At 35.0% G+C, this 144179-nt stretch overlaps 12 protein-coding genes, 1 non-coding gene and 1 pseudogene across 18 annotated transcripts; 9 read left to right on the forward strand and 5 right to left on the reverse strand.

The window, feature by feature from the left end:
* Window positions 1-3346: 3346 nt before the first annotated feature.
* Window positions 3347-6147, forward strand: LOC110701827 (annotated as a pseudogene).
* A 17841-nt stretch (window positions 6148-23988) lies between these two features.
* TRNAT-UGU lies at window positions 23989-24060 on the reverse strand. Its single transcript has one exon. It is a non-coding gene; the product is annotated as a tRNA-Thr (tRNA).
* Window positions 24061-24144: 84 nt separating this feature from the next.
* Window positions 24145-27744, forward strand: LOC110702109 (probable prefoldin subunit 5). The gene is made up of 4 exons (XM_021879766.1): window positions 24145-24400; window positions 24499-24602; window positions 25201-25278; window positions 27512-27744. Exons 1-4 carry the CDS (start codon window positions 24193-24195, stop codon window positions 27593-27595), a joined length of 474 nt encoding a protein of 157 aa, XP_021735458.1. The 5' UTR covers window positions 24145-24192; the 3' UTR covers window positions 27596-27744.
* A 2914-nt stretch (window positions 27745-30658) lies between these two features.
* Window positions 30659-35094, forward strand: LOC110702110 (serine/threonine-protein phosphatase 2A activator-like). The gene is made up of 2 exons (XM_021879767.1): window positions 30659-32109; window positions 34465-35094. The coding sequence occupies exons 1-2, from the start codon at window positions 30932-30934 to the stop codon at window positions 34469-34471; spliced, it is 1185 nt and encodes a 394-aa protein (XP_021735459.1). The 5' UTR covers window positions 30659-30931; the 3' UTR covers window positions 34472-35094.
* Window positions 35095-39276: 4182 nt separating this feature from the next.
* Window positions 39277-54240, forward strand: LOC110702111 (myosin-1-like). 2 transcript variants are annotated; one of them, XM_021879768.1, is made up of 24 exons: window positions 39277-39874; window positions 40086-40636; window positions 42036-42137; window positions 42221-42364; window positions 42449-42599; window positions 42714-42741; window positions 43577-43742; window positions 43838-43901; window positions 44050-44063; window positions 44144-44228; window positions 45124-45224; window positions 45363-45501; window positions 45944-46062; window positions 47969-48121; window positions 48287-48376; window positions 48729-48806; window positions 48980-49138; window positions 49432-49638; window positions 50013-50218; window positions 50316-50451; window positions 51635-51764; window positions 51966-52112; window positions 52671-52738; window positions 53211-54240. In XM_021879768.1, the coding sequence occupies exons 2-24, from the start codon at window positions 40277-40279 to the stop codon at window positions 53874-53876; spliced, it is 3513 nt and encodes a 1170-aa protein (XP_021735460.1). In that variant the 5' UTR covers window positions 39277-39874; window positions 40086-40276; the 3' UTR covers window positions 53877-54240. The 2 variants fall into 2 exon arrangements, with proteins under 2 accessions (XP_021735460.1, XP_021735461.1); XM_021879769.1 differs by having other exon boundaries at window positions 40125-40636.
* Window positions 54241-55576: 1336 nt separating this feature from the next.
* LOC110702112 lies at window positions 55577-59614 on the forward strand. Of its 2 annotated transcripts, none has more exons than XM_021879770.1 (2): window positions 55577-56157; window positions 56735-59614. In XM_021879770.1, exon 2 carries the CDS (start codon window positions 56772-56774, stop codon window positions 59439-59441), a length of 2670 nt encoding a protein of 889 aa, XP_021735462.1. In that variant the 5' UTR covers window positions 55577-56157; window positions 56735-56771; the 3' UTR covers window positions 59442-59614. The 2 variants fall into 2 exon arrangements, with proteins under 2 accessions (XP_021735462.1, XP_021735463.1); XM_021879771.1 differs by having other exon boundaries at window positions 56738-59614.
* Window positions 59615-67790: 8176 nt separating this feature from the next.
* On the reverse strand, window positions 67791-68096 carry LOC110701828 (uncharacterized mitochondrial protein AtMg00310-like). The gene has a single exon (XM_021879449.1). The coding sequence runs from the start codon at window positions 68094-68096 to the stop codon at window positions 67791-67793; it is 306 nt and encodes a 101-aa protein (XP_021735141.1).
* Window positions 68097-70504: 2408 nt separating this feature from the next.
* LOC110702113 (FAD synthetase 1, chloroplastic-like) lies at window positions 70505-75292 on the forward strand. Of its 2 annotated transcripts, XM_021879772.1 has the most exons (5): window positions 70505-70956; window positions 72208-72260; window positions 73169-73304; window positions 73997-74172; window positions 74259-75292. In XM_021879772.1, exons 1-5 carry the CDS (start codon window positions 70643-70645, stop codon window positions 74759-74761), a joined length of 1182 nt encoding a protein of 393 aa, XP_021735464.1. In that variant the 5' UTR covers window positions 70505-70642; the 3' UTR covers window positions 74762-75292. The 2 variants fall into 2 exon arrangements, with proteins under 2 accessions (XP_021735464.1, XP_021735465.1); XM_021879773.1 differs by lacking the exon at window positions 72208-72260 and having other exon boundaries at window positions 70810-70956.
* Window positions 75293-76150: 858 nt separating this feature from the next.
* On the forward strand, window positions 76151-80877 carry LOC110702115 (transmembrane protein 53-A-like). 3 transcript variants are annotated; one of them, XM_021879775.1, is made up of 6 exons: window positions 76151-76498; window positions 77458-77576; window positions 77671-78663; window positions 78758-78863; window positions 79148-79353; window positions 79715-80877. In XM_021879775.1, the coding sequence occupies exons 3-6, from the start codon at window positions 77909-77911 to the stop codon at window positions 79983-79985; spliced, it is 1338 nt and encodes a 445-aa protein (XP_021735467.1). In that variant the 5' UTR covers window positions 76151-76498; window positions 77458-77576; window positions 77671-77908; the 3' UTR covers window positions 79986-80877. The 3 variants fall into 3 exon arrangements, with proteins under 3 accessions (XP_021735467.1, XP_021735466.1, XP_021735468.1); XM_021879774.1 differs by having other exon boundaries at window positions 77792-78663; window positions 79715-80876; XM_021879776.1 differs by lacking the exons at window positions 76151-76498; window positions 77458-77576 and having other exon boundaries at window positions 77592-78663.
* A 3013-nt stretch (window positions 80878-83890) lies between these two features.
* Window positions 83891-86561, forward strand: LOC110702116 (F-box/LRR-repeat protein 4-like). Its single transcript, XM_021879777.1, has 2 exons — window positions 83891-84456; window positions 85299-86561. Exons 1-2 carry the CDS (start codon window positions 84075-84077, stop codon window positions 86195-86197), a joined length of 1281 nt encoding a protein of 426 aa, XP_021735469.1. The 5' UTR covers window positions 83891-84074; the 3' UTR covers window positions 86198-86561.
* A 484-nt stretch (window positions 86562-87045) lies between these two features.
* Window positions 87046-87546, reverse strand: LOC110701829 (extensin-like). The gene has a single exon (XM_021879450.1). The coding sequence runs from the start codon at window positions 87544-87546 to the stop codon at window positions 87046-87048; it is 501 nt and encodes a 166-aa protein (XP_021735142.1).
* Window positions 87547-110136: 22590 nt separating this feature from the next.
* LOC110701830 lies at window positions 110137-110997 on the reverse strand. The gene is made up of 2 exons (XM_021879451.1): window positions 110761-110997; window positions 110137-110583 (listed from the first exon to the last, which is right to left on the reverse strand). The coding sequence occupies exons 1-2, from the start codon at window positions 110995-110997 to the stop codon at window positions 110137-110139; spliced, it is 684 nt and encodes a 227-aa protein (XP_021735143.1).
* A 2668-nt stretch (window positions 110998-113665) lies between these two features.
* Window positions 113666-115348, reverse strand: LOC110702118 (GEM-like protein 4). The gene is made up of 3 exons (XM_021879779.1): window positions 114784-115348; window positions 114416-114648; window positions 113666-114265 (listed from the first exon to the last, which is right to left on the reverse strand). Exons 1-3 carry the CDS (start codon window positions 114974-114976, stop codon window positions 114086-114088), a joined length of 606 nt encoding a protein of 201 aa, XP_021735471.1. The 5' UTR covers window positions 114977-115348; the 3' UTR covers window positions 113666-114085.
* A 14126-nt stretch (window positions 115349-129474) lies between these two features.
* Window positions 129475-130626, forward strand: LOC110701831. Its single transcript, XM_021879452.1, has 4 exons — window positions 129475-129480; window positions 129576-129708; window positions 129852-129911; window positions 129992-130626. The coding sequence occupies exons 1-4, from the start codon at window positions 129475-129477 to the stop codon at window positions 130624-130626; spliced, it is 834 nt and encodes a 277-aa protein (XP_021735144.1).
* The last annotated feature ends 13553 nt before the right edge of the window (window positions 130627-144179 follow it).

The raw sequence follows: 144179 nt of genomic DNA on the forward strand, positions 1-144179 counted from the left end.
CCTCTCTCTCTACAACCGGTTAGAAGTTCTCCATAGAAGAGGAGATTAATCTCTCCCGTCCAACTAGCATTGGTAGAGGTTCGATCTACACTTGTGGACCAATATTAGAGGAGCAACAATTGGGGCTCTAATCTCCGCATGAAGGTAGAAGAAAGCTTGGGAATTCACGCATCAAAGGTTAATTCTAAACTATTATGTGATCCTTTATTTGTATATGCATGAGATCCTGTTTAGGTGCGTATGAATGATTTTCATGAAATTCCGCTCAGAGTACCTAAAACAATTTCAAAGGATGTTTGAATCATAAACTACTTTGATTAACATAGTTGAACTTTGTATTTATTTGCAAATATTATGTCTTTATTGATTAATTTTCGTGTTATATATTTCTCCTCGGTTGAAAGAAATATTGAGAAACGTTCTCAAAATTAAAAGAGTATCCGTAAATCATTATCCATGCTTTGCTAAGAAGGTTTTTAAGGCTAAAAGGAGTGTTAAAAACCTATTTAATAATGTCACATGTCTTATGATAGCTTCCAAGAGCTCAAAAAGTTTGAATAATTGAATGGCTCCACCATTGACTCATTTTGAAAACGTTTCAAGTGATTGGACTCGATGGAGAGGTACAAGACCTCTAAAGACAACATGAGTGCGACTCACATGAAGAACCCAATATTTTTCTTTATCTTTGAACAATATGATTGACATGGTGAATTACATGGATTTCCATACTGTCAAATGTTGACTAATTTAAGTGACATCATTCTTCACTTATTGCATGCGGTGTTAAATACAAGATTAAACTCCAACATGAATTGTGTTGAATGGTTTTGGCAAAATTATGTAAGATGCTTAAAGTAGTTTAGCATAGTATCATTTTGAGCTTAAAAGAAATGTTCTAGATGGTTCAAATGGGAAAGGGTTAAGAAGGATGGGGACTACAATAAAAGCCAAAGGATAAAGAAAAGACAAATAATTTGTCAATTCTTAATCACAAGGCTGCTAAAATGTCAAGTGCTATTATGAATAGCAAATGTTTAAATTAAGGACTAGCTCCAAGAAATTGAAAACTACCCCATAAAGTACAGTTGGAAGGTAAAGAATGGAAATGTTCCACATCAAGTAGTTATAGAAATTGATTTAGCAAAAATCTACTTATTTGACATGTGATGTCAAGATTAACTCTCTTATTGAAGAATGAGATTGAGCTAAAGAGTTGAAACTTGGATAAGGAAAAAGTAAATCTACAATGTGAGAAACAAATGTTGTTTTACATGTATGTCTTTACATTTCACTTAACTATATATAGTTTAGCATTGACATAAATAATCGTTCTTGCTATAATCAAAACATCATTCCATTGCAGTTATCACTGAATGTCAAAGATTCAAAGCATCGAACAAATGTTATTTTGTGCTTAGTTGAATCAAGGGATGTTTTGAAACGCTAAATAGGTTAAAGAGTTCTATATGTTAGATATAGATGAACCATTTCTATGTATGAATCACTTCTAGAAATGTCAATTTGATCAAAATAAAATAGAATTGCATACGGAAGCTCCAAAGGGATGGACTTCTAACATCATAAGATTATGAATCAATTGATGTATGCAAATCTTATTGTTGTTTGATGATTGAAAAGTTTATCTTTTGGAGAAAAGGTGACGTGAACCCATGGTTGAATACATAACGATGTAATTAAGAAATCTAAGGTTCAAAGGCTAGAGATGAACATGGACACTTCATTTAAATATGATCACACATGCTTACATGAAGCATGAATCTGAAAATTTTGAAGGAGTTCAATAAGGTTCAAAATGAAGAATAAAAGAGACTTGACAAGGAAATAAAACATTGTGATATGATCGTAACAGTTTACTTTTGAGTCAAATTGTTAACTTGGCAAGAATTCAAAAGCATTTACGATGTGATCGTAGTGATGAGCATTTGAGCCAAGAACTTGATGATCATCCGAAGTATTGTAAAATCAGTTTACAACCTACTCCACTAAGAGAAAATGTTTTTCAAATGGAGAAATTAAACTATATAAGATATAGCATAATTCATGATGAACTGTACCTATGTTCCAAACAATAGTTCTAAGGATACACTTTTAAAATGAGCTTTTTACACTAATTAGGACTGCGTCAAATCACAATGTAGATAAAACATCAGATAAAATATGGATAAGAGAAGTTCTTATCTTGTTTTTCTACAAATTTAAGAATAAGAAACTTGTATTAAACTGTTTAGTGCAATGTTGAATTCTAAAGCTTAATACAAGGGTATTACAACCACAAAATGTTTGTGAGGACAAATTGTTTGTTGCTCTAATTGGTGCCTTTTGAAAAAGATGTTATTTCTTAAAGGCAAGTGGGAGTAATTCTCGAAAAGGTCGAGAAGAGCAACAAACTGGCTTACCCTATGCTAAGAGAGCCTTTTTTCATAAGGCAAGTGGGAGTATAAGTCTCGAAGGTGTTCGAGAGAACCAACAAATGAGCATGATTCACACCATGTCAAAAACAACAACACGTGGTCTCATTAATGTAATGGGATATGTAACCATGTGTCAAGGGCCACATTCCATGTATACTCTTCTTATGTTGTTCTTTATTGAAAATAAGTTTTCACTTGTTGCGCATAAACCCACAAAGTCTAGTAAATCTAAGCCAGAGAAATAAGTTCGATGGTTAAGAAAAACTAAAAAATTGATTTTTGAATGTAAGATTTGATGAGTCACAACTCCAAAATAGCTTAGTACAATGAAAATATGAAATGGTTTCCATGACTGAAAAAATTGAGTGTGAGACACTTGGTTGATTTGCATGAATTGGGAGAGAACCGGAAGGAAAAATGTTTTCTAAGCATTGATTAGTCATTAAAGGATTCAACGAATTCATAGTATTGACTATGGTGAAATCTTTCGTTGCTAATATTGCATATATCTATTCAGACTCTTCTAGTGATTTCAACTCTATGTGATGTGGTTGATGGAGTTCAAAACACTTTCTTGAAATTGTTCATGAAAGAGAATGTGTATGTGATATACACATTAACGTTTTGAAGGACCAGGAAGTCCTAGAAATTCATGTAAGTTTCATAAGTCCATTAGTGGATTGAAGTAAGCATCATGGAGTAAAATCTTTGATTTACTAAGTTAATCAAATTGGTTGATAGTCTTAAAAATGAAGAAGCTTTTACATACAAGATGTTTAGTGGGAGCTATGTAGTCTTCTTGGTTTTGTATGTAGATGACATCCTTCTTACAAGATACGATGTTTCCATACTTGAATAGGTCAAGTAATGGCTAATGAATTGTTATTGTATGAAAGACCTTGAAGGGTTAAATGAGTACATCTTGGGAATCAAGATTTATTGAGATTGGTCTTGAAAGAGGATTGAACTTAATTGAGAAACTTATAAAGATGAGGTTCTCTCTAGATTCAAGCATGAAAACTCCAAAAGAGGTTTCATTCCCATGTGGCATAGCACATTGCTTATCAAGACTCAGTGCAAAGCAAAGACTGATGAGATTTAGCGAATGAGTGACATTCCTTGTGCATTTGCAAAGGATTCGCCATAAAGGCTACGCATTATACTCATTAGATGCATGTGTGCAATTTTCAATCGAATTCTGATATATGATATAGGAAATCATAGAATTAAGAGTTTCCTGAAGTACTTAGAGAAGAAAAAAAGGCAACGTCTAAGTATATGGAGATAAAATATCATAAAAGAAAAGGTCACAAAGTTCATATGGAAGAGAATGTCTCAAAATTTGTTAATTAAACTATTTCAGAAGCCTAAATATGAAAGTCATATTAGGTTCAATAGAAATTGAACATATTAGATGGCTTTGATTGTGTATTGGACACAGTTGCAAAACTATCAATTGTGTTCTCCCTATGTTTATCAATGTGAAACAAAGTTTCATACTTATTTAATCATGGTTTAGTATTAAATTAAATGTCCAAGATATTTTATGAATTTTAATGGGTTTGTCAAATGCGTGATTTGATGAATGAAACTCCATAAGTAAACTGAATTCATAGAATATTTAAGTTCCTAATCTAAGTCGTTAAACTGGACATAAACGACTTATTAAAAAGGATTAGCATATAAGATTGATTGATAGCGCAGTTTCATGGGCTATGGGAACATAGAGATGTTCAGTCAATTGTATGGATTTGTATGGTTGATACAGATCGAACTGACCTACTTAGAAGTTTTGAAAACTTCGCAATTATGTTAGTATATTCCTAAGACATGAGTGGAGCACTACTTAGCTCAATGATTAGTGTAACTTTGATGCTATCAAACGCCATGCCGTAAAAGGGGACTATAAAGGCAACATTCGGGTTATACTAAAAGTTGAGTGGGAGTTTTGGTTGCCACAAGATTGAAAAGGTCCTCCTATGTTAGATAGGATGGGTGTCTTGGCCTCTTGAAGAGTAAGGATTGGAAATGCATGGTCGTGCTCAAATGGATTACTAGATAATCATTTGTTTAGCCATTCGAACTCGGATTTCAAGAAACGATTTGTGTACTAGTATGGATGACATAGAGATGTAATCATACTACCAAATTGGACACTAAGAGACTTAAGGAATTTGAAGATTGCACGCTTGTCTCAGACAAGTGGGAGATTGAAGGAAATGTGTCCAGGACTCTTGTGCAATTACTAATATAGTATGGATCGTATTATGGAGATAATAAGTTTGTTTAGTTGGGTCGTCTTTACGTCTTGCTAGAGACCAATATTGATCATTGGGTTAAACCAATACCAACTAAATGGATCCTATGAGGTCACACATTACAGTGTTAGGTCGAACAAGAATACCGAGTCCAAAAGTTGGGCTTAGTGAATGACTGGCCATAAGGAGTAAGATAGGAATAGGTCTTCCCCTAATTAGATAATATGATTGTATATAATAAAGGGCTTGGGGAAAAATATATCGACATTCATCTCTCATAAAGAAACAACGTAATATTTTCCCTTCCTCTCTCTCTACAACCAGTTAGAAGTTCTCCATAGAAGAGGAGATTAATCTCTCCTGTCCAACTAGCATTGGTAGAGGTTCGATCTACACTTGTGGACCAATATTAGAGGAGCAACAATTGGGGCTCTAATCTCCGCAAGAAGGTAGAAGAAATCTTGGGAATTCACGCATCAAAGGTTAATTATAAACTATTATGTGATCCTTTATTTGTACATGCATGAGATCCTGTTTAGGTGCGTATGAATGAAATTCATGAAATTCCGCTCAGAGTACCTAAAACCCTTCATATGAGGCGTTTAAGTCAAGGAGTATGAAGAGTATGCTAGGAGATCACCTCCTTCGAAATGGGTTGTCAAATTTAAGTTATGATCAAACAAGAAAACATCTACCATTAAATTGTTGCCTGGACCTTTTATAGGCCAAGTAGATAAATCGTCGCTTATCACTTCTAAACATCGTAAAGTGGATTCAGTTTTTACCACGATGAACAAGCTTGGTACGTATATTTTGTAAACGATCACCTACCCTTACATTTATGTAAAATCATTTGATATTTTTTTTTAATCTGAATTAGGATTATAATTAACTTATTGTTATTTATTTTATTCAAACTATGCAGTGAAAGGGAAATTGAACTTGGTAGGAGGCTGACAAGTTATTCAAAAGAGTGTTTAGCCTTCGAGAAGGAGAGCGGTTGTTGAGGGCTTCTTGTTGCAGTTTGTACACCACAGCAGGCGCAATAACAGGTCGCCTATTCATCTCCTCAGAGAAACTCGCCTTCTGCAGTGACAGGCCAATCGCGAAAGTTTCCTCCCCCACCGGAGAACCTCTTAGGTTCCACTACAGGGTACTACATTATGAAACTAAACGGAACTCTAAATCATATATTATATATATACGTACATGCTAATTTGGTGATGTATATATATGTTGAATAATTGAATTAATGTGTGATAATATTCATGTATATGCAGATAGTGATACCATTAAGGAAGATAAAAAGATGGAATGAAAGCGAGAACATGAAAAAGCCGTCACAAAAGTATCTACAAGTAGTGACCGCGGATGAGTTTGAGTTCTGGTTCATGGGATTCGTTAACTACAACAAAACATTGACATGCTTACTGTTTGGGGTAATTTTACCCTGACACGTGGTCCAATCAGAAGGTGACACGTTTCACCTCAGGGTTAGTCCAAACTGGACCAACCCCTGTTTGACACGTGTCACCCCAAAGGAATGGGAAAAAAGCGGTCTTCATGGCCCAAATCCCGAGAAAACCTCAATGCGGCGCAACCCACCAATGATTAGGGCTTAATGATCTAATCAGGGGCACAATTCCCGAGTACCCTAGAAATAGGGAGATTTCCTCCATTTGGAGGCACGTTTTTCCATTTATTACACATTTACTCTTTGATAGAGGCATCCTGAGCTTGGAATCCGGGCAGATCCCCACCTAAATTTTCGCACCTTTTTACTCCTATTCAAGTTACTAACTTGATCTATTCAACATATCTTTTAAATTCATAATGTGTGTGTAAATTTAATACTTGTATTATGACAGATAATTTATTAAAAATGACTATTTGATTAACATATATGACAATATATTAGAAGAAAAATTGTAAAATACAGAATTAAGGTGCCATTTGAGTTTAATACAAATGTAATTAAATAAATTATTTATGTCAATATTTATATGTATTTTTTTTTACAAGAATATTTATATGTATTTGATCAAATGATTACCCATATTATCATATTGTGTAAAAGTTTGCTACTAATGATTATTCTCCATTAATCCATTATATTTGTCAACTTTTGCTAATAATGATTATTATTCAGTATATGTCATATGTTGTTAGTAAAGGGCTATATATGTGAAATAAGTAATACGTTGAAAATAAACCATAATACGGAGTAGTTTATTGAGTTAAAAATGAAGTTTATGAATAAATTTCCAATCTTTGTGGTTATAAATATAGTTTCCCATTTTTTCCTATATAGTAAATCTTTGCCAATTATATGAAGATGTATTTTTTTATTTTTTTTGAAATCTATATAAAGATGTTTGTGTTTAGCATTTACCGATATCTATTTAAAAATACTACCTTGATAAGATCAAAAAGAAAATTTAAGTTTAAAAAAGAAGTAGAAAAATATTGTTATAAGTATTGGTTTGTTATATCCCCATTTGGGTATGTTGTCTTTACCTGGTTATATTATTATTAAGTTGGTTATTTTGTTATGACAATATAAATTGGTTAATGTAATTACTAATTCATCTATAATACAATTTATAAAGTATTGAATGTAGCCGGCCATTTACGAAAGGAAGTAAATTTAATTTATTGTCATTAACACAAATATTCATGAGTTATTGTTGTTACAATGAGACAAGATACAATTGTCTGAAATTTTAATTTTTAGTCATGAACACAAATATTATTGTCATTTACTCATATGTTGTTGTTACTTTACATAATTAGATAGTCATGAGTTAGTGTTGCACTTCTCGGTTATTTATAATCTAACATTAAGAGATCTACCATAGTAAGATTGTCATTTTTATGCACCTTTCCAGTTTCCACTAATGAATTCTAGTATAGATAGCCTTATTTGGTTTAAATGACAATACATATTTTAATATGACAATACCGTAATATAAAATTGTAGTCTTCCAAAAATAATTGTTGTTAACCCACCAAAATCATAATTTCATATATACTTAATTTTCAATGCGACAAAAAACATTTAAAATGCAACTTTAATTTATTAATTTTGTGTTCTACTCCATCTCAAAAACAAATTTAAAATGCAATTACATTTATTAATTTTTTTTCAACAATAAATAGAAACACAAACCTTAATTGTGCGTTTACTCTCTATAGGAAATGTTACATTTTGCAGATCTTCGTCGACGTATTCCATTATCAAGCATAAGTATACTCCTTCAACCAACATAGTTTTCAACCTAAAATACAAATTAATATATCTCAACCAAATATAGAAAATTCAAAAAAAAAATTAGAAATATCATATACAGTACCTAACACTGTTTTCATGGTCAGTGTCATAAAGTAGTGATATTTCTCTTATCACTGTTTTTGACAACTCCCTATTCTTGATTGGAATCAATTTCAAAGCGAATCTCTCCTTATCTTCTCCCTCTACTAAATACACATGTCCAAAACCTCCAGATCCTAAGCTTTGTAAGACGGTATAATCATGAAATTTGTACAGTAAACATTAAACAACAAAAAATAACAAGTGTTACTTATGTTTCAAAAAAAAAATTAGTCAAAATAATTTATTTAAAAAAAAGACGAGGAGTTTACCCCCAACTTCAGGAAAGAAGATCATTGGAATTGTAACAAATGGAGGTATAAAATCTGCCATTGTAATTGGAGAAAGAGAGTTTGTTCTTAGGAGATTGAAGAAAGAGAAGATGTTTATAAGAAGTTGGTGATTTCTATTTTCTTAAGTGATAAAGTGGATTGTTCTAAATAAAATACTTTTGTATTTACCCAGCGTTATCCAAGAAATAAACCCTAGTTTAAGAAGCTTTATAAAGTGACTTCATTAGAAGTGACTATCCGTTAGAATATAACGATTATTTTTGTGTGTTTAGGAAATAGAATAAAACTAAATATTTAATCGTTACAGTAGTAGTACACTGGTACTGTACAAGCCTGCAGCTATTTTTGTTTTACATTGCTTTTTAAAAACAAATAAATATTAAAAATAATAAGTTCTTTAGTGAAAATTACTTATTATTTTTCTTGTTTTACATAATGATACTCCAAAATAATTTTTTTTATCATACTAACAATTCTATCTCAATCAGTTATTCTACGATTTCAATAAAAATCATGTACAAATCATGTACAACTAACATAATCCAACTGAATTATAATGATCGAAAAGCTCACTATCAAATTATATGTATCGTACACCTATTTTAATTCAATAATGAAAATTTGATTATTAATTTTAAGCCAAAACCCCTTGAATGTCTTATTGTCTGAATGAGATCAGATATACACATCTTAAAAGAAAGGGAAAAAAAAGTGTAAGGAAAAGAAATTAAAGAACAAACTTGATTGGTTCAATCCTAATGAAATTGAGAAATGTTGCAGATTTAAACAATGAGAAAGGCACGACAATATTTTAACCTAGAATATTATTGTATATATATCAATATATGAACGTTTAATCAATGAGAAAGGCACGACAATAGTTTTATATTCTCACTAGTCATACAACTTCGTGAAATATTGTAAAATTTTTATATTATATATGTAGATTTTTTTTAAAAAGTCATACTCGTATTACTTAGGGTCTTGTACTCTTATGAATTTCGTAATAATGTGAATTTTATTAAGACAAAAGCTAACAAGAGCCCCGTAGTGCTTGTTAGCAACATCCTTTTATTACAAGTATGTAATTTCATAAATATTCTCATTGCATAACTAATTAAAAATAACAAGTCTTCCGAAAAAAAAATAACAACAAAAAAGGTACATATAAAATGATATAATTAATTAATATATATGTTAGAATTTATATGTTCTTATGCCTAAATTTGAAATAGTAAAATTAAGGTGAGCTATAAATTAATTTTGAGACTAAGGGTCTGTTATGATTTACTGAATTGAGTTGAATTGAACTGAACTGATTAGAGCTGAATTAAACCGAATTGAATAGAGTTGAATTGAAATGAATTGTTTATGAGAGAAAAAAATTAGAAACTGAACTCATTAGAGTTGAACTGAACTAAACTGAGATTAAGCTGAAGAGAATAGGTCCTAACAAAATTGATACAATGAAATCAATAGATCATTTTAATGGAAGAAAATCCATTTATTTTTAATTTACATTTTCACATGCAACACGGTTTTCAAGACATCACGCAATTTTTTATTTTTTTTATTTATTTAATTTTTTTTTTTGAAGAGAACATCACGCAAATTTGATTTCAAAAATTTTGTTGTATGTAAAACATCACCATCCCATGAGTAGGATAAGTAATGAATTAGGTATGTAATATATTTGACTATCCAGCTGTTGGCCAAGGAAATGCTCGGAAGAGTATGAATAATGAATTTGGTACAATATGTAAAACTTTCATGGAATGCTCATTGACCAAGGAGTACTACGAAAGTACGGAGTAGTAGGTATGTATATATGAGTAATATGACTGTCCCAGCTATTTTTTGGGGTAGGAAAAATACTAAAGATTCGGACATTGCAATTTTCTCTGATTTTGTAGGGTCAAGGCCACAATTTAAGGTGGTAATAACTATAAAGGCATGTTCCTTTTTGTCTTCTTGTGTCGAGAAATTAACCATATATTTATACATTGGTACATTACTAAAAGAGAATTGTAGGTTTCCCTTCAAAAAGGTGTACAGTAGTTTAATTTGTTAATTAAGCTTTCTCAAATAGAGGAATTAAGCTATGAAATTTAAATGTGGTAACTTCTCACTTTCTTCTTATTAGTGGTAAAATTTTGTAAGTTAATTTATCCGTTTATCTTATAATCTAATATTTCCTCCGTCCACTTTTGATAGTCACTTATGTCATTTTTGGTGACCCAAAATGTTAGTTACATTTGCTTATTTCAAGTACCATTAATATTACGGAGTATTTTTTTACCAAAATTCTCTTCCATTTGCAAAAATATTTGTGCAAATTTAACTTTTCCATTTAAATTTACTTTCCCATGTACTTTAATTAATGTCTAAAAATATCAAGATTTACCAACCAACCTCATTCCTCCTCTTATAATAATACATATATATAATACGTCATGACATAAATGGTTTCCTCCACTACTTAATAGATAACATTTCTTCAAGATGTCGAAAGAGTTTCAGTGATGAATCTGATGATTATTTTATGTACAACTATGAAGAGTTTGCTTCAAGATGTTGTACTGTTTTTCGAAATCAAACATTAAAACCAACAATAATGTACCGCGAATACGATCAAGAAAAGAAAATGCAACCTAACTAGGTTCTTATTATAATAAGTGAACCAAACAATACATGTTTAAGTAGTAACACCAATATGAAGAGGGAACAAGGAAAAAGAGGGAATCCTCTTTATGTCATTGTATGTAGTTATTTATACCCGAAATCCTGAATGTTAAACAAACTTTTGGGTGTTATGATTTATGAAGCTAAATTAAGAAAACTTTGTTGCATATGAGTATCTTTAAATTTAAAAAAAGTTTTTATCTTAACTATTTCAATCTTCCTGATATGAAAAAAGCACTTTTTCAACTTCCAAAAGTATGTTTTATGACTCAAAAGTTAATACGCATTGCAACGATATGATGTTGATTCAAGCATGAAATGGTGGCCATATATGTTATACTAATTCAATTCTTTGGTGGCAAAACTTTCCATGCATTAGTCACACTCACACCTCAATCTTGCAAGTTCACACATCAGCAAGAAAGTGAAATTTAACTGAAATTAAACGTGTCTAACTAATTCATGTTTGGATATACGTGGTTCTTCTTCAGGTAAACAGTTTTAAAAAATGTTTAAAGATATGCAATTCGATATCAAAGAAAATGTCATAATAAATTTAATACTATATATTGTCGTCACATTAACGAGTGCACCTAGCTTCTGCTAGATTATTATGGCGTCTAGTAATTAATTAGATCAATTAAAGTAGTACGAAGTATGTAAACAATCGAGGAACCTCTTTCAAAATAATGGACAATAATAATGTTGATCAATAATACTATGTAGTAATTTAAATTAAAACAATATACAGTATTATTAGTTATCTCGACGTACCTCTAACCCTTCTCTAACAGAATTTAATTAATTGCTAATACAAAATTCTTTGGTTTTAATAAGATAGGTTTCGATAGATTTGTACTGATAGTTTGGCCTTTCAGATTCTTCAAAAGCTTCTTTGCTTACACGAGCATACTTGGATGGTTTGTGCATCATCATCACCTTACTCATATATATTACTAATTATGGTTATACTAGATTTATTATGTAGCCAAAAGAAAGATTATAGGTAAAACTTAAATAAACGAATTAAGGTCAATTTTTCATAAGTTGAGTTTGGGTCTATTTGTTTCCTCTTTACAAAAAGAACATGGTATCAACTACCAACTTCTTGAATAAGAAAAATAAATCATAAAATTTTGGATGCTTGTCTAAAAGTTTCAAGATTATTCTATATACATATTCTCGTCTTCATTCACCATCATACGCATCCTAAGTCCTCATTAGATTTCAAACTCGAAAAGAGCTTACTGATAGCAAAAAAAATTATTTAACAAGGTCTAAATTTTTACAAGAAATGGAAGGAGCAGATGCATTCAGATCCTTAAAGTGTATGCTAGGGGATCATGTCCTTAGAATTGAGTCGTCAATAAATGATAAAAACAAACGTGTGAAGTTGTTACCAGCACCATCTGGCCGTATTGCAGATGGGTGTAACTTAAAAAATATGATGCAAAGTAAAAAAGAATCAGTTATCAGCACAATGAACAGGCTCGGTACATTAAAAACAAAATAATATGTGCAATATTAATAACAAAACTCTTTATGATTTCTAGGACAAGGGAGTTTTCCTCTAGCAAGGCCCGAGCTAGCATCAACCTTTAATTTGCAGCAAACATTTCAAAATGGAAATGAACCAACACGTACGGGTGACTTAACTAATAGCTCTAAAAAATATGTTGCCTTGACCTTCTATAGGCCAAATGGCTAATTGACATTTACTCCAGTTTTAACAAAAAACAAAGTATGACATTAAACCCTCATATTCCTACTCCACTAAGTAGGGATGATTCAAAGCTTAGCTTCTTTGGCTGAAATCCTATAATTAGGATTTAGGGTCAGCATTTTCTGGAAAAAAAAAATTATAGAATACTTTAAAACAAAAGTGTAAACCTACCCTGAGTAAGTCTTTGGCTTCCTCATCAACGCTTGTCAGAACATTCAACTCCTGAAATAATTAAGATCCAAATTAATATAAATACAATATAATGATTCTTTTTGTTTAATAAAAAATTTTACAAAAATAAATAAAACTTACCGCCATTTTGTAGACTTCTCCTCCTCTCGGATAGTTGGGCAAGTCAGAAACACCTGCCCAACTGGATTCGTCGGGTGTGCCCAAAGTACTTCATAAATAATACAACAGTTAGTTTTGAATTTAAAAAAAAACAAATATTAACAAATAACATAAGCAAATTTAAATAATTAATTTACTTTACCTAAATATGTTATTCAGAACATACTTATATATATATATATATATATATATATATATATATATATATATATATATATATATATATATATATATATATATATATATATATAAAGAAGAAGAAGAATACTAAGGGAGTAATTTGTTCTCCGGGAAACAAATAGCCTCGAGAAAGCCCAAAATCGGCCAATTTTAAGCTTCCACTCTTGGTTTTCAATATGTTATTTGGATTGAGATCGCAGTGAATAATATTTTCTCATGGAGGTAAGAAACAGCACGCAGTATGTCGGACATCCAAGCCTACATTTAAAAAATTATAATTACATTAGCCTAATGGCCTGGATTCTGTCTATAACATACAACTGCTATTGTTACAACTAACAATCGGATGTTCCAAACCTAGATTTTATTAACTAAAATTGACAGTATTTTAAATCATGATTATAAAGATCTATTTTACTTTTACAACAATAATTTATTATACAATGACAATATATGTTATTCAAATGATAAGATTATTAAGAAAGAATGAATATACTTTGGAGTATCATATATTCACAAATTATTATCATTTCATCATCGCATACTATCAGTATGAAGTATTGTCAGTTTGTCACCCCCTTCATAATTGGCCAGCCATGATAATTTCTTCAATGTACTTTAATACTTAAATAATTTTTAATTCAACATATCTTTTAAATTCATAATGTGTGTGTCAATTTAATACTTGTATTATGACAAATAATTTATTGAAAATGACTATTTGATTAACATATATGACAATAAATTAGAAGAAATATTGAAAAATACAGAATTAAGGTGCCATTTGAGTTTAATACAAATGTAATTAAATAAATTATTTATGTCAATATTTATATGTATTTTATTTTTACAAGAATATTTATATGTATTTGATCAAATGATTACCCATATTATCATATTGTGTAAAAGTTTGCTACTAATGATTATTCTCCATTAATCCATTATATATGTCAACTTTTGCTAGTAATGATTATTATTCAGTATGTGTCATTTGTTGTTAGTAAAGGGCTATATATGTGAAATAAGTAATACATTGAAAATAAACCATAATACGGAGTAGTTTATTGAGTTAAAAATGAAGTTTATAAATAAATTTCCAACCTTTGTGGTTATAAATATAGTTTCCCATTTTTTCCTATATAGTAAATCTTTGCCAATTATATGAAGATGTAATTTTTTTTTTCGAAATTTATATAAAGATGTTTGTGTTTAGCATTTACCGCTATCTATTTAAAAATACTACCTTTATAAGATCAAAAAGAAAAATTAAGTTTAAAAAAGAAGTAGAAAAAAGTTGTTATAAGTATTGGTTTGTTATATCCCCATTTGGTTATGTTGTCTTTACCAGGTTATATTATTATTAAGTTAGTTATTTTGTTATGACAATATATTTGGTTAATGTAATTACTAATTCATCTATAATACAACTTATAAAGTATTGAATATGGTCGTCCATTTACTAGAGGACGTAAATTTAATTTATTCATTAACACAAATATTCATGAGTTATTGTTGTTACAATGAGACAAGATACAATTGTCTGAAAATTCAATTTTAGTCATGAACACAAATATTATTGTCATTTACTCATATATTGTTGTTACTTTACATAATTAGATAGTCATGAGTTAGTGTTGCACGTCTCGGTTGTTTATAATCTAACATGAAGAGATCTACCATAGTAAGATTGTCATTTTTGTGCACCTTTCCAGTTTCCACTAATGAATTCTAGTATAGATAGCCTTATTTGGTTTAAATGACAATATATATTTTAAAATGACAATACCGTAGTATAAAATTATAGTCTAAAATAATTGTTGTTAATCCACCAAAATCATAAGTTCATATATACTTAATTTTCAATGCGACAAAAAACATTTAAAATGCAACTTTAATTTATTAATTTTGTGTTCTACTCCATCTTAAAAACAAATTTAAAATGAAATTACATTTATTAACCTTTTTCAACAATAAATAGAAACACAAACCTAAATTGTGCGTTTACTCTCTATAGGAAATGTTACATTTTGCAGATCTTCGTCCACGTATTCCATTATCAGGCATAAGTATACTCCTTCAACCAACACAGTTTTCAACCTAAAATACATATTAATATATCTCAATCAAATATAGAAAATTCAAAAAAAAATTAGAAAAATCATATACAGTACCTAACAATGTTTTCATTGTCAGTGTCATAAAGTAGTGATATTTCTCTTATCACTGTTTTAGACAACTCCCCATTCATGATTGTAATCAATATCAAAGCGAATTGCTCCTTATCTTCTCCCTCTACTAAATACACATGTCCAAAACCTCCAGATCCTAAGCTTTGCAAGACGGTATAATCACGAAATTTGGACTGTAAACATTAAACAACAAAAAATAACCAGTGTTACTTATGTTTCAAAAAAAAAAACTAGTCAAAATAATTTATTTAAAAAAAAAAGACGAGGAGTTTACCCCAACATCAGGAAAGAAGATCGTTGGAATTGTGACAGATGGAGGTATAAAATCTGCCATTGTAATTGGAGAAAGAGAGTTTGTTCTTAGGAGATTGGAAAAAGAGAAGATGTTTATAAGAAGTTGGATGATTTCTATTTTCTTAACTGATAAAGTGGATTGTTCTAAATAAAATACTTCTGCCTTTACCCAGCGTTATCCAAGAAATAAACCCTAATATAAGGAGCTTTATAAAGTGACCTCATTAGAAGCAACTATCCGTTAGAATATAATGATTATTTTTGTGTGTTTAGGAAATAAAATAAAATTAAATATTTAATCATTACAGTAGTAGTACACTAGTATTGTACCAGCCTGCAGCTATTTTGTTTTACATTGCTTTTTAAAAACAATATAAATATTAAAAATAATAAGTTTTTTAGTGAAAATTACTTATTATTTTTCTTGTTTTACATAATGATACTCCAAAATAATTTTTTTTATCATACTAACAATTCTATCCCAATTAGTTATTCTACGATTTCAATAAAAATCATGTACAAGTCACGTACAACGAACATAATCCAACTGAATTATAATGATCGAAAAGCTCACTATCAAATTATACGTATCGTACACCTATTTTAATTCAACAATGAAAAATTGATTATTAATTTTAAGCCAAAACCCCTTGAATGTCTGATTGTCTGAATGAGATCAGATATACGCATCTTAAAAGAAAGGGAAAGAAAAAAGTGTAAGGAAAAGAAATTAAAGAACAAACTTGATTGGTTCAATCCTAATGAAATTGAGAAATGTTGCAGATATAATCAATAAGAAAGGCACGACAATAATTTAACGAACCTAGAATATTATTGTATATATATCAATATATGAACGTTTAATCAATGAGAAAGGCACGACAATATTTTTATATTCTCACTAGTCATACAACTTCGTGAAATATTGTAAAATTTTTATACTATATATGTAGATTTTTTTTTTTGAAAAAAAAAGTCATACTCGTATTAGTTAGGGTCTTGTACTCTTATTAATTTTGTAATAATGTGCATTTTATTAAGACAAAAATTAACAAGAGCCCCATGGTGCTTGTTAGCAACATCCTTTTATTACAAGTATGTAATTTCATAAATATTCTCTCATTGCATAACTAATTAAAAATAACAGGTCTTCCAAAAAAAATAACAACAAAAAAGGTACATATAAAATGATATAATTAATTAATATATATGTTAGAATTTATATGTTCTTATGCCTAAATTTGAAATAGTAAAATTAAGGTGAGTGTAGACACCTAAAAATGTCTCCCCAAAACCAAACCTGTTGATGAACACCTTTCACTGCCATTATTGGTCGAGTTGAGTATTTAATATTTGGAGTGCTTAAATTCATGTTCTATCCAATATATTTCATGAACCAATCCATTTTCTAGCTCATTTCCCTAAACCATAACCTATTTTCCACTTTTCGTGTCCGCATCGCAAAACTGAGAGAAACTGATTTTATGGCTATAAAATTTTGATCCAATTATTATTTTTTTGGATAGGCCTTTAAATAAGCTTTCCAACCATATATCATAAGCCCAATTTCGAGCTATAACGAAAAAGATATGAGCAAAACACTAAACTCGGCCTAAAACTGACACCTTTCTACTAAAACGGCCATATCCTAAAATCTACATATTATTTTGACTTGATTCTAATTGGGTTAGAAAGTAGACTTGATAAGCTTTCCAATGATATATTATATGTCTTATTCCGAGTTACGGATCAAGAGTTATGATTATTTTAAAAACGGGTAAAAAACTAAAATTACCGCGCAGCAGCAAAAATGCCGCGACGCGGCAAAAGCTGACGTGTCACGGGGCTTATTCCCGTGACACGGTGCCCATCTTTGTAATTCTGCACAATTTTTCCCCGTGTCATGGGATTTTGCACCGTGTCACGGTGCAATTTCCCGTGTCACGGTGCCCATTCCGTGACACGAGAATATTCCGTGTAATTTCCGCGTACTTTTTACACCGTGACACGACATACTGCACTGTGCCACGGTGGACAATGCCGTGTCACGATATTTCTTCCCGTGTCACTGTGCACATCCCGTGCCACGGGATTGCTCCGTGTTTTCTCCGCGTAATCCCTAAACGCGTTTTCACTTCCCGTAACCTAAATATTTCCCGTGTCACGCAAATTTGTACCGTGTCACGGGAAAGTTTCCCGTCTGACGGTGGTATTTCCCGTGTCACGGTACACTTTTCCGTGTCGCGGGATACTTTTTTAGGGTTTTTATCATTTTAGGGTTCCGTGTGCTCCTTCAGCACATTTTCTCTGTAAATACCCCCTCATTTCTGATGTACGGGGGCACCAATAATCATTCTATCTCACCTTACACCAAAGATCATTCTCTTCTCCCTCTTTAACCTAATTTCTAGCCTCCTTATTCTTCCATAACAATTCCCCTAAGCACTCCAAGGAGTTTATACTTAACCCGAGGTTCCGTCCTTAAACCAAGGCGTGAAAGGTACAAATAACTGAGGGTTTGGACCAAATCAACTCTACTTTTTATTTAATTTAATTTTCATTTACTTTATATTTTCATTGAAGTTACTAACAGTTTATTCATGATGTAGCAATTTAAAGGAACGCGTAGAATGTGAGTAATTAATTAATTTAATTATTCCTATTTTATTTTAATATTGCTAGTATCATGATTAGGGTTATTTTATATTTGATTTGACTAACGCTATTATTGTTGAATTGCTTCCAATATTAATGTTTATTCTATTGTTATTATGATCACCATATTTCATATTAAAGGGAATATGAAATTGAAAATCACACCTAATAAGATAATTTGGACAACCGGTTTAGGTTCCTTTTAATCTTGTTAATTGAAGTGATCACGAATATTTTAGAATTATGTGTTGCATTAATATTAAACCAATTTAGCTTAATAATAGTTTGGAGCGAATAAAATATTTTGTTTGTATGCCTTTGAGATCACAGGAATGCTTTTCAATATAAGAATCGAGTAGAGGCCAATACGGGCGAATGTGACTCCATGACTCACTTCGTACCATCATCCTCGATCCTCCTTTCGTGGTTCCGAACCATATGGAGTTAGTAATCTCATGGATTATGAATTGGGTGTAACCTTCACGGGTCAATCGTTGTTGCCTATCGTTGTCCCTTATCGTGGTTGCCTTAAATGATCCGTGAACGGTTTACAAGTTCCTTAAAAACTTGTTGGCGGCTCCCTACTTTGCTTTGTCCCTAATCGTTGTCCCTAATCGTAATGTCAATTCTCACTTCCTATGAGTGCCAAGCATATTCACCATATGCTTTTAACGTAGGCGCACTTCGAGCGACGCCTACACTGAGCCATAAATTAATTTTGAGGCTAAGGGTCTGTTATGATTTACTGAATTGAGTTGAACTGAACTGAACTGATTAGAGCTGAATTAAACTGAATTGAATAGAGTTGAATTGAAATGAATTGTTTATGAGAGAAAAAAATTAGGAACTGAACTCATCAGAGTTGAACTGAACTAAACTGAGATTAAGTTGAAGAGAATAGGTCCTAACAAAATTGAAATTAGTCTTTAATAAAGCTAAATTATATGATTACATATATATAGCTCACCCTCTCGTGGCCAAATTAAGCCTCTAAATATGATTTTCGGACAGTTTTTGATTATTTAACTAGTTACTTTGTGTTTAAATATTTTTCAATCTCTAGTTTTGATTATTAAAAGTAATTTTCAGATTATAAAAGTATGAATATTTGGGTTAAAACTATTCTAAACCATACTTTTAGAATTCTATTTATACTCCCGAGCTATTCCATTAAACTATGTTCATGGGTTGCTAATAAAGTATCAAATTTAAAGTTTTTAATTAAATTTCAGACTTTGTAATATGAATTGTATTGTTTTAGTATCAAAATAAGAAGTTTTAATGTTTCCACATATTTTATTAAGCTACTACTTTGATATTTCAAGCGTATATTGTTGATTTTCCGAAAGATAATAACAAACTAAAATTTCAGATTTTCGTAGTAACTTAAGTGTGCTGAAATTTTTATGTATAAAGGTGTATTTTAAGGTTTTTATGAAGGAAATATAAAGAGTTATGTATAAGCTTTTGATTTTAATTAAAGGGAAGGTATTAAAGTGTTGTTTAATTAGATTTTGAAGGTTTTTAAGCGAGTTAGTATTGCTGTAAATTTGGTTGTTTGGGTATTGATTGAGGTTTTGTTGTTTGGTTTAGGAGAGGACCTCATAGAAGGTGTTTTTAGTTGGAAAAGCTTTTTACCAACTTGTTTATTCAAGGTACGTACAAGTTACGAAACCTTGCTTGTAGATGCATGTTTAAGGACGGATCGAGAACTTAGTATCATGTATAGGATTGACTGGGTTAAATTGTTTGGTTATACATTGTGAATTTCAAATGATGTGCACTAGTTTATAATGCAAGTATTATTTGTGCTCTAATTACACTACAAAATTAAGTCAATATAGCATCAACTAAAATTTGTTGCTATTCATCAAAAAATCGTTGCCAACTCTATTTAGCAACGGGTTGGAAACAAAAATTTGTTGTTGCTAAAAGGCTTGTTGCCATGGAATTTTGGCTACCAGTTGCAAAGAAATTTTGTTGCAATATTGCATCCATTTAAATACTGTTTCCATGATGGTTGCTATTTTTGGTGCATTCGTTGCCAACTTTGGCAACAGATTACCATTGGTCGTTGCTAAAATTAGCAACAAATATTAATATTAGTTCCTAAAATAGCAACAAATTATTAATGTTGGTTCCTAAAATTAGCAACAAATTATTAAAGTTGGTTCATAAAAATAGCAACAAATTATTAAAGTTGGTTCATAAAAATAGCAACAAATCATAAATATTGGTTGCTATCAACACTACGAGACAAAAACCTAATCCCTATTAGCAATTCGGTTCAACCCGATCCCGGCCTTTACCAATCTGAAATCTCACTCAGGTCAGGTCAACTTGGCTCGACTTTGCATGTAAGGCTCTATGAATCCCATGTCTCAAGAATTGCAATAGGTAGGAGTCGAACTTGTGACCTCAAAGTCACATGGTGAATCTCTTACCAACTATACAAAGTACTATTTGTTTACTTCTATACATATAATTTATAATAAGTGAACGAAATATTAGAGACGAAATTGAAAATTTTGTCTCTAAATTAGGAACAAAATAAAAAAATTCGTCTCTAAATTAGAGACGAAATTGAAATTCGTCTCTATTTGATGTCATTATAGCAACAAATAATAAGAAGAGTGTCTTCAAATAATTTTATACATAATAGCAAAAACTGACCTACAGATAAATTAACAACAAAATGTAGCACAACTTGTTTCCAATGGCAACAAATAAAAAAATACGTTATCATCTAGCAACAAAAGTTTAGAGGACTTGTTTCTAATGGCAACAATTTAAAAATTCATTGTCTTTGTTTGTTTCTAAATCAATACAAATAAAATATTTGTTGTCATAGTTTGTTACTACATGGAAACAAGAGATAAATATGATGCCATCTAGTAACAACTAGTAAGACAATTTGTTTTTAATAGCAACAAATCAAAAACATGTAGCCATTAACTATTAAATAACTAAAGCATAAAATGTCGCTTTTAATTAGGCAATGAAAAAAATTATACTCGTTGCTATTTAGCAACGTTTAAAAAAACTGTTGCCAAACTTAGTTGCTAAAAAGCTTTTATTTTTGTAGTGTTATGCAAGGTGCGCTTAAAGGCAAAGGTATGTGATTGGTGTAAAGATTAAATTATTACTCATTCATATTTATGCAAACAGGATGAGTAAAGGAGGAATTCAAGTCTTATAAGACGAGGTTAAGGTTTTGGGGTGCCTTATGCACTCAAGGTGTTTATACACCGAGTAGTAGTAAAGGAATAATCAATAAATGTTGTTTGTCACTAATAAATCAAGAATTTAAATTGGGAATTTGCTATGTTTGGTAGAATTGTGTTTGGAATGTTTGTATTGTAATGTATATGAGTCATCACCAAGTCTAAACCTGTAAATCACGTAAAGTGCAAGATGGATGAGCAATAAAACTCTGGATTGGTGAACATCTGGAGTAATGACAATCAGGGGTTGGGGTAAATGGGGTATTAGCCATGTACTTTTATCGAGGTTGTCTGATCTATGAGTCTCCTATTTCAAATATTATTTTTTTTAAAACTAGGAGTTTGGTGAGATCTCATACTAACTACGGTCACGGAGTTGCGCCCGTGGTCGTTGGATGTTTATTGATGTTTCTGAAAGGAGGCATGGGGTTTTTCTTTTATTGATGTTCCAAATGGGACATGGGTTGGACAACCTTGTCTATTGCTAAATCCAATGAAATAAATAAATGAGTTAGTTAATATTAACTAGTGAAGTCTTAATAAATTTGATAATTGAGTCATGAGTTGAGTCTGTAATAAATGATGCTTATGCTTCATTATTAGTAGCATGTTAGGTATTTTCTTAATTTATTTCGCAGCCTGTATGTACTCAGCTTTGTTGACTGCGTGCTTTTGTGTGTGTCTTTCTTTGGTCATGGCCTTCGCCTTTCAATTACCCTATGACGATCCAATTTTTATACTTGTAATATTGGGGAGCAGATTAACCACAGGTTCTTACATACGCAGCATTCGCATTAGGGTTGTGGGATTTTGAGTGGAGAGTTGGTTATTATTCACAGTTTATTTCTTTTCATAAGTTTGAATTTTATTTAAACTCTGGTTTTATTTATTTACTACTTTTGTGGGGTTTTGAATAAGGGCCTTAATGGTTCCAAGTTGTAAGATTTAATTTGGTTTTGGTTATTGGTTTTAAAACTTAATTATAACTGAGTTAGTTTTTCCGCTGCTATTTTCTGATAAAGCCTTAACGTTTGAACACGTGGCGATAGCATGCCAGTAATTCTCTTGGAATTGTTCAGGTTATTCACAGGTTTAAAGAGAGAATTATTGGGGTGTTACAATCACTCTTGCCTAGACCTGTACACTGGTCTTCAATTTTGTAATTTTATTAAAATTTACATTGATATGATGCAAACAAGATTAAATAATGCAAAAGTCGAAGTGTGTCCCTATAAAAAAAAGTATGTTGTTGAAGATGGTGTTTTAATTTGTTACAAACTTATTACTCTGTTAATATTTTAAAATTTTGGATGGATTTCAGATGAGGTATCTCTTTAAAATCAAACGGAGCCCTGTAAGACAATATTCAGACCGCCTACATTTCCAGTTGAAAAAGTTACATTCGAAAGCTATAGTGAAGTGTGTAAAGAAATGGATTTTGTGATATATTTGCTAAGAAATTCCATTGCACTTGAGCAACTAGTCATCGTGCCCGAAAAAAGAACTAAGTTGATGATAAAGGAGTTAAATTTCAACTTGCTCCAAGGGGTACATCCAACCGCCGAAATCATAATATCCCATCAAAAGTAATCCTTATCTTTTCTGGAGTTGCAAATGTGTTGTATTGTATCGTATCGTGTCGGAAAAAATTCCAAGTGGTTTAGGGAATTAATTTCAATTTGCTCCAGGAAGTTGGTTCGACTGCAGCTTGCAGCCTTGCAGGTAGCGGCAGATTCACATTGGGTTTAAGTAGGTTTATTTATCTACTAATTTTTTAATAATAAATATATAAAAATAAAAACTGAGGAAGAAGGATGTAAACAATTTATTTGCATAAATAAAAGAGGAAAACAAGCGTAGCTTGATGGTAGTTTGCTTTAAGTTTGTGTGCCTTGCGCCCTTTAGGTTATGGGTTTGATTCTAGGTACATTTATTTTATAACTGGATGAACTATATTTTATTTTTAACTATTTTTGAATTCCTAAATATGCCATAAATTGCAACAATAACTCATAATAATCCATCGAAAGTAATTCCTCTTTTTTCTTGAGTTGCAAGCACGTCGTTTTGTATGGTGTCTTGTCGTGAGGTGGTTTGGCGAACTTCAACAACCCCGACTCATTTAATATGTGTGTTGTGTTGCCAATTTACTTCAAAGTGTCGAAAACCTTTGACATTAAACATTTTATTTCAGTGTCTGATTCGTGTCATATCGTCATGTTGAATGAAAAGTTTATAAAGTAATTAATCTATACTTGTCAAAAAAAATAAAGCAATTAATATGAAACGGAGACAGTAGATAGAAAACTGAAATGACTTAATTTAAAAAATTATTGCCCCCATGCAGGATCGAACTACAGACCTTCAGTTTACAAGACTGACGCTCTACCACTGAGCTATAGGGGCATTTTGATTCTGATTCTTGAACAAATAATAAATAAACCATAAATTAGAGTAATTTTTTTTTAAATTTTTTTTGGGAGAAATTCTGCACAAAAGAAAGGGAGGGAGCGTGAAGAATCAGGAGAGAGAAAAACAATGGCGAACAAGGGCGGAGGAGGAGGAGGATCGGTGGTTCGTGCGGCGGAGATGGAGAAGATGAGCATTGAACAGCTTAAAATGGTGAAAGAACAATCAGATCTTGAACTCAATCTTCTTCAAGACAGTTTAACTAACATTCGTACTGCTACTTCTCGTCTTGAACTCGCTTCTACTGCACTTCACGACCTCTCTTCCCGCCCTCAAGGTTACCCATCTCTTCTACTTCTCTGATTTTTATTCTAACATAAAAAAGATTCGATTTTTTTTTTATGAGAATTGATTTTGATTATTGTTGTTGAGCAGGGAAGAAGATGTTGGTGCCTTTAACGGCGTCGCTTTATGTTCCTGGTACTCTTGATGATGCTGATAAGGTTCTGGTTGATGTTGGCACTGGTTACTTTGTTGAGGTTTGTTTCATTTTTTTTATTTTGATTGATTGTTGTTATTGGGGTTTAATGGCTTGAATTAGGGTTTTTGATTGAAATTCGATGGTTATGCAATATTGGGTTTTAATTTATACGAGCATTTTTAGTTGATGAACTTAAATTATTTGCTATGATTTGATGTGCTGGTTTAGTGAGCATTGGCTGTAATGTAATGTGTAGTTTAGTTAGTGATGATGTTTTTACTTACTCTTCTGGTAAGAATGTATATTTGTACTTGCTCCTAGTTTCCGTCGTTCCAAAGAATGGTAAGAAGCATGTCGTTTGTCTACTCGTTAGTTCTACATTTGTTGTTCCCAGCAATTGTTAATCCCATGCCTTTCCATTTTGGGTAATTTGGAGTTTTCAATGTTTTGATGTAATTACATTTTTGAGGGGACGGGGTGGGGAGTGTGGGAATTTGGGGTATGCTGTTTCTTTCTATTTAGTGTACTTAATTGTCGTGGAAAAGACGGTGTGATTCTGTCCATTTGTATATTATTGTTGAGCATTCGATGTGCGTTGCATATCCAGTTCAAGATACAACATTGTTTGACTTTCTTATGTTTTGCTTATGAATCAGAAAACAATGGTTGAAGGCAAGGACTATTGTCAGCGCAAAATCAGTCTGCTTAAATCTAATCACGAGCAACTTGTTGAGGTATTCCTAACCATCCCTGTTTGAGTTTGTTTTTGGTTGATATGCGAAATCGCTTGTTTTGGCAGATGGAATCATGACAATAATGCTATAATTTGATGTTATATCTTCTTATTATCTTCTTTCACATTATGTATTAATATACACGTTGTGGGTAATTGAGTTAGAACACTTAGAAGTCCAGAAATAACTCATGGTATGTCTGACTGGTGTTTATAAATGATTTGTTGACTATCTATTTGGTTTTTGTACTTTTACGTTTTTTTTTTTTATTGACATTCCTGATAACATTCCTTAAGAGGTTTTACTTACATTGAAATACAGACACATTCAAGCTGCTTGAATAAAGACATTACATTTTTTTTTCTGGCTAACCTGAGTATGAAATGTTTTGGCTTTGTAATATGTGTTACTTTATCCTTTCTGTTGATGTTTTAGAAAACAAGGGTATTATGTGAGGGGTCCAAGATTAACCTTTGTTTATCTATCTAGAAATATGCTGCTTTTACTAGAAGTTTTGTTGAAGGGATTAGCTAGTCAATAGCAAAACTCCAATTGATCTTTTTGAGGTTTCCAATGTATATATGAATTATGAAGTACTTCGTATATTTCAGCAGTTTTCTCTAGCAAATTAAGGTTCTAAAATGCAGACACTTTTTAGGTTATTCTTTTACTTCGTTTACTGACCACAAAACAGAAGAATCTTTCTGGGTTATGGCATGCCTATTATGCTGAAGAGAGGTTATTAGATGTTTAAGAGCTTGTGCTTTTGGTTGCAATTTGATGCTTTTCTTGGATGGAAGGAATATTGATGAATATTATGAAACAGAAGGTAGATGGCTAATAAGTGCACCCAAAATGGTATTGTAGAAAGAATTCTGAACTTTCTTAGACATCTTTTTACCTATGCTCTTTCGCCTTTTTTTGGTACAAACATACCATGAGCTTAAGTCCCTGGGGATAACAATGTAAAGGCTCTTGCTTAGATTTTAGTATACGATGACAAAAATTTCTGAAGGTTGACACGTTGGAATTTTCATCAGACTAGGCCACTAGGGCATTGTCAAACCTCAAATGCTTGTGGAAATTTGGTCAATCTCAGTGTTTTGCTAATCTTCTTTTATATTTAAGTCAAACAAAATAGTGTATCGTTTGATTACTGTAGGAACTCTGAGGCCTCAGCTAAGGTTAATGATCTGTGAGGTCAATTACCACCATAGGTTTTTCTAACTAATTAAATCAAGATGTTAGTATCAATTGATACGGTGTTTTCACCTTCTTTATTGTGTCCAAAATCCTTTGCTGGCTCATTCTACAGTCCCTTGGCCACGGTGCTTTGCCACAGATATTACCTCTCCATAGTGAGGAACTTCAAGCAACAATAGATAATGCTTAAACTGTGCAGTGGGAAAATTTTCTCAGATCAGGAGGGTAGTTGTTTGAGCTATTTTAAAGCACTTGTTGTCGACCTATATATCTTAAATATTGGGTTTGAAATTTTTCTTAAAGATTAGGATTTATTTTTGGCCATTTGGGTAGATGATGTGTATTCCCTTGATCCCTCCTCAATTTGCTGATTAAAGAGTTAATTGGGCTGTCCTTCAACTTAATGTGGTCAAATTGAAATATTATATACCTATCAACGAGATAATAGCAAATGGAGGAAGAGGATCTTTGTGGATGACCACTGACACTATTTTTGTGGTTGTTGTACCCTTTATTAAGGGTTTTGTAAAATAAACTGCTTTTAGGCCTTTTTGATGAAATGAACTTCATTGTAGCGGTAGTATGGTGGAAAATGATTCTTTGTACAATCATACTTCCCCCATTTCACTAAAATTATAGTGAAGCAGTGCAATTAAGGAAAAAACATATTAACAGCTGCAGATGCTAGTCAAGCATTACAGCTTGAATTGGTGCTGGTGTTCTCCTGTAAGAGTAATGTTACATTAGCAGGATCTTGACAATTATGTTGCCTCCCTTCTTTTGGTCTCTGTTTTGGCTGCTCGTGACTTCCTATATGTCTTGATTATCCTCAATGTAACAAATTGACTTGATTTGTGTCATTCTATGTCAAAGATTGCTGTCTTCATCTTCGTTGTACTGCCTGCTGGCTAAACCCTCATAAGTTTAACCGTGTCATGCTTTTAAAATTTAAGGAAACTTGGGGAGTGGGGTGGGGTGGGTGAGCAAGCCAGTGTAGCTAATCAAATTTATGTTGTATGGGAAAATTCAGGTTGCATCAAAGAAGAAAATTATAGCTGATGAAGCCGGAGCTGTACTACAGGCCAAGTTAAAGCAGATGGCACCAAGTTCATGAGAATCTACGTGTAACTCAGTTTTGTAATTCAGCATTATGGATTCTTAGAAATTGTAACGGTATTTGAATTGTCTTTACCAATTACCATCATATTTATAGGCTTGATAAAAAGTACTTATTTTTGGAAGATAATGTGCCTCTATTTAAAACATCTTTAAAAAATATAAAATTGATAATGATAAATTTGAATTGACTAAGAGCCTATTCTGATTTACCGAGGTGAATTTAACTTAACTTATTGGCGTTGAGCTGAATTGAATGTTTTATGAGAAAAGGAAAATAAGAACTGAACTTATTGGAATTGAACTGAATAGGCCCTAAGTTAGGAAATATGATCCTAAGTTTAAATTCCTAATTGAATCCAATAAAATCATTTAATAGTATCTTTGAAGGTTATTTACTTTTGGGAAATTCTTTTTGATACTCTTGTGTGTGTGTTTTTTTTTATTTTTGGTGAAATGCAAAAAAAAAAAAAAAAAAAAAAAAAAAAAAAAAAAAAAAAAATTATTATCTTTGGTTATTATGAATTATTAATACATAGTATATATTAGCCCTTAACATTAGTGATAAGTTAAAATTTATAACTAGGGTTATTATTTTAAACCTCCCTCCCCTCACTAGCCCAACCACCTTGCCCCTCACGCGCCAACTCGACCCCTTTGCCTCCCTTGACATTGCCCGTATCTCTTGTGGTGCTTCTCCCTTTTCCCTGTGAACCACCAACTCTTACTGGGAGTTTTTGAATTGGGTTGTTTCGATTGAGAGGGCTTGGAAGGAGCTAACTGGAAGGTGGTGAATTCTAAGGAAGATATAGAGAAAATTTGAGGAATTTGGTTAATTAGGAGATGGAATTTTAGGGTTTTGAGAGTTGAACATCCATCGATTTGGAAATGAATTTGTTGGATAGATCGTACCCTTAATGTTGTGATTTATGTCTCTTGAGTTTTGAGTGTGATTAGGTCTAGCTTATGGTTGAAGTGTTGAACCACTCTTATTATGACATGTCTAGATCTCAAAAGAGTGCCCCAGTCCCATTCCTAGTTCACGATCATCGTTTCATGCTGTATTGTGGAAGTGCTTAGATTCTAATTTACACAATTTCAGCATGCGCTATAACTGTACAAGTCTTTCACACTCAAACACCATAGTGTTCATAACATGCCAATGTGAGGCGAAGATATTATTGCAAATCAAGCTGCATCAAGGTAAGGGAAACGTTCATACAAACGCGTGCAGTACAATTGCTAGTGTCCTACCTATCAATTACATGAGCCATGATATAACAGATTCTCTATTAGACGAACCATTAATTTATGACATGCTTTCCTTTAATTCGTTTAGCATTTTTTTTAATAAAACCTAGACAGAAGTAGCCTAGTTTTTAGAGACTCCTCTTAGTTTGAAACATTCCTCTTAGTTAATTTAGCTTAATTTTCATCAAATTAATCATTGTAATAGTTGGTTTCAAGATTTATTCTCAAGATTGGCACTTTGTATTCAACAATTTCAAGCTTCAATTAGTAATTTCCTTCTACTTTTCTCCATTCAATTTTTGATTTTATTTGCTCTTGCATGTTATTTAAATCTTCTTAGTTCTTGATAATTTGTCATTGGATGATAGTTATTTCAATTGTTAATCACTTTTTCCTAATAATTGAAGAAATTAGAGCCCTAATAGTTGTTTGCATATTGATGATCATGAGTTGTGAGTAGTCTTCTTGCTAGGGGTTGGGTGAAGCTCAACCTTTTGGGTTAATTATGCAAATGTGGGAGGAGTATTGATGTTTGTATTGCAATTAAATTGATTTTATGAGATTACTTGTTAGTTCTTCATGATAGGATTAGCTACCCTTGAGTTAGCAGCTTGATAGCATGATATGCCTAGTTTGACATGGAAATGTAAATTGAGTATGTCATTACTTATTGCAATTTGAATATGTATCATCTATTGCTAAACTAATGAGGAATCTAAGTTTAGTAGTGTGAGTTGTTTTCTAATTGCATGAGGTTAATTTTACATATAGTCATTGCTATACCTTGTCTATTTTACTCCCCGTTTGTCTAATTGCCTTGGTTGAGTGGATCTCATTCCCTAGTGTCCTTAGTCCATTGATTTAGAACCATAGTTTGTTTGTCTACTTGACGAACCCCAATTCACCATAGACTTCGAATTAGCTTAAGTGTTAAGATCTTTAGCAACCATGTCCCATTCCTTGTGGACTGAACTCTTACTTATCATTATGCTTGGTTTGTAAGGTGTTTGTTAATAAATGTGTTTGATTGAGTGTGGAATGTGCGACCGTTCTAACGCCCATCATGTCCATATCTCAAAAGGGTACCCCTACTTCACGTGTTATCATTAACTGTCGTGTTGTGCAAATGCCTAGATACTAATTTGCACAATTTCAGTATGTGTTATCATGCCTCCCCTAGCAAATGCAGTATATGTATAGCCGTACAAGTCTCTCACACTCACACATCCATAGTGTTAAGACTTATGAGTTTATGACAAGCCTTCCTCTTGTTAATGTTTTTTTTTTTTGGGTAATGCCGTGTTTGCGATATTGTTTTAAAAGAGAAAATAAAATAAATTAACAACAAAAACTTGAAACCGACTGGTTGTATGTGGTAGCCCACATACAATACCATTGTATGTATGCCACGTCAAAAGGGAGGAATAAAATAAGAGGGAAAAAATAGGAGGAAACAAGATGGGAAAAGTGGGCCCACAATACAAACCAATTGCTGCTAACAAAGTAACAATGATTGTATGTGAGGGGCCCACATACAACCATTGGAGGAACTAGAAATGGAGAAAAGTTAGGCATTTACAAATGCATAAAATTGATTAAAATATTTTAAAAACACATGGTAGAGAGAGAAAAGATGAGAGAGATAGGAAGAGAGAGGCCTGTAGGTGGACCCCACCTATTTTTTCGTCGGATTGTATCACTTGAAGGGGGACCATATGCTGATTGTTCCACTAAAAGTTTATATAGTACCATTGAATCCTCAGTGCTACTATTTATGCATAAATTTAGTTCAACTGAATGCATATATAATACCATTATGTACATATATAGTATCATTGTATATTCAGTGGTACCATTTGACCAATGATACTAGAATATTTATTCATTTATACATATACATAATTACATAAATACTCCTTTTATGCATTTGTAAATGCGTAACATTTCTCCCTTTAAAATCCCTCCAACCATGGTAGGGCCTTTTCAGTACTCCCTCCTTTTTTTTCTCTTCATTCTTCCCCAAAAATTGATGCAAAATCCCAAACAAACCTCCTCTTCTTAATATCTCTCTCCTCCAACCACCATGGAACCACCTCCACCACCTCCTCACCACTGCACCACCACCACCACCGCACAACTTACCGCAACCTCCCTCCCAACCCCACAATGCTTCAAATGCGGCGCACCCACCAACCTCCCATCACCACCCCCACCACCCGACTCATCCTCTCCACCTGCCTACATCCCAATCCGCCTCCCCGCCGTCAACCTCCCTCCCAACACCGCCGCCAAAACCCAACAATCCATCGTCCTCACTCCCGTCCCTCAACCCCACCCTGTCCCCCCTCTCTCTCCTCCTTTCCACTTCACCACCCCCATCAAACGCATCACTTCTCCTTCCGACGCTTCCCACTTCATCGACTCCTTTTCCGGCAAATCCTTCCTCTCTTTCGTCGCTTTTCTCTCTCACTCCATTCGTGGTCACAAGATCTCCGATCCTTGCCCTGTTTCAGATACCCTTTTCAAAATTATCTCCGTTTTCGACGCTTTGAGCTTCTGGGTTGATGAGATTCCTCCTGCTCTGCAATCTGCCAGATATGGGAATCCTGCTTTTAGGGTTTGGCATCAACGAATGACTGAGAATTCCCAGAAATTTATGCTTGATATTTTGCAACAATCTGATCAACCTGAGATTAGGGATTCTGTTATTGAGCTTGTTCCTTATTGGCTTGATAGCTTTGGTAATGCATCGAGGATTGATTATGGAACTGGGCATGAAACGAATTTTGCTGCTTGGTTGTTTTGCTTGGCTAGATTAGGGTTGATTCATGAGGAGGATTATCAGGCGGTTGTTTCTAGGGTTTTTGTTAAGTATTTGGATTTGATGAGGAAATTGCAGCTTGTTTATTGTCTTGAACCTGCTGGTTCTCATGGTGTTTGGGGTCTTGATGATTATCATTTCTTGCCATTTGTGTTTGGGTCTGCTCAGTTGATTGATCATAAGTACATGAAGCCGAAATCGATACATAATGATGATATTCTTGAGAATTTCTCCAAGGAGTATTTGTACCTTTCTTGTATTGCTTTTATTAAGAAGGTAAAGAAGGGGCCTTTTGCTGAACACTCTCCTATGTTGGATGATATTAGTGGGGTGCCTAATTGGAATAAGGTTAATAGTGGTATGCTTAAGATGTATCGTGCTGAGGTTCTCGAGAAGGTGCCTATTGTTCAGCATTTCCTCTTCGGTTCCATCATTCCGTGGTATGATCACCTTTCCTTTCTCCCCTAGTCCTTTCTTTGAGAATGTTGCATTTCTGAAATTTGATCACATATATAGATTTAGCTACTGAAGCTCTATTGTAACTGTTGATGTGTATGTGCCAATGACACTATGTATTTACAATTTTTGATTTTGTGGTATTACTTATTAATCATGTGTTTAGCTTTAGTGATTGAGAGAATTTATCTAAGCTTGTGCCTTGTTTAATTGTATGGTTTCTGTAATCTTTGTGGATATAATAAATAAGTCCCTACCAATGGTTGGTAGGATTATTTTATGCGACACGTTTTGGTGGGCTTCTGAGTCATATCAATAGGCAATTGTGTCCTATGGAGTTTGGGCTTTGAGTATGGCACATTAAATGCAGGTTGGGCTTTCAAGTTGGATATATAGACAATTAGGGTCATATCAATTGTGGGTATGAGATGACTTGCATCAACTTGCTATCATTATAAATTGGAATTTGGCCATTTACTTGAGTGATGCTTTAGAAACTGAAGATTTGGTCGGGTTGACTCATTGATGCAATTTTGGGATTTCCAAAAGCTTCCAAAAGCCACTCTGTTATTCTTTACTCTTCAAAGTCAAATTTATGATGATCTGTTGAAAATTTGAAGCTATGTTGACATTGGTTAGAATGGAAGGAAGTGCTGTGTAAATTTTACTTTCCCTTGATCTGCTGGGGTGGAAATTAGGTTGGTGGTTAATAGGCAAATTTTCATCTAGAGCAAGGATGATGATGACGACTTAATAAATGGAAAATGATTCTTTGGATGGAAATTACATTTATTTATATTTGAAATCAATCATCTTCAGAAAGTGTTGGTAAATATTTAGATCTTGGAAATGTGCTTTGGAGAGCCATGGTCATACTCAGAGTCTCAGACACAGGACAAATGTCAAAGTGATCAATAATATGTTGAGTAGCTCATGTCAAACAAATGGATAGTGTCTTTGCTTGTCTTTTGTTTTCGGAAGGATGGGCAGAAATAGTTTGGGTGTCAAGTGGGAGCCTTGGTAAAGGTATAGGACTTTAGAGTATGTGTTATGTAATAAAGTCTGTTAATCCGGGCTAGATAATTGTGAGAAATGATGAATTCTAGCCCTTAACAGTAGATCTCAATACTTGAGAAATTTTTTGGGAGAATTTGTTAATGCTGTCAAATTGTATAGTTGGTTGGAATTATGACATTTGTTATAGGATCATCACTATTGACAAAATAACGCGAAACCTAATTTTGATGTTATTGTTTTCTTTTGCCTTCAGATATCTTTAAAGTTTGATATAGATTGATTGATGTGTGATGGGAATATTGACTATTTCCTAATGTCACATTGCCTGTAACTTATTATGTGCTTTTTAGCTGGAGCCTATAATTGGTTATGGTGTCATATAGAACTGCACTCTGCAGTCCATTTCAAGCTGTTCCGACTTGCTCAAGCAAAGTTCACCTTTCTCGTGTGCTTGACAGTTATCATGAATGTTTGGCCCAGATTTTTCTGGTGAAGACAAGAGTTCCTTTTAGCTGAGTTCTAACTTCATCTTTCATATATTACAGCCTGGAGTGTAGGGTAGACTTGTGACTCTTATCATTATCAAAAGTATTCTTAGGAGGAACTCGGGTCAGGGGAGTCTATCCACAATGAAATCCTTGCCCTGAAAGAAATTCTAGAGATGTTCATAATGTACATATAATTTTCTGTATCATGTGTGGGCTTTGGTGTTTCACTTTCAGGGAACCGTTTAAATTTCATAGTGAGCTACTTAGCTATGACAGGAGCATCTTACTATCTTCATATAAATCTTTTTACTAGCTTCCAATTTCACATATCCATTTTACTTTTGAGCCTTCTTTGTAGAAATGTTATACTAGTACGAGTAACATTTTTTATTAAAACTGCTGATAAGGTCTGATATTTTTAACATTCTCTCTGCTGATAAGGTTCTTATATAATGCATTCTTTGTAAGGTAATACTTCTGCTTGGAACAAATAGGGTACTTGAGGAATATTGTGAACATTATTCAAGTTGATTAGCTTATGTTCTACTAAAGTCTTCTGGTCAACTTATGTGATGAACATACCGGAGACATGTTGATTGACACTTCATTGGTGTTGCTCTTACCACATTGCTATCTCGATACTGCCACATGCTATTTTGTGATTTGGCTTAGTTTTAAAAAGATGTTAAAGCTCATTTTTCGCTGGTCTATTAGTCTATATAATCATTTCTCTAAGTTAACTAGCATGGGAATTTTTTTAACTTTAACTCTGTATAGTAGATGGTCATATTACAATATCCAAGCTCTGAAATTTTGTTTTTCTTGTTTGTTCAGGGAATAAGATGTTGCATCTTTTTTATATAGACCTTCACCAAGAAGACAGATGGCCTTCCACACATGTGTGAATGTTAACTCGTAAATGACTAGCTGATTGGAATGGAGAACAATGCTTTGAAAGTATATACTCTTCGTTGTTTGAGACGGAGTATATCCAAATTGGCTGTTATTCTAACATTTTGTAGTTTGTACATGCATGATGATGCCTGTGTGAGCTAGGTCAGAAAGTAAAATAACGACTACATGTTGGGTAATAGTGATAGTGTTTGTCATTGGATCTTTGGAGTATTGGCATTTGGCACTTCTTAATTTAGTTCCCTGAGCTATATGGATAATGTTTTCACTCGTATTTTTAAAGAAGTCTCGTCTTGCACCTCTAGCACGTGCATTAGATGGCTCTGGGGCCTGCTCTTGCCCATGGTGGCTGTACTCAAGGTTCGCTACAATTGATTGTCTGCTCATGTTTGTAGGTGACCTCCTTTGTTTCAATCTATAATACGGAGTACAGAGTATGTTTGCTGTACTACCTTCGTCTAGTCTAGTTCTGACATTACTTATTTACGTAGTAATTACATCATCAACATGACTATCAATAATATACAGTGGAGTTCTCTTACTTGATGCTTAGCTTGTGTTGGTTTTCAAGATTTATGAAGTCAGAAACTTGTTTTCCTGAAAAAGAACCAGCAGTAATTAATTATCTTCAAGATATATGATTATATGAGGCCTGAAACTTGATTGTTACAAATATTGAGTAGAAATATAGACATTGTTTGGAGACAATAACTAATAAATACTGTGCATGTTTAAATTTTCATTTTGTTAATGTATTTAAGTACATACACAACACAAGGCACGTCACAGCCTTAAGGCATATATGTTGCGGCCTCAAAGCATGTTTGCTAGAATTGATGGCTATGCCAAAGGCTGAACACAAACGCCTCACGACATCTCTAATAAGTGTCAATGTTATCATTTAGGCTATGATCAAACCAAAGATCTATTGATGAACCATGCATTCAACTCATGAACTAACCTTAACATGAAATACCCAAAGAAAGCATTATCGTGGTACAAAGCACAGTCATTCATTATAATATACATTGCTTAACATAGAGAGAACAGATCTAAAGCATTAAGCATGAACTAAACCCAACAATACTATTGCATTTGCATATGGATTGAGCAATAAGTTTTTGTCTACTGATATCTAGTCAGATTACGCACAATTTAGTGTACATGGTTAAACAACTACTAGTATATTAAACCATTACATCTATGTCTTATTTTCCTAGCTTATTTTGACGATAGTATAAATAATACTTGGTATATTTTCTTTTCCAACAATTCAACAATGATTGAATTATAAAAGTTGTAAAAGCTTGCTAAATATATACCACTAAAGATGTCGGAAAGTATGATAATATAAGATCGATGAAAAAAGAAAGGTTAGATAGAAAGTTTGCAGTTTCAGTAAGCATGAAGATATGGTTAGGGCAAAATAATTAGACCCCACATCACATGTCCTTAAACTCTAAAAAGGGTTCTACAATCAACATTTTTGATCGGGTCACCTTAGTGGATTTTGCCATAATCCCTACTTTTTAAAGATACAACTCATAATATTATAATCACAAGAAATTTTTATAGATATTTTTTTTGCCAAATATTAATCAATTTTGTTTAGATCGTAACGTTTGTTTAAATATTGAGTAAACTGACAACAAAGCATGTTTGTCCTGCATATTTGCCGGGTGTAATTATTTCATATTTTTATGGTCGGTCTTTGACTAACTTCCTTAACCAAGCTTAATTTATTTTGGTATAGTGAGTTCTAAACAACAATGACATAGGCAAAATGGAGTACTATTTACGAATTTGATGTTGTTGTAGTGGTGCTTGAGACTACACTTGATATGGAGGACATGTGTTTGATCCCCGCAACAACAATTGGAAGGGGACTGAAACCTAACCACCCATAACTGATCCATGAATCCAGATTAGTTCAAAGGGTGGAGGAACATCAAAGGGGGAAAAAAAAGAAAAAACATAGGCAATACTATTTTATATGGTGATCTATCTTATCAACTAAGCTAGTTAACAGCGTAACATGGTATTTTTACATGTAATAAAAGAACACATGTAAAATTGTACAGAGTATATGTTAGAATTGTGATGATATCACATGATATTTTTTTATATACATAATTAATCTCACCCTTACATAATTCATAATAGAATTTTTTCACTTTTGCTTACTATATTTGACTTGAATTTTCTTTACCAAATACTAATAGCCAACGTTATTTTGTACTCTGTAATAAATATATTCATTCACCAATCTATCGTGGTATACTTAGGGCCTGTTCTCTTTCGTTGAAATTCAGTTCAGTTCAGTTCAGCTCCTAATATACATCTAATGATATTGCTAATGATATAAAACCAAATTTCATTCTTTTAAGCTCTTATTACAACGACAACAAAAACAACACCACCAACAACAACAACAGCAACAACAACAACAATAATAATAATAATAATAATAATATTAAAAATAATAATAATAATAATAATAATATTAAAAATAATAATAATAATAATAATAATAATAATAATAATAATAATCAATAAGTAATAAATAATAATAATAATAATAATAATCATCATCATCAATAAATAATAATAATAATAATAATAACAATAATAATTGAAATAATAATACTAATAATAATAATCAATAAATAATAATAATAATCTTCAATAAATAATAATAATAATAATAACAATAATAATAATAATACTAATTATAATCAATAAATAATAATAATAATAATCATCAATAATTAATAATAATAATAATATTATTATTATTATTATTATTAATAATATGTACATTTGTATATACACATATGTATAGTAATAAATAATCAAAGATCACTAATCCGTAGTTAAAAATCACTAATTAATAAGTTCAGTTCAGTTCAGTTCAGCTGAGTTCAGTCAATCGGAACAGACCCTTATTTTGTAACAGATTATTAATAACACGGACAAATGCCAAACTGACTTAAAGTCTTTAACTACTAGGAGTATTATTGATTTTGTTAACAATTATAAATAGTTAGATGCTCCTAACAAATAAATAATAATACTCCTATTGAAAGTCATTTGTCAATGAGAAAAATAGGAGCAAAAACGTGAGATGATAAGCTATCACAATCATGGAAAATGTATGTTAGGCATTAAATGGGTTGGGTTGTCTATTATATTAAATGGAATTTGTCAAAAAAACAACGTAGTTCAATTTCAATATTCATGAACCAGTCATAATAGGTGGAGTGGTGGACTTTTCAGACACCATTCAACCCTTAAATGTCTTCTAGTTTTGACCATGATTTACCAATTTAAGCCACCCACATTTTTATTTATTTCATTTAATTTCATGGCATTTTAAATTTTTTTTCTTCTTCTTATTAATTATTTTTGAGATCCAATTTTGTCAACATGCATAAAAAAAAATAAAGATTTGTAAACTAGCTAGGAATACCCCGTGGAGTGTGATGTTGTGCATGCTAAGAGCTTCGTTTAAAAGTGATACTCATTGCTCAATATTAGGGTTTAAAAGGCAGTAACAATATTGCCAAAAAAAAAAAAAAAAACTAGCTTTGTCCAAAATTTTACAAACCACAAAAATATAAGTATATAAAAATAAAACAAAAGTTCCTCAAAATATAAATAATTAAGAAAAAAAATTATTAATATTTTTCTTCAAAATTATCTACAGTGAATTTCACAATTAATACAATATTATACTATTATATTTTAAGTATTACTAAGGCCCTGTTCTCGAAATTATTTTTGCTGAACTTAAATTCTTTTTACTGAACTTAAATTAATTTTACTAAACTGAAATTATTTTTGCTGAACTGAAATTATTTTTACTTATTATAATTCTTCTTTAAGAAAATTGAATTTTACTGAACTGAACTGAAATTATTTTAAATTAATTTTACTTAAATGAACTTATTTTTACTGAACTGAAATTATTTTTACTTAATATTGTAATATCGTATATAGTAGTGTTATTTTTTTATTTTTTTATTTTTTTGAAAAAAAAAATTGTATATTGTTGTTATGAAACAAGAAATAGTTTTTCAAATGAGGAAAAAAGATGGATTAGTAATGGAAAATCATATTATCAACCTTTTAAAACATAAGTTTTGCTTTAGATACACTATAGTATGTGCGTGTAATATATTTTGTGGATAAGCTTTATTTCATTTAAGAAGTACTTGTATATTTTTTAAGAAAGAAAAAAAACTTGTATATAGAATTTCTTAATTAACTAATTACTGCAATTTACAAGGGCATATAAATTAAGATATTGTGTAACAAATTTTTAAAGAAAAAAGGTACTCATTTGTAGGGTTTGGACTTAAGTTAAGTCAAACACCAACATGCTCAAACTTAGTTTAATTTTACTTCACTAAGCTCAAGCTTTTACTTAACTTCGACTCAAGCTACATCATTCCCTTCAAACTCAACTCAAAAGCTAAATTTGGACTTTGAGCTTTGTTGAAAATACGGAGTACAATTCACGCCAAAATGAATTACCAGTCCAACAAACTTTTTAAATACTCCGTACTAACAAGTATCAATAATATTATTACGAAGTACATTAGTGCTACACCTTGAGTAAAAAATTCAAAATTTTTAGTCGAGACTTATTTACTTACGAGTCACTTTATTTGCGGTCACCCAAATCAATTTAATGGTGTATTAATGCTTTATTTATTTCAGGAAAGAAACAAAAGGGTAATTTACGAAAAATATAACCTCCACTTTCCTACAGAAGAAATTTGAATTTTTGATTTAGGTGCCGGCATAATTACACGCACCTTAGAATCTCCAGATTTGAAACGTAAACCAGGAATAAAAAAATTTGTGTCTTTCTTTTTAATATTTTCAAATCCAACTTCCCCAATTTACAATTCCTCTGAATTCAACACTAGTAGAAAGAGGAGAGAGAAAGAGAAACCATTGCAAAATAGGCTGCTTAATCCTACACGCCTTGGATTTCCTCAACTCTACTCTTCCCTCCATTTTCTACTCATTCTTTCTAGTTTTATGTAATTTCCCAAGTTACATTTTCAACGATCTACTCAGTTTTTTCACTGTTCTTTGCTGTTTGCTGGATTTTTGTTTCTGGGTATAAGAATTATCCTGATTTTGTGGGTAATTTTTGAAGCAAGTTGCTGTAATTTTTGCTGGTGAAACCCAGGTTTTATTTGTTAACTGTCAGATTGTGAATTTTGAGATCTGTTTCAAGAGATTTAGTTCTAATTTGGTCCAAACAGAGGTTGATTTTTGGTGGGTATTTGATCAAGGCAATATTTGAGACTCCAAATTTGTAAGTTTGCAATCATTTTTTGATTCAATTGTTTATCCAATTTTATTGGGAATTGCAAGAATTTTTCTGGGTATTTGGGAATATTGGAGTATAATTTATGCCTCATTGCTTGTGTTTGCATCTTATGTTGGTGGGACAGGTAGTTGTATAATATATAGTATAAGAGTGGGTCAAATTGAGGTTAAACTATATGAAATTAAATTTTCTGCAGATATTAATTTTGTGTACAAATTGTGGGGTTTGATTAAAGGAGACTACTGAAAGGTTGAAGAAGGTCCCCTATTGTGCTCACCAGATAAGTGATCGAAGTGGGTCCTTTCTGATAAAGTTTGATAATTGAAAGTCCCTTTGTTGAATAAAAGCAAGCTCTTTTTTGAGGAATTATTGATCTTTTAGCATAATATGGCACCTGCTGGGACTCATTCATCCTCAGGATCGAGGAATTCGTCGGGTAAGAAGGCGCCCAAGGGCCGGGTACCGCCTTCTTTTAACTCTATTAAATCGTTGCCTGCCGGAATTAGGTTGATGGAGTCATCTGAGAAGGAAGGGCAGTCAAATGGGGGTGATTCTGACTATAATAACTTGGAGGGGGTTGAATATGTTGCTGGCCAAGGGGATCAGATTAATGATGATTCACCTTATGGGGAGAGGGCTGTGCCTGTGTTGGATGAAGATTCTGAAATCGGTTCTTCGCCTTTGCCTTCGGTTCCGTCTATTGCTGACTCAAAATGGAATGACACTGCTTCTTATGCAAAGAAGAAGGTATATTGCCTGCTCTTTGATAGCATGTCTTTTAATGAGTCATGTATAGTTATTGTTTTTTTTTTTTTAGTTTCCTCGATCAACTTTAGTGATTACTGGTAATGTGAAGCTTAGCTTTGGATTCATGTTTTCCAATCTTTAATTTCATTTCTGTGAGATAATAAATGCATTGCTTGTTCTTTATAATTTGTGGTAGCATTCCCAACTTACTATCAGGATGCTTACAAGTCATCTCATTGTTGCAAACCTTTTATTGGTGCCACTTATGTCAATAGCAGCATTGCTTTCTAGGCTTTAAATGGAGAAGCCACTTTGCTTTTCACTTGGCTTGTTGTATTGAATGTTACTTCTGATTGCCTCTTCTTAAGGATTATTATTTGTGGTATAAAGTGACACATGAAGGACAATTGTGAATTAAATGCAGGGAGAAAGAAATTTGTAACATGAAAAGGAAAAGTTTTCAAAAAAAAAAAAAAAGGAAAAAAAAAAAAAACAGAAAATTGTAGAAATAATCAATCTTGTTGCTTCTCTTTTTGGTTTGTATCATCTGAGCCTAGATTTCTATATCATGCATCTAGTTTATCTATACCCTTTTTACCAGTTATGTGGGTTCAGTATAAGATAAAGCTGAACGTTATTTATTTCCTTGTCGCTTAATATCTTTCATTGACATTTCATTTGATAATATATTTTTTTTCTCAAGGATTAGTGTACAAATAAGGTAATGTTTATTCATATTAGGAAATCAGATCAGACCACATCCAGTTAGATCATATTTGATAAATTTAGATAACATCTGATGAGATGAATTGAACATAGCCTAACTCATTGCTGTTCTGAATTTCTGGTACATTGTTACCGTAGCCACATCTCTGATAATAATAAGGGTGTGTTCTGTTCACCTTGTAAAAAGGGTTTCAGGGCTAGTCTGGCTTAATAAGAATGTACCCTAAATGTCAAGCCACCTTGTAGTCTGGGCAATACCTTTGAGGTAAATTTTTTCTTTCAATTACATTTCTTTCCTCACACTTGGTAGTGTGCTGGTTCCATCAACTATTCGTTTCCTTACTGATGTATCGCTTAGTCTACTTTGGAGTCTATCAGATACTTATCTTTTGTGCCGTACAGTTCAGAATGTTACTTAGTTCCTTTATATTTCCTTTTATTATTTGAGGAATGAATATTAAGTCTTTATTGTGTTACAATAGTTTTTAGAGAAATTTCTGTTTGTCATGAACCAAGTTATGAGACATATAGCTGTTGTCAATAGTTTTTGTTGTTGTGGTTGTCATGTTATGTGTTTATGTTTAGTCATCATCTAATGATATCACAGGTTTTAGTTGGTGGAATCCATATGATAAGGTTTCTTTGTACTCATTGTTGAACTTTGCCCTTTCAGAATGTTCAGGCTTGGTACCAACTCTCTGATGGAAACTGGCAGCTTGGAAAAATCATATCTGCTTCGGGAACAGAAAGTATCATTTCTCTACCAGAGGGAAAGGTAATTGATGATCTGAGAATGGAGCTTCTTTGAAAATTACTTTTTCCAAGTTGATTAATCTTCTTCCTGGCCTCCATTATTAGGTTTTAAAGGTGCAAAATGATTGCTTATTACCAGCAAACCCTGATATCCTTGATGGCGTGGATGATCTAATGCAACTAAGTTATCTGAGTGAACCAACAGTTCTGTACAATCTTCAATACAGATATGATAGAGATATGATTTATGTGAGTCCTTTTCTTGTTAACTGTTGGCAAAGCATATGTATTTGTTTTCTTTTTTCTCACAACTTATATTTCATTGTATGTTAGACTAAAGCAGGCCCTGTGTTAGTTGCCATCAATCCTTTCAAGAAAGTTCAACTATATGGAAATGAATATATTGAAGCATATCAGCGTAAATCCATGCAGAATCCGCATGTGTATGCAATTGCAGACACAGCCCTTCGGGAAATGAAACGAGGTGATTTCCTTTTTCCTTTTACATCCTTTATCTAGTGCATAAGATGAGTACATTTAATAAAAAAATTGCTCTCATATTATGTATCTCTAATAATTTGTTCTTTTTGGTTGACAGATGAAGTGAATCAGTCTATTATCATAAGGTGGGTGTAATCTTCAAACTTGTGTGTTCTTAGAATTCGTATGTATCAAGATTAGTTTTTGCATCACCTGATCAATTGTTTCTTCTCCCTCTTTTATTAATGATGTTTGTGTACTATTGAGGTCTTGTGATTTGAGCTTCTGAAGGTTTCTATATATGTTGGCAAGCAATAAATGGTTTTATGGGGGCTAAAGCATTGATATGATTTTCCAGTTCATATTTGTTTCTGCTTTTCTGTTTGATCTTCTTCTATTGCACATTTGTATTTCTTAATCTTTTTGCTCATATTATTACGATCTAACATACTACCCTACACCAGGTCAATTAATTTGTTTTCATCCACAATTTTAGTTTCTGTTTCATTAATTTGTCAACATCATTGGTCCTGAATTATTTGGCAAGGTGGTCAGCATAATTTCTTTGTTTAGGCCCAGTTATCATAGCTAGTTTTATTATTTGTCCAATATATTACCTATGTTTGTTAACCTTATCATTTTTTACAATTCTCACCATTTATCCTACTATTTGCTTTAAAATCCACTTATCAATTTTAGTAATTCTTAAAACTTGTTTGAAGTCAATTATGAAATGTATGGTGGAACGACGGGAGTAGTATGCTTGAAGTTATTTGACTGTGTACTTCCTTTTCACAAAATCACCGGCAAGCACCGTGTAAAGTTTTTATCTGTCTGCCTTTTGAGTGGAGCAACAGAGTTGTATTCTTTTGCAGTGAAAAGATAACAAGGATAAGTTTGGAATATAAATGAAGATGGACAAAATGTTGTGATGAAAGCACTCAACTTATTGCTATTGAAACTCATTACATATTTATGCAGTGGTGAGAGCGGAGCAGGAAAAACGGAAACAGCAAAGATAGCTATGCAGTATTTAGCTGCATTAGGAGGTGGCAGTGGAATAGAGTACGAAATATTAAAAACAAATCCCATTTTAGAAGCTTTTGGCAACGCTAAGACTTTACGAAATGACAACTCAAGTCGATTTGTAAGTAATGTCTTTAATTTTGAGGATTCCAAATTTCTAATGGGCAGGTATACTATTGAGAGCATGCAATATTTACATCATTTAACTTGGATCAGGGAAAATTGATTGAGATCCTCTTCAGCGAGACTGGTAAAATTTCTGGGGCAAAGATCCAAACTTGTAAGTTTGATGATAGCTCTGTGAATTTGCCTTTTTATCTGGTTGTTTGTTTGTTTACTCATTGATATTTGAAATTGATACATTCATACTCAACTACTACTAACCTTTTGTTTTTTGTTCTCATCACATAATTTGTTTGTGGATGCAGTCCTACTTGAAAAGGTTCGCTCATCTTCTGCCGATTTCTTTGCCTTAATTTGCTTAAAAATCCTTGTTTCTGATGTGACCTCATTTATGAACAGTCCAGAGTGGTACAATGTGCTAAAGGTGAACGTTCGTACCATATATTTTATCAACTTTGTGCTGGAGCTCCAGCTGCACTTAGAGGTATGTTTGCCTTTCTACTTTTTCCATCTTTTTTGTGTTTTCCCTTGTATTGATCTTTTTAGGTGTTATTTGTTAATAGTCTTTATAGATCTTTACTTTATCTACATTTTTGTGTGAAGTGTTCCGGTTTTGCATACAATGTATGAACATGTTTGATTGAGTAGACAAGTTCCAGTTCAGATTAGTAGTTTCAGATGAAAAGAACTGAATATGTTATTTGTGATTTGGTGAGGTAAGGCCTACCATGATCAATAGTCAAAACCTTAATAGTAGGGCACTGTCTGCCAAATTTCTCCTCTATAATGTCAACTTTACTCTGTTTTTCCTAATGTATTTAGTGTCTCATTACAACAATAACCAAAAAAAAAAAAAAAATAAAAAAAATCAGATCAAGCCTGTCACCTTGTTCATTTAATAATAATTTATTCTAGGATCTTGGACTCATATCATAGGTGTCAATGTATGTGAGTTGCTATCATATGATTCGTATCTATTTTACTCTTTGTTTAATTTTTCAAATCTTGAAATTAGTTGAGCGATATAGAATTTTGCAGTTACCTGTACTTCCGTGAATTATTTAAAAATGATGGGCTTCAATCAGCTATTTATAAGTTTGACAGTATGCATCCTTCACTTTGAGCCCTCAGCTGTATTATTGGACTTCCCAAAGTTTAAGTCCTCAGCGTGTACACAAAATTTTCAAATTCTGAACGGCCAATTTCAATTTAGTCTGGTTGCATGAAGATCCTCTGAGTTATCAGTTATCACTGTTTTTCTGAAAAAAAGTCATTACCTGTGACCATTTTGCTGTTTTGCAATGTCATGATGTACTGTTCCTATGATCAATTTGTTGTTATTCTCATAAATGCAATATCCTTTTCTTCCTGACACACAGAAAAATTAAATTTGAAGAGTGTTGAGGATTACAAATACCTGATGCAGAGCAATTACACCATCACTGGTGTGGATGATGCTGAACAATTTCGTATTGTTACGGTAGTCTTTTTCTCTTTGTTCAAAAATGATTTTCAAAATTGTTGATTGTAAAAGTGATTTTGATCCTTTTTGGATGTTTTGAAATATGTTGATAGGCCCCTGGACTTTGCTCTTGTTATTTATGTGCATCATTTTCAGGAAGCTTTGGATGTAGTTCATGTCACAAAGGATGACCAAGAGAGTGCGTTCGCAATGCTTGCTGCTGTCTTGTGGCTAGGAAATGTCTCTTTTACGATCATTGACAATGAAAATCATGTAGAACCTTTGGCCGATGAAGGTAAGCTTGTCCTGGAATGTCAATCATAGCTTGTGAAACTCTTCTTTTTCAGATATCTTTAAACCCAGAAAAAACATGAACCACTTTTTTCCGCGCATTATGGTAATACATGAACCAGAATTTGATAATCTGTGCATTTGATTCATACAATTTTTCCGCGCATTATGGTCATTGAATAATCTTACCACTTTTGGACAAGTAACACCGTTCAAGAAACCAATGTTGGAAGGAAAATTATTTAAGAAAACAAATTAAAACAGCTATGCAGAGAGTGGGTCTTTTCTGGCCCATAAAGAACCTGTTTTACACCCTTACGAACAGGGGAAAACAAAACCTATTTTCTTATCCACCACCTAAACTTATTGTTTATGTAATGTGCTTGTAAGATTTTTTTGTTTTGAATGTGATTTTAACTCCACTTATGTTATCCTTCCTTTTCCAGCTCTGCTTACTGTGGCAAAATTGATTGGTTGTGAAGTTAAGGAGTTACAGCTTGCTTTGTCTACAAGAAAAATGAAAGTTAGAAATGACATTATTGTTCAGAAGCTGAAGCTATCTCAGGTAAATGATTTTCTTTCTTTAGAACATTGACATCAACACAACCCCATGGTATCTTAGGCTCCTGCTAAGGCAAGGCCGCACAATATGATCCAAATTCCAAAATGCAAGGGATCTCTATTACTTCACAAGAAATTAGAAGTGCGTTGTGCATATTTTCCACTGAGTTACGATACATCTAGTTAGTCATAATCCGAAACTAAAGAACATAAATTATTTTTGTACACATGTCTCTAAATTATTAATGTATTCCTTTCTTGTAATTAAGGTCAAAATCAATTTAAGTAAACTTTCTGAATCCAGAGATTCCAGACACTTATCTTACTCCATCTTTTATCTCACATTTGGCTCCATTTATGGTCTGTCTTGCATGCTGTTGTTATACTAAATTGGATTGTCAAAGCATTGGCCTTAAAAAAGTGCATTAGTGGGAGCAGTAGGCTATATTTACAAAGAAGCTGATTGGGCGCATATTGTACCATATCAACTTTTTTTTTTAAATGATAAATGATAGAGGGTATTATCCAAGATAAAAAGGAGAGCTAGAGTTAATGCCCTCAACTCAACTGCTGCTTGTAATATAACAAATGAATTCAGCTATAAAACAGTTTGAAAGTTAAAACCTGACTTGTAGGCCTTGCTCTCTGACTCTCTGAGAAACTAGGATCTCTTTCTTTTCTGTTACCGGCCCAAGCCACAGCACCGTCCTCCGCTTTGCTTATTCCTTCCTTTTCATGTCATAAGAACATCTTTGTCATCATAAGGTCGATCCCAAGTGTCCAACTCATTACACAAAGCTAACTGCCAATTACATGCTTACCATAGCATCATCATGGCTCATTTTATGAAGTTCTTGCCTATGTTGTGAACTTGTGTTGAGGATATCAGGTGTAAAAAGCCTTGGTCCTGCATTATCAGTACTGAGTTACTGACTACTGACATGACATAATGGAAAATGTATATTGTTATTATTTTAAAAACACAGTTGGTTTTGATGCTTGAGATGCAAGGCTCATTATAATGAGTCTATTCAAGAAGTAGTTCTTTCACACCATAATATAATGTGTGGGTTGACAAAACATGCGTATTCAGAAATGAAATTTCATTCAACATTTTAACAAGAGAAACTTGACATTTTTTTACCACCAATTACTTCACTTTGATAGTGTAAGATCATGCCACTTTAGTTTGAAAGCTTGATTGTACAGTGGCTTCACTTATTGTCGTAAACTCGTAATTGATATCCATACTAACGATTAGATGAAGTAAAATCGGTTCTCAAATTTTAGGAATTGAGACATCATTGTAAGTGTATAAAACGACATGGATTGGAGGGATTTATATTTATCTGATTGGTTATAGCCCTTATAGGATAACATTTTTATGAATTTTATTAGTGATTTTTGGCTGATCAATTTTGATGTTTATAACATATTAATATCTTTCAGAACTATATCCAAATCTTTGCAATTTAATGTTGAACAGCTTATGTAACTTTACTGGTTTACATCTGTTGCATCTCTGCTTTTATCTGCCTAAAGATAGGAAGTTTGGTACCAACTAGTTGTCTCCTTTGGATTTGGAGTTTTGGACCTGAATACATGAGACTAGCTGTTTGGTTAAAGTATAGATACCAAAAGAGCCAAGCATAAAGGACTATATGTGATGAATTAAGCATGATTTCAAACAGATTTGAACATTAGGTGAATAGTTTTCAGTCTAACAGATTAGATGAGGATTGCGCTTCTTGTCATGTTTTGCCTGACCCTTATCTGATCTTAAGTTCCTGCTGGGCATTCAATGAGTTGTGTCTTTTTGCATTTTAAATTTGTAATATTTTCTAAATGACATAGTTAGAGCATGTAAAATGAGTTTGGATTTTTGGATTGATATATACTTTCTTTTTCAGGCAATTGATACTCGTGATGCATTGGCGAAATCTATCTATTCTTGCCTGTTTGATTGGCTTGTAGAACAAATCAATAAATCTCTTGGTGTTGGAAAAAGGCGTACTGGAAAATCCATCAGCATTCTCGACATATATGGTTTTGAATCATTTGAAGTACGTTTTTTTTTACAAAAAAATAAAAATATTATTACCGATTTTTATTGTTTTTGCCTAACCTTTCTATCTATGTTTTCTTTCCCCATGGGCTTCTGTTGTTCTCACTTAACTTTCTATTTCATTTCTGTAACTAATTTCAATACTTATTATATTTTGATTCAGAGAAATAGCTTTGAGCAGTTCTGCATCAATTATGCAAATGAGAGACTGCAGCAGCACTTCAATCGTCATCTATTCAAATTAGAGCAGGAGGTTAGTTTGTGAGGAAAGTTTGGATATACCAAACTGCTTGTTAGGTAAATGTATCTCTGTAAAATTTAAGGTCAGGCATTACTTCCTTTCTGCCAAAGTTTGCATGCCACTAAACCATGTTCATATGTGATTGAAGTCCTGAAGGGGATGATGATTTCTGAATAAAGTGTGATGGGGTGGTTGGTTATGGCTTGCTTTGATATCGTTGTACATTAATCAACGTGTACTTGTTAGTAATGATAATGATACTAGTGTAATTATCTGATTTCTGAGAATGAAATTTGGCATATGTCACATATCCATACATACCAATAATATTACTATACCTGACTATTTATTGATTTTAATCCAGGAATATATTCAAGATGGAATTGATTGGACAAAAGTTGAATTTGAAGACAACCAAGCTTGTCTTAATCTGTTTGAAAAGGTAATATCTATATTTCTGTTCATTTGAAGCTGAAACACTTAAAGGACTGTTAATATAAAATTTTGATTGCGACGACTCATTCTGTTGAATATCCTGTTTGTTATGCAAAAAACCAAACATGTACTTTGTATTTCATGTAAATTCTACTGGAGCATGACCTGTCTTTTTTGCAGAAACCTCTTGGGCTCCTGTCTCTGCTTGATGAGGAGTCCACCTTTCCGAATGGCACAGACCTTAGTTTTGCTAATAAGCTTAAGCAGCATTTGAAGTCCAACTCATGTTTCAAAGGAGAGCGTGAGAAAGCTTTTACTGTGTCTCATTATGCAGGAGAGGTAATGAGCAGTTTAATTCTTTTAGTTTCATTTGCTTTATTCAATCAATTGTGATAGTATTTTGAAAATGCTGAATGTTAGCAAGTTGTTCCTTTTGTCATAATCATACTCTAGTTATTCATGATTTACTTAAGCAAATTTGTGATAAAATCACTCATTTCTCTCTTCAATGTTATGGAAGGGAGGACTATATATCGAAATTTCCAGAAGAATAGATGGGATGTATCTTAGGTTGTTACTTATAATCTATCTGCTGATACAGATCATTGGTGTGATGTTACTTCGCTTTGCAGGTTTCATATGATACAACAGGATTTTTGGAGAAGAACAGAGATTTGATGCACTTGGACTCTGTTCAACTTCTGTCTTCTTGTAAGACTTCCCTCCCACAAAAGTTTGCATCAAGCATGCTTGTACAGTCAGAAAAGCCTGTTGTTGGTCCTTTATTCAAATCAGGGGGAGCTGATTCGCAAAAATTGAGCGTCGCAGCAAAATTTAAGGTACATATTCTGTCTCTTTGCTATAAATCTATGTAGCATTGGTGGGGAGGTTGGTTACTTTGATTGCAGTATCAAACTAAACTTATATAACTCAACTTGACCCTTGGTCTTTAATTAACCATGAAGGGAAGAAGGCTGTTTTAACTTCGCAGGTTGTGTATAAGTTTAGTTGAAGTTTTTTTTTGTAGTTTCATTTCAAACTATGCTCATTTCTTACATCTAAGAACTTGCAATGATGACAAAAAGAGTGAGATGCCTGTTTCGTAGTAATGACCTGTTCTTTTTATTTTGGGGGTAGAGGGAACAAAAACACTGCTAGTATAAGCTTCTATTTCGCTGCTCAATTATTCTAACTGCATGTATGGTGTACTTAGGGTCAACTATTCCAGCTAATGCAACGTCTGGAAAGCACAACACCCCATTTTATCCGATGCATTAAACCAAACAACTTGCAGTCTCCTGGAATATACGAACAAGGACTTGTACTACAACAACTAAGATGTTGTGGTGTCCTTGAAGTAGTTAGAATTTCAAGGTCGGGCTTTCCTACCCGAATGACACACCAGAAGTTTGCCAGAAGGTGTAGATCTTATGTTTCAATTATTTTATAGCTCCCAATATTTTGTCCATTTACAGCTCTCAAATTTTTGTTAACTTTCATTTTGTTGTTGATTTAGGTATGGCTTTCTTCTTCTGGAGAGTGTTGCATCTCAAGATCCGCTGAGTGTTTCAGTTGCAATTCTTCACCAGTTCAATATCCTACCTGATTTGTATCAAGTTGGTTACACAAAACTATTCTTCCGAACAGGACAGGCAAGACTACCTTTTTTCTTTCCCTTTGTTCGTTTTTGTCAATTAAATTAATCTCTATAATGTTACTGCTTCCATCCAGTATTATTAGTTACAATTTTCTTGCCTAGATGCTTTTTGATGTTTGTCAAGTTTCTAGTAGTAATCATAGTTATATAGATGAACATTTTGATCTTAAAAATTAAAATGGTGATTGGGTGGTGGTGAATTGGGAGGCATTGTAATGAATGATGTATACATATTTCCCCCTTAAATGTGAGCAAATATTAGTGGATGGTGGGTGTATTAGTTAAGGCTATGTTCTGTTTCTCCCTAAGGCTGAGAACTTTGCTAGTTTTCTAATTTGCTCTTATTTTAACTAAGCTTTAGTTTATGAATTAGATATGTTTTCTGAACTTTCTAGTCTTCATTTGAATCTCACTTGTTAGGCCACAAAATTTTATATACAAGGTGAAGAATATAAAGAATTAGTTAAAATACGCGGTTTGCCTTCAAATAGTAATTATAGATTTATAGTTCCATGTATTACATAAATAAAGAAAGGAAAATGGCTAATTGGCTAAAGTAAATTGTCTGTTTCAGAGCTGACATATAACATGATAGTTTCATCCTTAAGAAGTTCATCTTACATGGTACTTTCATTTTTAATAAGATTATCTTACTTGACAAAAAAAAAAAAAAAAAAAAAGAAAAAAAAGAAAGAAAAAAAACAAGAAAAGAAAAGTAGTTTCTTTTTCAGTCATTTAATAGAAAGACTACTCATGTAGTAGGGTTTTATTTATTTATTTATTTATTTATTTATTTAAATGGTAAGGAGGACCCTACCTCAGCCCTCACGGTTTTCTTTACCCTCATGTAGTTAAGTTATGGTAAATACAGTAATCATTAATGCTATACTAATCGTCTTAATAAGAAAGAAGATGTCACAAATTACCATTTACAAAAAGTAAGGCTTGTTTTCGGTAGTGGTATAATGAGTAAGTCCAAGGTTGTAGGAAATTCTGCTTACAGTAATTCTCTCGCAGTTTTGAAAGGGAGGCCTATGGATAGACGTCCCTCCTCCCCCCTAACATATTTTAAACCTCCTGAGCTAGAATCGAGAAATGTCAGGATTGTTTATCTTCATAAGTTTTTAACCTGTTTTGTAATTGTTAACCATATTAACAGAAGTATATCTAATGCTCAGATTGGAGTGCTTGAGGACACAAGAAATCGGACGCTTCATGGCATTTTACGTGTTCAAAGCTGTTTCAGAGGGTACAAGGCTCGGTGCCTTGTGAAAGAAACTGAAAGAGGAATTTGCACACTTCAGTCATGTAATGTTTCTCCTTGGACTTATTTGTCAACTATCTTTATTAGCATGAAATTGGAGATGTTCTGTTATAACTGTTCACATTTTATGTTTATGAGTCTATTTGGAAGCCGAGGAAAATGAGACAATATGAGTATATGACTATACTTTGAATTGTTGAACACATCCGGAATTGATGAATGCATTATTTTGATTGTTTTGGCAGTCATTCGCGGTGAGAAAACCAGGATGGAATTTGCAGTCTTACTTAGGAGACAGAGAGCTGCCATAACTATACAGAAACAGATAAAGGGTCAGATTACCAGAAAACAATTCTTGGAAGCAACTGATGCATCGATAGTGATACAATCAGGTAAATTCAGTCCTGATTGGTTTAACTTTTTTAAAATATAGTTTAAGTGGACCATGTAGTGTAGGTAATTTGCCTCTTCTTTTACCCTTCTACTGAGTGGTGGCTGGTAGAAATTCAGATGGTAAGAAAAAGTTACACTCTCCATCCCATAATAATTGCAACACTAGGCATTGCACAAAGTTTTAGAAAAATTATCGGGCATAGGGAGAATTTACAATATACTTCCAAGTAATAAAAAAAAAAAGAGGTTGGTTGGAGAGAAATAATAGTATAGTAGTGGTTCCTTACCAAATATAGCAGGCTTTCAGTTATTATGAAACGGACCTTAAAAGAAGTGTTGCGATTATTACGAAATGTAGGGAGTGATGCAAAGCTATGATGGGTGTTCTGTGATACTTCTATATTCAACCTTTAATGTCTTGGTTATCCTTTTGTTTCTAAATGTATAAAAATTGAGATGTATCTTTTTGGCCAATTGCTACTTTTGATTTATGCTCTTCAAAACTCTTAACTAATAATACATTTCATCTATGCTCCTTTGGCATAAATTTCTTACAGTTATTCGTGGCTGGCTAGTCAGAAAATGCTCTGGAAATATTGGCTTGTTAAATTTTGGTGACAAAGCGGTAATCACTCACTCTTTCTGAAACTTTCTGTAGTTTATTAAAATGATTGATTATTAGATTGTTTTGATTTAATCTCCTTGTTAAGCAATTTTCCTTTGTATTTTTTTTGCCTTCTAGTTTTGTTACATTTTGACAGAATTGTTTTCTTCATGGGCCAATAGCCCAGGCGGTAGTAAAATTTCTTTGCATTAAGTTATGTAGTTTTGGGCATGCAAATTGAAGCCTTCTAGTTTCATTATAATCCTAACTTGAAAAGGAATTTGAGCTGCTTCAATCTAGTTATTAATGTAAGATATTGGGTAGCAACTGTAGCAAAATTTTGTCTATTTAGGGTTTTGTTGGGTTTCAATTTTGCTAGTATGTTTCGCATGAACTCAATCCCCAATATTTTGATTCTTCTTATAAATTTGAATAACTATTACTCTTCATTTTAAAGAAACCAATTAATGCATTTGTCTATTATCTCAAATAGGGCAATGAATCAGATGAAGTTCTGGTGAAGGCCTCTTACCTTGCAGAGTTGCAGCGACGCGTCCTAAAGGCTGAGGCGGCCCTTAGAGAAAAAGAAGAAGAGAATGAGATCCTTCATCAGAGGTTGCGTCAGTATGAAAATCGTTGGTCTGAGTACGAATTGAAAATGAAGTCTATGGAAGAAGTTTGGCAGAAACAGATGAGATCACTACAATCTAGCCTTTCTATTGCGAAGAAAAGCCTTGCAGTAGATGATTCAGCTAGGCATTCTGATGCATCAGTAAATGCAAGTGATGACAGGGAATATAGTGGTGATACTGGCGGTGATGTTACTTTCAGAAGTCAAGAAAGCAACGGGGTTAGGCCGATGAGTGCTAGTTTGAGTGTGATTAGTCGGTTGGCAGAGGAGTTTGAACAGAGAAAGCAAGTATTTGGAGATGATGCCAAGTTTTTGGTGGAGGTGAAGTCAGGTCAGGTAGATGCTTCTCTGAATCCTGACAGAGAACTGAGAAGGCTAAAACAGATGTTTGAATCCTGGAAGAAGGATTATGGAGCAAGATTGCGGGAAACCAAAGTTATTTTGCATAAGCTTGATAGTGAGGAAAGGGTGAGTGACAAATTAAAAAAGAAATGGTGGACTAGAAGGAACAGCACACGGTTAGGCTAGAGTTTTAGTTTGTGACAGGACTGATTACTGAACTGTGAGGGCTTTCATGCCAAAAGTTATATAAGCCTATGTAATTATGAAATTGAGTTGGTTCACTGTGCAGCATAGATCCTGCCCCCTCCCAAAAAAAAAAAAAAAAAAAAAAAAAAGTGCAGCATAGAATTTTAGGTATATGTGTATCATTTTCTGCTTTTTTTTCCTCTTTCAAAATTGTTCTTTGTATGGAACCTGAACTACAGTCAAAAGGCTTTGACACCGGTTTTTGTGTTGTCGTCTTCAGCCAGACGGATTAGTAGCAGTGAGTTGAATGTTTCAGCTGACTATTTTCTATGGCAAAAATGTAACTAGTTTTTTTTTTGGTGTATATATTTGTTTGGTGTAGTGAAGTTTATAACATTGCTAGCTGCTGCCTGTCATTTGGAACTATTACATCATAAACACTGTGTTCATTCTGTCAAACTATTTTTTTTTTTAGTTTGAAAGGCGCAGAATTGAAAAGCATTACCAAGTGTAAGTGTTGACTGAAAGAGATACAAAAACAAAGAATAAATTTGCTGAAACCTTGTTGTATGAACAACAAAGCAAGCTACTTCGTAGTCACTAGTTTTCTCAGCTATATGCCTTGGCAACATTCCCCTCACCAGCTCTCCCTCTTAGTTCAGCGGGCGAGAGAGGGAGCGAGGAAGAGAGGCGTTGGTGTTACTCCCAGCATCCTTAAATCCTTTATGAACTGCCCCATTGTATTTTTGTGGTCTAAGTTAAAATTAAAACTTTACCATGGATTCACATTAATCGTTTAGAAACAATATAATTAAGTAGGTTATTGTCCACCTTATTTCAATAAACACCCTTGGTTCAAATGAAGATTTTAATGGCTTAAAACATATTTTTGTTATTGTAATAGTCGAAAATGGCAATTGAACGATCTTTACAAAAATAGAAAGGGTAGGTTCCATACCAAAATCAAAGACCAAAATTTTTGAAAACAAGACCCAAGATCATGTTGATTATAATAGGAGTCTTAGGACCACATCAATAAATTGGTCCAAATCTTTTCCAAACTTCACTTGATCGATTTTAAAACTTGATTCCATGTATACATTTTAATAATTACGGAGTAGTGTAAATTTTTAATAACTAGGTTAGATCCCGTGCCATGCACGATTTTTCAATTTTTGTCACGGAGTATCAATTTATTTTTATTTTTTTTAAAATCTCAAATCAAGCTACTTAATATTTTTAAAATTTTTTTTTTTTGAATACATATTATATTGCTTTCTTCTATTTTGAACCTTGATGGCAATTTATTTATATTTCAAATATGATAATTTTTCATTCACCAAGTTGAAAAATATATATTCATGATTTTTTTTTACTATAAATAATCATTATACATTAAAAAGTAATTATTAATATAGGAATTTATTTATACAAAGATATGGTTAGATATTTATGTTTATAAATATATTATTCTACGATTATTTTCCTTAAATTTTGGAAGTAAATATTTTGCGTATATAACCTATCAATTTTTAAAAGTTTTATTTTTTATTTTTTAAATTTAATTTTAAAAAAAATACTAAGGACACGCCAAAAGACACGTGTCGACACGTATCATTGCTGGTGTGTCTTTTAGTATATTGTTGATTGATGATTGATACTTCGTAGTATAGAAACGAAAATATGAATTAAAAGAAAACTAATTTTAAAGTTTATTTTCAAACATTATACTATAAAAAGCTCATGTAATGAATGTTTTCAACATATTACTTTGTAAAAGAGAAAATTAATCATTCTAAAGATTTTTACTAATTTGATATAAGCCCTATTTTTACCGAGTTTTTGACTGGATCGGACCAAAGATTGAAAATTATATATCTCAACTTAAATATTACACTAGTTTCCTTTCATAGAAGGGGTGGGATGAGGATCGAACAGGGAGAGATGGAGGCCCCATGATCTCCTCATTGGACTAAATTTCTTAGGTGGTTCAATTAAGTTTTTTTTTACCATCCTTCTTATTCCCAAAAAAAAAAAAAAAAAAAAAAAAAAAACCTCCCTTGAATTCGCCATTGAAGTGGTTTGTGAGCTTTCTCTCCTCCATTGAAGAAGCTTTTGAGGTCATACGTATGTCCAACCCATTGAATTGGTCTCTCTCAATTCTCCATTGAAGTGCACTCAACGTTCTCCATTGAAGCGCACTCAGCGTCCTACATTGAAGCGCAGTTCACGTTCTCCGTTGAATATAGTACTTGTATCCCCCATTGAAGTAGCTTCTGAGGTAAGTTGTTTGGTTTTTGTTATCATCAAATCAATTTCACAATCTAATTTAATTGTCAGTGCATTAAGTGTAGGGTTCCAAAATCTCAACTATTGCTTCTAAATTCTAAGATAACCAAAATTATGAGCCTAATTTAATTATTGAATCCTATAATTATGTATTTTTCGAATCAAATTTGGTTGCTAATGTATGGCACAGCTCGGATTGAACTATGAAATCACACCTCTTTTCGAATCAAATTCGGTTGCGAATGTATTGCACAACCTTTCAATGTGAGGATTGAACTATGAAATTACACTTCCTTTAGAATCAAATTTGGTTGCGAATGTATTGCACAACCCTTCAATAGTTCAATGTTAGGATTGAACTATGAAATTACACCTCTTTTCGAATCAAATTTGGTTGCTTAGTGTATTGCACAACCCTTTAATGTTAGGATTGAACTATGAAATTACACCTCTAGCTTTCAAAAATAATAATAATAATAAAAAAAAAAACCTTTATGAAATTACAACTCTTTAATGTTAGGATCGAACAATTACTGAAATATACAAATGTTTGAATGTCTTTGATGTAGCAGCGCTGTTTGAATGCAATAAAGGAAGCAGGAGAAAATGCAATACTCAGAAGAATGGAAGTCGTTATTTCCGATTTGTTCAGTTCATTCTTCTCCCCTCCTCCTTACCAAAAACCCGTCTTTATTGGGACCGCTGTTCTTCAATCCCGTCCCTGAGTCTTTGTCCCTTCTCTTCTCTTCGCCTGATCTCTCTCCTCCTTTCATCCCTCCTCCTCCACACCTCTCTTTACCCAGATTCCTTCAACTTTCCACTTCCCATGACATCCTTCCTACTGTTGCCTCAGCTATTTCTGCTTCCTTAAACTCTGAAGAGCACTGTAGAAGCTCCAACTATGTCCCCTATAACCGTCTTGAGCCCCTATACTGCCCCAACGACCAGGTTTTTGTTTTCTTTCCAACTGGGTCCAATCTTGATTGTGTTGGGTATCTTGTTTTATCAGTAAGAGATTCCAAATTAGTTGTTGATTTTAGTACTGATGGTTCTGTTTTGACTTCCCAAATTAAATTTGATCATCAGATTGTTCAATTGACAGCGTGCTCTCTTAGTGATTGTACATTTCCTGATGTGGGGGGTCCTGATTGTGTTGGTTTCTTATTGGCTTGTAATATGTATGCTGCTAATTGGTTTAGTGTTCGAACTAGTGGGCACTGTTTAGACTCCAAGAAGCCTGATTTGGTTCTTTTGGGAAGTAAGAAATTCACAAGTAGCATGGTGGCTTATGCTTGTTGGAATCCACATCTGCCTGGAGAGTGTGTACTCTTGTTAGAAAGTGGAGCATTGTTTTTGTTTGATATGGGTTCTCATGTGGATACAAGGTTTAAAGGGAAAAGAATCAATGTTGCTTGGGATGAAACTGGTGAATCAGCAGGTAGTGGGTGGTTCAGTTGTGAATTTAGCTGGCATCCGAGAATGCTGGTTGTGGCAAATTCAAAGGCTATTTATGTGGTTGATTTAAGATTTGGGAAATGTCAAACGAGCTGTTTATTGAGGATTGACATGCTTGGAGTGAGTGACCTGCATGCGAAGGATAAGTTTGTTGTCTTTTCAAAGGCTGGAAATGATGGTTTCTTCTATACTGTGGCTTCTGAGCAATGGCTATTTTTATGTGATGTTCGCAAACCGCTAATGCCAGTTCTTAGATGGGCTCACAATGTGCATGAGCCTCGTTACATGACTGTTTTGTCTCTGTCTGATCTGAGATCCATGCCACACGATAAAGATGCAGGAGCCTCTGCTGTTATCTTAGGATCATTTTGGAACAAAGACTTCAGTCTTTTCTGTTATGGCCGTCCTCACCCAGCTACTGCAAAATCTTTCTCTAGTAAAATTTCAAATTTCTCGAATTCTTTTTATGCATGGGAGCTTCCATCATCTCTCTTGTTGGCTGGTCAGAATTGCCACTGTGGCAGTTGTCTTTTGAGGGAGGAATTTGCAAAGGATGATCTTCTTGAGTGGATTGAATGGCAACAGAAAAGGGAGTCAGTTCTTGGCTTTTGCATTCTGAACAAGCATCTCTGTTCTTTATTACCGAAGGTTGGAGAGCATGGGGGTTTTACACTTTTCCGATTGATGTCAACTGGGAAGCTTGAATCTCAGCAATACTGTGCCTCTTGGATAATGGCAAGGATTGTGGCAACGACACATGGAGAAGTGAATCCTCTCAAAGATTCTTTGTTATGTTCTATGGGTGATGAGATTTATAAATATCCCAAGAGGTTCCGCTACATTAAACTTGAGAACCTTTATTATCATTTGAATAGTAATCTGGCCAAACTATTGTTTACAAAATTTAAGAACATTCCAGCTTCCGCAGGCTTGAAGAAATTCTCTAATGAACGTTTCCATATATTTATGGGTGACAAATTAAAGTTATTTGGCTGTGATCCACCAATGTCACACCTTTCAGTTGCTGATGTTTTCAGGGATGTTGACATGCCAACAAACCTTTATGAAATTGTGAGTAGACTAATGTGGACCTCCTTACCAATGAATATTTTGGAGGTTGCTTTTCCTGAGTATAGTGAAGTTCTTGAAGTTGAACATAAAAAGTTTTCTCTGGATTTTCCTGTCATTCCTGACCAAAACCAGTCTCCTCCCTTCTTTCTAAGAGACCCTTCCCACTTCACTAATCAGAGGTCAGGCAGAGGACGACGCAGTGAAGATTTTGTGGGTCCTGTTTTTCCTCTTCTGGCATTAGTTGTTTTGAATGAGATCTCAAGATGTGGATATTCTTTCGTGGGTGAAGTAAATGAATTCTCGCCTGAAGACATATTTACCCAACAATGCAAATATGTAATGCGTTTGACCAAGGAATTGGGCACCCTTAATGTTGGTGACAAACCGGACAAGTACCGTGCAGTATCACTCAAGGAAGACAGGAATGAGTCAGAACCAAGACCAGTATTCATTTATAAGCCATCTGCATTTTTGGATGAAATTGAGGAACATACGGGTTCTGATTTAGGGGAGAGATTTGATACAGTAATTACTAAGTTTGCTGAGGATGACAATGATTTCTTTGCTGGACTTTGCCCAATGGAACTAAAATATGATGATGCCAAAAAGATTGAGTTCTCTGAGACGGAGTCAAGTGCGTTCAAATTATTAAAAGAACAGTTTTCACACTGGCAGAAAAACTTTATGCCATACCACAATCTTCAAGTGCAACTTCAAAAAAAACAGCCACATTTGAGACCTGCAAAGTAATTGCAGGATCTGAGACATTCTACAGATGATTTGCTTTTGATTTTTCTGATATATGTATTTCCCTGCACAAGAATCAAAGGTAGTGTAGAATATGTACACTGTAGTCATAAGATTTATATGTGATACGCAAACAAAAATTTTGGAAGCATCAATAAATTTGCTTAATTACTGGTATTCTGATTATGCATCTGCATTTTTCTTGTTGGATTTTTTGGGTTGGAGTTAGTACTAGTTTTATTTGAAGTAGGCTCATAGAAGTTGCAGCCCTAAAATTAATTTTAAAAACCGTTTCTCTATGTAAAGGTTCTATTTTAGTCTACCAACTTGACTGCATTAACCAGATTAAGAAAATTGTTGTTGCTGCAGTAATAAGAAAACTGATATATTGGGATATGGGTCAAGTTAACTGAACTACGTCTACTTCTTGAACTCAAGTGAATTGATAAACTGCATTATAGCTTTGTGGGTACAAAATTCAACATTTTTGTTGATTGGATGTACATTGGTTATTTGCTCTGCATGAAGCCAAGAAATAAAGTACTCACCTAGATTTCCATTGTAAACAAGGTAACTTTCTCACTTGCAATTTCTTTCTTTAATCGATTTTTCCCCCCTGGGTATTATTGCATTCCTTTTACTTGAAATTTTGCACCTTTTTTTGGGGTTCATTATTATTTTAATTGTATAATTTGTGATGTTCATTGTAGAGTTATTCACTGAAATGGGTAATTTGTATTTATAACTTATATATTCATGAGTTTTGTTGAAATCAATTTAATAGATAGGTGTATGTATTGGGTTTTCTTGCTTTGGGAAATGAACAGTTTGCGGGGAAATTGAATGTGTAGCTGTTTTGATTCTTTTTCTTAATTTGGTATAATACAAAATTTGTACTCCGAAATCAGTCTACAAAACTCGGTTTCAGCTATTAATGTGTAAGAGTTAATTTAAATATTGCTCAAAAAATTTCAGTCACATAAAAATTTCATAATATTGACTAAAGTCTAAACATGCTAGAAAATATATATTTTTATATTTTTACTGCCCCTAATTTTATGAAACACACATCATCTCCATAATTGGCTGTCGAAAGATAAACTTGTCTGTCCGCCTTTCTGGTGTGAGTCAGGAATCTCAGGATTGCGATTACCACTGACTTGCTGCTCAATTTTTTTGGCATAGTTCTTTCTGCTCTAGCCCATAATCACAACATGCGGTGGTCAAATCATATCCTTAATCTCCTATTTGACCTTGTTTTTTATTAGTATTTTTAATATTATGTTTGTCCTATAAATCTATAATCAGCCATTTGTAAATCTAATATTTTAATTTAATGACATTATTCATCAATTCCTCCACCAAAAGTTTATTCAGCTTAGTGACACCATACAGATGCGGTTAATTCTGTCGACAATCTGATGTATAAACCAGCTCAATTCCAAACAAATGTTCTATTTGTCTTTGGTCCCATAGTGGATAAGTTCATCGCCAAGCAAAATTTAGTAGCCTTTAAGTACTCCCCTACTAATTTAAGCATAGCACTTTGTTTGGAAAAGAAGAGAAGTGAAGAGAAAGGGAGGATAATTTATCTTGATTGGGTAAAGGATTGGGGAAAGGAGAGGGGGCGATCCATTTTGCCTCTCTCTTTAATACATATAATCCCTCTAAATTTGGAGAGATTTGGAGGGAAAATGGAGCTCACCTTTTTCCTTCCTTTCTCTTCTCTTCCCTCTCCTTCCTTTCCTTCTTTGCTATATAAACAAAGCGTAAATGTTTCAGCCTGAGTCTTTCTTAAGATGCATCATACTGTTTGTGTTGAAGTTGTGATATACTGATGTGGGCCCATGTGACACCTTATTGTGATTATTGTACCTAGTCTTCTTCAACGTTTTTGTGGTAAAATATGGATGTTAAGGAGGAAATTGTTTATTGATGTCATTTGAGGTAATATAATTTGAACAGTTGAAGAACGAGGCATTCGGTATGTGTGTGTGAGTTGAATATCTGGTAGGTAAATGCCAACTTTTTTTTTGAATACTGCCCATCAGGGGGTATTTAGTAAAATTTTTGAGGGAGTGGGAGGATGAGAGGGGTGGGGGAGGTGGGGAGAAGGTGAGGATGACGATGAGAGAGAAGGAAGAATATCGTCAGTAAAATTTTTGAGGGAGTGGGAGGATGAGAGGGGTGGGGGAGGTGGGGAGAAGGTGAGGATGACGATGAGAGAGAAGGAAGAATATCGTCCACTACCTCTGAATGATAGCAATGTTAGTAAAAGACAGTGAGGGAAAGGAAGGGGGGGGGGGTGTATATTTCTAATTCTTATTTCCTGGTTGGCTGCTATTTTCATGTACATATATTTGCTAGATAATTGGAACTCTCATTTAGGCTACTTATAGGGCATTTTTGAGTTAGGATTAGGGGCTTTGCTTTGAACTCTCATTTGCTAGATCACCGATATATGGTAGTAAATAGTACATGTAAAAACACATTTTGATTTGCTTTGAATGATTTGTTAAAGATCTAACATAGTGGACCTTTTCATCCTACCCTCTTACCGAGTTACTTTGTATGCATTACTTGGACATGGCTACAACTACAAGTGTATAATACAACGCCAAGAGTATTAGCAATATGTACATCATTTCTTTCTTTCTCTGACATTTTATTGTAACTTCTGCAGTGTTGCTACTGATTATTTTAACATTGTAGTAGAAATCATTCCTCCATTATTGTGAGTTTATGCTTTTTTTTTTTTCTTTTTTTTTTTTGGGCAGCGATTATTTGTTCAAGTTGTTGCTAACTGCAATTCATTTGTTGGAAAGTTGTGTCTTCTTTTCAGATTTGCAGCACACTTAACTTTCCTTCTACTCATCTTATTCATTGTTCTTAAATATAATTTTGGTTGCTGTTAAGCTGAAGCGTTTACAATTTGTTCTTTTATTTATTCTTTAAATCAATTTTTGAATTTTCCCGGACAAACTTTCATCTCTTAAATATCAGTTTTGTTAGCTCCTCCATTCATCGTTTCTTTAATTTTTTGAATTTTCCAGGACAAACCTTCTTTTTTAGTCTAAGATATACTTTACTTTTTGTCTACTGCTGTAACTATTATTTCCCTTTTTTTAAAAAAAAAAAACCAAATAATTGGTGGTGGTTAATCTGTGAAATTTACTATGTTTATTGTTTGATTTTGTGGTTTTTATGATGTTGAATTACAATTATGATATTATCATATTATCAATATGCATGTGATATCTACTGTTAATTCCTCTGTTCCTGTTTACTTAATCTAGCTGATTGTCATTGTAGTTTATGAAATAGGCAAAAAAAAAAACAACCTAACTTAGCTTACATGTATCACGGGGCACTTCACTTTCTTTATTTTTCTTATAATCTGGTTCAAATCATCTTATGGATAAGGATAGAAAATGCAAGGAGTTCAAAATGAAATATGTCTTATGGATCACTGGAAAAATCATAGAAGAAAGTATTTTTCTTGCTATTGTTTCCTAGGATTGGACTTTTTTGTGCCTTTCCGTATGAACAAATAATTTCACAACATGTCTATCTAATGAAGTTTTCTTTGCTTGTATTTTGGAAAAATAGCACTTCAAACTTGACAAATATCATGCTCCTCTCATCTTTAGCTCCTTGGTTCAAGAAATTCATGGTGAGATACTTCAGTCGTGTACTCAAGATTTTCTTTGCCTGTTTTATATTTTGTAGTAGCTACCCCATTCTCAATCAGCAAATTTTTTAGGATGGATTGCTTTTGGTGTAGATCTTGTATTGTGGCTCTTCTGCATTAGGTGTTATTGATTACTGGTTTTTATGCAATTACAGTTTAACTGTTAATTAAGATTCAGCTTTTATAGTTTTGTACCTAAAATTTCATGTTTTAGACATTGATCTATTTGTTAAATTTCATGTTTTCTTTCCTCAATCAAGCCACTGATATAATATGAGTTGTATTAATTAAGTCTCGTAAAATTGCAAGTAATATAGTACTTTGTTTTTCAGAAAATTTGACGAATAAACCTAAACTTCCTGATAAGAATTCTGCACTCATTGCTGTTATTGCTTACAAGGTATATGTTTGCTATAAAATTAATTGAGCAGAATTGGTGCAAGTTAATATGAAATATAGCTTGGAAAATTCAATTTGAGTTAAACTATAACAGCATCGGGAAAAAGTAAAAAAAAAATTGATTGATTTGATAGTTGATAAATTTTCTTAGGCAAATAAAAAGCCATAGGAAGGAGATGATGATGATGATAAAAATGATTTTGAAAGTGATAGGCCTTTCTTTGCAGTTGCTGTAGGTGTTTCCTATCAACCTAATAGTTTTCTGTACTTCCTTTTTTTTTTTTTTTTTTTTTTTTTTTTTTAATATCAATATGTTTGCAATTTTGTTCTTTTCTCCTCAATCTTAGTTACTCTCTCTAAATTGTACTTGGTCATCTTCATCATCTTTGGTAAGTTATTTGATTTTACCTAAATTAATGAATTGTCGTTCTTGTTAAATTTGAATTCGTTTCATTTTAGGTCCTGAGTAATAAATTCGCTGTTTCTTTTGAATTGTTGTTGCTCCTCTTTTTCTTTCATTTCACTCTTTCTCTCTCTAAAATTGGGGTTTGAGAAGATTTAAATGTAATCTCATTTTCCCCATCTCAGTCCCCTATTACATCCCCATTTTCTAGGGTATTGATCTGACCCTCTGATTTTAATCTCTCTTTCTTTTGATCTTCTTGTTTTGCAGGTTGATGTAGCTTACCTGTGTGTTCTTGGGACTGTCGATAACTTGTGATATTATTCCATCAGACCTTACTGTTCTGGTAATTGTGTGGCCTTTTGAATGTTTCTACATATGTGTTGATGCCTTCTTCCAATGGTTTATTTCCCATCAGTGTGTTCTCTTCCTTTTAAGACCTTCCTGTTCAGATTAGATTTAATAACAGATGTACAACTATATTAACCGGTCTGCCTAGATGTTCTATAGCATGTAGTTTTGTTTGTCTTTGCATTGTATCAAGTGATTAATATGGGCTATGATGCTGGAAATAATCGACATGGTAAATGGTATCATGATTTCTTTTTATTGAACTCTTTCAACGCTGTGTACTGTACTTCCATTTTTGTGCAGTTTTGGCTGCATGTTGTTAAGGAAAACGGTAGTATAAAATGCTGAAATTGTGAAGCCTATCATGAAACTCAATCTTAAATTTAAATGAATCTTTAATTTTAACCAAAAAGATACTTTTTTGTTTTCCTTATAAAAATAGAGATGGGGTGAAGTGTTATCAAATTGAGTTAGGAAAAGAATGGTTGCTAGCAAAGATATATGACCTTATACACTTTGGATATTGATGGTATGCCTTGGTGCTTTAAAGATTGCTACTTCAAACCATATCTGCTATGCCTATGAATGCTGTTGTAACGAATGTGAGAAAGAACAAATTAATGAATGCAAAACAAATAAATAGCACACACAGATTTACGTGGTTCACCAACAATGTGTTGGCTACGTCCACGGGCAGGCGAGAGAAAAGCTTTATTGATCTTGAGGAAATTCCAGATTACAGATTGATAATGTCAATTATCAATAATAGACTAAGCTATGAATAAACCCTAACTAGGAATATATATAGCTTCCCCAAATAAGATAGATAAGTGCATAAAAATGGCCCATGAAACCCTAATAAATCGTGTGGGTTCCACCGTGCACAAACGGAGAGCTCTCGCTCACCATCGAGCGAGCTATCGCTCGGACCCCAGTCGAGCTATCGCTCATGGTCGAGCGAGCTATCGCTCGGCCCCTATCTCACCTTCGACCTTCGCGAGCTACCACGCGAGCTACCGAGCGAGCTATCGCTCGGCCTAGTCGAACCAATATGTCTTCGTGAGCTATAGCTCACTCGCATAGGAGCTATAGCTCCAATTTCGTCGCAACTCCATATGCTTCCGAAACTACCGAGCTACCTCTCGAGCTATAGCTCGCTGCTCCTAAACCCAAATTCAAGGCATATTTTCAACAAATGCTGTTTTTCTTTTATCAATCTTATGCCTTATTGTGATATGAGCATATCTATGCTGAATTTCATTTTGGATTTATGTTTTGTCTTTTTACAGGACTCCCCTCCTCTGCTTCGGAATTGTCATCGTATAAAATGCCACCACAATTTGCCACAAGGTACACCGGCAATTCCACTAACATTTGCGGAGGAGGCGAAAGATGGGGAGGGGTGGTGAATGAAGAGCTAGAAGGTGAATAATTGACTTCATTTTCCTTTAAAATTAAAATCTGATCCGTATATCAATGTATCATATATGAAGTATGTGACCCATGCAAAGGTCCTTTTTTATTTCTTCTATGCTTGTATATTTCAAGTCTATCCGTGTTTTAGGCATAGGTCTAACTTTTATAGGAAATTAAACTAAGAATTGCTTCAAACAGAGAACTTGGACTACACTTCGATGGAGGAGAGTGCAATTGAAGGATCCAAGTATGCTGGCCTAAATTAGGAAGGTAGTATGGATGAACCGTGGTGAAGTATGGTCCAACCTCCAAGTCCTTTAGGACTAGAATTTGTCGGATAAAAATATTTCCTTAATTGCAAATTTGAGGCCATAATTATTTTATTATTATTATTATTATTTTTTTTTTGATTGGGAGGCCATAACTATTTACTCTTACAGCTATTATTTATTATTTTATTTAGGATTCAGATTTTTGCTTATATAATTTTGGAAAACTTTGACTTAATAGTTTGATTTTTATTTTTTATTTTTAAAAGGCAAGGAGGACCCTCACCATACCTCAGCCCTCACGGTTTTTGGGTCCATTATTTGCAGGCCATACACTTGGGAGTAGAGGGGAGGGTAAGGGAATCTCTATCCCCAAGCACCCTTATTTGGTAGGATTCGAACCCCAAACTTCTAGGATCTGAGGAAGAAACTTACCAAGTGAGCCAACACTTTATTAGTACTTAAGTTTGAACAATTTAGGGATGTACGAGTTAGGTATTTAGGTTGGTCTTCTTTTACCTTATAATTATATAGACAATTGAAATGTAGATTACCTTTTTATTTTTCCTTCATACGTAACTTAATCTTACCTTATTGATGCGCGCGATTGCACAACTAGTTATACCAAATTCATCCATGACTATGTGTTATATATTTATATCCATTAATAATTCAATAATTTGGTAAGTCTGAGCTATATTTCCTGTAAGCGATGTTGATTTGTTTAAATCCGAGCTGCAAATTTCCTGAACTCTGTTTTAGGGTTTCTTATACTCTTTGAATGTATATGGATTTGTCTTTTCTAGATCTATTTCTTCTTTAATGAATATCTCTTTAAAAAAGATCATCTATGTGATTAATCTACTTGGGTTATGCAAATCAATAACCACCGAATAAGAGGAGCTTCTTGATCACACTATAAGGAGAGGGGTCAATCCACATGACCTTTCTTTTCACTCTTCTCTTTTGTTGTAATTTATTTTATTTTATTTATTTTATTTATCAAAGATGATTATTGAATTAAGTTATTATGTTAAAAAAATTTCATGTCACTTTCTGATGGCTATGTCAATGATTATCCCTGCTGCTCATAAAGCTCCTTAGTGCATTCGAGGCCTTTGTCAGCTGTTGTTGCTCCATGCTTGCACAGGCGATCACAAAAGGCCATGGCATGCATATCAGATATATTTTCTGCATCTGCTATTAATCTGAATGATTTCATGCGGTCTTGCTATTCCACTTGTTAACAGGCCTAGGTCTCTGCAATGTGGCAATGAAGGTTGGTAATTCCCTGAACCATTATTGGAAGATCTAATAATCAGTAATGTATGAATGAAAGCTGATTACACTCACTTCTTTAGTTCCACAAGATAGTCTAGTGCCTGCTATTACATGAGCTGGGGATTCCTGTTCTCTCTCTTGGGCTGTCCTTTTGGTTGCAGGGTGGTGTCTCCTTTTTAAGAAGCATAGTCTTTGAGGTTCTATGGAAGATGGATGCCGTGCCATTCCAAATGATTTTTGGAGCTTTTGCTACAACGAGCACAAGAGGCAGACTGGAAACTTCAAGGAAGTACTAGGAAAAGGAGGCTTTGGTGCTGCAAGGGTGCTCTGGCAGATGAGAGAGTAGTTGCTGTGAATAAACCAGATAATGTTGTCCAAGGAGCTGTTGAAATTTGAGGAGTGAGCATATGAACCTTGCAAGAATGTGGGGAAACATGATCTCTTCGTTTAATGAGCATGTGTTAATTTGGACTAACACTTGCTCTCATCTGAAATCCTTCTTGGCTTGAGCAGATAATATAGACCTCCATGTATAACTCGCATTAGAACCCAACCTTAGCATCCATAAATTCAGAGTTAGGGAAGTACTTATTTTTCAGAGTTTTAACCATCAGTGAGGAAGTGTTGTTTAGGATCCTCCAAGCTTGCTTAGCGAGTAAAGCTTTATTAAAAGCCTTCATGTCCCTCATTCCCAATCCACCATCCTTCTTCGCAGCATACATTCTATCCCAAGCCACCCAAGCCAATTTTTTCTCCTCCTTCCTTTGCCCCCAAAAGAAATTCCGGCAAAGTCTTTCAATCTCATTCAAAATGCAAACAGGAATATTGAAGCATTGCATGGCATACATCGGCGAAGTCTGTTCAAAATGAAAAAAGGGGCGGTGAAGTCTGTTGGGAAGGGTCGTAGCATTGATATTTGGCACGATCCTTGGGTGCCTTCCCTTCCTAGTTTCCGCACTTTTCTGAATGAAACTCATAGTGAGAACTCCCCTAAAGTGGTGCATGATCTGATCAGTGATGGAGAGTGGGATAGGAGTCTCATTAATTCTATTTTTTGCTGAAGCTATAATGAATATCCCTGTTGCTTGCCTCTATGATATGGATAAGTGGATGTGGGTACACTCAAAAAAGGGAGAATTTTCTGTCTGAAGTGCCTACTATGTGCAATTGCAGGCCAATCACACTGATCGTGCTTCTATCTCTGATGCGAGTCGGATCACTATTTGGGGAAAGCTTTGGAATGCAAATATACCTCCAAAAATCAAGCACTTTGGCTGGAGAGCTCTTCAGAACAGCATCCCTGTTAGAAGCATTCTGAAAAAAAGAAATATTTGTGAGGATGATGGTCCGTGCTGTGGGTGAGGCTGCTGAAACAATCATACACTCCCTCTTCACTTGTTCTGACGCTAAGCTGATTTGGTACCTTTCTCCTCTTCGTCTTGATACTAGCAAGTGTGAAGACTCCTCTTTTCTGGTGTGGTGCAGCAAGTTGGAACAATATTATAAGGATAAAGCTTGGTGGGATATTTTTTGGTGCTTAGTGTGGGGAATCTGGTTGAAAAGAAACACTCACTATTTCGAGAAAAAAATATGACTGTAGAGAAGGTGATTTGCAAGGCAATGAATATGCTGGGTGAGTATGAGAAAGCTAATGAAAAAATTCCTTATGAGATGTGTAAGAGGCAAAGTGTTAACAAGAAGTGGTCTCCTCCTGCTGTTGGGTGCTACAAGATTAATTCAGATGCTGCTGTGTTTGGTGACAACACGATAGGCTTGGGTGGGATCATGAGAGATCACCTTGGTGATGTTATGGCAACAACTTGCTGTTTACAGCATGGGTGTTTTGAGGTGGATATTGCTGAAGCTCTAGCAGCAAGACATTGCCTGACCATTGCTTTGGATGCAGGACTTCGTGATTTAGTGCTGGAAACTGACTGCAGCAAGTTGTACCAGTATTTACAGCATGGGAAATGTGAAACTTCAGCTTTTGGTGTTATTGTTAGTGATATTCTGCTCTTGGCTAGCTCTTGCTCTAGTATGGATATTGCTGAAGCTCTAGCAGCAAGACATTGCCTGACCATTGCTTTGGATGCAGGACTTCGTGATTTAGTGTTGGAAACTGACTGCAGCAAGTTGTACCAGTATTTACAGCATGGGAAATGTGAAACTTCAGCTTTTGGTGTTATTGTTAGTGATATTCTGCTCTTGGCTAGCTCTTGCTCTAGTATTTCCTTTTCACAGGTTGGTAGAGATGGCAATTGTGCCGCTCATTTATTAGCTAGAGGTAGCATAGAGTTTGGTGAGATGAGAGTATGGTTAGAAGAAGTGCCACATTGTGCTAGTAATGTTGTGCTGTGAGATTTAACTAGCCTGGAGTAATATTATGCTCAGTTTTTTTCTGTAAAAATAAAAATAAAATGAAATCCTTCTTGGCTGGAAAGAGAGGAGTCAAGTTGAAATAGGCACGGCTAAAGATTTTGCATACATTCACCAGAAATGTCTAGAATGGGCTATCCATTGTGATGTCAAACCTGAAAATTTTGTCTTTGATTGAAGATTTTTATTGATCTCTAAACTTATATTTCTGTTCTCCCTATATAATGTAATACATTAGTAGTATTACTAATTTAATCATGATTCCAATTTCCAAATCAACTAACATTAAAATGATAAACCGACAAGTTGTGCATCACATAATTCACGTTTGTATGACAAGGTTATTCATCGGTCTAAGATCGGATCATATCAAAGACTGAAAATTGAAAATTTAAGATTTGTGGCCAGATCAAATTTGGACAGAGTGATAAAACTAGCCCAAACCCGAGCTGGACCAAACTTAGAATTTTTCAATATTTTAATTTAAATTTTTGTACAATGTTATAAAAAAATAAATATAAAAAAAATGATTGCAATATGAGAAAAGCCAAATTTATCTTTGTGATAAACTAAAATATATCTCTTTCACAATACGGAGTATACTTTTTTTTTCATGAGTTTCCTCACACAAATACACAATATTCAATAGGTGAAAGAAAATACAAGTTTATCTTTTTGATAACTTTTTATCAAATATGAACACACAATTGTTGATTTATTTACAAAAATATTATCTTGACTGGATAAAATTATTATTTACGATTATATGGAGTGCGATTCTTCTAATTTGATAAACAAGATAAATCGTGGCTTCCTCGATAGCTCAAACTCCAGTTTTCCTAACCGGACCGGGTTTTTAACACCCCTACGAACGGGTACGGTATGAACACGACGCAGATAAATTGTTTAAACAGGACTACAGAATTTGGAGGGTGGGAGATACACAAACTCACCTACACCTTGAACCCTCGTCAATCGTCACAATTTCTACTGCAAAGTGTGAGTAAGAGAGCTGAGAATGAGTTGTGGATGCAGAATAACCCAGCATCTCAAAGACTGGGATGGTTTTGGGTTTGGGATTCCCTCCTTTTCTTCTCCCAAATTCAGATTTTCTTCTTTGATTAAACCCCAACTACATTCTCAACCTCGATTTCACAAAATCCCATCTTTTCAATGGACCAAAACTTCAATCACAACAAGATTACTAACTACAAATTACCCTTCTTCTTCTTCTTCTTCTTCTTCTTCTTCTGCCAATTCATTCTCTTTTATCAATTGTCTTCAATCTAAGTTCTCCAATGAAATTCCCACGTTCAACGATTCCTCTTTCAGGTTTTCTTTTATTCCCTTGTTTTTGTTCCAATTACTATACCTTTTTTTTCAAATTTTTTTTTTAATTTAATTCTTACTTAATTTCTTGATGTTTTCTGATGATGTGATCACGAATAATTATCTATGAGCGAATTAGGATAAGTGGGTTTTGTTGATTATATTGCTATATATTATAGCTTGTTTGTATATTAGTGCTATGAAGAATGAATTAATGGTAATGTAGAATTGTTAAATTACTTTGGAAACAATACTGTTTGATCATATATTGATTGAAAATTTTGCTTTTGGGTTTATTTGATGCTTAAGTTTCACTAGGTTCACAATGTCAAGTTTAATGGTAGCTCATTGACTATGCTAAGGGATCTAAAGAGAGAAATATGTTTGTGAATCGCAGTATATTCGTAGGCAATGGTGTTGGGGGGGATTGGGGTCTTCTTACTTTGTTATGGAGTGTGATATAGTTGCATTATAGTCCACAGAAGGATATAATGTTGCAAGAGGCATATGACTATATGAACTGAAGACATGTTGGTACCTTTATTGGCTTTGGCTTTATTCGGCGAAATTAGCTCAAATAGTCGATGAGAATGTAAGCTTGCTAATGCTAAACGCCTAAAGTTAGCTGAAAGTGAAAGAGTAGTTACAGAAAAGCTTTAGATTTGTTTGGCTGAGCTAGTTGAAAATTACAGGATGGCTGAAATGCTAGTCTGAAAGGTTTGTCGAAGTTGAAAAGTTAGCTCCACTAGGGTTGATGCATTTAGTTGAAATTGATGACCTAGCTGAAATTGGAATAATTGGTGGAAATTGGGAGTTGAAAGGTAGTGGCTGAAAATGGCAAAACTTTCTTATCAAATACTTCTTAATTGGCACAGGGAGTGCCTGTGCCTGTGTGGCCTGTGGCACAGGTGTAGTTAATCCTTGTGCTAGTTTGTTCCAAACCTTCTTGTATCTTGGATAATCTTTTGCTGTGGTACAAGCTGTTAAAGCTTGAACATAAAATGCTACTCTTACGCTCATTTTGATGATCTTTGTTTGAAGTAAAGACTCCATGAGTACTAAAAGATGGACAGGTATGAGGCAAAAGAGTCTTTGCTATTAAAATGTACATCTCATATTAGTTATTGTAAAAGCTTATTAATTCCGGCTTATGCCTTAGACCCACTAATGGACTATAACGAGCTGAATAAAGATTATATGTTTATCTATTTGTGCTGTCATGTTAATATCTATTTTCTTTTTTATCGGGTGAAGCCAGAAGGATGATGATTGCGAGCTTTCATCTGAAGGGCTGTCATCAATAGCAGGTTCCCTTTGCCTTCTTAAAACCTTTTTTTTAAGATACTTTTCTGATTAAGAAGGTTGTGTAGTGTCCCGTTTTTGTTTATTTAATGAATTTTTGGAACCCTTCCATCTTCTTTTGACTTTCCTTCATTGGCACTTCACTCTGTCTATATTTATATGTAATCTAATTTTTTCTTATTCCCTCTTTCCTAAATAAAGATGTTCTTGCAAATAGTCAAGAAAACTGAAGTTGGTAACTCTGTGCATGTTTATCTGTATATGTGTACTTTAATGATGTCTTGGTGTCAGATTATTATGAATTTGCAGTTGTAAGTTTAACTGATAAGTTTATAAAATGTGATGGAGGAAGACTTTTTATGATGATGATAATTGGATTTAAATCCTTGTCCTTAGGCAGTACTCCCAGTTACATAGTTTGGTAACTTGGTTACTTGAGACTAGGATGAGGATAGTCAAATTAATTAAATTTTGATTACTGAATCCATGTATGCATAATTTATTACATTTGATATGTAACACATGTTATTCTATGAGGAATTTCTGATGAAGAAGTGTAACGAACATTAGCCTTAGTTAGTGTAATTGAATGAACTGAAATCCAGGTTTTTTAGACTGAATCCTATGTTATCACACACACATTTATAGTTTTTGGTCAGCTAGGAACTAGTAGTATGTTATGGTAGATTTCCTGAAAGAAATAGAGGACTAGGTTGTATTCTTGTCGATAAACCATAAGCCATACTTAATCTGTAATGCTGAATTCAAGGTGAGTATATTTTTTTTGGTGATTCAGCAATCCTCTAGTTGCATGTCATTCTTATACTCTAGATGGGCTGCTTTTTAAAGAGATTTGTCATTAGCTGTGATAATATTCTTTTCTATGAGTAAATGTTTTTTTTTTTTTAAACAGGAGGCATAGTAGCATTGGGGAAGTTTGACGCCTTACACATTGGTCATCGGGAACTTGTAATTCAAGCATCTAAAGCTGGAGCTCCATTTCTTTTGTCATTTGCAGGGATGGCAGAAGTGCTTGGTTGGGCACCTAGGTATTTGCATCTTGTGTATTAGTCTGCTTAGTTTTTATCCCCTGCTCTTTACAATTAGCAAACTTTCTCCTCTGTTCTTTATACAAGTATATCATAGCAGCTAGAGTTTCATGCATCCCAACACAGATTTCAAATCATTTATGTCTTATATAAGTAAAATCCCACATGACTATATTTTTCCTTGAGTAAACCACTATTTAGAATTGTAATGGTCAAAGTGTACTGTGTAAAATCTGTAAATTGTGTTGGAACCCAATTGCTGCGTTAAATGAAGAACAAAGGTAGTAAATTGATTCCGTTCTTAAACTTGTGATTTGTCTGCTCCAGTGAATCTTTGCTTCCATATTTTATAATTCTTGTTCTTTACAAAAGAGGGTTGGGGGGGGGGGTCAAATAAAAGAATATTTTTTTCAAGTACATTGACTGCAGGCTTGCAAAACTAGACTTGCTTTTCTTGCACGTATACAACTGTTGAACAATGTCCTCATCAGGCCTATCAATGTATTGGTGTTATCCTAAGAAATATAATAAATACTTGTATTCACCCTTGGTTAATTTGTTCTCCATGCAACATTTATTTGCTGAGCTTAATTTTCATTTCTTGAGTAGGAGTTTGAGGAATCTAGGTTTTTAAAGATAATAGGCTGATTTTCTTGTTTCTGAACATTACATACAGTATGTTTTATAAACAGGTCTCCCATTGTTGCAAAATGTGATCGCCATCGTATTCTTTCTTCCTGGGCTTCATTCTGTGGTAATGTACCTCCTAAGGAGTTTCTGATTGACTTTGCAAGTGTAAGGCATCTTACTCCTCAGCAATTTGTGGAGAAGTTGTCTAAGGAGCTTGGTGTCAGTGGAGTTGTAGCAGGTTTTCTTGAAAAATCTTTCTCACTCTATGTATTGATTTGTGTATCTGGTATAATTTAATGATCTTATAAAGTTTTGTCATTGCAGGTGAAAATTATAGGTTTGGGTATAAAGCTGCTGGTGATGCATCTCAACTAGTGAGGTTATGTGACGAGTATGGAATACAGGCTTATATAATAAATTCTGTCATGGACCAAAATCAAGACATGGTTAATTCAGCCATATCAGACAAGAAGGAAAGAGGGCAAGTCTCATCCACACGTGTACGTTATGCTCTTAGCAAAGGAGACATAAGCTATGTTTCTGAGCTATTGGGTCGTCAGCATCGCCTCATATTATCAGCTGAAAAGAAGGATGAGTTTGTTGGCTCTAGAAATCGTCTTTCTGCACCTAAATCCTATTTATTAAATCTACCACCGAAAGAGGGCTTGTATCATAACTGCTCCCTTATAGTTGGTGATGAAAATCAGTTGTCATGTAGGGTTGTCATTGATTCAACACACATTCATCTAGAATCAGATGAAAAGGATATCTTTCTTCTTGAAGCTATCAACAATCATCACCTTTTTGGGATTGAGTTTTGTAGCTGAATAAATTTTGATGACTAGAGATTTGATGTATGTGCTAAAGAAGCTGAAGATGATACAAAGTCAATGGAACAGGTACTTCAGGTGAAAGAAACCTGACCTGCATTAGAATTACTCATCTCGATTTGTTCATCTCATGCTTTCCATATTTGATCCCAATCTAATTTTATCGAAAGTTTGAAAGATGCTACTATGGATACAATACGACATCTGGTACTAGTATGATTTGGTTCTTGGATAATTGTCCTTCAATTAGCAAGTTGGCATCAAACCTGCATTGATTCAAGACTGAAGGTTTACAGTAGTTATTGCTGCAGCATGCTAATTGAACAACATACTAGTCTCATTAGTCTTAATTGTTAGAATAGCTCTCAATTTTCTTATTTTATTATAATTTTTGAATTAGTTGCTGAGCACCCATGTAAATGTATTGCATTGATAGTCTATGTGCTACAGATCATATACTTGCTATGTTTTTTGGGTGCAAAAAGAGATTAAAAAAAAAAGGGGGCAATTACAGCCTTCTTCTGGAAAGCAAGGTTTATGTATTTATTTCTTGAAATTGACTTGGGAAAGGTGATGAAAAATATTCCTTGGAATATACTCCAATTACTCAATGACCAAAATTCGAGTCATGGGGATGCTATTCTCACCAGTACCATGCTTTTTTTCATGCAAAGAATATGTGGCTATGTTTTGCCCACAATTTTAAAGCTTGTCTTCTACTCGTAGGAGAGAAGTGATCTTGGTCTAAACCAACAACTTGGAATAGCTAATTACGATAGCGTAATGAAAAATAATACTTCCTCGGTTAACTTTAAGTTGCAATGTTTGTAATATTACACTATTCATATTTACTCATTTGTTAATTAATTCATAATATGTTGGGTAACAATTCATTTTTTTTATTTTTTTTTTTGAAACAAATCAATTCATTAATTTAACTTTATTATTTTTGTATTTAGGGTCTGTTCTCATCGGATTATTTTTAGTTTAGTTCAGATTAACTCAGCTCTAATAAATTTAGTTCAGTTCAGCTCAGCTCCTAATTACTTCTCTCATAAAATATTCAGTTCAGTTCATGTCTAATAAGTTCAGCTGCGTTCAATTTAGTTCAGTTCATTTCAGTCACAACAAACCTTTAGCTCCTTATTTACACTGTTTAAATTTATAATACTATTATTTTACTTTTTCGTGACTATCTATGATTATTGATTAAGGTAGAATAACTTCCTTAATTTTTACCACTAATTGAACAAAAGAGCAAAGACTTGTTTATTTTTATGTCTTGTTTATAAGAAGTAGCTTCAAAGTAAAATATTTTTTATTTTTTAACATAATAGCCGTAAAATAATTATACTCCGTATTTCCTTGATGGAATAAAGCATAGACCAAATTTCGTCACAAAAGAATATTCCCAATTTCCCATCAAGTGTCCCCAATTGTTTAGGAGGACTCGTTTAAAAACGTGAAAACATAATCAAGGATTCTATTCCACAAAATCGTAGTCAATTCTGAAAAAAGGCCCAAAATTGAATCCAATTTCCAAAGTTATTGCGCAAATTAAAGAGAGGCAGAAGAGCGTTACTCCCACGCGAACAGCCGCATTTTCCGGCACCACCCAACAATCCACCTTAAGCATTCCCATTCTCATTGCATTCTCTCTCCTCCTTCATTCTTTGTTTGAATTAATCTGAGGAGAGAGAAAACTTTCATACCCTTTTCTCATTTAAACTTCAGGTCACTTTTCTTTCTCTGTCTTAGTCTTTGATTCCTTGAAATTTTGCTTTTTTAGTGAATTAATTTGTTTAAAGTTTGATTTTAAAAAAAAATTGGATTAAAACCCATATAATTGGTTGCATCAAGTTTGAATTTTGGTGTCAAAGTTGAGAGATTTTTGTACTAATTGGTGTTCTGCTAATTGTTCAATTTTGGGTGTTTGTTGAATGTTTGAAGTATCTCAATCATGAATGTTTGTTTAAACTGCCTAATTTTGTTCTTAATTCACCATCATTACTATCAAATGTATCATGATTAGAATATGCTAGAATTTGAGGTTATTAGAATATGCTAGTATTTGAAGTTATTTGTTGAACAATTTTGTTATTCACCTCATTTTCTTATCTTTTGATTTATATGTATTTTTTTCATAGATTACCTGTCGGACAATCTATTACAAGAATTTGCCGGATATCATGAATATTGTTGTTATTGTTATTAATGAGTATTGTACAATCTTATCTCTATAACTTAACTGCCAACTACCAATAAATTATGGGAAATGGAGAAAACAATGAAGAAGAATAGAGGAAGAAAAAAAGGTTGTTGGTAGAGGTTATTATTTTATTAATGTCGCATTCAAAGTCTTTTTGTGAATGAATGTAACAAGTTGGTTGATTATTCACATGTGTACGCGTCATATTGTGATGTGTATGAGTGTTTGTGTAACATGACTCTTGCTTGTTTGATTACCCTTTTGATAAATTGGTTGTCTTTTGGAAATAGAATATGGTCCTCATGTAATGTCACCTAATAATGTTATTAGTTATCATATATGACTTGGATGGTTGGACCCAATTAGTCAAACATAATATACTTTATTGAGTTTTGAATTTTGATTATGATCTTTAATGTATGTTGTGGCATTTTAAGTGTGGGAATTATGGAGATAAACGTGTTTGTTTTTGTTCATGTGCCAGGAAGTAAGGCCTTTGACCGTGTTAAATCGTCTTCATATACTTGGGGTTGGCTTATATAAAGGTCGGGCTGTCAATATTGTTGACAGCCCGATTTTATTGAACTCAGTCAAAAAGTTCAGGTATTGATCAATATTGTGTGTATATATATATATGTCTTCATTTTCCTGTTTGTTTTTCTCTTATTAGTTGCTTTTCCTTTATTCTTGGAAGCAGGATTCCTTTCCAAGTCACTTCCAAGTCACTTATCAGAAATAATATTCTTTTCGTTTGGGCAAATACTTGTATGAAGGCTATTTGAATATTTGATATACTCTGAATTACTCATTGTGTTTAGGTGATCTCACTTTTTCTGGCTCTTATTCGTGGGTTGCTCTGTTTAGTGATCTGTGTGAGTTTCTACAAAATAGAGCTTGATATTGTTTTATGAGAGTTTTTGAACTTGCTGTGCATCATGGGTACCTTGTCCGGAAGCCTTCAACGACCTCTATTCACAGCTGCTGCTGTTGCCGTGGCATCTGTTTCAACTGATCTTCCGAACAAGTTAACGGATACCAAACAATCTGATCCTTCTGTTGCCTCAGAAACATTGGCTTCATCATCAGATTCATCACCCCATGACTCAGCTCACAGTTCAGGATTGTCATGGGTGTCTAACATTTCAGTTTCCAAGCTTGCAAGGTTGTCGTTTGTGACCAGAATCCGGGTGCCAGTGCCTAATATAAACTATCATCCAATACCAAATTCAAGCTGCAGTTTTGCTGGAAATTCAGTGGGTTCATCTCCCATTTTGGTTAACCTTTACCAGTCTGCTGAGTTAGCCAAGGCCTCGAAACCCAAAACATATTCTTATCCTAGTCCAAGCGTGCCATCCTCAGACTTGTACAGGTGGCATTTGCCTGAGCCTAGTACTGTTGATGTTGCTGGAAAGTCAGATTGCTCTTCTGCAAAATCTAGGACAGTGGTGGTTTTGCTGGGATGGTTGGGAGCAAAGCAGAAGCATTTGAGTAAATATGCAGAATGGTATACTTCAAAAGGCTTTCATGTAATCACCTTCACTTTTCCAATGTCTGAGGTTCTCAGCTACCAGGTTGGTGGGAAAGCTGAGCAGGATGTTGAGTTGCTTGTAAACCATCTTGCTGACTGGCTAGAAGAGGAGCATGGCAAGAACCTTGTTTTCCACACCTTCAGTAACACGGGTTGGTTAACGTAAGTCACCATCTCATTTTCTTGCTTACCTCGTTTATATTCTCAATTTGCTTGTTATTTTGCTAATTAGATGTTCTTATGTCACCTTAAATAGATACGGAGTTGCTCTGGAGAAGTTTCATAAGCAGGACCCTTCTTTAATAGGGAGAATTAAAGGCTGTATCGTGGATTCAGCTCCAGTTGCATCCCCAGATCCTCAGGTAATTATGCTGAAAATTTCTCTTTTTACATGTATGTATGGAAATCAAAATGTATATTTTTAGTTGCTTGGTGAGGGGAATTACTTATTTATATTCTACTTTGAATGTCAATGGCAATTATCAGCCTTTAGAATTACCGTGAGCCATTTTGTCACTCTACTTGTATGAGGATGTTTCTTCATGCCTTGAACATGGATTTTGGCCTACAAAGGAGAGTATTAACGCTCAAGTTTTTTAGGAGCTTCTGCACTTTTCTAATGACAACATTACTTATCTCCAAGCAGGTATGGGCTTCAGGTTTCTCTGCTGCTTTTCTGAAAAAGCAAAGTGTAGCAACAAAGGGGAGAACAGCCTCATGTGATTCGGATGAAGAGGATTCTGTTGTTGCGAGAAGTGTTAATGAGCTAAAACCTGCAGTGACTGAAACAGCTTTACTTGTATTCTTGGAGAAGTTCTTTAAAGTTGTATTGAACCTTCCTCCAGTGAATAGGTAATTACTATCCTTTTCTGGGTTTTACTTATTGACAGTTACAACTCCTTAAGAGCTACGACCACTGGTTGACACAAATCTGATTACTTGTCACTTAGTGATATTAATGAATAGAACATGTTTGATAACGTAATACCCAATCCATATATAGTTTTCTACAGAATGCTCGCTTCTCCTCAATGGACACATTCTACATTCTCATGATAATTTACAAAGTAACAATTTGTCCATTGATGTTTGATGCCTTACATTGATGTGTCTGCATTTCTACTTTACATTGAAGTGTCAAGTGCCCTTGCTTATATTTTTGATGCTTTGATGGAGTCGTAATTCTTATACTCTTGCTGTTCAATTTTTACAGGAGACTGACTGATGTTATGGGATTGCTGTCTTCTAAGCAGCCAAGCTGTCCGCAGCTATACATATACAGTTCTTCAGACAGGGTTATTCCTGCAAGTTCTGTGGAATCATTTATAGAGCAGCAGCGGAAATCTGGGCATGAGGTTAGATCGTGCAACTTCATCTCCACGCCTCATGTAGATCATTTCCGGAATGAACCACAATTGTATACATCTCAGCTAACAAAATTTTTGGAAGATTGTGTACTTAAGTGTTGCAAAGGATCTTTTTGAACAGATACCATTGATTCTTTATACAAACCTATTCAAGGTTATATGTGATAGATAGGATGATTTTTAACTGATCATTTTAAAAACTAGGGTAGTAACTAAGTAAGATTTGCCCTAAAGCCTCTTGTAACAAGTTATACAATTGTACAAAGCATTCAAAAGTTTTAGCCTCTAGTCGATGTTTTCATGCAGTTATTGTTGCACGCCGTATATCACCTCTACTGCTTTTCCGATCATACAGCAAATGCAGAATTGGTCTTATTTTGTTTAGTTTGTGCTCTTTGGTGCCTATAATATTGTCCGCTGTTTGGTCCAGAGCATAACAATCCTGTAATCAGCCATTCTTTATTGGTTATTGTGTTCACCAAGTCATTGTCGAAACTTGCTGTGTAATACAGAATTTTAACGCCAAGGACTAATCAAGAATGGAAGTGTATCTTGCCTCACCTTTCATGATTTAAAGCTCCGAGTGAACCCGAAATAGGCCATGGTCAGGTACAGCTGTATAGGCTTACAACTTGCTAACCCAAAATGGCTATTGTGTCTTAGATACTCTTTGCCCCCCCAAAAAATGGCATTAAGATATAAACATCAATCTAAACCATCAAATTATTGTCCCCTCATCGTACATCATTCCCTTAGTCATTCCGCGGTTCCTGTTTCCGTCTCTCCTCATGTAGCGTTGTTTATCTTCATCAGCCACCACTCCAAGCACCGGCATACACCATCCATCACGCCGAGCAGGTGGCAGATGGTGTAACAACAGCCCTTCTTAGAAAGAAAGTAAGAACTCAATTATGACCGGCCAAGTGGAAGTTACAACTACCTAAATTTGTTGTGTTGTCTATAATGAGTGGAACACCAAACAATGTAATGATTGGAATAATCTTTAAGTTGATGAATCATGATTGTTGAATTATGCAGACAAATGAGTAATGGCACTATATGACAACATATTTATTGTATGGTAGACGTGCAATAGTACTACTTTAAATGACCCATTTTTAAAGCAATAAAGATGAAGTAATATGTTGTAGACAAGTGATTGGCCAAAGAGAGATAATGGGTTGGAAGAAAATTTTCCTATGCATATGTATTGTTCTAGTTTGTAAGGAAATTTTAGTTGAAAGGACAATACAATTTCAGCTCAAGTTTCCTTGTAAAAATTTGGATGCAACCTATAAATGATTAAATACCATCAATTTTTTTTTTTTTTTTTTTTTTATATGATATTTTTGTATTCGCAAAAGTCTTCACTTAGAATCATCGATGACAATATTTTGGACTCAATTATTGTCAACAATAACATGAGATTGATAAAAATAAGTATTAAAAAGGTTTAACCTACAATAAATATTTATGAATTTAACACTAATATAGATTCTAGTATGAATGAATTTGAGATGAGTTTCTCAATTTTTGATATATTTTACTTAGGCTCATTCATTTAAAAAATTGTATAAGGAAATGAAAAGGAATAGACAAGCTAAGCTAAGTATTGACAATTTTGTCTTACAAATTAATATCTTCCTTGTAATAAATAAAAGTGTTTTTTAAAAAGATGTGATCCACAAATATTGGTCACGCAAAGTTGCAATCTCACTATGAAATTACATTGATATGTGACAGGGTAAAGTCGTATCCCCTAATAAAAAATAATTACCTAAATCACTACCTAGGGTAGATAGGGAAGTAGGGTCGATCTCCACATGGAAACAGGTCTTTTTAATTCTAATTAATTAATATAATCAAATTATCTAAGTAACCAATATTTTAAATGTGAATTCTATACTACGAAGAGTGAGTTTAGGGAGAAAAGAATCAATAATAAGGAAACCTAGGGTCACAGGTTCACCAATAATTAATATTCCGGGATAGAACGAAGTAATTAATAATTAACAATGCACGAATAACATGACTAACAGGCTCTCGCAATTTATTAATCAGCATAGATCTAACATGCTCTCGCAATTTATTAGACCTAACTTCCTAGTAAAAATAGCCTTTAATATTAAATCAACATCTGCTCGATTCATCAATTCAATATTGCTAAACATTCACAATCAAATTACATCTGCTCAATTCATAATCTAATTGCAAAGAATTGAAACAATTCAATAGGAAATTATCATGCAATATCAACAATCAATAATAACAAACTATCCCTTCATATTAATTATGGATCCCCATAAACCCTAGAATTAAACTACTCACTAATCATCATAATTAAACCAAACAAATAAATAAATAAGAACATGATCAAGAAAGCAATTAAAATAACTGAAATTAAAGAGGGAAGAAATTGTACCAAACTAAATCTGGAATTAATGAAGGAATTAAGAACAAGAGTTAGAGAGAATTTAAGAGAGAGAAAAATACTAAGTAGAGAGAGAAAGTCTAAGAGAGAGAAGGTAAGTAAATAATCCGTACAAAACGTATATATACTTCTCCTAAAACAAGAATTAACTAAACTAAATCAGACACTAGGAAAAACACGCGCCCGATCGGGCGAAGGGGCGCCCGATCGGGCCCGCCCGTTTTTCTATGCCTAGTCTAAAGTGTCGCGCCCGATCGGGCGCGCCTTTTCTTGATAGCCTTCATGCGCGCAGCCGCCCGATCGGGCGTATGCTTGCCCGATCGGGCCCAGTCTTCATCTTCAAGGCTTGGACTTCGATTGGGCTAGATTTCTCGGCCCAATCCATATTTCCTCTCGGGTCTCGAATACATGGTCCAATTGCCTCGTGATCCAAATAACCGAGCCCTTAATCACCGGCTTGATGGCTCTAGCCGGCCTTAGGCTCCAAAAGTGGTCGTAAGTTGTGTTCCTCCAATGCTCGTAGTCGCTTCATAAAAATCCCGGGAAAATGCTCCAAAGGTGCAATTCCCTGCAAAACTTAACCAAAACTACAAAAACACTAGAAAACACATATTAGTAATAAAAGTGGCCCTAAAGGGCCAAAAACACTACTAATTATGACCAAGGGACGGGGGTAAAACACTATATAAAATAGACATATCAATATGTTATTTCATTAAACATTAATCTACATCTACTTGTTAAATTAAAGTAATTTATCAAATAATTAATAGAACAATTACGGGTCTGTTCTCTTACGTTGAAATTCAGTTCAGTTCAGTTCAGCTTAGTTCAGTTCAGTTCAGTTCAGCTGAGTTAAATTAATGAGAACATGCCCTACATGGCTAGGCTAGGCTAGGCTAGGCAAGCATTTGTTGCATTAGAAACACACACTATTGAAGGTTTACATTGTTTGATGAGCTATCAACACATATAACACTTATACAAAGTAAGTAGTATTTCCTATAAATCTATAATGTACTTTAAAGTTAAGTGTAGGCGAATGTATTATTAGATATATCCGAGTATATGATAGACACGTTAACATTAAGTTATTACTACTTCGTGTATATATTTTTTGCAAGAAATAATTACTATATCCGTGTTTTATTATCTTAGAATGATTTATTATTGATGAGTATAACATATTACTACCTATTAATGTATTTTTGAAATTTCACCTATGTTAATTCGCGCCACATTTATAGACAGGGTAATAGAGCAGCAGACTATGTTGCTTCTTTGGGCCATTTATGCAAGCTCACCAAGATATTGATCTGTTTATAGATTGTAAATTTTCTTTATTTATTTATTATGATAATTTAAGGTATAGTCTTGAGAGAAGATAATCCTAACTTCTTGTTCACCTTTCATTTTTAAAAAATAATGTATTTCTTCCAAATAGAAGATTATAAGTCCTAATTTTAAGCTTTCTAATTAAAAGGTAAAAACTAAAAATATACCGGGTGAATGAGTCACGCACACCTCACGTGCACAACCAACAGTTGGAGTTGGGACTTCCGAGTTGGAGTATCTTATATTCTGTCGTCTTTCTTCCTCACTCTCTATCAACATTCAACAACCCATCATTTTCCGACTTCAATTGAGAAAAGGGAAAATTAGGAATTGAGATCAATCAAAATTAAAAAAATTAGGGTTTGCTTTTCAAACCCTAATAAACACCCTTCTTCTAATTTATTCCCCTTTCTCTCTCTCCCACCCTAATCGAAGAACCAATGTCAATGGCGGAGATGATGTCAAAGGAGAGAGAAACTCGGTACACCCACAACAATGGCGAATCAACAGCGTGCATTAACGAAGCCCTAAGAGACGATGAATTAAGAGCAATTCTTGCGAAATTAGAGTGCACTAAAGATAAAGAAGTGTTTGGATTAGTGTGCAAGAGATGGCTCCATCTTCAGAGCTCCGAGAGAAGGAAGCTCTGTGCGCGCGCTGGTCCCCACATGCTTCGTCGCTTGGCTTCGCGGTTTTTTGGGTTACTTGAGCTCGATCTGTCGCAGTCTTTGTCTCGGTCTTTTGGTATCACTGATTCTGATCTTTCTGTTGTTGCCGATGGATTCCCTTGTTTGCGCATTCTCCATTTGTGCAATTGTAAAGGTAATTTTATTTTATTTTATTTTTTATTTTTATTTTTTGTGTGTGTGTGTGAAAGATTGGAAATTTTGATGTTTTGTGTTGAGTTGTATATGGGTTTATGTGAAAGAGTTCAACTTGTTATCATTTTCTGTGGAAAATTGACAGGTTTTGGTGTTATTCGATTATTCAATAATCGTCTGTTTGGAATTTGAAAGGTGGGGTGGTATATATAAAGGGGTGTCTTGAGGAAATTTGATTAATTTTGTAACAAATTTGTTTTACTTTAGAGGAAATTTTGATGGTTGTTGATTGGGTTTGAGTTCAATGTGGTTTTATGTAGTCCTAGCTTGTTTATGAGCTTTTAAATGTTGAATGTTGAGATTGGAAATAAATTGGTGTTGTGTTTATTGTTATGTAATTGGAAGTTTCTTAGGTGAAGCTTTCACTGAAAGTATTTTCAACGATTTAGCTCATCCTGGATTTAAAAAAAAAAAGAAAAGAAAAAAAAGGAGTTTAGCTAATCAGCTAGTGATTTTGATCTTTGAATGACATGTTAGAAATTTTGTGTTTTGGAGTAATGAAGAATGAGCAAAAATAAGAAAGTGATGTGCAATAATAAGCCAAATTAATCAGGTGAAAAGAACTTATATTCACCCAAATTAATCTCTTAAGCACCACACCTTGCTTTAACATCATCGATTTCATAGTCCTTAAAACTTTAATGCTATTGGCTTTCTTCTTTGTACTATTATGGATTCTCTCCGATTAAAGTAGCTGCAAAATCCATAAATGATCTTTCGGTTCAATTTCTATGGCAGAATTGTCCTGAAATTCTTATTGCAAGTTTGCTACATGATTTGCAGGTATTACGGATGCTGGACTAGTGGCAATAGGAAGTAGTCTCCATTCTTTGCAATCTCTTGATCTATCACATTGCAAAAAAGTGACAGACAAGGGATTGTCTGCTGCGGCTAAGGGCTGCAATGACCTAAGATTCTTGCGCCTTGAGGGCTGCAGATTCATTACCGATACTGCACTAAAAGCTCTGTCTGAAAATTGTCGTAATTTAGAAGCGTTGGTCCTGCAAGGGTGCATGCGCATAACTGACTCTGGACTGACCATACTTGCCAGTGGATGTAGACAACTCAAGTATTTAGATTTGAACAAGTGCACCAATGTAGGAGATGCTGGGATCTCTAGTATTTCGGAAGCCTGTTATGCTTCTCTAAGGACTCTCAAGGTATGGGATTGCTATAAAGTTGGAGATGGTGCTATCTACAATTTGGCTAAGGTTTGCAAGAGTATAGAGACTCTAATTATTGGTGGTTGCCGGGACATAACTGACGAGTCTATTAAATCCTTGGTGCTCTCTTGTCATTACAGTCTTAAGAATTTGCGGATGGATTGGTGTTTAAGCATCACTGATTCTTCAGTGAGCTGCATTCTAATGAATTGCAAGAATTTGGAGGGGCTAGATGTGAGGTGTTGCGAAGAGCTGACCGATGGTGCTTTTAGTGGATTAGGCAGAGGAGATGACCATGCAGCAAATCTGAAGGTTTTGAAGCTTGGTAATTGTCCAAAGATCACGTTGTCTGGACTAGCCATAGTTCTAGATTCCTGCAAACTTTTAACATACCTTGATGTTTCTTCATGCCCACACATTACAAAAGCTGGTCTTGATGAGGCTGGACTTCAGATTCCCGAAACCTGTAAAGTGAATTTTAATGGAAGCTTGACAGAGCCGCTGGACATGTTGGTTTGAGCATGTTATAGTCTTTGGGCATACATTTGTGCATCCTTGTTCAGTGTTTTGGCATGTGGAATAAAAGGTAAGGGTTATGCTATCCTCTTCCCTTTCGCATGGTAGTGCGTGTTGGTGGCGTGCATCCTGTTATCTTGTTTCTCTAGTTATTTTTTCTGCTGCAGAATTCTGTGTATAGTTTGGTGTAGAAAATGTATTATAGTATCTTTGTAGCATTGTTTGTTGGACTTCATGGCAATAATTATATGAATCTGTTATGTACTCTTGTAATTTAGGGTTGGATCTTGTATACATATATTATAACACATTTCTGAGTCTTCCATCGTTTTGCCTGGCATTTATCTGTCAAATGATATTTTTCATTGAACCAAACGGAGCCATAGTTGTTTACTTGTCTTTAGTAGCCAATAGGTCCTCTTTCCTCTAGGAGGGCATTTCTCATCGTCTAATTTAAGTAGACATGACAAAATTGACCATACTTGACCTGAACTTAAATTGTACTTGTATATGAAATCTCATAATATGATTTTGAACTGTTAAGAAATTGACTTGAAACGACCAGTTAAGGCATCACTAGAATATGACCCGAACTGAACGATTATTTGATTGGAGTACTGCTTGTTACTATTAGGACTTAGGAGTATCGGCTAATATAGAGTTCTACATTGCTCAAGCCCTGATTAATAATACTTGATTACTGTAACAACAGTCATGTATTGCTATAAACAGAAACGTTTTGAACATCATTTATTTATGTTATCTTTGTATTATGGAAGTAAAGATAGCAACAACCAAACAAGATTAAAAAAAACTTGAAACTTACAGTCCTAACTAAACTAGAGAGTATATTAGAGTACAACCGTTGGACCTGTAGGTGGGATTATATCAGGCTTTGGTGTTGATGGCGGTGGGTCTATTTCCGGTACGTTAGGCGGAACAACATCAGGCGGCTGACGAGGTGGAACCTCCGGTGGTGGGAATATATCAGGTCCAGGAGGGGAAGGGATGGGCGTGTGCGGAATCTCTGGTCCTGGTGGATTCGGTGTGGGATCAGGCGTTGGTATATGCGGTTTAATCTCTGGTTCAGGTGCAATGATGAACTCGTTGGGTTCAGACGGGGTTGGAGGCATCTCAACCGGTGTAGGCAGGTTAACTTCTTGAGTGCGCCTTGTAGGGAACTCAGGCGGTGTCGTGGACGTGGACATGGACGAGGCGGCTAAAGGCCTAGGAGTAATGGTAAGGTGATTGTAAGGAGAATGAGGAGTTATGATTAATTTGTTAGGAGCATAAAGTGGTATTGATTTCTTCAAAAGATTGAACAAAGGAGATGAAGAAAAGCAGCTTGTCATATCTTCAGATTTTGGTATGTTTTGGACTAAAACTAGAACAAGGATATGTTCAAACTAAACTTCACTATAAAAATTCTGTTTGCTTGGATTTCATGTTAATGACACCTGTAGTTATACGTGTTACATTTGACACGTGGACTTCATTGGTTTAATCACAGCAATTTATTTTTTTATTTTTTATTTATGGGAACTTCATGGGCTTATGCCGTACTCATTTATGGACCAACCCACTAAATTAATGAATTTATATCTGGTTCAGCTTGTAAGTTGTAAACAATCCGACCAGAATTGAAGTGACCGCTAGCTACATTTGATTTGAACATACACATTGATCTATCGAATAGCATGGCCAAATTCGATATGATCACAAACATTATGTTTTAACCTGAATCTAACCAGTCCGCCACACCCGTTTTAACAGCTCAATTTTCACATCTTTGCCGAGGTAAATGAACTACAATTTATGACTTGTTTGATTCACCTTATTTTTATGGCTTCATTTTTTTAATTTTTAATATCATTTCTTTTTTCTAGAAATTAAGTTTTGCAATTATTTTAATAATAACCCAATAAAATAGATTAGCAATACTAATAATCATGAGAAGGTTTTGCGTAAGACCATTTCATGTGAGTCTAGTTTATAATGCACACACCCATCCCCCGAAATTTGCATAGTACACCAGGGTGTACCATGTTCACGGTACCTGTAAAAACTAAAGACATTTTTCAATTTAGATTTTTTTTTCTTTAACATGATTCTTCCTTAATTTAAGGGATTGGTTAGTTATTCCCTATATTAATAGTTTTCAAAAATAAATTTGATATTTTTGGAGATATATAATTACAATTTCGAAATACGGAGAGAATTTCTAGAGAGAGAATTTTTAGCATAGAAAATTAATGGTGGGGTGTAAGAAATTCGACATGATTACATTACAGATTTGTTGATAATACGTATGAGAATGAAGATTCGGTTAATAATGAAGATGAATATGAGGATTTCATAATCAAATGTGAAGGTTTTTTTTTTTCTTAGGTTTTTTCGTATTAAAATTTATAATTATAATTACGATGTTGATGCTAATGATAATGTTCTTTTAAATTATTAAATTTCATAATTTGTACATTTCGTAATCAAAGGAAATTGTTTTTTTTTATTATTTTTTTTATACTGTTTTTGTACTATTTTAAAAGGTTGAAGATGATGTTCTTCTGATTATGATGAATGTTCCTTTATCATGCATCAATTTGTTAATTGTAATGGAATATGCTCTTTAAGCCGATTAATATATTCTTTGGGTGTAAACTATATGTTCTTTACATTACAAATTATGTTCTTTAAGGTATAATGTTCTTTGTGTTTCAATAATATGAACTATATATTTTTTTACTTGAATAATATGTTCTTCTATTTTCATGTTCGTTTGTTTTAACTCTTATGTTCTTTTGGCTATTGAGTGATATAACACATATTATTTAAAAATGAGTTTTTACATCATTTTTAATTATTAAACTATTCATCTTGAATATTAATTTTTAAATTTATATTTTTATATGTTAATAACATTAAATAATTGTGTACATTTTTTTTTTCAGGATCACGATGGTTGATGGAGATATTTTCAGATCCAAAGAACATCCATAACATTTATAAAGAATATGATTATATTATATAATAAGCACTACTTAAATTTAAATAATAAAATTTAACAAGAATGGTCCAAACAAAAATTTAATAAACATTTTCATAATAAGCCATGAATATTACATGACAATAAATGTACATCACAATTATACTTAGAGAACATGGACATTTAAAATATTTTATCAAAAGGTCTAATTTCCCCTGTTTCAAAAGCTAATGGAACTCTGTAAATCGCTACCATATTACTCCCAGTTTTCATTTTCGATCATTCATCTTATGTCTGATGTACGCTTGGCCCTTGTTGCTCCTAGTAGCAATGGTTCTTTGTGTTGCGATAAGTTTGCAGGAAATGATGACAGTAAAGAGAATTGTCTGAGCATTGATCATCGAGGTCTTTCGATGCTGATGCAAAGCTCAGATTGAGATCTCGCCATTTTCATGGAGGAGAGAGAAATTGTGAGTTGAGGAGAGAGATGGTGGGTTGTTGATGAGGAGAGTGAAAGAGAGGAAGAAAAGAGGGGTTTTAATACCTAACCATTATAATCTAATTTATGATATATTTAACCTATTTATGATATATTTAACCTATTTTCTAATATATAGATCATTACTTACACTGTGTTTATTTTGGGATACTTCAAAATTTTATGTAATGTTTTGTTTTTACATGCAGATCAAATTCAATTAGAGAATTTAATTCGAGCAAAAATGATTGGAAAATCAAAGTACGGGTTTCTCGTCTGTTTGACATACTAAACTTTCGCTAACCAAGACAGCTTAATAAGTTTCGATATGATCCTATTGGACGATGAGTTATTTCTTATAAAATATTTACCTCTATTAATTTTTTTTTTGAAACCTCTATTAATTTGCGAGTTATAATCAAGTTGGGTCATTTCCAAGTGGGGTCATTTAAGGTTGTCTAAATAGCATTTAAGGTGATTTGAAATCGGGTCAGGAACAATTTGGGTTGAATTTAGGTCGGGTCAATAACAAGTCGTGTTAATTTTGAGTCGAGTTAGTAGCATATTAGGTTGAATTTTTGGGTTGGGTAATGTAGGCGTCGCTCGAAGTGCGCCTACGTTATAGTGTGTGTGAATATGCTTGGCAATCATAGGAAGTGGGAATTGACATTACAGTTAGGGATTAGGAAAGTAGGGAGCTGCCAACAAGTTTTTAAGGAACTTGTAAACCGTTCACGGATCATAAAAGGCAACCACGATAAAGGGACAACGATAGGCAACAACGATTGACCCGTGAAGGTTACACCCCATTCATAATCCATGAGATTACTAACTCCATATGGTTTGGAACCACGAAAGGAGGATCGGGGATGATGGTACAAAGTGAGTCATGGAGTCACATTCGCCCGTATTGGCCTCTACTCGATTCTTATAGTGAAAAGTGATTCCTGCGATCTCAAGTCGTACAAAAAAAATTCAATTTGCTCCAAACTATTATTAAGCTAAATTGGTTTAATATTAATGCAACACATAATTCTAAAATATTAGTGATCACTTGAATTAATAATAAGATTAAAAAGGAACCTAAACCGGTTGTCCAAATTATCTTATTAGGCGTGATTTTCAATTACATATTCCTTTTAAACATGCTATATGGTGATCAATAAATATAATAGAATTCTCTTTAATATTGGAAGCAATTTGACAATAATAATGTGAGTCAAATCAAATATAAAATAACCTAATCATGATACTAGGAAAATTAAAATAAAATAAGAGTAATTAAATTAATTAATTACTCACATTCCGCGCGTTCCTTTAAATTGCTACATCATGAATAAACTGTTAGTAACTTCAATAAAAATATAAATCAAATTAAAACAATTAAATTAAATAAAAGTAGAGATGATTTGGTCCACTCAGTCAATTATACCTTTCACGCTTTGGCTTAAGGACAGAACCACGAATAAAGTACGGACTCATTGGAGTGCTTGAAGAAGGAATTTTGAAAGAAGGAGGGTAGGATGGTGTTTAGGCTAGAGCATAGAGGAGAGAAAAATAGAGAATTAATTCATGCCCCGTACATCAGAAATGAAGGGGTATTAATAGAAAAAATGTGCTGAGGGAACACACGGAAACCTAAAAAGATAAAAACCCTAAAAAATTATACCACGACACGGCAAAGTGTACCGTAACACGGGAAACCCCACCGTCAGACGGGGGACATTCCCGTGACACGGTATACAGCTGTGTGACGCGGGAAATATTTAGTAAACAGGGAAGAAAACGTGTTAAGAGTTTACGCGGAAAGGACACGAAAACTCCCGTGTCACAGCAGGTGCCCCGTGTCACGGGGAATCCCACCGTCAGACGGGACAGTTTCTCGTGACACGGTGGACTACTGCCGTGACGCGGGAGTTTTTAGTCCGTTTTTCCATCTAAATTCATTTTTAACCCTAATTTCGTTCAGCATTTTAAGTGTCGATTGATAATTTTCAGGCCATTTCTGATTTATTATTATTTGGGCTAAAATAAGAAAATAAGTAAATAAAATAAATAATAGGTTTGGGCCAAAATAAACAATAAAATAAAGAAAGGTTTGGGCTAAAATTAAAACTATGCTTTGACTAAACATCAAGACTGATCCATGGACGATTTTTTTAAGCTCTCTCGGGATTAAATACTGAACCCGACCAATAGTGGCGGTGAAAGGTTGTTCATCATCGGGTTTGGTTTTAGGGAGACATTTTTAGGTGTCTACAGGTAAATAATAGGTAAGTTAAAATTCGATTCAGGTCAATAACAAGTCGGGTTAAATTTGGGTCAGGTTAATAATAAGTCGAGTTAATTTTGGGTCAGGTTTGTAACAGGTTGGGTTAAATTCAAGTCGGGTTAGGAACGAGTCGAGTTGAATTCAGGTCAGGTTAGTAACAAGTCTGGTTAAATTCGGGTTTTGATGGGTTAAAACGGGTTTGGATTAAATTCAGTTCAAGTAGGTTTCGGTGCAAGTTAATTAAACTGACCGTTGTAAATCGGTAAATCGGTGCAAGTTGTAAGCCGATAAATTGGTTGTTTAAAAGCAAATTGAATGGTTCTACACACTCAATTGGAATCCCGGTTGGTATAAGGGACCATTGTAAACATCTCGGCAATTTTTATTTTCGGGCGAAAAAAAAGTCAAAAAATTTCAAAATTGAAGGCTAATATCCACGTTTTTTGACAAATTTTGGAGGTTTTGGGGCCCGGTGTTGAAAAATCTAAAAATTCTATGGGATACATCTCGAGGTCATATAATTCTGTTTGGAACCATATATGATCATTATTTGTTGTCATAAATGTTCGTGGTAGGCTTGAATGTGAAATTGATGCAAGTTGTAAACCGGTAAATTGGTCGTTTAAAGGGAAATTGGATGGTTTCATCCACCCAATGGGACTCTCGGACGGTATTAGGGACCATGATAAACATTTCGGCAATTATTATTTCTGGGCGAAAAAAAGTAAAAATTTTCAAGATTGAACGCTAATATCCACGCTTTTTGAAAAATTTTGGAGGATTCGAGCCCGGTGTCGAAAAGTCTTGAAAATCTAAGGGATACATCTCGGAGTCATTTAATGCCGTTTGGAACCATATATGATCATTATTTGTTGTCATAAATGTTCGTGGTAGGCTTGACTTAATGAAATCGGTGCTACTTATAAACCGGTAAATAGTTTGTTTATAAGCAAATTGGATGGTTCCACCCACCTAATTGGACTCCTGAAGGGTATTAGGGAACATGGTAAAAATTTCGGCAACTTTTATTTCTGGGCGAAAAAAGTCTAAAAATTCCAAAATTAAAGGCTAATATCCACGATTTTTGAGAAATTTTAGATGGTTTCGGGCCCGGTATCGAAAAGTCTTGAGATTCTAGAAAATACATCTCGGAATCATATTATTTAGTTTGGAACCATATATGATCACTATTTGTTGTCATAAATGTTCGTGGTACGTTTGAGTTAATGAAATCGGTGCAAGTTGTAAACCGGTGAATTGGACGTCTAAAGGCAAATTGGATGGTTCCAACCACCCAATTGGACTACCGAAGGGTACTAGGGATCATGCTAAATACTTCTGCAATTTTTATTTTCTGGTGAGAAAAAGTCAAAATTTTCCAAAATTGAAGGTCTACGCTTTTTGAGAAATTTTGGAGGTTTTGGAACACGATGTCGCAAAGTCTTGAGAATTTAGGGAATACATTTGGGGATCATATAATCCCGTTTATAACCATATATGATCATTATATGTTGTCATAGACGTTAGTGCAGAAGTATGCTTGAGTTAATGAAATCGGTGCAAGTTGTAAACCGGTAAATTGGCCGTTTAAAAGCAAATAAGATGGTTCCACGCACTCGATTGGACTTCTGGTGGATACTAGGGACCATGGTAAACATTTTGACAATTTTTATTTTTCAAGCGAAAAAAAGTTCAAAAATTCAAAAATTGAAGGCTAAGATCCATGCTTTTTGAGAAATTTTGAAGGGTTCAAGGCGCGGTGTTGAAAAACCTTGAAATTTTAGGGGATACATCTCGGGGTCATATAATTCCGTTTGGAACATTTATGATCATTATATGTTGTCATAAATGTCTGTGGTAGGCTTGCGTTAATGAAATCGGTGCAAGCTGTAAACCGGTTAATTGGCCGTTTAAAGGAAAATTGGATGGTTCCACCCATCCAATTGGAATCCCGAGGGGTATTAGGGACTATGGTAAACATTTCAGCAATTTTTATTCACGGGTGAAAAAAAGTCAAAAAATTCCAAAATTGAAGGTTAATATCAACGTTTTTTGAGAAATTTTGGAGGTTTCGGGAACCGGTGTCGAAATGACTTGAGATTTTAGGGAATATATCTTGGGGTCATAGAATGTCGTTTGGAACCATTTATGATCATTATTTGTTGTCATAGATGTTCGTGGTAGGCTTGAGTAAATGAAATCGGTGCAAGTTGTAAACCGGTAAATTGACCGTTTGAATACCGCATATATAGAAATACAAAAAATAATCATATGCTCAGATAATCATATGGTCATATACCACACGAACATTTATAACAAAAAATTCCAAAATTGAAGGCTAATATCCACACTTTTTGAGAAACTTTTAAGGTTTCGGGGCCCGGTGTCGAAAAGTCTTGAAATTATAGGGGATATATATCGGGGTCATATAATGCCGTTTGGAACCATGATCATTATTTTTTGTTATAAATGTTCGTGTGGTAGGCTTGAGTTAATGTAATTGATGCAAGTTGTAAACCGGTAAATTATTATTTTAAAGACAAATTGAATGGTTCCACCTATCCAATTGGACTCCCGCCGTGTATTAGAGAGCATGGTAAACATTTCTGCAATTTTTATTTCCGGGAGAAGAAAAGTAAAAAAAAAAAATTCCAAAATTAAAGGTTAATATCCATGCTTTTTGAGAAGTTTTGGAGGTTTCGGGCCCGGTGTCGAAAAGCTTTAAGATTTTAGTGGATAAATCTCGAGGTCATATAATGCCGTTTGGAACCATATATGATCATTATATGTTGTCATAAATGTTCGTAGTAGGCTTGAGTTAATTTAATCGGTGCAAGTTGCAAACCGGTAAATTGGCCGTTTGAATACCGCATATATAGAAATACAAAAAATAATCATATGCTCAGATATTTAACTTTAAAGTAAATATTTAGCTAATTGATTTTTTCATAAATATGTTTCATTTTGTTAGATTTTATTAAACTCCTTAGATTGGAGTGTTTTCCATTAATCAATATATATAGGGTTACAATCGTGAGTCCTAATCACGTTAGAAAATCTCAAGAGATAATTACAGAATACCTACAAAATATATCCTACCATAACAAAATACAAAGAATATTAATCCTATATTCTACCACACCCCCGCAGTCGTAGCGGGAGGAGGACGTACGCTAAGACTGGATCTGAAGTCCACAAATTGTTGTAGAGGTAGGCATTTCGTGAAAACGTCTGCAAACTGATACCGTGAAGGAACGTGTAAGACCCGTACATGCCCGAACGCCACCTTTTCTCGAACGAAATGAATGTCCATTTCGACGTGTTTGGTGCGTTGGTGCTGTACGGGATTATGAGATAAATAAATGGCATTGACATTATCACAATAAACAAGAGTAGCCTGCCGGAGAGGACAATGGAGCTCTAATAGAAGATTACGGAGCCAACAAGCCTCGGAAACAACATTTGCGACGCCTCTGTATTCTACCTTTGCACTTGATTTAGATAGAGTTGGTTGACGCTTAAACGACCAAGAAATAAGATTGTCACCCAAAAAGCAACAATAGCCGGAAGTGGAGCGACGAGTGTCAGGACACCCGCCCCAATCTGCGTCTGTATAAGTAATCAAGTTCTTCGGAGCTGAAGGATATAAATGTAACCCATGATCAATGGTACCCTGAATGTATCGCAGAATTCGTTTCAATGCATCATAATGAGCCTCTCTAGGATCATGCATAAATAGACAAACCTGCTGAACTGCATAAGCTATATCAGGGCGAGTAAAAGTGAGGTACTGTAATGCACCCGCAAGACTGCGATAAAGTGTTGGATCATGAAACCTAGGGCCAGCGTCTGGGCTGAGCTGGGATTGGGTATCCACCGGTGTCTGCGCAGGTTTACAACTGCTCATACCTGCACGCTCAAGAATTTCCTGTGCATATTTTTGCTGTAACATAAACAAGAAAGAAGGAGTACGAGTAACAGCAATACCCAGAAAATAATTCAGAGGACCTAAGTCAGTCATCGGAAACCTTTTCCGTAAGTGAGTGATGATGTTCTCACGTAGTTTATCTGAGGATGTAACCAACACAATATCATCAACATATAGAAGTAAATATGCCATGTCTTTCCCATGTCGGAAAATAAATAATGATGTGTCCATTTTTGCAATGACAAACTCCATCTGCAAAAGATAATTAGCAAATCGCTGGTACCAAGCTCTTGGAGCTTGTTTGAGGCCATATAGAGCCTTGCGAAGTCTGCAAACATAACCTGGAAATCTCTTGTCAACAAACCCAGGGGGTTGATGCATATAAACACACTCATTCAAATCACCATGTAAAAAGGCATTTTTAACATCAAGTTGATGAATAGAACACCTACGAGCCATAGCCAAACTCAACAATGTTCGAATAGTAGCTGGCTTAACAACCAGACTAAACGTCTCATCACAGTCAACACCTTCAACTTGAGACCTGCCATCACAAACCAAACGAGCTTTGTGTCTTTCAAGATCACCATTAGCATTCAATTTATGACGATATAACCACATACAATTAACAATATTCACCCCCGTAGGCCTAGGAACCAATTTCCATGTCCCCGTTTCAATTAAAGCACTATATTCATCACGCATCACAACATTCCAATTTAGGTCGGAAAGGGCTTGTTTGTGATTTTTTGGAAGCGGGGAACGAGTAATAGCGGGTAAGGCATATTTTGGATTTGGTTTGGAAATCCCATGTTTAGACCTGGTTTGCATTTGTGGAGATAAAGGCAAAGGGGAGGTTGGGATTATTTGAGGGATGCCGGGGTGGTGTGTATGTGGGTGTTGGGCGTGGAGAAGGAGCTGGCCTGGTTTGTGTTGGGCTGCTGGGCTGGTTTGTGGAGCTCGGTGGTGTGGTAGGCTCGGGAGTGGGCTGTTGGGCCTGAGGGAACCCAGTAGGCGCTGGTTGAAGGGGGGAGCCGAGCTGGGCTGCTGACTGGCCCGCTGGATTTCCAGCGCCAGATTGGGTCAGTGGATTCCACAGCCCAGTTGCGGCATTTTGGGTGTGCCACAGCTCCCTGGTGGACTAGGCTGCCTAGGTTGATACATTTTGGGTTGAAGCAAATAATGTTGCATTAAAGGTGATGGATCATCCAAAGTTAAAAAATCATAATCATCCGATTTAAAATTGGTGATATTTTTAAATGGAAAAGTGCTTTCATCGAAAGTGACATGAAGAGAAATTATGATTCTATTGGTATTAATATCCAAACACCTATACCCCCTATGGTCGGAAGGGTACCCTAGGAAGACACATGGAGTAGAGCGAGGGGCAAGCTTATGAGGCATGGTTGCCGATAAATTTGGGAAACAAAGACACCCAAAGACTCTAAGATGATTGTAGGACGGGACATCCCTAAATAAAGCTTGAACCGGAGTAAGTTGATTGAGAGTTTTGGTAGGAAGTATGTTTAGGAGATAGGAGACCGTCTCCAAGGCATGATGCCAAAACGACGGAGGATGAGAAGCATGAAACAAAAGGGTACGCTTAACATTGTTAAGAGTACGAATCATGCGCTCGGGTTTGCCATTTTGAGAAGATGTGTGTGGACATGAGAAGAGAAAAACCAATCCGTGTTTGACACAAAATAATTTGAACGGGTCGTTATCAAATTCACGACCATGATCGCTTTGAAAGGATTTTATGGGGCGTTCAAATTGAGTTAAAACATATTGTCGAAAATTGAGAAAGGTTTGAAAAGCTTGAGATTTATACACTAGAGGAATAGTCCACACATAATGAGTATAATCATCCAAAAGCACTAAATAATATTTGTGACCTTTATCACTACGAATGGGATAATTCCATAAATCAGCATGAATAATATCAAAGGCAGAATAAGTAGTGCTATTGGAATTATAAAACGGCAAACGAGTATGTTTTCCTAATTGACAACCTATGCAAGAAGTGGAGTCAATCTCCTTATTACAATCAATCAAGTTATTACTCCTAAGAAAATTAAAAGTGGGTGCCCCAAGATGTCCTAAGCGGTTGTGCCATGTGGTTGGAGACAAAGCTGTAAGAGAGGTGGCTAGACAAGTAGACGGTGCTTTGGTCATAGGATAAAGGTCCCCGGTACTATTGCATCTGGTTATTAGATTCCCCGTTCGAAGATCCTTCATAGAAAAACCATTAGGGTCAAACTCTATCGATACAGAATTATCAGAAGTAAATTTTCTAACAGAAATTAAATTTTTGATAATTTGAGGGGCTAAATAAACATCACGTAAGGAAAGAGATTTATTAGCAATAGTAGAATGACCATAACCCGTTATTGGAATGCGTTGACCGTTACCCACTTGAATATAACTAGATGTGCTTAAATTAAAAAGGGGTAAGAGATTATCGGCATTGTTTGTCATATGGGAAGTGGCTCCGGAATCCATGTACCAAGCTGGATCATAATTCTGAAATCCCATTGTTGAAAAAGCATTGCCTAGCTCCGTTGGTGTCATAGTTTGACCGTACTCTGAGCTCGGATTAGAATACCCAGCTTGTGACTGTTGAGGTGACAGGGTAAAGTCGTATCCCCTAATCAAAAGTAATACCTAAATCCTCTAACTAATGTAGATAGGAAAGTAGGGTCGAATCCACAGAGAAACGGATCTTTCTATTCCTAATTAACTTTTATAATCTAGATTATGAGCTAACCAAAATTTATATTTGAATAATAAACTAAACTACGGAGATCAAGAATAAGGAGAAAATAATATATAAAAGGATCTAGGGCATAGGTTCACCAATAAATAATATTCCAGGGTAGAATATAATAATCATTCATCAATGCATATATTAATCAGATTATAAAGGGCTTTCGCTACGTATTATTATCACACAATTAATTTACCGGTATTAAATCTCTTCTTTCGAATCTCGACCTAACCATTTATAAATTAACCTGCCTATTGAAACTATACTCAAACATCAATTCTCATCTGCCGAATCTCGAATCAATGTTGTCAAACTCATGCATAAAAGATCAGGCCTAATCTAGTCATAGAGCATTAAATCAATCAATAGGAAATTAATCTAGCATTGATAATCAACAACAATAAATTACCCCTTCATATTATTTATGGATCCCCATAAACCCTAGAAATAAAACTACTCACACATAGTAGAAATTAAACCAACCAAAGCAATAAAACAAGACATGATAAAAAGAATAAAATAAATAACTGAGATTAGGAGAAGAGAAATCGTTACCAAAGTAAATCTGGAATTAAGAGTAGAATTAAGAACAAAGGTTTTAGAGAAAAGAAATCTAAGAGAATAATTAAGAGAGTAAAGAAAGAGTAAAAAAGGAGAAGAAGATATCCTAAAATCATATTACGGAGAAGTATTTATACTCCGTACAAAATCCTAAATTAAAACAAATTAAAACGACGTTAAACGTCCACTAATAAATACACGCGCCCGATCGGGCGAGGCACCGCCCGATCGGGGCGCCTTTTTTGCTACCTAATACTAAACTCGCACCCGGCCGGGCGCGTCACAGGGCGCCAGCCTAAGCTTCTCCCGCCCGGCTGTGCGCGCCTCCGGGCGCTAGCCTTTTTGGCCGGGCGGCTCATTTGGGCCACTATTTGGACTAAGATTGGGCTCCAATTATTCGGACCAATATGGGTTTCCTCTTTGGGTCTTGAATACTCGGTCCAAATGCCCCGGTATCACCTATACCGAGCCCTTAATCACCGGTTCGATGGCTCTAACCGGCCCTGGGCTATAGAATCTGGTCGTGCTTCTCTAATGTTCGTGATTGCTCCAAAATATCTCGGGAAAATACTCCAAAAGCATAAATTCCTGCAAAAGTCAACTAAATCTACGAAAACACTAGAAAACACCAATTAGTAATAAAAGTGGCTCTAAAGAGCCAAAAGCACTACTAACTATGACCAAGGGACGGGGGTAAAATACTATATAAAATAGACACATCAAACTCCCCCAAGCCAAACCTTTGCTTTTCCCTAAGCAAAGATCTCATCAATGAATCAATAAATATGCTTCACCCCAAAAGCAAAAATCAAGCACAAACGATCCAAGGTAAATCAAATAAACATGCTTCAAAATCAACCAATCAAATCCATCTAATTACCAATCTTCCCTAACAATTGTCAAACAGAGAAAACCACAAGAGCATATAGAATTCAAGACTAGTGCGCACGCACTCAACTCTCATTTTTGTGGCGAGTAAAAGATGTACTCGATCGCTCTCCATCCAACCCCTTTATGTGAACATTGCCCTCCCAACTCTCACTCTCGCGTGTATAAAACAATGAACGCTCAATCCTACTAGTCGACTCGAAATATGCCAAATCATAACTTGCATTGATAAACAACACTTTCACATTCATACAATTCTATGCACAAAGGTCAGAAGGTCTTTAAAGCTTGTAATGTAAGGCTAGGGTAAAGGGTAGGATAAATTTGGGAATAAGTGAGAGAAAAGCTATGCTTAAAGGAGCCATATCTTAATAAAACCCATGATCAAAATAACTAATGATCATACATCTCCAACAACATAACTAACTCCAACAAAAACCAAATATATTCCAATCATAATAAACAAACCCAACTCTTACATGTCACTCATAAAATATAATAATGAAGAAGTAGAGTGAATAAACAAACTTTATTTTCCAAACTTGAATTTTTCATTGAAGCTCAAAATTATTTTTTTCTTTGATCAACCTCCAACTAGAACATTTGAACATATTTTTTCTTTTCTTTCGAAGTTCATTTATTTTTTCAACATATTTTTTTCTTGAACTTCTCTCTTTTTTTTCTTCATAATATCATGCTTTATTTTTTCAAGAAAATATAACTCTCAAACTCATCAAAAATAAACATGAATAACAACAAAACAACTTCTCAAAAGCCCACCCAAGTTGTGCAAATAATAAGCACACTACAAACTCCCTCACCTCACGCACTAATAGCTCCCCTAAGCCAAGCTTGGGACTAGTAACCAATGGGGCAAAATAGGCTTGTAATATGGCTAATACAACAACAAAAAGTCAAGGCAACAACATGGGTAGCAAGAAGGGAACAAATGTATCTACAATATCTGGAGGCTACCTAAAAGAACAAATGCCTTCGTCTTCCTCAATGTGCATAATAATGAATCATATAAATATTACTAATAGATGTAAACCAATACTTAAATTCATTGACATACCAGGAACTATGGAACTATCACATATTCCTTACCAAATCAACTAGTCAAGCACTATATTCACAAGTAGTTGGACAAAATTGACGCATGCTAAGGTTTCAAGGCAATCAAACATCAAATCATGATCAACTAATCCACAATGCTTACCATCAAATACCAGGAATCAAAACAATTTTTCTCAAGTAAGGGGCACAAGGAAGCATAATTTACAATTCATTGGAACGTATTTTTGAATTTTTTTATTTTTTCAATTTTTTCTATTTTTGTATATATAAGAAAGAAATAAAACTAACCTAGAAAGCAGGAAATCTAACCTAAGAAAACACACCAAAAATAAAAGAAAAGAGAAAAAGAAATATACCAAACCAAAATCTCCCCCAAGCCAGAATCAGACAATGTCCTCATTGGCTCGGGAACTAGCCCAGCATAGCTAGTCCTGATCATCCTCATCCGTCGAGCCGAAACCCGCACCTCCACTGCCACCTGCACCAGAAGAGCTACCACCAAAATAATCAGCGTGAAAACTCCCCCCCGCCGGTCCCCCGAAAGGAATGTCCTGACCGTACCCGAAGAAAGAACAATAGTCAGTGTAAATACCACGGGCAGTGGGATCCCTATCGTATCCCTGGGGTGGAGGCTGAAACCAGTCAGGGTGAATAGTGTCGTCGGGAATGTTGCCCCGACGAGCATAATCATCGTACATAGGGTAGAGAGCTCTACCCTGGTTCCTCTCTAGGTACCCTAACCTCTGGTCTATGGAGCCTACCATCCTCCTAAGGTCAGTATGTGAATGCTCAATACGTCCTAGGGCCTGACCTATACTCTGAAGATCCCAAAGTGGGTCAGAGTCAACAAGAGGGACGGAGTGGGACATACGAGGTGGAGAGAAAGCCACTTCGGGCTGAGGCCGGGGTGGTGGAACTGGTGGTGGTGGTGCCTGCCCCCTAGCGTTGGCAACTAAAACATCATAAGTGTAAGAAGGTTGCCCTGGGGGAAAGGCGGTCAAGTCAGGACTGGGTAGGGGAAAAATGGGCAAAGGTTGCTCGCTCCCAGTCCGAATACACCAAAAGGGTGTCTGCTCGCCATCCGGTCTAACCCACCCCACATCCTCAAAATACCTAGCAGTTATATAGGTATCTGGTCCACAGTTGGTCAGCTTGTGGGGTCCGTCTACTACAAAATCGACCTTTTTCACCGCTATTCGAGTGATAAGGCCACCTAAACGGATAAGGGTCTTGGAAGTGGTGCTGGCTGTGGCATGCCTACTCAAATGGTGAACTATAAACCTACCTATGTTCAATTTCCCGTACCCGTACACATAGTGTCCTATGACAGCTACTTCGTTAGATTGAGCGTTATGGGGCTCGGCTCTACCTAAAAAACACAAACCCGCAAATCTTTGCCAGATTTTTGGGACAGGGTGGTGAATAGGTTTGGTACTAGTATGTTGGGGGTCGGGGTAGGCAAACCAGTCAAAGAATAATATAAGTCACCCATTTTATAGTCCGCATGCCACTGGTGAGATAATTCAGAATTTAATTCAAAAATTTTACAAAATTCTACAAAAGTTAAACTAATATTTCTATTGTTTAACTTGAAAAATAAATTTGGCCCATTTCTACTACTAGAAACATGGAAAGTGGACAGGAATTCACAAGTAAGTTCTCGGTATGTAGGATAGTGCATATCAACAAATTTTCTCATGCCAATGTCATTCAAAAATCGTTTAACAAAATCATACAAACCAAATGTTTCTAGGGTAGGGCGGTGTAACCACCGAGAAGGAATTACCTCACGACCGATTAAGTGCTCTAGCCGTTCCTTTTGCTCTCGGCTCACAATCCGGATCGTCGGCCAGTACGAAAGTTGCAAGTCCGGGTCGTATTCCTCCCTCGAACTGGAGCTCCTACCGAAAATGGACCTAGCCCTCTTTGAAGCCATGTTTAAGAAATGGGTTTGAAATTTTTTTGAATTAAATCTTAAAATTTTTATATGAAAGTGTAGAGGATGAAGAGAGGATCACAAATATGTAAAGAGTTTTGAATTTGGATTGGTAATGGAGGAGAAATCTTAGAGAGAAGGTAGAGAGAATTTGAGTTTTAGAGAGAGAAAGTTATGGAGGTAAGAAGAAATGAAGGAAGAAAGGAGAAAAGAAAGGAGAATAAAGGGCCAGATCCGCTCGCGCCCGGTCGGGCGATCTATTTTTTATTTTGGCTAAGCTCTCGTGCCCGGTCGGGCAATCTTCAGTCTGATTTTTGTCCACTTCTCGCGCTCGGTCGGGCGCCATTCGCCCGGTCTGGCGATCAAAATTACCCAATTTCTCCAATTCTCGCGCCCGGTCGGGCGCCCATCGCCCGATCGGGCGATCTATAGCTGCAAATTTATGCTCTTCTCGCGCCCGGTCGGGCGAGAGTTGCCCGATCGGGCGAGAGTTGCCCGATCGGGCGAGAGTTGCCCGATCGGGCGGACAATTTAGTCCGTATACGACATGTTTCGCGCCCGGTCGGGCAAAAAAATGTATTTTTTTGGACCCTTGCTCTCGCCCGATCGGGCAGCGATCGCCCGGTCGGGCCCGAGACTAAATCAGCGAAACATTAATTTTCTTCTTTTCTCCAAAATTTGGCTAACTCTTTTCCTTCAAACCTATACAAACACTCATAAAACTCATTAAATTCCCTCATCTCTCCTCTCAGAAGAAAAAGAAAAGAAAAAAAATAGTCTAAAAAGCATTAAAAATACGGGTTGCCTCCTGCAAAGCGCTGGTTTATCTAGGTCCCGCACGACCTTCTTACCAAGTACAATATCTAGGACACTTGGTCTAACGCTTGATCGGGTGGTTTCTCACCCGGTCTAGCGGTGTTCAGGCTGCGATGCGGCTTCCTGACATACCCTGTGAGACGCCAAATCACCTTATCTGGTGGATCCTCCTTGACTTGGACAGGCCGACAGGGGGATCTTCAATGCTACGCACTAAAAATCCTTCTTCGATCGAAGGTTGCTCCAAATTGTCATTGCGTTCAACACTTGCAACTCGATCCGGTGGAACACTTACCGTAGGCTCGGTTTGCACAACTTGCTTGATCGGTTCCACCTTTTCATCCTCAAAACCAAGACCAACATTGTAGAGTGCTCTTTCTATTGCATCGACTTCCTTCTGCCATTTGTCTATCTCATCTGAAAAAGATGCAACACAAGATACTGCCTCCAAGGGATCTTTTTCACGAGCTTGGGGCTTGTTAGAATAATTTACAACCACATTAACACTGAAACATTTCTCCTCAGTCATGGAGCTTTTAAGGGCATTATTCAGATTAAAAACAACATTATCATCCCCTACTGATAGTTTTAACTTACCACTTCTTACATCTATGACTGCTCCTGCAGTGTTAAGGAATGGTCTACCCAAAATAATTGGGGTTTGCATATCCTCAGCCATATCAAGAACAACAAAATCTACAGGTATATAAAATTTACCTACTCTAACAGGGACATCCTCTAAAACACCTAAGGGGTATTTGAAAGAACGGTCGGCCATTTGTAGAGTTATATTTGTAGCTTTTAATTTACCCATATTCAACTTAGAACACACAGATAAAGGCATGACACTAACACTAGCACCCAAATCACATAATGCATTATCAATCAAGAGATTGCCAATATGACAAGGGATAGAGAAACTACCCAGATCTTTTAAGTTAGGTGGAGACTTATTTTGAAGTACGACACTACACTCTGCAGTGAAAGCTACCGTCTCTACCTCACTAATAGACCTTTTTCTCGTCAATATTTCTTTCATAAATTTTGCATACGAGGGGATTTGTGTGATCAATTCAGTAAAGGGAACTGTTACCTTCAAATCTTTTACTACCTCCAGGAACTTACCAAACTACTTATCCAAGTTTGTCTTCAATTGACGATTGGGGAATGAAAGTTTGATAATTGGCTTTGGAGCATTATTACTCTTGTCTGGAGTAGCCACCTTCTCTGGAGTTGTACCCTGCAATGTAGAATTAGATATGTTAGTATTATCCTTTAGCCCTGCAGGGCTATCAACTACATTGTTTGGTTTAACGGAATTAAGATTAGCATTATTTAACAAAACAGGTTTATCAACTCTGGGCATCGAGGGCCCTTCATAGTTTGAACCACTCCTTAGAGTAATTGCAAATGCTTGATCCGTAGGCCGATTTGGCTGCGCCGGCAGAGCTCCATGTTGGCGGGCTTGTAGGGTAGCGGAGAGTTGCATAATTTGATTATCTACAATTTTATTATGCGCTAGAATTTGATCAATTGTCGCATCTCAGCTCTCCATGTGCTTTTGCATATTAACCAACATTGCTCTAATTTCCACCAGAGAAGGGTCAGAAGATGAGGAGGGTTGTTGTGGTTGGTTCTTCTGGCCAGCATTGGGATGATAATATTTATGCTGCTGTTGCTGTGGCGCCTGTGGTTCTTGTGGTGGTGGATTTTGAACATTAGTGCTCCGGTAGGAAATGTACGGATGATTCCGATACCCAGGATTGTAAGTGTTGGAGTATGGGTTATTCTGCCTATAAGCTTGGAAGGCATTAACTTGCTCCACAGAACTCCTGCAATCTTGCTCCCAATGACCTACAATACCACAATTTTCACAGAAAGCCTCATTAGAATTATTATTAATCGCAGAAACATTAGCTACATTAGCAGTGCTCAGATTATCTAATTTTTGGCAAATAGAGGTTAGTTGAGCTTGCAAAAAGGATACAGAGTCGACACTATGTTTCCCCTTGTTCGCAAATCCTCTAGGATTCCCATATTCGGAATTGTGTATCGCCATGTGATAAGTGGCATTTATGCCACTATTTAGATCCTCTAATCGCGGTATTTTTCTACGTTTGTCCCTTGTTTGTACCCCTTTTGCTCCGTTTCTCTCTTTATTATGTTTTTGTGCTTATCCTCGTGTTTTGTAGGCTTTTGGAGTTGATTTTGAGAGAATGAAGAGATTGGAGAATTGGAGTTCATTTGAAGAGCTACAAAGGAAGTTAAGGAGCAAGCAAGCAAGGCCATGCGGACAGCGCGGGTCGCGCTTTCAGAATGGCGCGGGCGCGCTAAACCCAGTGCGGGCGTGCCTAACATTGGGTTCGAAAATATTGGAGGCAGAATGTAGGCGCGATTTGAGCGCGGCTTACGCACTGGCGCTCCTAAGATAGGCGCGGGCGCTCCTAAGATAGGTGCGGGCGCTCAAGGGCCTGAACTCCAAAACTAACATTTGTTCACTCTTTTAGCCATAACTTTTGATCTACAAATTGGATTGCGGTGATTCAAGTTGCATTGGAAACTAGACTTAAAGAGCTTTCCAACGGTAGGTCGCACGCCCACAGAAGCCTCCTAGAAAAGAAGTTATGGCCGTTTTAAAATGAATGTTGCTGCCAGGCCAATCCCAGTGCGCGGGCGCGCAGGCAAATATCGCGGGCGCGCACGAGCAGCTACGGGTCTTTTAAACGCTTCTTCCTCTCCTCTTTTTGGAAGTTTGGATTGTGGGTTTCTTTGGGGTTTTCTCTCTCCTCTTTGAGGGGTTAAACCCTAACATCTCTCCATCAATCTTCACATGAATTAGGCTTAGATTTAGTTTTAATCTTTGTTTTTATACTTTGTAATGTAGATTAAGAGTAATTTAGGGTATTTTAGAGAGAGAAAGTGAAGAGCTTCAATGGTGGATTGAAGAAGATGAAGATGCAAAGTGACATTGTTTTGGATTCCTTTTTAATACTTCAATGAGCATTCTAAACTCTATCTCATTTATTGTTCTTTCTTAATTTCTTGCTTGATTAGAGTAGTTGTTTAGTTTAATTGCTTCTCTTTGTTCTTCTTGTTGGGTTTTGTGTTAGTTGTTCATGATTAGTGAGTAATTCCCTTTACTAAGGGATTGGTGATAGCATGTGGTGAATCTTGAATGTATTAGGCTAGACAAATGTTGGTTATATGTGATTAAATATACCTTGTAACCATGTTTTACTAATTACTCCATGTGAATGGCCAATCATGTGTTGTAATTGGGTGGATTGAACTAAGTTATGACGATAGTGTAACTTAGGGATATCCATTAGGCGATCGATTCTATGCAAAAACCTTAACTTTCATAGCTTATGACGATAGTATGAGCATGTGTTAAGTTGGGAAAGCCTTTGACCCCGATAGGTGGTTAGATGGTATTGTTGGTATTGCCTTATATGAGATATTTGGTTTGCATGTAAACTCATTTCCATTGCCTAACTTTATTGAAGATCATTGTCATGTTTGACCCTCTCCCTTGGTGTTAGTTTAACTTAATATTAATCTCATTTTGTTTATTGTTCTATCCATCCTATCTCTTTGACCTAGCTTAATTGGTGGTGGTGTTGATAGTGTTTATGTCGTCTCCGTGGTTCGACCCTCTACTTACCACTAAACTTGTTTAGTGTAGGTGTAGGTTTATAAATATTGTTTGGTTGAGGGTAGTTAGTCCAACGGCCTAATTATCCTTCACCACCATGTCTTCAATAACCTGACCTGCATCATCAACATCAAGATTCATAAATCTCCCACTAGCTGCAGAGTCTAAAATTATTCGAGAAGAATTTCCAAGGCCATTATAAAAGGCTTGGATTAACTGCCATTGCGCTAAATTATGGTGAGGGCAATCTCTTTGTAAATCTTTGAACCTCTCCCAAGCCTCATATAAAGATTCATCGGCTTCTTGGGCAAAATTCTGGATCGCACTCCGTAGTACGGCTGTTCTCTCTGCCGGGTAATACTTGTTATAGAAATTCAAAACATGAGTTTCCCAGTCAGTTATACCAAGTGTAGTTCTATTTAAGTCATTAAACCACAATTTAGCTTTTCCAGTTAAAGAGAAGGGAAAGAGAATTTCCCTGATTTGGTCTTGAGTGACCCCGGCTTGCCTGATGGTGTTGCAATATTGACAATAGTCGACAATGTGAAGATTCGGGTCTTCACCCTTGGCTCCACTGAATTGCTTCCTCTCTATCATCGTTATAAATTGAGGTTTAATTTCAAATTGAACCCCATCAAGAGCCGGAGTAGGGGTGAGATGTGGAAAATCCGTAAGCTTTGGTTGTGAATAATCACTAAGCTTCTTTGGAGCCGTCATCTCTGATTCTGCGTCTGATGATACCTCTAAATCACTAGAACCAGTTGGAGGATTTCGGTGATTATTGTTATTATCACCAGAATCCGCCAGGATTTGCTTGTAGAGATTTTTCTGTCTATGGAAGGAACGTTCGATCTCAGGATCGAATGGGATGTAACCTGATCTGAACACCTGGGCATAAACAAAAACTAGAAGCAAATATGAGATTTGTCTCAGAGAACTAACGCTCTCTGAGACAAAAGGGAAATAATCTAGACTACAAAAACAATCAGAAATAAAAATAAAACCGTTTCCCCGGCAACGACGCCAAATTTTGACAGGGTAAAGTCATATCCCCTAATCAAAAGTAATACCTAAATCCTCTAACTAATGTAGATAGGGAAGTAGGGTCGAATCCACAGAGAAACGGATCTTTCTATTCCTAATTAACTTTTATAATCTAGATTATGAGCTAACCAAAATTTATATTTGAATAATAAACTAAACTACGGAGATCAAGAATAAGGAGAAAATAATATATAAAAGGATCTAGGGCATAGGTTCACCAATAAATAATATTCCAGGGTAGAATATAATAATCATTCATTAATGCATGTTAATCAGATTATAAAGGGCTTTCGCTACGTATTATAATCACACAATTAATTTACCGGTATTAAATCTCATCTTTCGAATCTCGACCTAACCATTTATAAATTAACCTAGCTATTGAAACTAGACTTAAACATCAATTCTCATCTGTCGAATCTCGAATCAATGTTGTCAAACTCATGCATAAAAGATTAGGCCTAATCTAGTCACAGAGCATTAAATCAATCAATATGAAATTAATCTAGCATTGATAATCAACAACAATAAATTACCCCTTCATATTATTTATGGATCCCCATAAACCCTAGAAATAAAATTACTCACACATAGTAGAAATTAAACCAACCAAAGTAATAAAACAAGACATGATAAAAAGAATAAAATAAATAACTGAGATTAAGAGAAGAGAAATCGTTACCAAAGTAAATCTGGAATTAAGAGTAGAATAAGAACAAAGGTTTTAGAGAAAAGAAATCTAAGAGAATAATTAAGAGAGTAAAGAAAGAGTAAAAAAGGAGAAGAAGAGATCCTAAAATCGTATTACGGAGAAGTATTTATACTCTTTATAAAATCCTAAATTAAAACAAATTAAAACGACGATAAACGTCCACTAATAAATACACGCGCCCGATCGGGTGAGGCACCGCCCGATCGGGCGCACCTTTTTCGCTCCCTAATACTAAACTCGCGCCCGGCCGGGCGCATCACCGGGCGCCAGCCTAAGCTTCTCTCGCCCGGCCGGGCGCGCCTCCGGGCGCCAGCCTTTTTGGTCGGGCGGCTCATTTGGGCCACTATTTGGACTATGATTGGGCTCCAATTCTTCGGGCCAATCTGGGTTTCCTCTTTGGGTCTTGAATACTCGGTCCAAATGCCCCGGTATCACCTATACCGAGCCCTTAATCAGCGGTTCGATGGCTCTAACCGGCCCTAGGCTATAGAATCTGGTCAATGTTCGTGATTTCTCCAAAATATCTCGGGAAAATACTCCAAAAGCATAAATTCCTGCAAAAGTCAACCAAATTTACGAAAACACTAGAAAACACCAATTAGTAATAAAAGTGACTCTAAATAGCCAAAAACACTACTAATTATGACCAAGGGACGGGGGTAAAATACTATATAAAATAGACACATCATGAGGCGGCCCAGAGAAAAAGGCCTGTTGAGGTCTCTGCTGCTGTGCAAGCCGTGGCCCAGCCCACTGATGAGGGTATGGGTATGGTGGCTGGCCCCATTGAGGAGGGGCTGATTGGGCCTGATTTATTGGGCCGCTCTATTGTGGAGGTGCACCCCATTGTGGTGCATCCTGTTGCAGTTGATATTGTTGTTGTTGTTGTTGTGGCGTCCCACGGCCACGACCCTTGCCTCGGCCTCGGCCACGACCCCAACCACTTGAACTGCCACCCTGGCCGGTCGGCGTCGCTGGTTGCTGTTGAGGGGCTGTAGAACTAGCGGTGTTGCTGGTTTGGGCCACAAACGAGGACGCTTGAAAGGAGGAGTCATTAGCACGTCTGGACTCCTCAAGCAATAAACGTGATCTTGCTGTCTCGAATGAATGCAGCGGCGAGGTTTGTTGTATCATAACAACAACTATATCGAAGTCTGTATTCACTAGCCCGGAAACTAGTCGAATTACAAGTTTTTGCTCCGACACGGGTTGATCAACATTAGCTAGTTGATCCTTCAAATTCTTCAATTCACGGCAATATGACGATATGTCCTGGAATTTGGACAGATGCAATTGATTAAATTGGTTTTCAAGATACACCGCCCTAGTAGTTTTATTATCTTAAAAAATCTCCTTGAGCTTGTCCCAAATTTGCTGAGCCGTAGCCCCCTTTTCTATAATCGTTTCGAGCAGATCCTTGGATATGGTGCCATATATCCAGTTCTTGACCATAGAGTCAAGACGTTTCCACATTTCATCCGATAAATCTGTCGGTTTAGGTGTTTTAGAGTCAATGTGATCAAAAACATTGTATGCGTGTGCATGACATTCAAATAGTTCAACCCAATTTAAATATTGGACTTTATCTCGATCAAGAATAAAAGGAAAAACGTTCTTGATATTATTCACACCTAAGGCAGGGTGATAATCAGAGGAAGAAGTGGAGGTATTGTCATCCTTGCCCATGGTGGCAGTAAGGAATTGGGGTCACCGAATTAAATCACAAAGGAATTGGGAACAAAATAATTAATTGACAAACAATTCAATTAATGCAGAGGAAAGAGAACAGGGGCACCAAAGACTATTGCCGTGGAACAATGATTCCGACTAAAAAAAATATTAAAAGAAAATTGCGGAAGCGAGATCATAACCTAAAGCTATGATACCATGTTAGATTTTATGAAACTCCTCAGATTGGAATGTTTTCCATTAATCAATATATATAGGGTTACAATCGTGAGTCCTAATCACGTTAGGAAATCTCAAGAGATAATTACATAATATCTACAAAATATATCCTACCATAACAGAATACAAAGAATATTAATCCTATATTCTATCACATTTTAATAAATATTTCGATAATTTATGCCCTGTTCTCTTCACCTTAAAAAAATAATATTAAGTAAAAATAATTTCAGTTCAGTAAAAATAATTTCAGTTCAGTAAAAATAAGTTCAGTTTAGTAAAGTTCAGTTTTCTTAAAGAAGAATTATAATAGAAAATCAGTAAAAATAATTTCAGTTCAGTAAAAATAATTTAAGTTCAGTGAAAATAATTTCAGTTCAGTAAAATTAAGTTCGTAAAAATAAGTTCAGTTCAGTAAAAATAATTTCAATTCAGCAAAATTAATGTGAATCAAACAGGGCCTTAGTTCATACTTTTTTACAATAATACTGAAATTAACCGTGCATGGCACATGACTTAACCTAGTTGTAATAAAACACCACTTTTGTGTGGTCTTTCTCTCTCTATTCTTCTCTCTAATTTTCTCTCTCTACTTTTTATCATCTTCTTTGTATTGAGATCTTCTGATGTAATATTTACAAATTGTGTAAACAATCGATTCAATCAATGAAAGGTGTTATGTTTTTCTAGCTTGAATTTACTGTTTGATTGAAGTTTTTTGTCAACTTCTTTAGAATTATACTTCACAACATCGTATATACAAGTTACAACCCTTATATATAACTTTACCTTTTTCGGTCATTAGACCAATTCGTTTGTGTTGACCCCTCTTTAGATTGAGGGGGTGTAAAAATGCTAAAGAAAGATTTGATTACTTTAGTAACAATCATGTAAGTGTATACTATTAGTTGTGAGCAACAGCTTAATTTACATTTAGTTATGTCCTTTTCCTCCTTTTTCCTTTTTATCTTAATCATACTTTCACTTATTATTTCTTAGCTCACTCACGTATATATTCATATTGTATATTCTTCTTTTTCTGCTCTTTAATTCAATCTTTTTATGCTTTTCAATCAATTGACAAGAAAAAAAATAAAGAGAAGAATGAAAAAGAGAAGTCTAAACATATGTATGCTTTTTTTTTTTTTTTAAATCAATACTCCCTTTAATTATTTTATTGTGACAATTGAAACATAACTTGAGTATCTATCGCGATTGGTTTAAACTTGTATGAATGATAAGAACGAGTTAATGGGTGTTTGTAAGCATAATTACATACAGTGACGTATAATGTTGGAGTACAGTTTGTTTGGGATAAAACAAGCTAAGGAAACAACTTTTAACTCATCCAATGAATATCAATGTTTGTGTGTAGCAGCCATTGTTGTAATGTAGACACTGATTATGTTTGTCTAATGTACAGCTAACTCAATTAGACGACATTTATATCCCTTTTTACCAAAAAGCAAGCTAATAATTTAGCTGGATTTGGTCATTTTATTTGATCTTAATTTGGTGCGGCTTAGATAAGTATGGATAGCCTACGGACACTTTTGTAGTACTCCACGCGTATAGACTAATTGAAATTGAATGTTATTGTAAGGCAGTCAAGCGTATCAAGGTGTGCAGTACAGCCATGGAGCGGGCCGGGTTTTCCTTCAAACTGTAAGAGACTCTATGTTAGAACATACAACACATTATTATGTGTTGGGTTGTGTTTTGTTTGAAATTCACTACATGTTTTGACACTGACAAAATAATTTGAACAATCTTGATTTAGGCACATAATTACGTAAGCACAACACAAGAGCATGTATGCTCAAGTTGTGCCTTGACTATCCCTTTTAAAATTTATGGAACAACAAACCCAAAGCCATATTTACATGGGCCGGGTTAAACTCTACTCTTGGTGAGTTGGTGCTATACTAACCAAGGAACAACTGTGAAGGTCATAGCTCGTATTTATGTGACAACTTGGGCTTTGATCATATATAGAGATCGAGAATCGAGATGAATACATACAATTATACAAGTATATTCTGCACCTTTTAGTTTTTGTGCGAAAATTTATCAAAGTTAAGCGATAAAGATCTTGTCCCAGCAACTAGTCGATGTAATTAATAATTATATATGAAGAAATTCTCTTATGTTCCAACTTCCAAGCTAGCATTAGTAATATTCCAATCCGTATAACAATGTTTATGGAGAAAATAAATAGCTTTTTATCATATACATAATTAAATATACATATTAGTGTGCAGAAAAACCTTGCTCTTTATGTACTCAACCAATACAACTTATGAAAGGGATTGATTATGGAATTTTAATAAGTATAGGGCCAGGTTTATATAAATAAAAATGAATAACAAGAGGAATACTGCAGTTTCCATTTAATGCATTCATTTAGTTTTATTATTTTCATTCGATAAAAGTTACAAATCTTAGCTAGCAAGTAATCTATTGATCAATTCAATATTCAATTACTACAATGCAACAATGGATAAACTAATCAAAGTACAATGTAATCTCAAATCATCTGCTACCTAATATAAAACTCGTGAAGGAAAACTTCTTTTTTCCTGCCTAGCTATTAAAGGTAGAATTACAAAACTAACCACACTTAACTCTACATATTTACATACAACAAAGAACTCAATCTGATCTACTTTAATTATAGTACTCCGTACAAAATATGTATTACTTTCTTTGTTCTTCCCAATTGGATTTGTTTTTCATCTTAACAAACGATTCCAAATGGGAAGAACCAAAAATACGGAGGGAGTAGTACGTGTAGTGTATGCATATGGGATGATCAAGGTCCAACATCTTCAATTTTAGTCCAACGTGCTAACTCGAGGTCAATAAATTAAGCTTTGGTAGACTGCATACTTGTTGTAGGCCATTTGAAAGTTTTGTTGTATGATCGGAATCCCATGAACCAAAACTCAAACTCATCCGAGGTCACCACTTGTAGATAATTCTGTGATGGCTTTTTCGTGCTTTCGTTTTGATTCAATCTTTCAATTTTCCTTAATGGTATCACAATCTGCATATGTACAAGAAAATTTCACGTCAAAATTTGATTAACTTGACATTAATAAATTGCATGGCAAAATTAATTTTACTCAACTTTGACAATGTACGTACATGCCGCATGTGTGTAAAATTTTGTAGGACAGGATAAATTAATAATTACCTTGTAATGGAACCTAAGAGGTTCTCCGGTGGTGGCGGAGGTGACTTTTGCGATTGGCCGGTCACTGCAAAAGGCGAGTTTCTCCGTGGAGATAAATAGGCGGCCGGCTATGGGACCTGCCGTGGTGTACAAACTGCAATGAGAAGCCCTTAATAACTTCTCACCCTCTCGTACGCTGAAGATTCGTCTGAATACTCTGTCAACCCCTCCAACAAAGCTCAATTTTCCTTTCACTGCCAAGTTATTACTAGTTCAAATTACACTACTAATAATGTGATTATTTATAAATTAAAAACATTATAAAATTGAGAGAAATAAGGTGGGTATAATTTTGAATCAATTATATCGTACAATATTATTATACATACCAAGTTTATTCATCGTGTTAAAAACTGATTCCACTCTACGTTGCTTTGAAACAACTAAAGGTCCAGACAATAGTTTGATGGTGGATGTTTTCCTAGTTTGATCATAACTTATTGTTGATAACCCATTTCGAAGGAGATGATCTCCGATCATGCTCTTCAAACTCCTTGATTTAAATGCCTCGGAAACATTCATTTTTGCTTAGAAACTATATTATCAATTACACAATCACCTCTTAATTAAGTAATAAGATGCAGCAAATTATATTAGAGAATGAAAGAGAATAATGATCTTGGTGGTTGGTGTTGGGAATATAGTTTGTTATGAAGAGGTATATATAGAAGGTGAAAAATATATTGTAGAAGCTTTTAGAATGAGTCATGCATGGATCATCAAAAAAGTAAAATTAAGGGCCATCAAATAAAGATTTACTTCTTGGTGAGTAAGTTGATGAATTCATGCATATTTTATTAGCTTTTCAAAAGTGATGACGAACAAATCTAATCCATTCTTTTTTTTTTCTTTCTATTGCAAGATAGAAATAATATGAGTCCAAAATCAAGTAACATTTTATTACAAGCTCTATTATTTTTCTAAGTATTTATTGGTTAGGGTAATTAAACAAATAGTGTGAATTAAATTAGGAAAAAGTGGGGTCAAGGTTTGTGAATGATTGTTGATGGTTAATAAGCTTTAGAAGCTTTTGAGTTGGCAAACGATCTTTGTGATGGTACCTAACTTTTGAACACTATGCAACGGCAAGTGGTTTTCTAAAGGTTGTTCGTTAATGCTTGCATTAACCTTATCTACATGTGAATTGAATTAGCTAGCTAGGTGTGTAAAATTCAGCGATAAAGTACTTAATTTCATTGTTTTAGATATTTTGGCAATAACATGGGGGTCGGCCGACATATATGGATAGGGTTCTTCAACTCATAAGTTGATTATATATGTCAATAAATCAATCAACCTAAGCTATATATTACCTACTTACGTGGAGCAAATTACTCAATTAAAGCTCAATCTGTATCTTATACTTTGACTAAATTCAAATTAAATTTAACCAACCCAATTCGATGATTAGTTAATTTGTCTAATTAACACTGTTTGATTTTCTTGAAAATGCATGTTATCCTTAAACACAAGTTCGATCAGAACCAATAAACAAATTGTTATATATTCCAGTCCTAGGTAGCAACGACATTGTTTGATTTTTTATTTTTATTATTTTTATTTTCTATGGAAAAATATAGCTACCAAATGACTTGAGTTTATGGAAGATATTTTTTAATCCACCTTATTCTTCAACCGCTTAAAAAGACCCTTTAAGATAATAGCAATAAATTTTATAGTTGTGGGAAGACATGCGTGTATAGATTCATGCATTGGATATACTACGTAGTTATTAAAAGTTTTCTTTTCTTTGACCAAAAATGTACTGAGAGTAGTCATTACACATGCAAATGCACACAATTATGTTGATTGTTGGACGACCAAAAATGACGGCTACGGAGAGTATTATACTCCATCAGTCGTTTATATTTTTGTCCCATCAGTCGTTTGTATTATACTCCTCCGTTCTTTTTTACTTTTCTGTTTTTTTTATCATGCTTGTCAATGCAAAACTTTAACGGTTAATAACTTTAATTTTCCATATTTAAAAAATATAAAAGTTATATATTATGATAGTACTTATTGAGACGAATTCAAAATGATCCAACATAAATATGTTTTTCCTTACATATTATTCACAAAACACGGTCAAAGGAGGTGGTGAATAGTGTAAAAATCAAAGCGGGTCAAGTAAAAAAGAACGGAGGAAGTAATTCTGTAAAAAATTTGTCCACATATACTCAATAATCTATAATAGATAATATAGATATTTCGGTTTTTTCACCAAATGCTCCTGAACTTTTCAAAAATTCACCAAATACCCTCAAGTTTTTTAAACTTCACCAAATGCCACTGACGTTTGTTAATATTCACACCGTGACCTCAAAATACTCCTAACGTTAAAGTTCCGTTAACAATAAAATTTAATTCATCAAATGCCCTAACTTTGTTAAATAATTACGCAAAATACCCTTATTTTTGGAAGTACAAGTGTACAACGTCTAGTTTGAAATTTAAGGAAACAAGCCGTTAGTTTTAATTTTCACCCTTTATCTGCATAAATACTCGATACATAGCATCCTCTTATTTGCTTAACCACAAATTTTTAACTCCTTGAGAAATCAATCTAAATCATCTTCCTCAATGTATGAGAAATTTTGTGTAAGAGTTGCGAACAAATTTTGTTGTAGTAGGAGAAATTTTGCAGTAAGAACTTCTGAGTCCGCGGCGGACAAGCCCAGACTGTTTACTAGGGTGGGTATAGACTAATTGTCAAGCCGCATTAAAAGGGGCTTGAGTTTGCTATATTAAGTCCGTTGGACAAAATATGAACTATAACCCGATCCGTTTTCTGTCCAAGCCCGTAAGTTTTCACCTATATTTCATTTGGCCCTCTTTTTCTATGTTTGCGAGGTCTCTGACACTTCTTTTTATGAATAGAGGATGTTTGCAACTCTTACACAAAAATACTCATACATTGAGGAGGATTATTTAGATTGATAACTCATGGTGTTAAAATTTTGCGGTTAAGCAAATAAGAGAGATGCTATGTATCAAGTATTTATGCAAATAAGGGTGAAAATCAAAACTAACGGCTAGTTTTCTTAAAGTTCAAACTAGACATTGTAGTTCCAAAAATAAGAGTATTTTGTGTAATTATTTAACAAATATAGGGCATTTGGTGAATTAATTTTATTGCTAACGGAACTTTAACACCAGAGGTCACAGTGTGAATATTAACAAACGTCAGTGACATTTGGTGAATTATGAAAAACTTGTGGGGATTTGATGAATTTTTGAAAAGTTCAAGGCCATTTGGTGAAAAAACCATAAATATTTTTGTCTCATTACATAAAATTATGCAATTCTTTAATATAATAGATCTTGTTGGATTTACATCGTATATTTTATACATATTAATTTTTTTTATAATTTTTACATACATAAAAATGGAGTTATATACATTGTAAGACACACGCCTTCAAAATTGTAAAAATTCAAATGGACAAAAATAAAATAAAAAATAAATAAAAGGAGAGAGAAATATATCGGACACGAGTTTATATCACTTCGTCAATTTTATCAACCATCCATTACATACATGCATGCACATATATCATATTTATCACTGAATTAATTATGCTTAATTAAGAACAATCCATTTAAATTCAAAATGGAAATTTTGTCAAAAATCACTTTTTATAACACTCTTTATTTTTTTTATATAATTTTTTTTGTGTGAAAAATAGCAGCTCATAAAAATCTTCTTCTGGAAACACACTTAAAACCTTGATTTTCTTAAAATCAATTATAGCTATGCTACTTTGATGTTATATATTTTTATTATTTTTATAATGCTTTGTGTGAATAGGAAACAAGTAAGGAAAGGAAGGGGAGGGATAGAAGAGGAGAGAGAAGAAAGGGAGAGGGAGAGGGAGGTGAATTTCATTTTCCCTCCAAATCTCTCCAATTTTGGAGGGATAATGATTATTAAAGAGAGCGAGAAAATGGATTACTACCTCTACTTTCCCTTCATTCCCCTAATCTTTTACCCAAACAAGAAAGTTTGTCCCCCTCCCTTTCTCGATCTTTCCTTCTTTTCCTTCCATTTCCTTCCATCCAAATTAAACAAAGTGTAAAGGTTTGTTATGTAGTTTTATTAGGTTCTTATTTTTAGTATTTATAAATAATTTCTTAAGTAGTACTTCTATATATTTAATACTACTTATATTTTTTTAAAATAATTTATGTAGTTAAAATTTCTCAATTGAATTCATCAAATCCAATGAAAATAGACAATATAAGGAAAAAAAAATAAGAGTGAGTAAATGTGTTACAGAAATAAGGCAAAAATTAGAGAGATAATATACAATAGAGCATTTGAAAAAGAGCAGAATAGGTTGACAGGAATCTGGTTTTCTTCAAAGAAAAAAATTAGAGTTTAGTATCACTAATGAAGGAGACAATTTTATTTGATTCAATTTTTTTTCCAGTATATACATTACTTGTATTATAATAAATTTATATTTTTATGACCAATCACGTGTTGACACATATCTGATAAACTATTACAATAGATTGTGTGACCAATTAAAACCAATGAAAGCAAATACGTCCCAAATTTTGGATTATTTAAAAATAATCCAAAGTTTGGATTATTTAAGCCAATACGTGAAAGTTGAGATTATTTTTCCAATTTTTCCATAAAAATATTTCCCAATAAGATATATAAAAATATTTTAAATTATATGAAACAAATAAATCAATATGAAACAATTTTAATTTTTTAAAAAATAATAAAGTTAACCCTTTATTTTGTAAGGTTTATTATTTAATATTTTTTTTCAAGAAACAACTATTGAATTTAATGATCCATATATTTTATTTGCATTCATTATTTACGCATTTATTTCAATATTATATGTTTGATTTTTCTAATTTATAAAACAAATTATTATTATTTTCTTTACATGTAAAACATGTTAGGTACACCTAAGTGTCGAATTAATTAGGTGTTAACGAATTTTTTAATTATCTGATGAAAGAAACATATAGTTTATAGGTAAGTAATTTTTATTGTAACAAATTTGAAAACAATTATAGCTAATTAATATGCTAATTTGATATTATATATTTTTATTATACCTTTGAAAGTTTGTTATGTGGTTTTAATAGGTTATATTATAGAATATTTAAATCTTTTCTTTTAAAATAGTATTTTATGAATTAACAAATTACGTGAAAAAAAATTAATTAATTAATATTGCTTCAAAAAAAATTAATTAATTAATAAATTCGTATGTGTTTGTGGCCATTATATGAAATAATTATTTTTGTGAATTTTGATATTTGCAATTTAATCATGTTATTAATAATGATTAATGTTAAAATTATATCTAACTATTTTTTTAAGGAAGCTACTACTGAGTTTTGTGCTATAGAGATTTTATATGAATCACAAGACTCCGATACAGCCATAGACATCTGGTCAATTGGCTGCAATTTTGCTAAAATAATTCAAGGAGAAAATCCATTTAGCAACAAAATATTTTTGGTTGCTGTGATGTTTCAAACAAAACCCAATCAAATTATTTGATGTTGACCTTTGTTCTTAATAACAAATATAGGTAAATTACATTAATTATTTATTTCATTATTTTAAATTTGTTTTTTTTTTTCAAAATTCAAAATTAATTAGCTATTATTATTTTTATAGGACGTTGGGCACACCTGACGAATGGATTTTTGATTTCCTTAACTATCCCAAAGGAAGAGAAGTCTACAAAATGAGCGTAAGTAAATTTATTTTTTTACAAAAACTTTTAGTAAAAAGAATCATTACATTTATGTTAATTTGTATTTTAATATTTTCAAGAGTTCGCTATTACGACAAACTTTGAATAAGAAAAGGAAGACTTGCTTATGTAAGGTTTATGTGGTATATTTTTTGTTTTAAATTATTATATTATATTATTTTATATTAGATTAAAATAATAAAAAAAAATAAAAAAACTTAGCTAAAAAAAATTATTTTTTATTTTCTGATTATTAATCCTAAATATAGGATTTTGACTAAAAGACTTTTAATCATCCCTACTTTAAGAATACGGAAGCTTGAGATATATAATTTCAAATATTGAATTTTATTTATTTATTTTTTGTTTAAACTGTCACAGATTATCAATAATGTTAGAGCAATGCGAGTGAAACTGTGGCAACTCCTAATTGCAAAATTATATTATCATATCTATCTTTCAAAATGTACTATTTGTAGTATTAGTTGTAATATCATCAACAACATTTTTATTGACCAATTGATAACCATTTTAAATTTTTATATGTTCTAACTAAAAGATTCCTTAGGAAATGTGGAAACATCTTATCTTCTACCTCTTATACATTTTAAAGTTTGGGCCTTTTGAGAATATGGGTAAAAAGATAAGTGGATCGCAATTCACACCTCAAAATGTGCATAATACATTATGATACCACATCAAGCAGATCAGATAGATATTTCATGTTTGTTTGAATAATTAACACTTTACATTTATTTATACTTTTACGTTGTACTGAAGTCCACAAATATTAGGTCGATATTAATTATATATATCGAATTTCACACGTTTCATAATACTCTTAAGTATGCACGATGTCATTCACCAAGAATTGGTATGATGGAGATTAAAAACTTATAATTGTATAGTGTATTGTTGTAATTCATATGGTTTAATGGATGTGGACCAATCGTACGTGCAATAATTCATTTGCAAGCTTCACCATGAATTACCTTGTCACCCATGATCGAGGGATTGTTCTTTGATGCATGCATGGTTCCATTCTTTCTCGTACTGTTTGCACCTTGTAGCAAAGGTTCGTTGATGCTAAGCTAGCTTTGGCCTTGCTTGAGAAAACCTCCCTTATTTTAAGCTAATTGCGCAACTTTATTATAAATTTATAACTGTAAATTCAAATTTTAAATCTGTAAATATAGATTCAAAACAAATACAACAAAGTGTTAATTTTATCATTTGAGAATTTTGGGTACAATCTCTAATTTGATCCTCTAATTCGATCTCCACTTTGACTTTGACGTAATTCATGGATTGACTTGATTCTTGAACGGGGGCCGTCGAAGCTTGATCTCGATCTAAGATTTGATGCAGAACTTTGATGTAGACCTTTGACTTGTTGTTGATTTAGAACTTTGACTTGAATTCTTGATTGAGGGCCGACGAGGCTTGATCTCGATCAATCACTATTTGATGTAGAGGTTGAACTAGTGTTCTTGATGATTTGAATTCCTTAGCTTCTTTCTTTCGTGTTGAGGGCCGTTGAGGCTTGATCTCTTCCACGGTTGATCTTTTAGAGTAGAATGACACGTTGAATGCTTGTTCTTCTTCTTCTAGGTTTTGAGAAAATTTCTTTGGAAAAGTTTAGAGTATTTGATGAGAGGTTTTCTCTGGAGAGGTTTTGAAGATTTGAGAGGTTTTCTCTGTATTTTGATTCTATTTGTTTTCGTTTAGGTTTTTTTTTTCTCTCTCTCCTCCAAATGATGTGAGAGAGCTCTATTCATAGAGATGGTGACTCTTAGGGTTAGGATTTGATGTACAATGGAGTTAGGCTTTGGAGTTAGTAATCTTGAGTCATTTATGTAGCTTAACCGCCCATTTTAGTAGGTTTTTTATATTAAATGAATAATTTAATTAAAATAATAAAAATGGGTAATATAACTTATTTCACTCAAAATAATTTAATTTAATTAATTATCAAATAAACCTGAGTCGATATGTTGACTTTTGACCCGTACAATATCCAATGTGACACTTACATAAATTTTACGTGCCTACAAATTGCTCCCTTTAAGATCGGTCACGGACACGACTTTGGAGTGTTTTGATCGTGATTGAGCTCAAATCCTTTTTTTTCACTCTCTTTCAAATTAGATAATTTTAGTCGGCCGAATTAAATTTGACTACTTGCCATGCAAAGTAAGAGCACGTAATGCTTTTAGTAGTTTAACCATGATAGCGATGACCTTATCATGGTTACGCACCTAAATAGTATTTCATGTACCTTATGAATTGGAACTTCAGTTCATTTCCTTTTTTTTTTTTTTTTTTTTTTTTTTTTTTTTTTTTTGTGAGATATGCTTGAACTGTTATCTAATATCCACGAAATACATATCTTCTCATTTGTCTCTCTTTTTTTTGGACTTAAGATAAAGCTCCTAGCAACCAATTTCCATGAAAGGCTCTAACAACTTTTGAATATAAGTTTAACTTTATCAACATTTCTCATTGAGCGTCATTATCACTTCTGAGTTAGCAATTGATAACTTGATTTTTCGACTACAAATAGGGAAATTTCCTGTTTCTCATAATGGCATTTTCGTGAATAAATAAAAAACTTTTCATTATTGTGGGCTTCACAATTGAATAAAGTTGAATAAAGTTGTTGGTTTTTTACGAAAATGCCATGTGAATTTGTTTCTCACCATGAGAAAATGGGGCATCCTCAAATAAATATTAGACCGTGGTGATGGTTGTTTGTATATCCAATGATATGGTGGAGCTGCTACTCAAATGTCAGGTCTCAAACAAAATCTATAAAAGAAGGAGCAACTAAGCCACGCCACGCGCCACGCCACACTATCTACTTCGACACCATGGAGAATTTGTAGTTCGACGCACCGAAAGGGAGCTGCACCAATAAGAAATGAATTGAACACTCACTTACCACCTTGAAGCCATGATGAGCGATTGATTCACCTCACACATTTTATTTTTCAGGTTCGTGATATTCTATGTCCTTTATTAATGGAGAGATCCTTCACCATGGAGTGTGTCGAGGTATTGGAGAAGTTAGACCTTAGAGCTTACATGCCGATCACTCAAGCGTCACAAAGAACTTTGACATATCAAAGCTATACTCAGCCTCGTGACACAAAACTTGAAAAATCGGGGCTGTAAACTCGACCCTCGCAAGCCTCATGGCCCAAACTTTGACATATTGAAGTCTTCTCGAGCCTCACAACCTGTAATTTGACGGCTTGAAGCTACGCAACTTAAGCCCCGCAAAGCCATGCACATGCACTCCAAGATGCTGTTTTTATCCAACCTCTATTTTTGATGAACCAGAGAACATTTGCAAGATCACACTATCCTGATTTGAGCTACATGTTTTTTCGACCTCATGTCAAAATTTCAAGCAAATCGGACCACGTTTGCCCATCCGACCAAATGTTGATCAAAGCTGCTCAAAGAATTTCGTGGCTGCAATGTTATATTACTTGCTTCTACCAATTCTTTTTTTATTCTTTCCCTTTTTTTTATTTTGAAAATTATTATCATGATCATGATGGGATCATGACATCCACGAGACTTTTTATTTTCTTTTTTATGAATTAATTTTTTTATAATGAAATCATCTATTTAGGTGCAACAATCATGATCTTGATCGACTTTCAACTCGCATGAAACCATGTTAGTGATGAGTTTGCTTTCCCAAAATCGTCTTGTTGATGCTGACCAAGAAGTTATTTAATTACATGAAGTAGGGGGCAATATCGAGCTGACAATTAGAACCTCTTGTGGTCCATGAGTGCCCCCTATCAATCGACAACAGTGATTTGGTGCTTGAAGCTTTCTCCAAATCGATCTCAAAACGATAAGGTTGCTGGAAGTCTTCCTCATGATCCATGTCAAATGAGTTTGTTTATTTGGCTTGGTGGTATAGTGCTTTCTCCGAATCTCAAGAATGATGAGACATTAGTAATTAGCTTGGAGGCTACCTCAAATTTCCTTTTTTTTTTTTTTTTTTTTTTTTTTGTTTCCTTTGCAGATCTTTGGTGCTTTGCATTGGTGGCCTTTTTCAGATCTTCAAAATTTTTTGGTGAAATACTGGTGATTAATAACTTTCTCCAATCTTTGTTTGAGTTGATCTCTAGTGCTTGAAAGCTTTCTCCAGAACTTGAGAACTTCGGCGGACCGGTGTTTGATAGCTTTCTCCTATCTTCGTTTATGTTAACACTTTGAGTTGATGATCTCTGGTGCTTAGAAGCTTTCTCCAGATTTCAAAAATTTTGGTGGATCGCTAGTGCTTGGAAGCTTTCTTCAATGTCCACGTTCGACAATTTACGAATCTCCAGTGCTTGCAGCTTTCTCTGAATCTTCCAATGAATTTCGTGCAAAATTTTTTATGGCTGCCCTTGAATAAATTTTTATGTATCCAAGATTCCTACGTACAAATAACTAACTAAAATTTACTTTTTTGACCAATCCAAATGTAGTTCAATGTGTGATTTTTTTTCATCTTTTTTTTGTTATGCAGTTTAGGCTCTTGCTTAAGAGTTTCGAGGAGCGTTTTTTCATCTTTTCCTTGATGATCATCTAATCAGATCCGTCTTCACAATTGGCTATCGTAAACTCCATCTCATGAGCTCGAGTCGCCAAGTCTTGGAATGTTTTGGGTTTGATTTCCTGCAAGATGTAAGCTATCCCAATGCATGCCTTGGATGCACATCTCGACCGCAGAAGTTTTGGACAAGGGATCTTTGCATTGAAGACTTAATCATGTCCATCAGTTTGTGTAGTCCACGACTGGATCATCCTTCGACTGTTTTGTTTGTGTCAACTCATTCATGATGACAATGTGACGTGTATTGAAGAAGCAATCGAGGAACATTTCTTCCATTTGCTCCAAATTATTGATGGATTTTCGAGGTATATCTGTGTACCAATCAAACGCAACACTCTTGAGAGACTGAACAATTTGCTTGACAAGCAAATCTTCAAAGGTCTTAGCATTATTGGCTTATTGCATGTCTTTATGAAGTGTGCAATATATTTCTTGGGGTTTCCTGCCCCATCGAATTGCTGGAATATAATTTTGGAGGTTGATAACCGCTTGTCATTCTCATCTTATCAATCCTCTTGGTACAAGATTTGCTGTAGCAATCATCTTTGTTGACATCTCTACGTACCAAGTTGTTGTTTAATATATAGCATTGATCTAGATATCATCTCTTGGATTTCTTGAAAGCTGAATGAATCACCATGGGGTTATTCACTTTTCGAACTAAGCTTTGTCTTTGTGCTAAGCTTCGACCCGCTGCTATCATCTTCACTTTCTTCGATTGGGTGTTTCTCGAGTTTTCTTTTGAGTGCAGCAATTTTTTTGCTTTAGAGCTTATTTTGTGCCCCTTTTTCTCTGTTGTCCTTGAAAAAATTTTCAAGAAGTAGCCTCATATTTGCTAACTCCTCCTTGACAGTGTTTGCTTCGATTTCCATGACATGCATTAACGACGTCGTCTTGTGCACTGTCTTTATCATCATTTCTTCTACGTGCTTCTTCATTTCAATTTATGCAGAATGAGATGAAAGGTAAAAATTGTCCCACCGAGCGTGCCAAACTTGTAAACACAAATTTTAAATCTGTAAATATAGATTCAAAACAAATGCGGCAAAGTGTTAATTTTATTAATTTGAGAAGTTTGGGTACAATAATCTCTAATTTGATCCTCTGATTCGATCTCCACTTTGACTTTGACGTAATTCACAAATTGACTTGATTCTTGAACGAGGGCCGACGAAGCTTGATCTTAATCTAAAATTTGATGCAAAACTTTGAATTATGTTGATGTAGATCGACCTTTGACTTGTTATTGATGTAGACCTTTGACTTGAATTCTTGATTAACGTCGATGAGGCTTGATCTCGATCAATGACTATTTGATGTAGAGGTTGAACGTACGGGTGTTCTTGATTATTTGAATTCCTTCTTTTTTTTGTGTTGAGGGCCGTCGAGGCTTGATCTCTTCCATGGGTGATCATTTAGAGTAGAATGACACGTCGAATGTTTGTTGTTCTTTAGAGAATTTTAGAGTATTTGATGAGAGGTTTACTCTAGAGAGGTTTTTAACATTTGAGAGGATTTCTCTGTATTTTGATTCTCTTTGTTTTCCACTAGGTTTTTTGTCTCTCTCCTCCAAATGTTGTTAGAGAGCTTTAATTGTAGAGAGAGTGACTCTTAGGGTTAGGGTTTGGGTTTGATGTACAATGGAGTTGGGCTTCGAACTTGGTAATCTTGACTCATATATGTAGCTTAGCCCATTTTAGTAGGTTTTTGCTATTAAATGAGCTATTTAATGAAAATAACTAAGGTTAATTTAACTTATTTCACCCAAAATAATTAAATTTACGGCTATTTCACCAAATGCCACTGAGCACTTTGGAAATTCACCAAATGCCATCCAACTTTTCAAAATTCACCAAATGTCACTCACAAACAGTATAATGACATGACGTGCCATTAATGAGGTTTGGACGTTAACAGTCCGTTATTGCGAAATGACGAGTATGCCCTTTGTTAGACTTAATGGCGCGTTGAACCTCATTGACTCTCTGACTTGTTCAAGTTAGATAAAAAAAAAAAAAAACCCAAAAGTCATCTCATTCTTCTTCTCTGTTCTTCGAGCGTTCACCCTTATTCAAATCCTAAATCCATAATCAATCAAGAAGCTTTCTTCAACACCTGTACCAGACATTCCCAAAAATTGAAGCTTTTTTTTTTCCTGTTGAAGTTGGGCGAACCAAAACAGCGCTGATAAGTAGGGGAGGAAGTTGAAGCTTAAAGCACTTGATGAATTCGACTTTGGGGTGTTGGAGATAGCAAACAAGGTAATATTCTCACTTTCGATCTTGCTTTCGCGTTTTGAATCTAACATTTTTTGCGAGAATTGAGTTAGGGTTAGGGTTTTTTGCAATGTTCTTGTTAAATGTGATGACTTGACTTGACTGTGTGAAATAATCTTAAATTTCAAGTTAAAAATGTTAGTTGTTGTGTATTGATTTGGTATTGTTATGGTTTTTGAATGTGAAGTATTTGAGTTACATTTTTTGCGATTTTTGTAGTGGCATTGTTGGTAATGATTTGGTCTGTTATGCTGTGTGGTGTGTTCATATGAATCTTATGTGTTGTTGTTTAGTGAATTAATATGTCTGTAATTTGTTGTTGATAGGATGAGTAGAGTTTGGCTTGATGTCCATTACAGAGATCAGGAGTTTGATGTCCTGGTTGATGATACTGACAGAACTAGTCTAATGGACTTGTATGAGTTCATGTTTGAGGACTCTGTTAAGAAAAATGTGATCCTTCCTAAATACTTTAGTTTTTATGTAATGCCACCTAGGACTAATAGGAAATTGGAGTTGTGTGGGGATAGGGACATGTTGAGAATGTGGGATTGGTTTCAAGGTAAGGAAACAGTAGTAATTTTGTTAGAGGAGAAAGAAAGTCATGGGAAGGTGTTTAAGGATGCAAAGGCTAATTGGGATAAAAGGGTAAAGGCCATGGCTGAGAAGGCTAGATTGGAACAGGAGAAGGCCCAGGCTGAGAGAGAGTTGAAGGAACAGGAAGCCTTTAAGGTTGCAGTTGAGGTTCCTATGTCTAATCTTGATGATGGTGATTTTGAGTATATAAGAGTGTTTGACACTCCAGTTGCTGATGAAGTATTCCCTGGGCCATCTCAGCCTGTGGCTGAAGAAAGTACTCAACCCTCAACTCCACCTAAACACTCCCACCCAGCTTCACCTCTGAACCAGCCCAAAACAACACCAAAAAAAAGGGCAAGGAAAACAACCCCAAAAAAAGGGCAAGGAAAACAACCCCCAAAAAAACAACCAGTCAATCCTCTACCCAACCACAAACAACACCACCACCTCAACACCCAGCTTCAAATCAACCAGAAACAACCCCACCACCACAACAACCACCTCAACCTCCAGTTTCACCTGAACCTCATGTAAGTCCACCACCAGTTTCACCTGAACCACAAACTGCAACAATACCACCAAACACCTCAACTCAACAACCAGAATCAACAACAGCTCAATGTTCCAAACCTAAAAAGGGAGGCAGATCAAGACCTGAGGGATTTAGGTCCAAGAAGAGTGCAGCAAAAAAGGTTAATTTTGAGGGGCAATCTGTTACTGTGAGGAGATCAGAAAGAAATAAGGGTACAAACACAGTACCTGATAAGTTGAGTGAGCAGAGGTCAGCTGAGTCTAGTAGTGATAGTGAAGATGATGATTATATGCAATCAGATAGTGAAGATGACTCTGAATCAGATATTGGTGATTTCATAGAGGATGATACAGAGATAGATTGTCTATATGATGACATTCAGGATAAGCAATTTGAGGATTATCTAGATGGTAGTTCAACCATGGATAAGACCTACAAGAATGGAAAGATTTAGACACATCAGGAGTTTGGAGCAATCAAATTAGAGCCTTGGGGACAGGGAGTCATTTATGGAAGTTTTCAAAGACTAATGCATACAAGAAGGATTTGGTGTTTATGTTGAGAAGAGTGACAAAACAAGATATATAGAAAGGTGTGCAGTAGATGGTTGCAGCTGGAGAATCCATGCTTCCACCATGACAGACAAGGTGAGCTGGGCAATCAAAACTTTAACAGGGGAGCATAGAAGTTGTGGAAGGCTGGAGCTTAACCCAGTTGTAACTTCTGAGTGCCTGTGTAGACATCTGCAATCAGACATTCAAGCAAATCCTGACATCCCAGTTAAGTCTTTACAAAGACTTTGTATGGAAAGGTACAGGATTGAAGTTAAAAAGAGGCTCTTTTACAAGGTGAAGGCAATGTGTAAGGAGAGGATTCATGGGGGGTTTGGAGAGGCATACTCACTACTGCCTAAGTATGCTGAAATGGTAAAAGAGACTAACCCAGAGAGCTATGCTCTGGTCAGTTAGGGTGAATCAACTGCAAATCAGCCACCAAGATTCAAGGCTTGTTTTTTTTCATTTGCTGCCCAATGTAGGGGATTCTTGAGGGGCTGCAGACCCATAATTGGCATTCATGGAGCTCACTTAAGTGGGAATTTCAAGGGAATCTTGCTGACTGCACTTGGGATTGATGGGAACAATGAGATTTTTCTCATAGCTTATGGGGTGGTTGGGACTGAAAGCATTGACAGTTGGGGTTATTTCCTAAGGAACTTGAAAATCCTATTTGACAAGGAAGGCTGCAGTAGAGATGATTAGACTTTCATCTCTGACAGGATGAAGGTAAGCCACCTTTCAGAAGTTTTTTTTTTTTTTTAAATGATGATATATTGTCTTAGGTATAAACTAATAGCTTTGCATGCAGGGTGTTGACACAGCAATCCATGAAACATTCCCCAGAGCAACAAGAAGAGTGTGTTGCCAGCACTTGTACACAAACTGCAAGGCCAAAGGATTCAGTGGTTCAACCTTCCATAAGCTTTTCTAGATTGCAGCAGATGTATATAATGAGTATGTATTCAACAAAGCAATGAAGAAAATACATGAGTACAATCCTAAGGCCGTTGAATACCTAGAGAGCTGCACTGAGGTTTGGTCTAGGCATAAGTTTGATCCTGCATTGTGTTGTGATCATAACACTACAAATTTTGTAGAATCATTCAACTCATGCACACAACCCTACAGAGATCTCCCTGTTCTGAGATTACTTGAAGGTAACCACACAGCACATAAAATAGCTTTAACACAAATGAATTCTTTGTATTGACAGTGTTGTGTCAATGTTGTATTGCAGCAATAAGGCAATGGGCAATGAAGAGGATTGGCTCAAGGTTTGACAAAGATATGGGCAAGGGGGATATGGACCTAACTGAGTATGCCACAAAGATTCTGCAAGCAAGATTAGATGAGTCTAGGCTTTGCTATGCAACCCCTTGTGGTGGTGATGAATTTGAGGTTAGAGACCAACATGTGCATTTTCCCATAAAGCTAACCAGAGGCACTTGTGGATGTGGGAAGTGGCAACATTCAGGGATCCCTTGCAAACATGTGCTAAGGGTTATATATCACCAGAGGCTACAACCTACAGACTTTGTAGCTCCTTGCTTCAAAGGGAAGGCATACAAGCTTACTTACGTAGAGCATATGCACCCAATGCCTGACCCAAGTCATTGGCCATCAGTCAACCTTCCTGAGATATTACCACCAATGGTAAAAAGATCTGCAGGAAGACCAAAAAAGCAAAGAAAAAGAGGGCTAAATAAAGCTAGAAAAGGGAAGAGGCACTCTACAGTTAAGTGCAGCTTATGTGGTGAATTGGGGCACAACATGTTGACTTGTGCATCTAGGAAAAAAACCTCAACAACTGAAGCAACCACATCAAAGGTCACCTCTCATCCCAAGAAGAAATCAAAGAAAGCAGCAGCATGAATGGACAGCAACTCCCTTTCTTAATGCACCCACAGCAGCCTGAACATTCAATGTAATTTTTTGAACATAATCACTGTAGTGTGTGGTGTGTTGTTTATTTTGACATGTCCATGTTATATTTTTGGGAAACTTATGCCAACAGTTAGCTATGTTTTGAACAGGAAGCTTTTTTTGTATAAACAGGAAGCTATTTTATAGTATGGACATAATTAAATTTCCCTCTTTATTAAATTTCATTGCAAATTACATTAATCCATTTCATTTCAACATTACAATCACAATTACAACACACATCAGTGCCCCTAATTTCATTATACAATTCAAAACTTTTTATTGTTGCTTGATTTTCTTCTTCAATTGTTTCACTTCTTCATACAAGTTGCTTTGTGCTGAGTCATCCCTTACAAATGAGCTTCCCCTACGTTGACCTGCTTCGTGCATTTGAGCTTTACACCATTTGAATCTATTACATGAGTCACACTTATAATACAACCTTTGTGGATTACATATTGACTCCGAGTTTCTAATTGCGTATTTCTTACCACACTTGCAAAATTTGTTTAGAACTCTAACATATGCACACTCATTTATTGAGGAAGATGTGTTTGATAGCAAACTCATGGTTAGATAACAAAGGACTGCCTTTGTGTGTTCTTAGGGACAAATTTATACAAAAAAGGGTTGCAACGGCTAGTTTTCCCCCAAAAAAATTAAAATATGTTACAAAAATAACTAGCCGTTGCAACTCATTAAAACAGAGGGGTTTTGTGTAAAACCTGATAAAGTAATGGCATTTGGTGAAATATATAAACCCTTTAGTGGCATTTCATGAAATAAGTTTTGCAATAACGGATTGTTAACGTCCAAACCTCATTAATGGCACGTCATGTCATTATACTGTTTGTGAGTGGCATTTGGTGAATTTTGAAAAGTTGGATGACATTTGGTGAATTTTCAAAGTACTCAGGGGCATTTGGTGAAATAGCCGTTAAATTTAATTAATTGTCAAGTAAACCCGAGTCAGTATGTTGACTTTTGACTCGTACCAATATGGACAATATCCAATGTAACACTTATATAAAATTTACGTATCTACAATAAGATCTAAGAGATTATTATACGTTTCCCAATTCACTGCAATAGTTGAAGGCAAAATAAATTTATTACATAGTACATACAAGTATACTGTATACAACGTTACTACATGAGCTAGGTGATTCGTAATTTTTATCAATGTAATTATATATTTCACCTAATTAAGATTTGAATCTTAGCAATCAACGTATCCTAAAATTTAAATAGTTATGTATAATAAAATTTGAATGGGAACGGATGGTCCCAAATTAACAAATCTATGTACAAGCTCAGCTACTTTCTATCCTAGACAAAGAAGTGCATACACTAGTTAGTATATAGTAGTATTTATAGAGCTATTATAGCCTTATATATGTACACTAAAACTAGACATAAATCTTCGTTAATCAATCAAATTTAAGTTACAAGTTAACATATTAAGCTTTGATGGGAGACTGATGCTTGTTGTAAGCATTTTAAAGTTTTGTTGTATGATTCCGGCAATCCGGCTTGTAGTGTATTGCTAGCAAATCAAGCTTTGTGAGACTGTTTGTTGTAAGCATTTCAATGTTTTGTTGTAGTTAACGAATCCCATGAACCAGAACTCAAACTCATCCGCGGTCACTACTTGTAGATACTTTTGTGACGGTTTTTTCATGTTCTCGCTTTCATTCAATCTTTTGATCTTCCTTAATGGTATAACTATCTGCATATACATGAATATTATCACACGTTAATTCAATTATTCAACCTATATATACATCACCAAATTAGCATGTACATATATATATATATATAATATGATTTAGAGTTCCGTTTAGTTGCATAATGTAGTACCTTGTAGTGGAACCTAAGAGGTTCTCCGGTGGGGGAGGAAACTTTCGCAATTGGCCTGTCACTTGGGGGGCTAGTTGTATGGGGAAATATCTACATAACGGAAATCATAATGGGCCGATATTAGTTGTATGGGGAAATTTCTACATAACGGAAATCATAATGGGCCGATATGGTTGGACATACCGACATACTGTTTGAATTCGATCCATAAATGGCCTTTGTTAATATCGGCGTTCCTATAAAGTAGACATATCAGCATATAGGTAGCTGCCACGTGTCGCGCTCACAATTGATACGTGGCCGAAATTACATTACTTATTAGACTGCCATCTGTCACCTAGTAAACATATAAATAATCCGATTTTACTTCATAAACAGGGCAGCATTTTATCATACTTTCTCTCTCTCTCTTTCACTACTTTCTCTCTCTAAATCACTTCTCTTCTATAAAAACTTACTGATTTAATCTTTGGAGTGGTTATCCCCGGATTCACCCCGGGGCTAGCTCATCTCTTCTCTTTGTGTAGGTTCTTATTTGGCCGATAGGAGTAGAACGGGTTATATACTCGAGCTTCGGATCCTGAATTCGGGTTATCGGATTTCTGCAGAAACAGTTGGCGCTAGAAGGAGGGGAGCTACTTAATAGCTTCTATCACCTGAAAGAGCCTTATACTTTCCGATAAAATATATATATATATATATATATATATATATATATATATATATATATATATAAAATAATATAAAATATGCCTGATCCAGAAATTCAGATCGAGGATGAGACTCATACATTGGGGGGTAATGAATTTCATATGCCGTTAACCCCTGAAAGGCAGGCTAGGACAGATATAGACCCTATGGCAGGGTTTACATCAGAAGAGTTGGCAACAGCTGCAAGGGTAATGACAGCTATGAGCAGAAAAAGAAAAGAAATAGGGGCAACCCAAGATGGAGGAGGGATGCCTTTTACAGCTCATGGAAATCAATTTGACCAGGGCTGGAAGTTCGCAAAGACGCCGGAATGATGGGTCGCCGACAAGATCCCAGCAAACCCCTAGGGAATCAGAGGTTCGATCCTCAGCTCAGGACGAGAGTACGGGAACTTACCAGCAAGGAGCGGGGCGAAGAGTAGTTCAGTTGAGGGCATCACCATTTGCACAAAGCATCCTTGATCAACCAATGGAGAAAATCAAAATGCCGACATGTCGGTATGATGGTAGGGAAGATCCAGGAAGATACATAACCTCGTATGAGGGTCACATGATTTTATACACCAACTCTGATGCCGTTTGGTGTAAGGTGTTTCCCACTACTTTGGTTGGAGCAGCAGCCGATTGGTTTAATAATCTTGAAAATGGAGCAGTTCACAGTTTCCAGCAGTTAGCCGAAATGTTCGTAGGGCAGTATGTCAGTAATAGTGTTCGGCAGAGAACTTCTGGAGAGTTAATGGCTGTTACTCAGAAAGAAAATGAATCTTTAAGGGATTACATAAGGAGGTTTAATAATGAAGCCAATACAATTCCAAGATTGCAGCAGGAGATAGCAGTCATGGCACTAATGAACGGTCTGAATGATTCGGAATTCAAGAGATACCTAACTCGAAAAAATCAGCCAACATTAGCCGCAGCTTTTAATAAAGCTCATAATTATATTAAGAGTGAAGAATTAATGAAGACAAGCAGCCGAATAAGTTCTACTGATAGAATTCACCCTATGTCGGAAGGGGGATCTTCAGGGGTTGTAAGGTCAAGGAACCCAACGGCAGCAAGAGGAGGAAGCCGCCAAGAGGTCAGAGGAACCAAAGAACCAATGCGATATAATTCGTATACGCCTCTAAATGCACCAAGGGCTGCAATATATTCTATAAATCAGAACCGAGAAGGATGGGTGAGACCTGTGCCGATGAAAGCAAAAGGAAGGGATACCAAGAAGTATTGCATGTTCCACCGGGATGTAGGGCATTACACTGAGGACTGTGTGCAGTTGAAGGATAATATCGAAGAATTAATAAGAAGGGGGCACCTTACGCAATATCGGTTGCAATCTGGGGAAAGTCAGCAACAACAATATAGGCAACCAGAACGCCAGCAGATAAAATACCGGCCAGAAAGACAAGGTCAAGTGAACCGACAGGGGGAAGGCGGACAACCACCGTCATCTACTGGAAAAAGAGTTGATGTAATAACTGGTGGACCAGTTCACGGAGGAACCATAAGTGGAGCACGGAAGCACCTGTCGGAGTATCGGCACATTGTTAATGCATTAGATGTTGCTGATCGCCCACAGCCGTCTGAAATTCCGAATGTAACCTTCACCAAAGAAGATGCAAAAGGAATAGTGTTTCCTCATGATGATCCCCTTGTATTAATAGCAAAGATTAATGGGGCCGATGTGAAAAGGGTTCTAGTTGATGGAGGAAGCTCAACAAATGTTCTGTTTATGCAAGCCTTCAATGAGTTGATGATAGGCCGACAATATTTAACGCCGGTATCATATCCGGTGATTGGGTTTAACGGTTCAACAGTGAGGCCAGAAGGAAGTATAGTTCTCCCTATTAGGCTCGGAGACGGTACAACAGCAAGAGATGCGATGGCTGAATTTTTAGTAGTGGATGTACCGTCGGCGTATAATGCAATTGTGGGAAGGCCGATAATTCATGACATACAGGCAGTAGTATCAACTTATCATTTAACTATTTCTTATATGTCAAATAGAGGGGTTGTGGAAAAGGTACATGGGGGACAGGTGATGGCAAAGTCATGCTATGTCACGGCGTTAAAAAATCCGGGGCAGAAAGAAGAAGTACCAAACAACCCTAACCGGGCAAGAGAACCAACAGTGCGAGATTTGTCGATGGAAAATTTTGATTCTAGGCCAGAAACTATGCCGAGACCATCGCCAGGAGGTGAAACAGTGCAAGTAGAGCTCCGACCAGGAAATTCAAGTCAGACAGTTAAGGTGGGGGCTGATATGGACGTTGAAATGAGGTGCAGTCTGATCAGCTTGTTGAGAGAAAATGCGGATGTATTCGCCTTCTCGGCAAGTGATATGCCAGGCATACACCCAGAAGTGATGGAGCATAAGCTCAATGTGGACCGAAGGTTCAGACCGGTAAGGCAGAAGAAGCGCAACTTCTCCAAAGAAAAAATTGAAGCCATTCAAGCTGAAGTCAACAAGCTGTTAACGGCAGGATTTATAGAACCGTGTACTTATCCAGAATGGTTGGCAAATGTTGTAATGGTTAGAAAGCCAACCGGAAAATGGCGGATGTGCGTGGATTTTACGGATCTGAATAAAGCTTGCCCTAAGGATTGTTATCCGTTACCTCGGATAGACAGGTTGGTAGACTCGACTTCTGGCCATGAAATGCTAAGCTTCTTAGATGCATTTTCTAGATATCATCAGGTTAGCCTTAATGAAGCGGATAGGCCTAAAACGGCTTTTATAATAGATGCCGGGGTATACTGCTACAAGGCAATGCCGTTTGGGCTGAAGAATGCTGGTGCGACATATCAAAAGCTGGTTGATAAAATTTTTGCAAATCAGAAGGGCCGAAATGTTGAAGTATATGTAGATGATACAATAGTAAAAAGCAAGCTGAAAAAAGATCACATAGAGGATTTAAAGGAGACCTTTGCAACTTTGCGGCAATATCACATGAAGCTCAATCCAAAAAAATGTGTTTTCGGAGTCCGATCCGGAAAGTTCTTAGGATTTATGGTTAGCGAGCGAGGTATTGATGTAAATCCAGATAAGATTAACGCTCTTCTCGAAATGAAACAACCTAAATCAATTCAAGACATTCAGAGATTGACAGGAAGAATGGCAGCCTTGACGCGCTTCATCAGCAAATCGGCAGATAAAGCACTTCCGTTTTTTGTAGTTTTACGGCAAAACAAGACATTTGAATGGGGGAAAGATCAAGCTGATGCTCTAGAGGTGGTAAGAAACCATTTGAAGTCTCTCCCAACAGTTGCACGACTAGAGCCGGGAGAATACTTACAGTTATATATATCGACATCGCCAAAAACAGTGGCCTCAGTCCTGATAGTTGAGAGGACCAAACAGCAAATGCCGATATACTTTGTCAGTCATGTCCTTAATGCTGCTGAGCGACGATATCCAATGATTGAAAAAATGGCCTTTGCTGTCGTAATTGCTGCTAGAAAATTACAACCTTATTTTGAAGCACATCCAATAGAAATTCTTACAAATCATCCATTGGAAAAATCATTGCAGAAAATGGATACATCAGGAAGGTTATTGAAGTGGGCTGTAGAATTATCGGAATACGAGTTGTATTACAAACCCAGGTTGTCAATAAAAGCACAAGCCCTATCAGATTTTGTTGTAGAAACCTCTTATAATGATGAAGAAGAAGAATTGGGAACATGGCAGGTATCAGTAGATGGCTCAGCAACCTCAATGGGATCTGGAGCCGGTATTGTGATAACAGCCCCGAATGGAGAGGTTTTTGAGTATGCTTTAAAGTTTAAATTCACAGCTACAAATAATGAAGCTGAATACGAGGCAGCAATTGCGGGTATTCAGCTCTCTATAGCGGCAGAAGCAAAGAGGTTAGTCCTCAAAACTGACTCACAATTGGTTTCTAGTCAGTTTCGTGGGGAGTATGAAGCAAGAGAGTTGGCGATGATAAAGTATCTGGAAAAAATAAATGAGCTTACAGCTCAGCTGCAACATTTTAAAGTTCAATTGGTGCCGAGAGCACAAAATTCCCAGGCTGATGCTCTAGCAAGGCTAACCAGTTCAAGTTTTAATGACTTGGAAAGAACTGTTATGGTAGAAGTTCTGAAACAGAGAAGTATAGACGAATCGGCAAAGGAAGTTCAATGTATTCAGCTGGGGGAGCAATGGTATGACAAAATTCTAACATACTTACTGACAGGGGCTTTGCCGATAGAGAAAGAAGAAGTTCGGAAAAAAAAAAAAAAATAGTGTATGGTTCATACTGTACCAGGGCCAACTTTATAAAAGGGGGTTCTCGTTCCCATTACAAAGGTGTATAACAGCAGAGGAATCTACAAAGCTAATAGAAGAGATTCATGAAGGAACTTGCGAAAATCACCTAGGAGGACGAGCTCTTTCAAGAGAAATAATGAGACGAGGATATTATTGGCCAGCAATGAATGAAGATGCTTCCGATTGTGTTAAAAGGTGTGAAAAATGTCAAAAGTTTGCACCTATTCTGAACCGGCCACCAAATGATTTGACGCCGATATTAAATCCAGTGTCGTTTGCGCAGTGGGGGATGGATATAGTTGGTCCCTTTCCGTCAGCAACTGGAAATCGAAAGTTCCTACTGGTGGGTGTAGATTACTTCACCAAATGGATCGAAGCAGAACCGGTAACAACAATATCGGCAGCAGAAGTTAGAAAGTTCATTTGGAAAAATATCTTTACAAGATTTGGCCTTCCGAGAGCAATGGTTTTTGATCACGGATCACAGTTTGACTGCAAGCCCGTAAAAACTTTGTTAACAATTTACAAAGTCAAATTTGCATATGCGGCAGTTTGTCATCCGCAATCGAACGGCCAGGCAGAAGCAGCTAATAAGCAGATAGTAAAGGCAATAAAGAAAAAGATCGAAGATGCCAAAAGGTTATGGGCAGATTTGATTCCAGAGATCTTATGGGCAAATAGAACAACAGTTAAAGAAGCAACATCAGAATCCCCTTTCCACTTAGTTTTCGGAACAGAAGCCGTTATACCAGCCGAGGTCGGTCTGCCGACATTCAGAATACAGCATTACTGTGAAGAGCAAAATGATCTACTATTGCGGCAACAGTTAGACTTTTTGCCAGAAGTAAGGGAAAAAGCGGCAGTTAAATCGGCCGCATACAAAAACAGAATGTCAAGAGCTTATAATAAGAAGGTTAATCACCGGCCATTAGAGGTCGGAGATTTAGTATTGAGACGAACATCAGCAACAGGAAAGGGTAATGAAGATGGAAAGTTAACGGCTACCTGGGAAGGTCCATATCGAATAAGAGACATGGTTATGCAAGGATCATTTTATCTGGAAACTGAAGACGGAAAGCCGCTGAAGAATGTCTGGAATACTGCAGTTCTTAAGAAATATTATGTATAATATAAAAGTACAATCGAAGTATTTTGTATGATAATAGTGATAAATAAAATCAGATGCAATGATCTACTCTACAATTTGAGTTTAAAGGCATCCTCCAATTAATAGATCACCGTTAATTGGGATGGACAGCTAAAAACCACTTCCGTGATGATAACGCTCTCACAACCTGATTAGTTGTGTTCGTTAAATCACGAGGTTGTTGGTTCAATATAATATCCCGGCCAAATCACTATATAGTATGCGCCGATATGAGGCGCAGCTGGAACATGATAGCCGATAAGGGTACTTGCGAAACTATTATATAGTTGCACAAGTGACCAATGAGTTATAAAACAAACTATCGCCGTATGTATAAAAAAAATTGTGAAAGTACATACATCATGAAAATGAAGTCTGCACTATGCGGGGAAGAATGAGGGGCTATACTATGCCCGATATAAACCTGATATTACAGCTTTAATGGGGGCTATGTCGGTATCATTATACTTATAAGTATAATGGACGAATTATTTAAAGTAAATTGATTCCGAAATGAGTGATTAAAAGCAATAGAAATTAAATAGAAGTTAAAACTAACACAGTTATAGTGTTTACGAGAATCACATAACAGGTATACAAACATAACATCGTGAAGGAAGCAATTCTTTAGCAAAGCTAAAATAGAGATCGACAGACATCACCGCAAAAGGGTATATGCCGATAAAACAGCATTGTCAAAAGAAAGTTTTCTAAAATGTACATAATCAAAAAAGAAATTACAATGAGTAAGGCCCGATAATACAAGAGCCACAAGATGATGATGGTGATAGCTGCCCGCCCCTTTAAGCTGTTTTGTTTTTGGGTTCCGGAGAATCCAAAATCTTAGGATCAGAAACACCGATATCATCAGAAGGAGCAAGGTTAAAGATATCTGCGTCTGAGAACTCTTGTTGCTCAAAACCAGAAGGTGTCTTGTGAGCATCATTATTAAATGCTGCTTCAATCTTAGCCCAGTCTTCTTGTTTTAGGCCGATAGCATGAGCAGCACACCTCTGAGCAGCAGTCCAACCACCATCAAAACGATCTTGTAATTTACTACAAAACTCAACCGATGACAAATAACGGCTAACCGCTCTTTGCCGTATACCAGGTTTATCGGCCTCTATTTTTTGCAGCTGACCTTCTAAGCTGCTGATTGTTGTTTTAGCCTTAGAAAGATCACTATGTGCAATGGAAAGTTGATCCTTTACAGCGTTCTTATCTTCAAGCTGAGATTTAAGATCTTTTATCTCCTCTTCAAGATTTTTCATGTTTTCAACTTTCTTGCGCAGAGTAGCCAATTCGGCATCATCTTTTGCCTTTATCACCTTAATTCCATCAAGAGCCTTTTTGGCATTCTTCAAAGCTGTCTCCAGAGATTGGTTGTTAGACGTGTTCTGATGATACTTATCTTGATAAAACCTATACATCTCAACCAACTCTGTTCCAGAAGCAACTGCCTATAAACAAGTACAATGTAGAAGAAATAAGCCAGGTGTTTAAAAAAAATGGATTATAACAGCATACCCTCATTAGATCATACATGTGTTGAGCTGCAACTGGGCCGATCTGTACAGACGGCCTATCAACAGGAGTTGAAACATTTCGTAACAGCCGATATCCCAGATTTCCACCTCGAAGTGGATCATCAGTGAAAATGGACTCATTGCGGAAGACGTCCATTTCAGGCCGCCATTGATCACGAGAACGACCCTCAGGAGCCCTTACTCTATTTAGAACCTCATCAGGAATTTTTCCTTCAACATGTTCGATCCACTGTTCGCCCCGATAACTAATACCAGGAGCACTTACGTCAGAAATAACAGGACCAACCTGTTGAGGTTCAGCAGAAATGGGAACAGTTTTCTAATATACAATGAGTTAGTAAAAAATAATAAAAATAATGATAGCAATATAATAATAATTTTATTTTCGGCCGTTATAACAAGTAAATTTTTATATACCAAATCCATTACCTGTTGAGGAATAGGAAACGCAGTCAAGTCTTCAAACACCTTATCGGCGTTTTCGGGAGCAGAAGTTTTAGGTGGCGATGGAGCCTTTGGCTGTTCAGTGTCAGTCTTTGACCGCTTTGATTCCGGCTCATCTTCCTTCCTTGTAGAAATGGAAGGAACGCTACCACCGCGTCTGTTAGCCAGCGAGGTCAGACGCCGATTTCTCCTCACATTCTCGTCAGCCATCTCTTCTGCTCTTCTTTTAGGATTACATGTAGGGGCACGCGAGCAGAAAGAAGTGAAGGTTTCTAATGCCGGTCTCGGAGATGGAGGACAACGGAACAACACTCTTCTGCCGTCAGATGATAAGCCGAGGGCTGTCTTGTCCAACTTGTGCGGGCCTACATATCAAAGATTATCAACAAGTATAAACCATTAAAAACCATATCTACATAAGTAATACAAACAAAAGTACTATATTAATGCGTAAATACTGACAATGTAAAGGATAACAATAATTTATAAGGTTAGTACCATAATTGTTAGTCCGACATAAACCGATATAAGATAGTGGTGCGTTGTTCAAAATGTACTTTACATTTGGCAGCCACAATTTCGGAACAACACGAGTTTTTCCATCAATATTGATCCTAACGGCATCAAAGTAATCACATGCCTTCTGTTCTTGAGGGCCAAGCTCTCTTTCAGCAATATGGCCAAAACGAGGATGAGGCCGAAAGAAAGTTCTCCTGATAGGAAAATCTTCCGGGACACTCATGAAAAAGAACTTATCTTGCCAACCTTTACAGCTAGACAGCTTAGGGTTTACGGTAAACTTGTGAGAGGCCGTATACAACGACCACCAACCCTCAGATTGTCTGTCACGTTTCAAAGTTATTAACCTCCTAAACAAATTCAAGGTTAACGGAAAATTTTTATATATCAACACCCAAACCAGGGAAATGACAGCGCGAATAGTAGGAGGAGTAACTTGTACTAGGCATACATTCCATGCCTTACAAATTTTAGCAATAAAAGGATGGAGAGGAAATCGGAGGCCGAATTCAAAGTGTTTAGCATAAACGGCGATATGACCATCAGGACAATCAAGAACAGTGGCAGAAGATGGTGGGAGTATTAACTCATACCCATCCGGCAAACCGTAAAATCTTTTTACCTTACGGCAATACTCTTTTTCTTCGGCTAATTTCAACCAAACCTTGCTAACACTAGCTTCAGCGACCTTACTGTTAGAAGGTAAGATAAGAGGTTGTCGGAAATCAGCCTCATCAGTTTCAGACTCATACTCCTCATCTAAACTTTCTTCATGAGTAACTTGAGCCATTATATCAATCATTTTGGCTCTCTCAGGGCTTTCAGCGTTTCCACCTTGATTTAATTCTTCATCGCTATCATCATCATCATTTAATACAGATTTGATAGCGGAATCATGAACAGGAGATTTCGAATCTCTTTCAGACTCGGAGCTAGAGGAGCTTATAACTTGTGCTTGGCCAGGCCTTTTACTTGTCTCAGGCCTAGAGCTTGGTTCAGCCTCAGCGGTTTGAGATGGGTTATCAGTCGGCCTAGATCTCGGCATATCAGAGGTTCTAATGTTAATATTTTCGACGTTACTTCCGTATTGATTAAAATCAAGTTTATCAGCAAAACTCCGCAAATGATACCGGATGCTAACAGGTTCAATTTCAAGAACCTCAACCTCCTCGGGAATGTTAGGGTTTGTAGGGCGTCGTGCCTTTTCACAATCCGCTAGTATTTTATGGCGGTAAAAAGCCTCCTTTTTCTCTATCTCTGATAACGGCTGAAAAGGATCGTCAATATTATCAAACAAAGACGAAACTCCACTTTGCTTATGGCCGAGATCTTTTCCCAAAGACTGCCTAATAAGACGCCGCCTAACAGTACTAAGGGGGGTTTGTTCTTCAGAATTATTATTGGACATTTAATAAACCAACTAAAAATTAAAAAATGGGTAAACAGCGAATGTATTCCAACGCATGCAAATTGAAATTGAAATCTTTAAAATACCTTCAGCTACTTGATGGAAACGACGATGCAAAGAAGAATATCAGACGCTTCAGTAATGCGAAAAATCCAGCAAGACCCAATTGCGGTTATCCCAAAGCCTTCTCCGCTAAAATTCGCAACTTTTAGTGAATGAAGTGTGAAAATGTGAAAAGTTAAAAAAAAAAAAAGAGAGAAGTTAAAAAGGAAGTTGAAAAGGTGACGTTTGATACGACACCTAGTCAGAAATCTAACGGTTAGCATAAATAGTTAATTTAAAAAATAAATCGTTAAATCATCAACACGTGCCCTCTACTTTATATAATTTTCCCGCTTAAAATTTAAAACCATTTTAATTAAAGTAAACCTTGTTTGCAAGGTTACTTGGGGGGAAAAACGAAGTTTTTTCGCTCCCAGCCTAAATATAGTTAAAGTAAACCTTGTTTGCTAACGACAAACAAGGTTACTTGGGGGGAAAAACGAAGTTTTTTCGCTCCCAGCTTGAATATATTTAAAGTAAACCTTGTTTGCTAACAGCAAACAAGGTTACTTGGGGGGGAAAATGAAGTTTTTTCGCTCCGGTAAAGTAAACCTTGTTTGCTAACGGCAAACAAGGTTACTGGGGGGGAAAAACAAAGTTTTTTCGCTCCCAGCCTAAATATAGTTAAAGTAAACCTTGTTTTCTAACGACAAACAAGGTTACTTGGGGGAAAAAACGAAGTTTTTTCGCTCCCAGCTTAAATATAGCTAAAGTAAACCTTGTTTGCTAACGGCAAACAAGGTTACTTGGGGGGAAAACGAAGTTTTTTCACTCCCAGCTTGAATATAGTTAAAGTAAACCTTGTTTGTTACCGGCAAACAAGGTTACTTGGGGGGAAAACGAAGTTTTTCGCTCCCAGCTTGAATATATTTAAAGTAAACCTTGTTTGCTAACGGCAAACAAGGTTACTTGGGGGGAAAACGAAGTTTTTTCGCTCCCAGCTTGAATATAGTTAAAGTAAACCTTGTTTGCTAACGGCAAACAAGGTTACTTGGGGGGAAAACGAAGTTTTTTCGCTCCCAGCTTGAATATAGTTAAAGTAAACCTTGTTTGCTAACGGAAAACAAGGTTACTTGGGGGGAAAACGAAGTTTTTTCGCTCCCAGCCTAAATATAATAATAAGTGACCACGTTAGATCATCTGATCGAACGTCCTCACTTGGGGGGCTAGTTGTATGGGGAAATATCTACATAACGGAAATCATAATGGGCCGATATTAGTTGTATGGGGAAATTTCTACATAACGGAAATCATAATGGGCCGATATGGTTGGACATACCGACATACTGTTTGAATTCGATCCATAAATGGCCTTTGTTAATATCGGCGTTCCTATAAAGTAGACATATCAGCATATAGGTAGCTGCCACGTGTCACGCTCACAATTGATACGTGGCCGAAATTACATTACTTATTAGACTGCCATCTGTCACCTAGTAAACATATAAATAATCCGATTTTACTTCATAAACAGGGCAGCATTTTATTATACTTT

This window comes from Chenopodium quinoa, unplaced genomic scaffold (genome assembly GCF_001683475.1).
Source record: "Chenopodium quinoa cultivar QQ74 unplaced genomic scaffold, ASM168347v1, whole genome shotgun sequence".
NCBI lineage: Eukaryota > Viridiplantae > Streptophyta > Magnoliopsida > Caryophyllales > Amaranthaceae > Chenopodium > Chenopodium quinoa.

Coding starts and splice junctions, on each gene's coding strand:
- LOC110702109 (XM_021879766.1), top strand. CDS start 24,193: ATGGCGAACAAGGGCGGAGGAGGAGGAGGATCGGTGGTTCGTGCGGCG. Junction 24,603..25,200: donor GCACTGGTTACTTTGTTGAG/GTTTGTTTCATT, acceptor CTTATGAATCAG/AAAACAATGGTTGAAGGCAA. Junction 25,279..27,511: donor ATCACGAGCAACTTGTTGAG/GTATTCCTAACC, acceptor GGGAAAATTCAG/GTTGCATCAAAGAAGAAAAT.
- LOC110702110 (XM_021879767.1), top strand. CDS start 30,932: ATGGAACCACCTCCACCACCTCCTCACCACTGCACCACCACCACCACC.
- LOC110702111 (XM_021879768.1), top strand. CDS start 40,277: ATGGCACCTGCTGGGACTCATTCATCCTCAGGATCGAGGAATTCGTCG. Junction 42,138..42,220: donor TTTCTCTACCAGAGGGAAAG/GTAATTGATGAT, acceptor CTCCATTATTAG/GTTTTAAAGGTGCAAAATGA. Junction 52,113..52,670: donor ATCGATAGTGATACAATCAG/GTAAATTCAGTC, acceptor AATTTCTTACAG/TTATTCGTGGCTGGCTAGTC.
- LOC110702112 (XM_021879770.1), top strand. CDS start 56,772: ATGCAATACTCAGAAGAATGGAAGTCGTTATTTCCGATTTGTTCAGTT.
- LOC110701828 (XM_021879449.1), bottom strand. CDS start 68,096: ATGTATGCCATGCAATGCTTCAATATTCCTGTTTGCATTTTGAATGAG.
- LOC110702113 (XM_021879772.1), top strand. CDS start 70,643: ATGAGTTGTGGATGCAGAATAACCCAGCATCTCAAAGACTGGGATGGT. Junction 70,957..72,207: donor TTCAACGATTCCTCTTTCAG/GTTTTCTTTTAT, acceptor TATCGGGTGAAG/CCAGAAGGATGATGATTGCG. Junction 74,173..74,258: donor TGTCAGTGGAGTTGTAGCAG/GTTTTCTTGAAA, acceptor TTGTCATTGCAG/GTGAAAATTATAGGTTTGGG.
- LOC110702115 (XM_021879775.1), top strand. CDS start 77,909: ATGGGTACCTTGTCCGGAAGCCTTCAACGACCTCTATTCACAGCTGCT. Junction 78,664..78,757: donor AGTAACACGGGTTGGTTAAC/GTAAGTCACCAT, acceptor CACCTTAAATAG/ATACGGAGTTGCTCTGGAGA. Junction 78,864..79,147: donor TTGCATCCCCAGATCCTCAG/GTAATTATGCTG, acceptor ATCTCCAAGCAG/GTATGGGCTTCAGGTTTCTC.
- LOC110702116 (XM_021879777.1), top strand. CDS start 84,075: ATGTCAATGGCGGAGATGATGTCAAAGGAGAGAGAAACTCGGTACACC. Junction 84,457..85,298: donor CCATTTGTGCAATTGTAAAG/GTAATTTTATTT, acceptor CATGATTTGCAG/GTATTACGGATGCTGGACTA.
- LOC110701829 (XM_021879450.1), bottom strand. CDS start 87,546: ATGACAAGCTGCTTTTCTTCATCTCCTTTGTTCAATCTTTTGAAGAAA.
- LOC110701830 (XM_021879451.1), bottom strand. CDS start 110,997: ATGGGCAAGGATGACAATACCTCCACTTCTTCCTCTGATTATCACCCT. Junction 110,584..110,760: donor GGAAACGTCTTGACTCTATG/GTCAAGAACTGG, acceptor TCCAAATTCCAG/GACATATCGTCATATTGCCG.
- LOC110702118 (XM_021879779.1), bottom strand. CDS start 114,976: ATGAATGTTTCCGAGGCATTTAAATCAAGGAGTTTGAAGAGCATGATC. Junction 114,649..114,783: donor TAACACGATGAATAAACTTG/GTATGTATAATA, acceptor ATAACTTGGCAG/TGAAAGGAAAATTGAGCTTT. Junction 114,266..114,415: donor CTCTTAGGTTCCATTACAAG/GTAATTATTAAT, acceptor GTACATATGCAG/ATTGTGATACCATTAAGGAA.
- LOC110701831 (XM_021879452.1), top strand. Junction 129,709..129,851: donor GCAGCAGATGTATATAATGA/GTATGTATTCAA, acceptor CAAATTTTGTAG/AATCATTCAACTCATGCACA. Junction 129,912..129,991: donor TGTTCTGAGATTACTTGAAG/GTAACCACACAG, acceptor GTTGTATTGCAG/CAATAAGGCAATGGGCAATG.